This window comes from Ursus maritimus, unplaced genomic scaffold (assembly GCF_017311325.1).
Source record: "Ursus maritimus isolate PB19 unplaced genomic scaffold, ASM1731132v1 scaffold_4, whole genome shotgun sequence".
Taxonomy (NCBI): Eukaryota; Metazoa; Chordata; class Mammalia; order Carnivora; family Ursidae; genus Ursus; species Ursus maritimus.
Window position 1 is genome coordinate 33,122,424 of NW_024426552.1, and position 144,179 is coordinate 33,266,602.

General features: G+C 37.1%; 1 pseudogene; it reads right to left on the bottom strand.

The window, feature by feature from the left end:
- Positions 1–31,422: 31,422 nt before the first annotated feature.
- Positions 31,423–75,901, bottom strand: LOC103673175 (annotated as a pseudogene).
- Positions 75,902–144,179: the final 68,278 nt, after the last annotated feature.

Consider the following 144,179-nt stretch of genomic DNA (forward strand, 5'->3'; position numbering starts at 1 on the left):
CATCACACATAAATAATATATAAACGGTTATGTATCTGATATGTCTTTGAGGAATTCTCTGCTTTTTCCAATTTTCACCAAGTCCTGTGAATATGAGCATGATTTCTAGTACACCGCCTAAAGTCTCCTTTATGCAAAACCTAATACCATATGGGCTTCTTATGCACACAACTCCTTTGAAGATTACTAGAGATTTTTAACTGATAATAACCACAAGAAGTAGGAAGTAGGGATTAGGCAAATGATTCCTTTTTTGCTATTTTAACATTATTTTCCTTTACTTAGAACTTCACTTCTATTTCTATGTCTTAGCCTGTTCAGGCTGCTGTAACACAAATACTGGGTAGCTTATAAACAATCGAAATTTTTTTCTCACAGTTCTGGAGACAGGAAATCTGAGATCAGGGAGCCAGCATGGTCAGTGTCTGGTGAGAGCCCTCCTCTGGGTTGCACACTGCCAATTTCTTGCTGTATCCTCACAGGACAGGAATATCTCATGACTCTTATAAGGATACTAATCCTAACCCTGAGGGCTCTACTGTCATGACCTCCCTTAATCTTTATTACCTCCTGAAGGCTTCACCTCCTAATACCATCACAGTGGAGGATAGAGTTTCAACATATGAATTTTGGGGGACACAAACGCTCACTATATAATACCTTTAACTCCAGGAGCCACTAAAGAAAGAGACATGAATTAGTTCCTTGGAGTTCTGAGAACTGATGAAAAAGAGCAGTCTATTACATCTTACAGAATTATGCTTTATACAATAAGCTCAAAAATACATTCTCACCAAAAAAATGAGAAAAATATTAGGCTGGGGAAAGTCTCCCGTGAGGCTTCTCCAGGATCTCTTTTCTCACCGGAAATATGTTTGGATCCCAGCAAGGGTCATCTGCCTACCTGGCAGGCTGGGGAAGTCCTCAACGGGGTTTATCAAGGGTAATAGTGAAATCATCATCTACTGCTGTATAACAAATTACTTCAAACGTAGTAGCTTAAAACAAACATATTTCTTATTTCATAGTTTCTGTGAGTCAGGAGGCAGGGCAACTTTTAATGGGTCCTCTGCTTAGGGCTTCATAAAGCTACAAAGTGTCACTGGGCTATGTTCTCATTTGGAGAAAAACCCGCTGTGAAGCTCAGTTAGCTTGTTGGCAGAATTGATTTGCTTATAGCTACATGACTGAGACTGGCTTTGCTGGCTCTCATCTGGAGGCCATCTGAATTGGTTCTCTAGGGTATCGTGTATTAGATGGTTTAGATCCTTGTGCAAACTATGCTGGAGCTCCATACTTGAGCCCAAAGTTTATAGCTTTCTGTCACTACTTCTAAGTCATAAACGAGGGCAGTTGTAGGCTTGCCTCCTTAAGGAATCCCATGGAGCCCAGATCAAACATATTTTTCTCTTCCCTCCCAGTGAATTCCCCTTAGGGACACTGGGGTCCCAGGGGCCTTCCAGAGTTTAGTCAGGGCTACTCCCTCCATTAAATAATTCTCCTTAATTTCTAACCTCAGAGAGAAGTGGTTGAGATTTTGCCTCCTTCATTTACCACGGATTCCTTGTAAATCGGGGTACCTACTTCCAAAGCTCTGATTACCAAGAGGTAGGTGCAGCCCTGCTAAATCTAACGGGAGATTTGTTCAGTTAGGAATGACTATGCCTTACGTTTGTATAACTGCATAACTGCACAGCATAGAGAAGAATGGCTTTCAGATGACTTTTTTACCTCTGCCTAAACAGAGAAGCAGCTGGTACTGTGCTCAGTAAAACAAATTAAAGCCCTGCCTCACCAGGCATTCCAGGCATCCTATTACACTGGTATTTTATTATACACATCTTCAAAGCAGTCTTTAAGTACTGAGTCTTTATCAATTCAATTCTATGGGAGGTTTTAATCTTCCCCATTATGCTACCAAATGCTGGCGAGGTGCTACAATTCTCTGTTATTTCATCTCCAGAAATCTTTGTTTGCTTTCTTTATGCATGTCGTGGCTATAGGACTAGTGTTTTAATGTCCCTTCCTTTGGAAAAGTTCCAACTGAAAACAACTGCCCCCACGCCCCCCAGCCGCCCCGGGCAGAAACAAGGAGGCCATGGCATTTCTTATGCAGCATGGTAAGAAGTGGAAGTTGGGTAAATTTTTTTCTGGTCTTTGCTATTTATACTTTGCTTTCTACTTATGCCTCTCCCTGAAAACCCATAGACACCTAAATTTTGGGTGTCTAATTTTCCTCTATTTAAATCTATGAATATATGAATGCTGTGATAGCTTTCAAGTGTTGAAGTTAGCTGAGTTTATATTTCAGAATAAATCTTGACTAATACCCTCCTGGAAATGTTATTATAGCAGAGGCAAAGACCCGGTAACTTGAGGTGAAGAAAAAAGGGTAGAAAAGTAGGACACGTGTCTGAGTTTGAGATACCATCCCTTTCTTATAAGAACTGTGCACAAGAACCAAGTGGCTGGGGTGTGTCGAATGAACACAGGTGTTAATTGTGGTCTTCCCAGCTATCGTTAACTCTCCTATTACTGGCTGAACTTGGGCATAAGAGACAGTCACGGGAAGTATTAATTGAGTGGAGCAGAAAAGGAAATCAAGAGAGAAGCCCCAAAGCCACAGCAGAGAGGAAAGAAAGGGATAAAGGTTCCTGTGGGCACTGCTCTTCAGAGATGAGATAGTGTTTTGATATAGCCATTTATATATAAGAATGCAACACACACGCACACCGCACAAACCCTGTTAAGACTGCCTCGGTGTTACTTTGGCTGATACAGCTAATGCAACTTCTTACGGTCAGGGTTTCTAGTTACAGACAACAGAACTCTAGCTAATGATAGCAGAAAGTGATTTATGGAAAGATAATGGTAGCTCCTAAATCATTGGGAAAGCTGAAAAAAGCATTCAATACTGAACGCTATGACAACTCCCAAAACTATGCCATAGAAATGGAGTATCCTCTGCTAAGATCAGAAATTTGCTGAATCAGGAAGCTGCTCTTATAAGTACTTGCTCCAGAATAGCCACGTCTGCCAGAAACCATATCAGTAATACGGCAGATCAGTAATATAGATCTCATACTACCTGTGACTAAATTCTAAATTAGGAACTTAGACCAGTATGCCTGGATGGATAAACCTAAATCATATCTTGAAGCTTAACTAGAAGAGAATCTGGGAAATACTGTTTTTTTCTTCTTCTCCCAGCCTCTGCATGCCAGGAATTGCAACAGGTGTTGATCAAGGTGCACTGTCGTATTCTACCACTCTACTGAAGCTAGTAGAATAGCAAAGAATCCTTACTCAAAATGGAGGAAAGGATGACACAATTAAAGTAAAAGGATAACAGCAAAACAAAACAATCTCCTGAGTGCCCTCCCAGTATTCACATCCTTGTATACACCTCTCCCAAATGTAATCATGACTGGCCAATAAGATCAACAGAATATGGTGTGTGACTTCTGAGGCTATATGATACATGGTATTGCCACTTCTGCTTGATCTCTTGGACTTCTTGCTCTGGGGAAAACCAACCTCCATGTTGTGAAGACACACAAACAGTTCCTTGGAGAAATCTCTTTGGAGAGGAACAATTTTGCCCACATCAACTTGTTCTGATGTGAGTGAGCCGCTGTGGGGGTGGACCACCAGCTTTAGTCAGACCTCTGAGTAACTGTAGCACCAGCCGACATCTGACTCCAGCTTCAAGAGTCTCAGCTAGAACACCCAACCCAACCTTTTCTGAATTCCTGACAGAAATGGAGGAAGAATACATGATTATTGAAATTTCAAACCACTTCATTTTGCAGTGCTTAGTTACACAGCTGAAGATAAGTAATAGAAGGCTAGGAAGGCCTCTCTAAAGATATGATATTTGATATGACCTGAACAAGGAGTAAATAGCTATTTGACACTTAGGAAGCTAAGTGCTTCAGGCAGAAGCAGGAACAGATAGTGACTCTGAGATAGGGGAGAACTTGACTTTTCAAGGGACAGAAGAAAGGTGAGTGTGTGCAGAGCATAATGAGTGGGATTAAAGGAGGATGAAGTAGGGAGAGATAAGTGGAAGCCACATTCTTTAAAATATCATATGTCCTGGTAAGGAATTTCGATTTTTTTCTAAATGCAGTAGGAGTTACTAAAAAAAAAAAAAAGTTCTAGTCATTAGTGATGCAAGGTTACAATGGAAGTTAAGGAGTTGAGTCTTCTTGATAGTTTTTGATAAAAGTTTTATTGTGACAGAGGAGAAGACATAAGGTCAAGGAATTTTTTGTTTGTTTGTTTGTTTACAAATAAGTACAATTAAGGCCTGTTTGTATGCTGATGGAAATGGTTTTAGAGTGAGGGAGAAATTAATGGCGCGGGAGATCAAAGGAATAATTGCAGGACAATTGTCTTTAAACAGTCAGGAGTGATGAAATAGGATGAACCTAAGAGGCTATTCTGCAGTAGAAGCAAAAACAGAGAAGAGGCCTGATACAGGAGGACATTGGCAGTTAGACTGATGAATCTGTAAAAATGAGGTAATCTTTGTCTGATTGCATCTATTTTTTCAATAAAATATTTGGTTTAATCGTGAGTTAAAATTGGGGATGTAGGATGTTTGAAGAAAGATGACATAGATATTTGTGTTGCATATCTGAATAAATGGAACTCTCAGTTGGAATTTCTACTGCTTCCTAATTCTAGGGAAAAAAAACAGCAAGAATAAGAAAAGCAAGTTGATATGAGTTATTTAGTCCAAAAAAAGCATGGCTAGTGGCAAGGGAGGATACAAGGGAGAGGAGAGAATAAACTGAGAGAAAAGTTGATTTTATTTTATCTTCCTTAGAATTCTAGAATGTTAGACCTAGAGGGAAGCTTAGATCAGTAATATTTAGGCAAAAGCACACCCCCTGAAACATTTTTTTGGGGGGATCTTTTCTGTTCTTTTTTTATTTCGTTGGACCCATCAACCAGATATTAATATTTATAAAATGAACTGGTAATTTCTGTTTTTATCATCAGCGGATCCAGCATGATCATAACTAAAAACTTGGGACTTTCGCTCTGCCGACAGGCACCACTAATTATCTGGTGGGATTTATTCACTCGCCAAAATTTAACTAAATGCTTGCTTTGTTCACTGCAGTGTTCTAGGTCTAGGTGACAGGAAACAACAGTGAGTGAGTAAGATAAACAAACTCCTAGCCTGCTGGGTCCTATTCTAACATGCATCTACAATGTAGATAATCAAGCACGTTTTCAGTCTTTTAGCTATATAAAACACTTCTGCTGTAAAATGTGCCTCTAAGACATACCTAGAGAAAGTATAATGTAGTGTCAGAGTACGGACCCCGAGACTGACAAGTTTTAAATCATTAAGCTCTCTGTACCTTATTTCCTCATCTGTACAGTGGGCGCAGTGACAGAACACATCTCATTTAGTTCTTGAGATGATTAAATGAATTTTTCATATAAAATGCTTAGTGCAGAGCCTGGCACATAATAATTGTTATATAAGTGATTCCTATTAATTAATACAAATGTATCTTCTTTATAAAATTGAAAAGACTTGGGCTTTTCAAATGAATTTTAATTTTAAATTAAACCAGGCATAATTTAGAAATGAAATGTTGTGAAATAACGTCTTCCCCACTCACACAATTATGTAAGGGCTTTTAAAGCAGGTGTGTCTGTGTATATATATCTATTTATTTGCACGTTTCACTGTCCTGTGGAAATTACATGTTCATAGGAGGAATCAGTCACTGGTTTTGATATTACTTTTATTCTGATAAAGTTTATTTTCATATCGCAATTGTGGAACTTTATTTTATGACTTAGTACTAAAATTTGAGTTAGTGCTGGAACTAAAAATGTCAAATCAAAATCAACTCCCACAGTCAACCATTGGATAATTTAGTGTATATATTGTTCTGCAAAAGCAAATCACATGAACATCAGGAAGTCTCCCCATTAATACCATCTTTCTAAGTATAATACATGCTTCAGTCATATTTATGCCTTTAAAACCTGCTTTCTCCCCATTGCCCATTGATGAAAAGGTACATGTTTCCATTTAAGCCTATACAGATCAATTATTTAGCTTTTTGCAGGCTTCTTTTAAACATAATTACCTTGAGAAAGAAAGATGAGTTCATGAAAGCTTCTAAGGAATTTATGCAAAAAAAAAAAAAAAAAAAAAAGGTGCCCAAGTTGCTTTTCATTTTTAGAGGGCTTTTTTTTCTCTATATATTTAAAGACTACATTATGCAGTCATTCATTCTGTAAATTAAACCTTTTGATTCTGAGTAGCATTATGCAAAGCTAGCTTATTGTACCTATTTGCAAATACACTATATTAGTGAATGCTTTCTTTTTCTTTGCCCAAATTGCCAAAATGTGTCACAACAAAGGACCTCTTAAATGTTACCAAAATAGAAAGTTTTGTGTAAGCTATGAGAAGCACAATATATGGTATAGTCACTCAAGGCACCCAAAGAGATGTGAAACTATGAGATGGGAAAAAAAAAAAAAATGAAAGCACTGTGAAAAAGTTAAAAGCACAATAATATGAATGTCATGGAAAAGTCACCTCAGGGCACCTAATCATTGAAGCACAACTACTAACATGAAGGAAGTTTGATGAAACTAGGCGTTGGGGAATTTTTCCCATTCCCACCCTTTACTTGCTCCAAAAGTAACCATTGGCTCTTCAGATTCCTTGGGGTCTTAGTTCTAAGGTGGACAAGAGATTTGTTGGAGCAGATCCTCAGAGACAGAGAAGACGAAATTCAGTAAAGCCGAGACGCTTAGATACTCGAGACTGTTCTGTCACTATTTTTGAGCTGTGATTGACATACTAACCCTCTCTCCTGTGTTCCCTCCATGCTATTAATTGTATGCATATGGGACATCACAAAATCCCAGTGATAGGACAGGGTCTGAGGAGAAGAGATGGAATTTATAGAGCTAAGATGTTTCTGTTTCTCTTTGTGTAGTCTTTAACCACCGTATTAAGTAAACAGAAAATTAAAAAAAAAAAAGGACTTGAAAAGTCCTTTATGTTATTTGTGTCTAGGGAGGAAATTTGCACAGGGCCAATGAATCAGGGAGGAAACAAAAAAGGGAGCTGAGTGTGGAAAAGAAAAAAAATTAGCTTCTAAGAATTTAAAAAGGAAATGAGCTTAGATGATGTAATCTATTCTACAGGGTTGCCCATTTAAAGGTGTTTTGGTTGAGTCAATATACTCTCAAATTCTTACACACTATATAGACACAGAAAATATTTCACAGAAAACACATAAGTATTGTCAGATGGCTACCGTTAAAATAAAAATGCACTTCTAGCTAAATAACCGTTAACTATAATATTTTATGTCTATTATAAATTAATCTAAATTATATTTAATATAAATCTCCTAATATAAATTAATAAAAAAGAAGAGAAACATGGATTATTTGTCCATGGAGGCAAGGAGACTGAGGAATCATCTAATATTCAATAGTTTTCATATGTATGTGTTACATACATGTGTTTTAATACATTTGTGCATATTTATTTTTATCATAGTTTATTGTCCTGGATGGTTTGCTCATTTGCTTTACAGTATTTACATCTCTAAACTCTCTTGGATTCTCCATCGCTTCTGCTACTCATTACCTCTCCTCCTTTAACTCTCAGAGACACTGATGAAGCCTTCTTTTGAGAAAAGCGTGAGAGGAAACTATGTAAATTCAGAATATGATTTCCATTGCACGTGGGAATAGTGAGATAGTGAAAAACTACAAATTCATAAATCACTGATGGTTTTAGGATCTTCAGAATGTTTTGTTTTTTACAAACTGTGCATATGTGTGATTTCAGTATAGTGTAACAATGATACTGTAAATGCTTGAAACTAATTTTCCTTTAAAAGTCTTTTTTGTTTGTTTGGTTGGTTGTTGTTGTTGTTGTTTTGTCTGTAGAGAAACAAAAGCATTTGGGGATGAAAACAGATCCTAGGTATGGTGTAACTTGGGTTTTACAAGTGAGCCTGGGGTTCTTTTTAGTAATACACTTGCTCATGCTAACTTCAGGGAGATGTGCAAATTTATACCAAAAAAAATCTGTTTTCAATGAAGTCTATACAACTGACAGAGAGAAAGCAAATGAAAGAGAAAAATTTTAGTCTCTGGGGCCTAGCTTGCAGAGATTTTGATGCCCATAGGCCTGAGTATGGCTGAGCAAGCCCACCAGTGGCCACGGCAAGCCCCGTCCCCAACTGCTCTTGGCCAGTCTTCTTTGGTCTTAGGTTGTATCTGTTTACCTTAGAGCGCAGGACACAGTACAAGTATTACCATTTTAAGATAGGAAAACATTGCCCTAAGGAGCTACGACTTCCTGGGTCTGAGAATTGCTTTGCATTTCTTTCTGTAAAGGAATAGTCTTTGATTGTACTCCCTGCTGTATCTATGCCCATGTCTATGTCTATATTCTTATCTATATCTCTTCTACAGATATTTCTTGAGCACATGTAATATGTCATACACAGTACAAAATAATCAAAATCTGGTTTTGATGAATGCTATGCAGACAAGCAATATATAGAGTGAAAACACAATCTGCAACAAATAATGACTAGACACTTTGTCTAATTTATACAATATTTCTATTTATAAAGTGAATCTTGAATTTTTTTAAAAAATGCACCCCATCTTTCTTTCTCGTGCTGTAATCTGGGTAAGTTTAATATCTTTGCGTTGTCGAAAACCCACCTCTGTGCTTCGGAGCCAAAGTAAAACCTGAAGACAGAGTTTGGGATAAGGAGGAATGATTGCTTTATTGCTTTGCTGGGCAAAGGAGTCTTCAGCAGACTATGGCCTTCAAAAAACAGCAAGCCCTCCCAAGGAAGGGGCTGGGGGGTTTTACAGAGAAATATAGATCTAGCCAGTTTTGACAAGAATTGTGTATGTGCTGCCAGCCTTGTAAATTAGTCATTTTCAGGGTTTTCAGGGGGAAAAAAAAGGTTCACTGAAACAAAAGGCTAAGAAGAGAGGAGGGAAGGTTCTCAGAAGAGAGGAAAAGGGTGACTTTAAAATTGAGCTTCGCTGAAGCGTTAGTGCGGCCATTTTGATTTTTGTTCAACTTTATGCTTTTAAGCGGTTTCACTTGCTCTTCTAAATATGAAACTTTATTCTGGTTCGTATCTATGAGACTGGATTATCTGTTACTCTTAATATTATTGATTTAAGAGATCCTCATCTTGGTATTTCTAAGGAAAGAGCCAAAATATCCTGGTATTTCTGTTTGTGAAGATTCAAAAGCAATGAAGCAAGCTATTTCCCTTGAATGCTGTTACTCACAACAAAGGAGCTAACTGCTTAATTCCAGGGGTCTGTTATTATTTGTAAACTGGTTCTTAAATAAGGATACTTACGGATGCCTCTTGCTCCAGATGGTACCATTTAACTGCCTGTGTCACTCATGAGTGGTTTTCTGCTTTAGTTTTAAACAAATACTCAACACAGCCATTCTGTTATCAAGAATTCTCTCTTAAAATTGGAACAAGATCCTAAAGTGCTGCATGAAGTGACAGCAAAAGCAATTTCCTTCAGCATGGGACACATGGGTTAAAAGTAAACAGAGCATGGACTTACTGGTCGGTATAAAAAAAGAACTGTAGCCAAGTGGAAAGGGAAAAGATCTCTGGAATTACTCTGAAGATCTGAGTGTGAATCCTGCCTCTGCTACTTGCTCGCCTGGTACCTTGACCAGTCTCAAAAAGGTAAGAAGTTCATCCGTTTCACAGGATTTGAGGACTCAATAAAATAATCAGTAATTGCCCACACTATATCTGATGGACGTTAATAGATGTTACCAGAGGAAAAAATACATGTTTTATGACTCTCTAATAAGACACATGTGTTACTGTGTTTCTTTAACTTGTTTGGCCCTCAGCCAGCACTTTTGTTGGAAAAGTATTCAGTCCATGGAACACCTTTTGGGAAACGTTACTCTAGTCACTAAAATAGGATTGAAATTTAAGCTGTTAAAAATGTAGATGTAATAATAGACGGTAATCTGGGACCTGTATTTTACTAATCTGTGTTCTGAGGAACTTTCCTATCTGATTCTCCAAATTAATCCATTATAAATAACGTTTTAAAATCAATTAGTTAGAAGTTATGAAACTTAGTACATCAGATATTTAAAAATAAACAAACCAAAAGCAAAGCAAATGAATCTTTTTGTGTCCACAGCCTCAGAGGACAGTAGCTATACTTCCCAGTTTTATGTTTAAAACATAGCCTGATATTATTCTGCTTCCTTCATGGAATTTTTACTCTAGAATTTTATTAGTATGGCTTAAAGCACTGTGAAAATTTTGTTATTTTTGCATTAATTTTAGTAAAACCTAGAAAGAATGTATTAGAGAAACAGCTTACGTACTGGATAAATCTTGGATTCAAATCCTAAAAGCCGCTTGTTTTTTGATCTCTACAATTTCTATACCTCTCCAGACTCAGTTTGCTCATATATAAAGTGGGTATAGTAATTACCTTCCAGAATATTTGGGAAGTACAAAGAAGGAAATCATCAGATGAAAGCAATTGACATGCAACTGTTACTTCTGAATGATAATAGAAAGTCATGTACTTCCCTGTTTAAATGAAGATGTTCATAGCACTAGGAATTAGTAGACCACAAATTCCTGGTTTTTAAAAATTAGAAACAGGGATGCCTGGGTGGCTCAGTCAGTTGGTTAAGCAGCTGACTCTGGATTTTGGCTCAGGTCTTGATCTCAGGGTCCTGGGGTGGAACCCCAGGGCTCTGGCTCCAGGTTTAGCAGGGAGTCTGCTTGAGGATTCTCTCTCTCCCTCTCCTTCTACCCCTCCCCCTGCTCACACGCTCGCTCTCTAAAATAAATAAAAATCTGAAAAAAAATTGAAACAAATTTATCTTTATTAAAACAACTCTAATCTATATGATGATGCAGTTAAATTTCAAATTATGTTGTGAAGAATAAAACAAAATATGTAATTTATACTGCACATCTGTATCTATAAGAATCTTTCTTTAAATATTTCTTTCATATTTCTTCTCTGTGTCCTTTTGCATGCTCATTGTTACCTAGCTCTTGTACTGGAATTTGAATTTTAGTAGTTGTGCTTTTAAAAATTGTAAACTATATTCTTGCCTCTTTTTATTTTATGTTTTTGATGGTCTCAGGAATAATACCAATTATATTATAATAATTAATAATTAATTACGCCTACTGATGTAAGGAGGGAAGAAGTTCATAGTGGAAGTTTGTGGTTTTTTTTTTTTTTAATTTTTATTATGTTATGTTTGTCACGATACAGTACATCATTAGCTTTTGATGTAATGTTCCATGATTCATTGTTTGCATATAACACCCAGTGCTCCATGCAATACGTGGCCTCCTTAATACCCTTCACGGGGCCCATCACCCCCCACCCCCATCCCCTCTGAAATCCTCGGTTTGTTTTTTAAGACCCGTAAAGAGGTTGCCGGTGCAGCTCAAGTATTTGTCTATTAGTGACTGAATGTCACCTAGAATAAAACACCAGCTCCCACCCTGGTGTCTCCAGAAACAATGCCAGATTCCTTTCTTTCTAGAAACCTGTCCTAAGGCTTTATCTTGGAGACAAATACTGTGGCAAATCTGAGAGCAAGGGGCTGGTCATGGCTGCTCCGTATCTCCTTGATTAATTTACATCAAAAATTGCCCCGTATTTCTGCTTCTTAGACTAGATTATTCTGGAGTTCTGAGGAAAATACTTCCGAGCAAGTCTGTATTTTTCCTATATTTTACTAACGGTTACTAGGTCTGTTAAATTTCCCCATCTGTCTCCAATTGTTTTGCATATTCAGAAGTTCTTTAACTTTCTGGTCAATACTATGAATTTATGCTAATTTTCTAATTGCTTCTTTCTCTCCAGTAGGATTTTTTCAGGGGGTGGGGGGAGACCGGGAGAGGTAAAGTCCCCATCTGGAAATGGATAACTTTAAAAGATTTATGTGTTTTCAAGATCACGTTTTTCTTTGAGTCCATGAAGTCACAGTGAGTCTATACATGGTCTTCTCATTCTCCTTTGTAAACATAATTGACTATAACCACCAAAGAGTCTTATCTCTCAGCTTTTGGCTTGGTTTAGTTCAACAGAAGACATCCTTCTTCAGAGTTGTGTGTGCATTATTTATGTATTCATTTGTTCATTCATCAGATATTTGTTAAGCTCGTCATGGATACCAGATGATGAAGAAATATGGACAAAGCCTCACCAGCAGAGCTACACTCCTTTTCTGTAAACACAGGTTTTCTTTATTTTTGCCCATGAGAAGAGGAGATTTGTCTTTACTTTTCTGCTTATTTAAACTATTAGCATAGCATATGTTTAGTTTTTGTTTAAAAACTTGCTTACTCTTTGTAAGATAAAATATCTTCATTCTAACCTAGCAACTGAAAAGAAGAATATTTAAGATTAAATATCAAACTTCAAATATAACAGAAAATTAAACTGACGTTTTAATTTCACCATCAATACCATGTATGTTCTGGAGACATCCTAATAAAGTTGTTACCATCATGTAGGATATAACTGATGGCCCTGAGTATAAGTGGCTGTTTTTAAATTAAATTATCGGAATTTGTTTTCTACAGGTCTCCCAAGACCTGTAGAGTTAAAATGCATTTTACCTATATTGAAGAAGGAACTTCCTGATATTAAAATGGGATGATTTTCCAAGATTGTTTGTGGAAATCCTCTCCACAGAGCTTATGGAACAATGTGTCCTCCTGTGTCTTTGGTAATTTAAATGTGATTATCCTTGAAGGCCAGAGACTAGACAAAGTAGCCTTCTAAGGTCCCTTTCAATCTCGTGACCTGTGCACAGCTCAGCCTTATCATCTCCACTAAGTGATGTGTTTGTGAAAATGCCAAATGCACATGAAATTACCCTGTGCATATGCAAATGAGTTTATAGGACAAGCGATAGCTTGTTGATCCTGGAGGTCTGAGCCTTTCAAACTGGGACATGCATAACCCCAGGGGGACAGAGTGCTATGCCAGGATATATGTGAAGCTTTGGGATGCACATGGTCCATCTTCCTGCCATGTCAATAATGCTAAAAATGTTAGAGACAAACATTTTGAATTTGAATTTTATTTTTATTATAATAAATATGGATATATTATAGAGTAGAAACCACAAATCTTTGCATTGATTCAAAAAATAAGACCTAAGTCTTCAAAATAATTTCAGACAACTTTGGATTGTCCCCCCAGTGACCCCCAGGGACACTCCTTCACTCTCCTCTCCTATTCCTGGATGGCAGTGGTCTCAGTGCTCTTAGGTAGGTGACATGTATGGCCTAAAATACTGGTTTCATTGGCCATATGATTATCACAGCTTGAGTAATGATTTTTTTTTTTTAATGCTAGTGGTTAATGTGTCTAGATTCAATAAAATGTTGCTTTGAGACTAGCAGATTAGAACTTGATTTTTTTATAATTTGATAAAAGGGCAATATAAACTAGCCTCATGATCATCTCTCTCTTTTTATATATATTAGTTATTTATCTTGAGAGATTCAAGCATTAAGGTCTGATTGAAAGTTAAATATCAAAATGCATGAAGCATGCAAAATCATTCTTAGAACATTTATAGGTGATGCTGGCTGTGGTTGGTTGCTAGCCTGGCACTAGCACAGCTCTTTTCCACTCTGATTGTACTCAGATTCTCTTTTTTGTGAAACTCTAAGTTATCATCTCAAGCCTTTCAAATATGAATCTCTAGATGGTATTAAAATACCCTGAAAATCATGAAGAAGTTGGAGATAAACTGCATGCATATTCACATTACTCAAATGACAGTTTTATTTTTAGTTAATTTTTATTTATGGATGCCTCTCAATTTTCTATCAAAACCCAGATAGACAGAGCCATGAATTCTGGTAATTTTTTCCCCCCATTTCTGGCGTCTATTTTAGAGATCTCCTCAAATAAAAAAATCTGTAAATACAGCTCTACTGATTGACCTCACACCTTCTTTCCTCCCTCACTAAACATCCCTACCATTTAAGTCCAGGCCAGGACTGGGGACAAACTCTGAGGGGAGAGTGGGCACATTCTTTTTCTTGCCTATCCTATTTTTCCCTTCTCTTCTCTTTAGAAGACTGCTGGGGGAAAATGTTTATTCTCCTTGTAGCTTTCCTTTTATTCCTGTGGGAAACATCAGACTAATGGGATATAAGCCAGTCCTAATATTTCTAACTTTTGCCAGTAGTAAAAACACTGACATGTGCACTGTCCTGCCCAATTCATTTTTAAGCATCCCTCTCTCTACCCATGTGACTCAGCAAAAAATAATTTCATGAATGAATTTTGGCATACTTGATTTGAATTCATGAATCAGGGACCTATAAAAGCAAATATCTGATAATCAAAATAATCATGGAAAGCTTAGAGTTGGAAGGCATCATTTAGGTCTAACCACAGCAGTTCTGGATAGTTTCTACAAAATTGCTACCTAAGGTCATTCAGCCTCTTGGACATTTTCAGTAATAAGTGTCACTTTAAATACTTTCAGTAAAAATTCGTTGCCCCAAATAGACAATTGCACTGGCAAATTTCACTATTAAAAAGTGTGGTCTTAAAATGAATTCCAAACCTGCCATTTTATATTTTGTGTCTATTGCGTCTGGTAATGTTCTCTGGAATAAATGCTAACATCTTATCCTTCTCCATGGTGTACTTCAAATATTTGAAGGTCATACCTCGGTTAATCTAGTGGTTTGCTAGAGTTGGCATATACTGGATTACAAGAGTTAATGTTTAAATTTTCAGGAAGTTTGCAAACTGATGGTTAAAACTGGCCATTATTAAAAATTAAATTATGCAAACTTGAAGTTAAAGAAATTATATTTAAAAGATAATACATAGCTCATCACTTCCTAATTAGTTTACTATTATCTATGATTGAGGTTGTTTATATCTATAGCTGCATGATAGAAATACTATATATTGTTGTGCCATGCATATCTCTTCTCAATCCTGCATTCAGCAATACCATATTGGTCGCTTGAAACTGACCATGCGGGAGTATTTATACCATAAAAATTAACAAATGCTAAGAAACAGGGCTCTTCTCTCTCTTTTTCTAGAGAGCTGGTTATCATAAATTTACACCACACTACGGCCTCATCTCTGATCCATCCTGAACATTTCACATAGGTCCTTTTATCATCCTATAACCTTTCAAAATTCATTTCTTTACAATTTTATGAGCAGCTCTACTCCCCACATACCTCCCTTCAGATGTCCATTAGTTTCTATTAGTACCCAGAACGTAACACAAAATTCTAAATGCATTTTCTATACAAAAAATGGCCAACATTACAAGTTGCCCCACCTACATCAGAGGATTTTTGAGGGGCTCCAATAATATAAATAAAAAAGAACCATGAAAAACATAATGTGTTACATAAATATATAAAAAAATTAGACTTTGCTAGTAGTGCAGGTCACACAAGTAATATAGCTATTAGAAGCTTCAATGGTCAGAAGAAATGTCAAATAGCATTCTCAGTCTTGGTGCCTCATTTTAATAACGACCTGGATAAATTAAGTCCTTAGAAGGGTGTCCAGAATGGTGAGGAATCGGCTTTGATTTTGTTACTCTATCATAGGCTTAGCTTTCTATTTTTTTCTTTTTTTGATTAAACTAATACTAATATTTGTTTATATGATGAAGTGATTCACTAAAATTATTAAATATTATCTCATAATTAGATAATATACCCATTGATAACTGAAAATGGGTTCTATAATAAGCTGACTTTCTACCAATTAAAAAACTAGATATTGTAAGTAAAGCATTCTTAAAATTAGGTTAGTTTCCATCTTCATATTCTTAAAATAATCCTCCATAGTTTCAGAACAATAAAAAAGAAAACTACAATCTTTTATAAATGTGGAAACCCAAACCATTAAAGCAGAATCAGAAACATCAAAACCTATTCTTTGAAGTGTCATCACGTGTAATGAATACAACCAAAAGTAAATATCATAAAGCAGTATCAACAGAGGAAATTGTGTGATGTGCAACAAACTAGATTAATATATTAAGGAAAGATAGAGACATGGAACCAGGGGCAAAGAGGAAATGAAGAAGGAAAGGCTAAAGGTATTGGGAACTGGGGGTTGATGCTGCAAAGATAGATAGGCTGAGATTAGTGAGGATATCATATATGTGATTAAAGATTAGAGGACGGGGGCGGTTAAGATGGCTGAGGAGTAGGGGTCCCCTTTGTCAGCTGGTCCCCTGAGTCGAGCTGGATAGGTACCAAACCATCCTGAAAACCCACGGAATCAGCCTGAGACGCAGGAAGACACATTTGGATCTCTACAAATGAACATCTCCAGCGCTGAGTACTGAGGTACGAAGTGGGGAGCCGTGAAACCTCGCACAGATATCGGAAGATAAACGGAAGGGGGAGGGAACCGCCCCGTTCAGGCGCCGGGAAGTAGTAGCCACCTGCACGGGGGAGCGGGCAGACTCGCCGACCGGCACCCGCGAGAGAACAGACTGAGACCGTGAGCCCGGGAACGCACGCACAACCAGACTGAAAGCCGGAGCTCCAGAGCGCACACTCGAACTAGACTGAAACCGGGAGTTCCGGAGCGCTTGCGCGACCTGACTGAGAATCGGAGCTCTAGAGCACTCGCTGGAACCGGACTGATACCGGGAGCTCGGGAGCGCGCATTAAAACCGGGGCTCCAGAGCGTGCGTGAACCACACTGAAACAGAGAGCTCAGGAGTGTGCGCAGGAACCAGGGGCGGCTGGCGGTGTTAGAAACACAAAGGACAGAGACATGCCGTACCTGGTAGTGAGGACTGGGAGAGCGGCTGTGGGACGCACAACCGGAGACACTGCAGGGTTTTTAGCAGCACCGACAGAACCAGAGTTGAAGAGGCCAGGAGAGCTCAATGGAGAGTGGACTGTGATCCCTCTGTTCTGAGACAGAGGCTGGGATTCGGCTACTGCTGCTCTGACTCTCAGAAGAGCCACAGCAAACCGCCAGGGAAAGCCACCAGAGAACAAAAGCCCGGAAATACCAGCTCACTTTGTGCTAATCCCCATCCCCCCTGGCAGGGGGCAGGGAGACTACCTAAGCAGGGTGGCCTGAATATCAGCGCGGCAGGCCCCTCCCCCAGAAGGCAGGCTGAAAAATCAAGGAGCCTACATCCCTAAGGTCCCTATAAAACAAGTGCACACTGCCTGCGTCCTGCTCAATAATTTGGGCTCTGTGGAACCCTGCAACGTCTCCTCAACAGAATGACTAGAAGAAGAAATTCCCCCCAGCAAAGAAAAGATAATGAGTCTGTGGCCTGTGCCACAGAACTGATGGATATGGATATAACCAAATTGTCAGAAATGGAGTTCAGAGCAACAATGGTCAAGATGATATGTAGGCTTGAAAAAAATATTAACGAAAATATTAACGAGAATATAGAATCTCTAAGGGCAGAAATGAGAGCGAATTTGGCAGGAATTAAAAATGCTATGAGTCAAATGCAGTCAAAACTAGGTGCTCTGACGGCCAGGGTAAATGAGGCAGAAGAATGAATTAGTGAGTTGGAGGATGGGATGGTAGAAGAGAAAATTAAAACAGAAACTTGGCTCAAAAAAATCCAATCTCAAGAATGTAGGTTATGAGAGATTACTGACTCAATGAAATGTTCCAATGTCAGAATCATCGGCATCCCCAAGGGGGTGGAGAAAGAGAGAGGTCCAGAAGAGATATTTGAACAAATTGTAGCTGAAAACTTCCCTAATCTAGCAAAGGAAACAAGCATATGTGTCCAAGAGGCAGACAGGACCCCTCCCAAGTTCAGCCATGACAAACCTATGCCACATCATGTCATAGTGCAATTCACAAATATTAGATCCAAGGATACAGTATTGAAAGCAACCAGGGCAAAGAAATTTCTCACGTACAAAGGCAAAAATATCAGAATTACGTCAGATCTGTCTACACAGACCTGGAATGAGAGAAAGGGCTGGCAGGGCATTTTTAAAGCTCTATCTGAGAAAAACATGCAGCCAAGGATCCTTTATCCACCAAGGCTGTCATTCAGAATTGATGGAGAGATAAGGACCTTCCAGAATTGCCAGACACCGTCCAATTTCGTAACCACGAAACCAGCCCTACAGGAGATATTAAGGGGGGATTCCATAATAGTAAAAAGGCCCCAAGAGTGATACAGAACAGAAATTTACAATCTATAGGGGGGCGCCTGGGTGGCTCAGTCGTTAAGTGTCTGCCTTTGGCCCAGGGCGTGATCCCAGAGTCCTGGGATTGAGTCCTGCATCGGGCTCCTCTGCTGAGAGCCTGCTTCTTCCTCTCCCATGCCCCCTGCTTGTGTTCCCTCTCTTGCTGGCTGTTTCTATCTGTCAAATAAATAAATAAAATCTTAAAAAAAAAAGAAATTTACAATCTATAGAAACAAAGACTTTACAGGCAACATGACATCACTAAAATCATACCTCTCAATAATCACTCTCAATGTGAATGGCATAAATGCTCCCATAAAACGCCACAGGGTTGCAGATTGGATAAAAAGACATGACCCATCCATTTGCTGTCTACAAGAGACTCATCTTGAACCTAAAGATACATCCAGACTGAAAGTGAAGGGATGGAAAACCATTTTTCATGCCAATAGACCTCAAAAGAAAGCTGGGGTAGCAATTCTCATATCAGACAGATTAGATTTTAAACTAAAGACTATAGTTAGAGATACAGAAGGACACTATATTATTCTTAAAGGATGTATCCAACAAGTGGATATGACAATTATAAATATCTACGTCTCCAACAGGGGAGCAGCAAGATACACAAGCCAACTCTTAACCAGAATAAAGAGACATATAGATAAAAATACGTTAATAGTAGGGATCCTCAACACTCCACTATCAGCAATAGACAGATCACCTAAGCAGAAAATCAACAAAGAAACAAGAGCTTTGAATGACATAATAGACCAGATGGACCTCATAGATATATATAGAACACTACACCCCAGAACAACAGAATACTCATTCTTTTTGAATGCACATGGAATGTTCTCCAGAATAAACCATATTCTGGGTCACAAAACAGTTCTCAACTGATACTAAAAGACTGAAATTATTCCTGCATATTCTCAGACCACAATGCTTTGAAATTAGAACTCACTCAAAAGGAAAAATTTGGAAGAAACTCAAACATTGGAGACCAAGAACCATCCTGCTCAAGAATGACTGGATATACCAGGAGATTAAAAATCAATTTAAACAATTTATGGAGACCAATGAGAATGAAAACACAACGGTCCAAAACCTATTGGACACTGCAAAGGCAGTCCTAAGGGGAAAACATAGCCATCCAAGCCTCACTCAAAAGAACAGAAAAATCTAAAATGCAGTTTTTATATTCTCACCTCAAGAAGCTGGAGATGGAACAGAAGAACAGGCCTAACCCATGCACGAGAAAGCAGTTGATCAAGATTAGAGCAGAGATCAATGAATTAGAAACCAGGAGCATGGTAGAGCAGATCAACGGAACTAGAAGCTGGTTCTTTGAAAGAATAAATAAGATCGATAAGCCACTGGCAAGACTTATTCAAAAGAATAGAGAAAGGACCCAAATTAATAAAATTATGAATGAAAAGGGAGAGGTCACAACCAACACCAATGAAACAGGAAGGATCATTAGAAACTTTTATCAACAGCTTTATGCCAATAAATTAAAGAACATGGAAGAACTGGATGCCTTCCTGGAAACCTATAAACTACCAAGACTGAAACAGGAAGAAATTGATTTTTTAAACAGACCAATTAATTTTGAAGAGATGGAAGCAGTTATCAAAAACCTCCTGAAAAACAAGAGTCCAGAGCCTGACGGATTCCCCGGGGAATTCACCAAACATTCAAAGAAGAAATAATACCAATTCTCCTGAAGCTGTTTCAAAAAATAGAAACAGAAGGAAAACTACCAAACTCATTCTATGAGGCCAGTATTACCTTGATCCCCAAACCAGGCAAAGACCCCATCAAAAAGGAGAATTACAGACCGATATCCCTGATGAATATGGATGCCAAAATTCTCAACAAGATCCTAGCTAATAGGATCCAACAGTACATTAAAAGGATTATCCATCATGACCAAGTGGGATTCATCCCTGGGATGCAAGGGTTGTTCGACATTTGCAAATCGATCAGTGTGATTGATCATATCAACAAGAAAAGAGTCAAGAACCATATGACCCTCTCAATTGATGCAGAGAAAGCATTTGACAAAATACAGAATCCTTTCCTGATTAAAACACTTCAGAGTGTAGGGATAGAGGGTACATTCCTCAATTTCATATAAACCATCTATGAAAAGCCTACAGCAAATATCATTCTCAATGGGGAAAAGCTGGAAGCCTTTCCCTTAAGATCAGGAACACGACAAGGATGCCCACTCTCGCCATTATTATTCAACATAGTACTAGAAGTCCTTGCAACAGCAATCAGACAACAAAAAGGGATAAAAGGTATCCAAATCAGCAAAGAAGTCAAACTGCCTCTCTTCACGGATGACATGATACTCTATATGGAAAACCCCAAAAAATCCACCCTCAAACTATTAGAAGTTATAGAGCAATTCAGTAATGTGGCAGGATACAAAATCAATGCTCAGAAATCAGTTGCATTTCTATACACGAACAATGAGACTGAAGAAAGAGAAATTAGGGAATCCATTCCATTTACAATAGCACCAAAAATCATGTTATCTCGGAATTAATTTAACCAGAGATGTAAAAGATCTATATTCTAGAAACTACAAATCACTCTTGAAAGACATTGAAGAAGACACAAAAAGATGGAAAAACATTCCATGCTCATGGATCAGAAGGATTAATATAGTTAAAATGTCTATGCTACCCAGAGAAATCTACACTTTCAATGCCATCCTGATCAAAATACCAATGACATTTTTCAAAGAACTGGAACCAACAGCCCTTAAATTTGTGTGGAACCAGAAAAGGCCCTGAATCGCCAAGGAACTGTTGAAAAGGAAAAACAAAGCTGGGGGCATTACGTTACCGGATTTCAATCTGTACTACAAAGCTGTGATCACAAAGACAGCATGATACTGGCACAAAAACAGACACATAGACCAATGGAACAGAATAGAGAACCCAGAAATGGACCCTTGGCTCTTTGGGCAACTATTCTTCGACAAAGCAGGAAAAAACATCCAGTGGAAAAAAGGCAGTCTCTTCAATAAATGGTGCTGGGAAAATTGGACAGCTGCATGAAAAAGAATGAAACTTGACCACTCTCTCACACCATACACAAAGATAAACTCCAAATGGACCAAAGACCTCAATGTGAGACAGGAATCCATAAAAATCCTAGAGGAGAACATAGGCAGCAACCTCTACGACATCGGCCATAGCAACTTTTTTCATGACACATCTCCAAATACAAGAGAAACAAAAGATAAAATGAACTTGTGGGACTTCATCAAGATAAAAAGCTTCTGCACAGCCAAGGAAACAGTCAAAAAAACTAAAAGGCAGCCCACGGAATGGGAGAAGATATTTGCAAATGACACTACAGATAAAAGACTGGTATCCAAGATCTACAAAGAACTTCTCAAACTCAATACACGTGAAACAAATAATCAAATCAATAAATAGGCAGAAGATATGAACAGACACTTTTCCAATGAAGACACACAAATGGCTAACAGACACATGAAAAAATGTTCAAAAATCATTAGCCATCAGAGAAATTCAAATCAAAACCATGTTGAGATACCACCTTACGCCAGTTAAAATGGCAAAAATTGACAAGGCAAGAAACAACAACTGTTGGAGAGGATGTGGAGAAAGGGGATCCCTCTTACATTGTTGGTAGGAATGCAAGTTGGTACAGCTACTCTGGAAAACAGTGTGTAGGTCCCTTAAAAAGTTAAAAATTGAGCTACCCTATGATCCAGCCATTGCACTACTGGGTGTTTACCCCAAAGATACAGACATAGTGAAAAGAAGGGCCATATGCACCCCAATGTTCATAGCAGCATTGTCCACAATAGGTAAATTGTGGAAGGAGCCGAGATGCCCTTCAACAGATGACTGGATAAAGAAGATGTGGTCCATATATACACTGGAATATTACTCAGCCATCAGAAAGAATGATTTCTCAACATTTGCTGCAACATGGATGGGACTGGAAGAGATAATGCTAAGCGAAATAAGTCAAGCAGAGAAAGACAATTATCACATGGTCTTACTCATTTATGGAACATAAGTAGGAAGATCGGTAGGAGAAGAAAGGGAAGAAGAAGGGGGGGCATAAACAGATGGGGGAATGATCCATGAGAGACTATGGACTCTGGAAAACAAACTGAGGGCTTCAGAGGGGAGGGGTCGGGGAATGGGATAGGCTGGTGATGGGTATTAAGGAGGGCATGTATTGCATGGTGCACTGGGTGTTTTACACAAGTAATGAATCATGGAATTTTATATCAAAAACTAAGGATGTACTCTATGGTGACTAACATAATATAATAAAAAATATTATTAAATAAAAGAAATAAAGATTAGAGAATGCACTTTTCGTGTAGCAGGAGTCACAGAAGACATTTTTAAAAACTGCGTAATCTGAAACAATGATATTTTACAAGATAACACTGGCAGTGTTGTAGGCTGTATTGGAGAAGAGAGAAACTGAAAGACAATGTGGCTAATAATAGGCGGATGACAATGCAATAGTCAGATCAAATTGTAGAGACATTTTAAGGAGTGCCAGTAGAAGCTGAAAGAGAAAAATGCAGATTTGGCAATCTACACAGGGATAGTATAGCTAAAGCCATAAACATAAACAAGCATAATAAACACATAAAACCACCAAGGAAGTAGGTATAAAGAAAATATACCCTTTGTCAGAGTCTTAGGATAGGATAAGAAGAAAAAAAATCAAGAAGAGGGTCTATAATGTCAAATATCGAGAGTGAGAAGCAGAGTAACATATATATTTTTGAACAGTATTCTGCATAAGCTTCTTCATAAATATGCCGTATTACTTGAATGAACATTTTGAATTGATTATTTAGACTTACTTTTTAAAAAAACTGTATTATTGTAAATGGAAAAATCATTAATTATAAAATAAATATAAAACTAATACCCAATAGGAGAATATTATATATCACTGAAAACTAACTTTTAGACAACCAGTGGTTTAATACATGATATTTCAGGAAATACAGGACTAAGAAAAGCCACTCTCTCTATATATAGTGAAGACTTAAGGGAGTTGCGTTTTGAGGAAAAGAATTAGCTTCAAAAGACAATTGACAGCTTGCGAGCAGACTGAATGTATCCACTTGTCCTTGAAGTCAACTGCAGAATAGAGGATGAAGGATGTAACTATGAGTGACAAGAACTAAGTGTGTCCTGACGCCTAAGTGGGAATTTGGGTATTTACATTAGAACATCTGATAGATGGTAACTTTCACCTTTCAAATATGTTGCAGAATTTTGCATTCCATACAGTTATAGCCTAATAACATTATTTTCTCTCTCCACCGGGAGATGTTTCTTCCTAAGAAGACTAAGAAATAAAAGGATGTTCCAATAGAGGACTAAACAGGTAAACATAGGGCCAAGCAATAGTTCTAGATTTGACATGACTGTATTGAAAGACAATGGTTTTCTCTATTTAATGTTAGAGGATGCAATTAGAGTAAAAGAAAAATTTTTTAAAAAACACCTTTTTTTCTCTTTTTAAATCCAAGTTGCTTTTTGCAGGAAAATAACCTCTCTTTTCATAGCTGTTTGTAATGTTGAAGGGAGAAGGGATCTTTTATGGCAAAGGATATGCTGGAATGTACATGTCCTTCCAAATGTTAAAAACTTATTTAGATTTGCAAAGAAATTGTCTTTATACAATGAAAACCTCTCAGGAAGTCCAACTGCTTATTTGTTTGTTCTTTCAAGCGAAACAAATCATCATTAAAAAGGTTCAGCTTCAAATTAAGACCTTCTAGAAGCTTAGAGGGACTTGCTCACAAAAGTTCAAATCCCTCAGAAAATGGCTCATTGCTGCCTCAGAGAAAGAGAAAAATAGCTACTGATGAGATTCAAATCATTCTCTATCTTCTCTTTCATTAATTTTAAACATAATTCATAGGCCATTATGCTCTGGAAATCAAAATAATTATTCCTTATTGTAGCCTACCATTTTTCATCATTATGCACACACAATGTCCAATTTCACCCCACTCATTCAAAATGGCGCTTAAAGCAGGCAAAAAAGATTAACTCCAATACTTACATTTGGCTTTAATTCATAGCTTTCTGAAGAGTTTTACTAGTCTAAATATGTATTTACACAATAGAATATGATGAGTCATTTCTAAAATGTAAACATACCAGTTTAAAAAATTGCTTAAATATGTATTTCTGCCTGAGCTTCTCTCAGGATATTCCTATGAGATTCACAGCAATAACTCCCTAATATTTGCATCACACCACTTCTCAGTACATTACACATAATTAAAAAAGTGTGGGCAAGGGGTAGAGGGACCCCTCAGAGTAGTCAAAATATTGTAGTCCTTCATCTTTCTTGATGTTGGATAGCCATAGGGGCCCTGTTCCTCATTTCAGCTGGGATCACCTTCAATCTATTCTGACTAAGCTTTTTAGCAAGTTGTTGTTAAAATTTCTAGTAATCAAATACATGGGAAGATGTTTCAGAGAATAATAGTGTTCACTTTCTATAGAGAAACATCTAGCTCAGCACATTGGCTTTCGTTCTTGGCTCGATATACATTTCACTGCACCATCAGGGTACTCTGTACTTTTCAACAGTCTGCAGCACATTAAAAAATACTCCAAATCTTATTTTTTATTGCTAGTGGGGGTGCTCATGTGGGGGCCAGGGTCAATGTCATCTTATGTCTGAGGTTTGTATCTCTGCCTTAACATGCCACTGCCACTGCCAGTTCCAATTTTGGTCCAAGATGAAGCAGAAGTGAATTAGGATGGCGGGGTCCATCGGTGTGGACATAGAAAGAAAGGAAGCAGAGTAATAAGACTTATCTGGTTTTTAATCTCCATGTTATTAATGATACCCATTTCTACCATAGGGTAGTCTAATCTGAACATTGCTCCAAGCAAACTATTTTGTAAGTGCCACATGCTGTATCTCTGTCTTGAGTGTTCTCTGGAATGTTCTATAGATATCTATTTGACTTATTTGAAGTTGGAAGACTCCTCAGTTCCCATTCTCTCTCCTCTCTCCCCACCCCCAACACCTTATAAAGTAACATCAGATACAGGCTGATTTTTTCTGGGAAACAGATTTTGAGATGCAGAACTTTAATGGAGTAATTTTATTGGAGAATATAATCTACATAAGTAGCCATTGAAGAGAGAATAAATCAAGACTGGACAGAAGGAGAATTTGAACTGACAGACAATCATAACAAAGGCCTCAGTAAGTCTCATGGAAGCTTTGGAGCTGGGATGTCCCCTCAGGTCTGTCTTGTGTTGGGGAAGGGAAGGATCAATGAATGCCTTGAGTAAGAGCCTGAGGATTCAGTGTTTAGAGTTCTACAATCATCAGAGCTGCTTGGTATCAGATATCAATTTTGCTCATGAGTTATATCGGAAAATATTTTTGCAGAAACATTTATGTGATGCTTCTAGGACTTTCAGCCCCTTCCTCCTTATCAGGAAGGTGATGGAATTTGTTCTAAAAAATGTTTATTGAAGGCTTATGAACCAAACGTATGGTATAAATATCATTTCAATCCTGAAAGCCAGACATTATATTTTTCCTATTTTATAGATGAGGAAATTGATTCTCAGTGGGATCAAGTGAACTGCCAAGGTTCACACAGTTAGCAGACTTGCATGTAAACCTATGTTTTCCTGCTCAATGTTTTCATTGTACTCTTACAGACTTTGGGTAAAGAATTTGAATGGAAGGCAGGTGCAAAGTCTAGAACTGATCTGATTGTGAAACAAGAATCAACAATCAAGGCAAAGGATCAAATGTATATTAGGGATCTCTCGAGAATCAGAGCCAATAGGAGAAAGAGAGAGAGAGAGAGAAAGATATTAAGCAATGCTGAAGGCTGAGAAGTCCCACAGTTTGCAAACTAGAGGCCCAGGAAAGGCAGTGATATAATTTATTATGAGTCTGAAGATCTGAGAACCAGGAAGGCTGATACTGTAAATCCCAGTCTGAGGGTGGGAGAAGATGAGATGAGATGTTCCAGCTCAGGTACTAAGGTTGGAAAAAAAGGGATGAATTCCTCCTTCCTCTGCCTTTTGCCTATCTAGGCCTTCAATAGATTGGATAATGCCTACCCACCCTGGGGAAGGCAATCTACTCATTCTTCTGGTTCAAATACTAATCTCATCCAGAAACACCCTCATAGACACACCCAGAAATAATGTTTAATCTGGGCACCCCATGGCCAGTCAAGTTGACACATAAAATTAATCATCACAAGTGGTAAAGCCATATTCATATTTGGAAATATCCATTTTTTTTCAAGCCCTTAGATACTGTGGTAATTGATGGTAACCCCTTGAAAATTTAATGTGCTTTAAGAAGATTAAAACATTTTATGATATCAAGGACAATAATGCCAACCAAGAAAAATCAAGTACCTCATATATTCCAGTCCTGTGTCAATGACACATTATTTTACAACATGAATACCATTATTATTATTCCTATATTTTAGGGTGGGAAATTTAGAGAAGTTAAATAACTTTCCTAAGGCCGTATTACTAGTAAGTGACAGGTCTAGAATTAAAATCCAAACTATCTTACTCTAAAATCTGAGCTCTGAGCCACTATTCTACATAGTTTCTCAATGACCTTTCCGAAATGTAGAAATGTCAAAATGTAAATTGCTCGCATATTGGTTTATCAGTTGGCTTCTTCTGGGATCACTGTAATTTTGGAAGCAATGCCTACTCTTCCTTCCTGTGCTGAATGGTTCTTTTTTCACCTTGCTTAAGTTGGGAATGCCATTTCTTAGAAACCCTTCTCTGGACCAGGTCAGAGTTGGCCAAAACAGAAACTTGTATGAAATTTGGGACATGAAGGTTAAGCAGCAGCCATTGTTCTCTGGAGATTGTCATAGCTAGTTGTGGTGACAGATAGTCACAGAGGTATTGGCAGGTTCCAGCTTGTCCTCTCTCAACTCTACTTTGAGTCTAGCTCTTCTTCTTGACTGTTGATCCTGATGACCAACAGCAACTCCAGTATTGTCATTAGTTTCTTATATGGGTATTCAGAAAAGCAAGAGCTTCCCATAGACTTCTCTATTAGGTACCTTTTCAAGGGCTTGTTTCAGTAGCTGGATGTGCTTAGCCTCTCAGAACTACCTAATTCTTTTGATCCTCCAACTTTATCTTTTGGGTCTTCACTACCCAAGTATATTCCCCATATTTGTGTGAAGTCTAACTCTTGCTTCCCTTGTTAAACGTGGAGTGATACAGAAACTAGTATCTGAGAATAGGTGCTAACACAACAAAAACCAAAACCACGAGACTTTGGGGGCAAGGAGACTCAAAAAAATTTTTTTAAAGGTTTATTTATTTATTTATTTGAGAGAGGCGGGGAGGGGCAGCGGGAGCGAATCTTCAAGAGGACTTCCTCACTGAGCCTAGAGCCTGACATGGGGCTCAATTCCATGACCCATGAGATCATGACCTGAGCCAAAATCAAGAGTCGGACGCTCCACTTACTGAGCCACCCGGACATCCAGAAACTCAAAAATATTTATAGAGAACTCGCAAAGTTTTTAAGAGACTTTTATTGGAAAACATACCATGTAGTCTGACCCAAAAGGACAGTTTAAACTGAAAAAAGAGCTGTGGCCTCCAAATTTCTACAGGCAGGAAGCAGGCTGAGAGAACTTCTCAGATTAAAACATGGACTTTTTTCTTCTTCTTTTTTTCAATGGAAAAGGAAAGGTATCTCAGAGGGAGGTACCGAGTCTCCAGAGAGTGAAGGAAGCTGAGAATAATGGATTAGGGAGGGAACCATTGCCAGAAAGCAAAACTGGGGACTCATCAAGAAACGTTCGCTGCTCCTCGTGAAATTGGGAGATCTGAAAACATGTTCTTAGTCTCTTTTACTTTATTTGTTTCTTATTTCTCTTTTCTTTCCTCTCCTTTTCGTTTTTTCCCTTCTGTACCCATTCTCACCTCTTTTTTCTCTGCTTGTTCATTCCTTCATTCTTTCATTTGCCTGGTTATAGTTTTGAAATTGCTATGAACTCAGAACTATGATTTCCATTCTTCTCCTTTGTGAAGTGTCTATTACAGTTGTTTCGTCCCTGTCTCACCACTGAATGTTGGTTATGCAAGGGTCAGATAACTTGTATTTTTCAGTTCAAAGGTTTTTAGGTTAAAAGGAGTTGTATCTGATAAGCCTCAACCATATTTGGACCTAATTTAAATGATGAAATCTTGTACTTTGAGTCACCTGCTGCCATGACTGAATAAAATTTTGGAGATCTTATTTGTAGATGAGTGCATTTTTCATATATGAGGAATCTGAATTTTGTCTAGGAAAAAAATTCCTCACATGCCTACACATGCCATTCCTCTCATCAAGAAGGGGAATCTATTACCCTCTTCTTGAATCTGGGCTGGATTTGTGACCTTCAATTATTAGAATGCAGAAGAAATAATGCTGTGTCAGTTTTGGACCTATCCCTTAATGGGCCTGGCAGTTTCTACTTTACTTTCTTGGAGCCCTGAACCTCTGTTTAAGACATCTTATTACTCTGCCGGAAAGGTAGGCTCAGCACTTCTAAGCCAATTGCCCCTGCAAATATGGGAATGGGGTCATCTTGGAGATTCTAATTCCAGCAAAACCCCTGGGCAGAATGAAGCTTCATGAGTGGCCCAAATCAGGTGGAGCAGAAAAACAGCCTAGGTGATTCCAGTCAATCCACAGAATTGTGAGAGATAATAAATTGTTACTGCTTTGAGCCATCAACTTTGGGGGAATTTGTTATGTGGTCATTGATAACTGAAAGGCTGATAAAAAATGAATGAATGAAAGCATGAAGGCGTCAGTGACTGATTAGAACAAAGGCCTCTGTAAATGGAAGCAGATTATATTACCTAGGATATCACTGGGTGTGTTATCACAAAGGTGTGTTACCCTTTCCTCCCACTTAGTACCTTTTGTGAAGCTTTGCACCTGTGATTGCCTATGGACACCAAAGTACTATAGAAAGGTTCTGAATCCTTGTATGTGTTGAGATAAAAGTGAGGGGGGAAAAAGGTTCTGTTGACTTGTCTCCAAAAACTTAGATCAGAACAGCTTTCTTCTCTTCTGCCCCCTTTCAAGGCAATATCATGCCCATGACTAAAAACACTAAAACAAATAAACAAAAACCACAAAAACAGAATAAAGCCTTATTTCTACCAAATGTGGAATTTATTTAAAAAATGAGATAAGGAAACCTTTCCTCAATAAAGACATGAAGAGTAAAACTTTTATATTGTGGGAGAAAAGTAATTATAAGACAATAGCTAAAACAAATTCAGGACATAATATACTAAAAAATTCAAAATGTCATTGAAGGACTTCATATCAGCATCCTGGGAATAAAGACAACGCAGGGAAGAGAGACAAAGTGATAGTTTACTTCAAAATAGAAGATCGTTTGTAGTTTGGCTGAGGATTTTGCATTTGAAACTGGTTGTTCAGCGTCTTAGTACTTTAGTGACTAGAGTATGTAAATGATAGAGATAAGGAAATCCTTAGGAGGGAAATAGATAGACTTTATAGATACTACTAAAAAAGCAATAATGAGGAATGATTTAACAAAATTCAAAGGTTTCAGATCATTTGAGAGCCTGAAACAGCAGATGGTAAATATAGTTCAATTCAGATAAACATTAAAAAAAAAAAAAAAGACGCACAGCAATAGAGAACTACAAAAGAAGGCTGTGGAAACACATTTCAACGGACTAATCACCCAGTACGCCAACTAGAAAATATCCAAAAACTTTTAATTATCAGCTTGGTGCAAAGAAATGGTCTTCTAAGATGAAGGCCAGAATAAAAAAGTGCTTCAGGTTTTTAGTCTTAACTGTTGAGGGAGAGGTGGGGAAGTGGGGATGAGAAAAAATACTTAGAAGTGGGAAAACATAAAGATATCTATGAAACATGAGATTCTTAGTCACAAACTCCAGAGGATTTAATTTCCTCTATGGAAATAAAAAAGCATTTTAGTATGTGTGTTAACTTATTTTATAGGGTATATTTTAGTACCTTATATGAGAGATTGTCTAAAAATAGCCAGGAGAGCTTTTTTCCAAGTGGAAATGGATTATATAGTCTGTAAACTACCAGTTGTTTACACTGATGGTCTTGGTGACAGAGGAGGGTCCATACACATTCATATAGTCAAATAGGCTGGAACATTTCAAGGCATCTGTTTCCACATGGTTTCTGTATTTAGATAGGCACTTCTCACAGAGGAAGCTAAGTAGAACTTTAAGCCTTCACTCCCACTCTGTTAATAATGAAAATCTCTCATTAGTCTGTTCTCCTAGGTTCCACACTTTACTCAGGGACAACAGAGTTGGTCTTTCTAGCTGTAGCATTTTCAGTATGTTATTAACTTGGCAATTCCATTTTTTTTTTCTTTTTACCATCAGCAAATAGTTTGGAACAAAATGAGACAGGCTCATGTAATCTTGTCTTTCTTTAGAGACAATTTTGACACTAACAGTTATGTCAGTGATGCATTTTTGAATTAACCTGTGATGTCATAGTGCTTTTGTATGTGATGATTTTGGAATGAAATTTAAATTACTCTATAAGGAATATCTAGAACCAAGACACAGAGGAGGAAGATAGATAACGCTATGTCTTGAGGATATGGAAGATTTTAAAGTAGGAAAACACTGAAGGGATGTCTACAGGAATATCTCTCTAGATATTAAAAAATATAGTAGTCAACAAAATGTTACAGAAATTTAAAATTGACTCCTGTCTCAAGTCCAGAGATATTAAAGTTGATGGTCTTTAAAGAACTTTTCTAAACTGATTCTTCATTTTTTTATTTCTTTTGATGAGAGTTTAATTGCCATTAGAATTATTTTCAAGTTAAGAAGATAAGAAGATTGACTTTTTTTCTCACTATGTAAATGCTTTAATGGTGGCATCTGTATCGGATGTGGCATCAAGACGGAAAAAGAGCAAGTGCATACAGAGACGTGGCCATCAGCGAACAGGTGGTGAGCGAATGAAGAGTTCACACAGCTAACACACGCTTTACTGGGTATCAGCTCTAGGCCACCTCTTCCTCTGCCTCTTCCTCAGACTTGCCCTCCTCCTAGGCCCTGGCGTCCTGGTTCTGCTGGTCGGACACCAGGTCATTCATGTTGCCTGGGCCTCGGTGAACTCCATCTGGTTCACGCACTCGCGCGTGTACCAGTGCCGGAAAGCCTTGCACCTGAACGTGGCTGTGAACTACTCTGAGATACGCTTGAACAGCTCCTGGTTGGCCGTGCTATTGCTCCTGAGGTGGCAGACATTTTTAACCCCCGGGGTGGTATGTCGCAGACAGCCGTCCTCACGTTTTTGGGGATCCACTTGACGAAGTAGCTGCTGTTCTTGTCTTGGACGTTCAGCATCTGCGCATCCACCTCTTTCGTGGACACGCGGCCGCTAAACGCTGCAGCCACTGTCAGGTAGCGGCGGTGGTGGGGGTCACAGGCAGCCATCGTGCTCTTGGCATCGAACATCTGCTGGGTGAGCTCCGGCACCTTCAGGGCCGGGGACTGTTGGCTGCCTCGGCTGGTCAATAGGGCGAAGCCGGCCATGAAGAAGTGCAGGCAGGAGAAGAGGACCATAATTTAACAGCTAGCTTGTACAGGTCAGCGTTGAGCTGCCCAGGCAAGTGCTGGCAGGTGTGACCCCACTCATGGTGGCTGATATCAGGTGGTTGAGGTCCCCATAGGTGGGCGTGGTCAGTTTTAGGGTTGCAAAGCAGATGTCATAGAGGGCCTCGTTATCAATGCAATAGGTTTCGTCTGTATTTTCTACGAGCTGGTGAACCAAGAGGGTGGCATCATAGGGCTCCACCACTGTGTCCGATACCCTGGGCGAGGGCGCCATACTGAATGTGTTCACGATCCGGTCTGGGCACTCCTCCCGGATCTTGCTGATGAGAAGAGTACTCATTCCAGGCTCAGTCCCCCTACTCAGGGAGTGGGTCAGCTGGAAGCCCTGCAGGCAGTCAAAGCTATCAGCTTCCTTCCTCACAACACCCAGCCCCAAGTCGACCAGCTCTTCACCTTCCGTGTAGTGCCCCATGGCCCACCTGTTCCCAGCACAACTCTGACCGAAAACGAAGTTGTCTGACCTGAAGATTTGCCCAAAGGGTCCCAAATGCGCGGAGTCATAGCGCCCAGCTCCAGGTCCACAAGCACAGCGTAGGGCACGTACTTGCCACCGGTGACCTCCTTGTAGTACTCGTTGATCCGCTCCAGCTTCGGGTTGCTGTCGCTGTGGTAAGTGCTGGTGGGGTGGATGCCACGCTCCTCGCTGATCACCCTCCGAATTTGGCGCGGATCTGGTTGCTGCACTGGCTCGCCTGGAGGGGCAAGATCTCCCTCAGGGCGACAGGCGCAGGGATTCTGGCGGAAGCACCACGCAAGAGCCCAGGGGCCGGCGCGAGGAATGCTAAGAGTGACTTTGTAAACTTCAGAAGGAACTTCCCTGCTATGACTGACTGTATTTCCTAATAGGAAGAACTGTAAGTTTTCACAATAAAAGCATTAAGTTTTTAGTATACTTTGATTCTGAGCTTTATGCCTCATCCGTCTGCCACACAGACGTATTCTAGTCGGCCTCCTGGTAATAGCTAGCTTGCACACTATGTGCAGGTTAAAACTTATTACTTATTAAATCAACTTATTACTTATAACAGGGAAACTGACACAGTATAGATATGTTTTAATATTTATTCTTGTCTAATAAAAAATAGAAATGGTCAATAACAAGAAATCTAATTTTAGGAACTTTAAAATATATTTGGGATTACTAACCAGAGAATTTCCCTTTTCTTCAGTTGGTTGTGCATATTGGCACAAATAACCCTTCCTTGCTTTCCCCCCTAAAAAGACTGTGACCATGATTTCACTAAAGGCAGGATTCCCACCATCCATTTTTTTTTTATCCTCTGTGCCCAAAACAGGGTTTGTAGATGGTAGACCAGCAAATATTTGTGGAAATACATAAACTGTAATTTAGTACTTCCCTGTGGTTTTAAATAATATTGCAAAGGCAAAAATAATTGAATAAAAATTGAAATGACTAAATATTTTAATTCGTTTAAAGTTATATGTATATTCCACTCTTGTGAGAGCTAACGGAGGGTCACAGAAAAAATCAGAAGATGCTAGGCAGCTACATTTTTGAAAAGATCAAGTGCCACTGAATTCGTAGAGTAACAGGAAGTTATATTTAGAAGGAGACTTAAAATATGACAGTTCATGACATGGTATTTATTAAGGAACACACTTCACATATGGGAGTTGACTTTTTGCTCTAGCCTGCCTTGCCTTACACCTCCTCTATATAGAACAAACAAGAATGCTTTTGTACATGACGCCGTGGCAGGGTTTCTCAATTCGATTCTCTGATGAAGTTGTAAAAAGGCTGTAAGTAGTTATCCACTGTGTAAGTTGCCATTTCAATATTGATATAAGCCAAATATAAAATTGGCATCAACAGTGCATTATGTTACTGAAAACTTTTGATTTTTTGTTTGTGTGTTTGTTTCTTCTTTGAACATACCCCTAGTAATCATCCAATACTTTCCTCATGGACCACCATCCTCATGCTCCCGTTAGCTGGTAGTAGAAATAGACTCAAAAAAACATTTCTCCCATTCTTCCATTGTAGATTTGCTGCTGGGCATGTGGTCGCTCAGTTAGAGACCATGTTTCTCAGATTCCCTCACAGCTAGATGTGGTCCTTTCGCTACATTTTCACTAATGGAATGCTACTAGAAGTGAAAGTGACACTTCTAGCTATAGGTCTTAAAGTACTGGGTATGTGAATTCTTTATAATTTCACCTTCCCATGATCTGCAGCAGGGTCACTTTTGGGATTCCAATAAGAGAAAATTACATTTGTATTTTTAAACCTCTGTTTTATGGAGTATCTTAATTAGAGCAACTTTGGCATCCCCCTAATACAGTTGGGCCCACCAATAGTTTTGGCCCACCTTAGTCCCAAATGAAACCAAACTATAACATTATTTTAGATGCTGGCACTTTGCTTTGAAAACAAACCTCAGAACATTTAATTTTACCTACTGAAAGGTGAATCATATTAGAGATAATATATTCATTTAGGTAGGAGTCATATAAAAATAATATCCCAGTTTGTAGTGACTGTTGGGTAAAATATCAGGCCAAGTTGGAGTGAAAATATTTAGGACACTGAACAATCATCAGGTGCTGCGTACAAGCAAATTCCATTTTATAGGATACTGGGAATTCCAGCTTTCCACAGTGCTGCTCTCTAACAGTGATACCAAAAGATAAAAGCCAAAAGGAGTCTTGGTGTTTTTCATGATCTTCGCTGATTTACCCGAGACGCTCTAAATGACCGCCAGGCTTCAACATCTTGACGTTGTCTGTCAATTCCACTTTGCCCTGGGCAGCTGTATGGATTATCTCTTCCCTGACTTGAAGTGGGCTGGTAAATAGTCCATTTAATGATGTATGCATTTATTCAACAGACGTGTGTTAAGTGAATGAATGAACAGGTATTTCTTGAGAGTTTACCGTGAGTCAGGCACGAGTCTATTACCCAGAGATTCAATGATGAGCGAAAGAGGCAAAGCTGCAGCCCTCATAGAGTTTGCATTTTAACTGGCAGAGACAGAAAATATGTAAGTAAACTAATACACAAAAACATTCAGATATTGATAAATACTGTGAAGGAGATAAAAGCAGGGTACTGTAATAGGGAGTGACTTAGGAGGAGGATTCTTTAGAGAGGGTGCCCCCAAATTCCTCTCTGCAAAGGTCCTATGAGGCTGAGATCTAGATGGTAAGTAGAGGCAGGCATTGGAGAAATGGGTGAAAAGCGTAGGCAGGGAGAACAATAGTTGCTAAGTCTTTAGAGGAGGGGATTCGCATTCAGTTTTGATGATATGTATATGGCACTTATAGTAGTATAGTAGTATATGTAATAGTAAATAGCATATGGATGATATAAAGGTGCAGATCAAAAGAGTCAATAGTTCTACAGAGAGCCTAAATTAAATATACAGAACTTTATCTTCGTTTTGCTTAGTATTGGATGTTGTGTGAATCAGGTAGGTGGATTTTATAACTGCTGGCAAAGGGTTATCATCTAAAATAGATTTAAACAAGGGTTCTTATTCAGCATAATAGTTTATTTTATTTTCTTTATATTATTTTTCATGCAAAATTCGGTTGTTATGAAGTATTTTGTGAGGTTTGACAGGTACATTTAGGATGTAACTGCCTTTAACTAAGTACAATTAAAATAGATAAATAAAAAAATTTAAAAGATATATTTTTTTATTTGAGAGAGAGAGAGAGAGAGCAGGGGGAGGGACAGACAGAGAGGGAGAGAAACAGACTCACAGCTGAGCAGGGAGCCTGAGGCACATCTGGATCCCAGGACCCCGGGATCATGACCTGAGCCGAAATCAAGAGTTGGCAGCTTAACTGACTGAGCCACCAGGTGACTAATAAATAAAAAAAATTTAATAAAATCTCATTAACTGTTGTAACTTTATTTTTAATTGCATGTACCAAAAAAAAAAAAAAAAAGGCTGGAATGACTGCATAATAAAATTGGAGAGGTCTGAATTTAGATAAAAAAAATCTAATAGATATAGTTAAGTAACAGAAAGTAATTGAGCAAAAGGAAGAAACTCAGAGGTCCCTCTTGATCAATGCATTTTAGAAATTGTTGAAAAGTACTGGAAGTACACAAACTATTTTTCTGTAAAAATCTCCAAAAATCTGAACTTTAACACTTCTAAGCATATACCTATTAAAATATCACAAGAAATGCAATCAGTATCTTTTAGAAACTAGTAAGGACAATTTCACTGTGGAGTAGAGTATCTGCGACCTAGAAAACAATATAAGGATTTTTTTTTTAAAGGACTGTCAACAGTTCTTTTAATAAGTTCAGGTAAATTGGAAATCAAGTATGCAATATGGCTCTTACTTTACCTCTATATCCTGCCTGCAATGCATGAAAAAATCAAAATAATATTTGCCATAATACAACATGAGCCAATCTACGAAATTTAATGTCCCAAAGAAGATTCAGCATCCTGAACAAGAATAGAATGAAGAAAAAGTTACTCTAATTATGAAACTTATGACCATTAAGTTATTTATGTTGTATATATTTGCTGCATCTTTTTGTAAACCTTTAAATAAGCAATCTAAGAAAATAATTTTCTGGGAAATGACTGAGATAACCACAGATAAGAAATTAAAACGAATTATTTGTAGGCTACTGTATAGTAATATTAGATTTAATTCTAGTATTGAAATTGCCTGTGTATTGTAAGCAGTTAGAAAACACTTTCTCAAATGAACAACATCTATTTCCAAAAGTGCAGTTATGGATAATATGCATAGTTACAAATCACCATGGAGTTCCTTCAAGAATCAATCCAAGGGGAAGTATTCAGACAAACAGGTAACTTTTAATAAGTCAAGTTCCAACTGTGTACTTCAAGACAATCATAAGAGATAAACATAAAGAGCCAGGCATAATACAAAATAAGTAAGTCCTATAAAACTGGAATTCTGCAGAGCTCTAAATCCCCAGGAATCCATAGGATGTCTGCAAATGCATGTAGAGGGCAAGACTTTCAGAGCTAATATAAAAGCTGACTCATTATCTTACTGTAATTTAGTATTTCCACCTACACGAATTCTAAATAGAGGGTAGCTAGAATAGCTGCATGAATCTAAACTTCTTTTCCATCAAAAGTTCATTACAAACGCCCTTGGCTCTGTTCTCATCCCTTCATCCTTGCACATCTCTCCTGCATGACTTCAAAGAGAACTCTCCACACAGGAGATAGAAAAGGGAAGCTAGGGGATGAGAACAGGGCCACCTCTGTTAAGAGAGAGGCTTAATTAAGTACATATTTGAAGAGTGCCTTTGACATGAAAAAGCAGTAAGAAAATTCAGTACTATTAACACTGAATGAGAAGTGCTTGGTCCTGGGAGCAAAGCCTTATAGAGATTAAGAATAAAGTTTATATTCTCCTCCTCCAGGCAAGCATTTTTCAATGGGGCTCTTTATTGATCTGTCATCCTAAAAGAGTCTGTAAATCTAGCATCTGCATATCGATTCCTGGTTTCTATGGAGGAAGAGGAAGCAGAGAGTAAAAGATACATCTTTCTTAAATCTGAATAAAACTACAGAATGCATGCTTCAAATGTGTACTGATTTCTTTACAAAAGGACTTATAATACATGTAAAATTTGGAGAACAATTTGTCTGTATAATAAAGGAAGATCTTTATTTTCGTTTGTTACTTAACAGAAATGTAACTGGTATGTTATTATCAAAATGACCAATATTAACATAACAGCACTTGAAAATTGGAAGCACTGTGATTCCACAGATATAAAATTCTAAAGTGAGATGCCAGATCAAAATGCAAATTATCCAAGAAAAATAACTGGTTAGAAGGCTCTAAAACCGACAATGAAAGGATTGAAAAAGAAAGAGGAGTAAGAAGAGAATATTTGTGCAGAGATTTCCTCCAAGAGCTGGTTCTGGATTCTCAGTTCCAGCACCCATTCCAAGGTGAGGAGTGGGACTCCTCCTTCCTCTACCTGAAACCTAGAAAGAGGAGCTTCATTGGGAGTTTGGGAGAACTTGGATATGCTGCTTAATTTGGGGGACCCTTTGGTCTGCCATCTGACAAATGCCCTGACATTCTTCAGGGCAAGTTTATGGCTCTCTTAGGTGGTGGGGTTGAGAGAAAACAGAGAGGTAGTTTCTGAAATAACTGCATTTTCACCCATGGAAGGGCAAAAAATTCATGAGTTTTTCCTGTAGACCAGATGGAAATGACAAGGGTGGAGCCATCCTGGAGCTCTTTTGAATTCTGTTCAGCTCTATTTCTAGGATAGACAACAAGATTCTAACTGCTAGTCTCTGCATAAAGTAGACACCTGAGGGATTCAAGGTGAGGGACATACAGGGATCTGAAGAAAAGTTATTGAATAAATAGTCACAGGTATTGTAGCCAGAGGAGGCCAGCGTCCAACAAATCCACAGAAGCTTTAAACATCTGCCAGGCCAGGTTCATGCAATGCCATCTTGTGACGCTACCTATCCAAGGAGAACTTCCCTTCCTCCTATTTGGCCTCTACTCCTATTAATTTAGGAGTGGTATTTACAGGAACAGGTGAGTACAGGATGAGATGAGTGAGAGAGAAAGACTGGTTTCCTGTACCCTCTACTCCTCAAATGGCCAGTTGATAGCCAAGCTCTGGGTGAAGAGAGAAGACAGGGTAAATCAAGGTCAGAGTTTTGGTTATTGGGGACTGAACAGTGTGATTTCTGACATAAGACTGTTATGTTTGTGACATAAACAGACTGTACAACCTATAATTATCTAAAACTAACAAAAGAATCATGAGAACTTCAAATTTATCAACCAGTATCAAGTGAAAATTACTCTCAATAGTAAAGAAAAAATAGTGGGATGTAAAGATACAGTTTTGTTTTCAGTTTGCCCCATGAGTCCCCATTAAAAATGGGACATGTCTGCTATTTTGCTATGTAATCAAATTAGTCACCATAGGACACAAACCTATTATTCTTTAAAGTTAAAATATGATTTTAAAACTCAGAGAGAGTAGTAGTTGAAAAAAAACCTCACCAAATCCTTAAGCTTTATCTTAAAATATTATAAGTAAAAAGTTCACCTATTTATAATTGCACCTAAAAGGCCAGTTATTCAATGACAAACCAATAATTAAAGACCAATCATAGTACATACGTAGTAACTATTTTAAAACTTACCTAATTTGTTAAAAACATAGAACTATATGTTAGACAAATTTAAGTTCTGCATTAGAATGGAGACCTGGCAGCCATTATCTAATGGTTCAAGTAGAAGACATGCAATCATTTGGTGGAAGGTTGACTAGATGGCCCATTTGAAAAAGGTTTTCAGGGTTTCTATTTATCTGAGTCTTTAATGCAGACATGAGTAAGTAGACATCTATTCATGGAAACCTAAATATTTACCAGTTCTGCCATGTTGTTTTGGTTGTGAACTTTAAGTCAACTGAAATTTCTCTGCCATCTGTCAAACATCAACATTTTTGTGACTTGAATAGATTTCACTTATTGGAATCAGTTTGGGCAATAGCACTTTGATCCTGTTAATTAGCTGCCTTGTCTCAGTAGAAAACTGAGTTTCTATTGTTTTTTGTTTTAGAGATCAAAGCCTAGGACAAAAGAGGATGTTATTGAAATAGTAGCAAAGAGACAAATAAGGCTGGAGCTGCAAAGAACAGTTTCAGAAAAGTGGTTCTGTGCAATCTTTGGTTAGTAAATAACATCTGTACAAATAGTTACTTATGAAACTTGTATTATTTTGTTTTTTGAAGTTATTTTCAGGATTGACCTAGAGCTTAGAAAAATGCCTGACAAATGAATCAGTTTTGAATCTGTCAGTTTTTATTCGCACTGCCCGGATCAGACCTTCATCTTTCAACCAGATTTTGACAATACCTTCCTTTCCCCTCACTTCCCTTACTTTAATGCTGCTCTCCTTTCATGGACTGTATTGACAGATTTTTTAAAAAAGACTTTATTTATTTATTTTTAGAGAGAGAGCATGAGAGCACAAGTGGGGGGAGGGGCAGAGGCTGAGCGAGAGGGAGAATCCCAAGCAGACTCCCTGCTGAGCATGGAGTCCAACCCGGGGCTCAAACTCACAACTCTGACATCATGACCTGAGTCAAAACCAAGAGTCGATGGCTTCACTAACTGAGCCACCCCAGTGCCCTGACAGATTATTTTTTAGCGAAAATCTGTTAACATTTTTTTGTTCAAAGTAAATTGTTGGTCTCCCATTTCCTAAGGAGTGTTTCTCAGCATTTTATAAAAATGTCTTAATGTACACATTCATTTGGAACTAGCTTGGGAACAGTTAGTTTCAGTCTCATTAGCTATTTGCTCTGCTGTTTTTCTTCCCACTCACTCAAAAAAGCATATTGAAATGCAAGGGACTAAAAGAGAAAGTAGAGGATGAACTTTTTTTTTTTAAGGAATAATTTGTGACTTCATTGTATTATTAACCAATTACTAATATAATAGCATATCAAGACACTGTAGTTAAAAAAAATCCATTGGACTCTAGGATAAATCCAATCCACTCAATTTGGTATCTATAGTCAGTCAAACTAATTATCTGCTCCTTTCTCAGTCTTATCTGCCTCTGAGAGGGAAATAATACAAATTACACTGGAGGGGAGAAATTTCTGGGAGGAAGGAATATGTAAGAATAGGAGAGGCCGGAGAGCAACAGGTGTTTTGGACCTCAGAGTTTAGCTAAGGTTAGTCCTATTCCTGAATCTTGCATACATTTTCAGGAATCTTTTTAACTAGGCATTGTTATATTATTGGCAGCCATTCAGTAACTCAGGAGATTAGAGCTTCATAATTCAAAGTTCATAGTCATGTACATTTTTTACTGGCATGTTAACTTTTAGAGTGGCAGAGAGTCACAAAAAACTAGATTACAGATATTAATATTACATCTGAATACCTTATATATTTTCAATAAAGTTTTAATAATTCTATACCTATGAGATTTACGAAAATAAGACTAATTATTGTGTCTGTAAGTAGACTAATTTATCAGATCTGATAATTGCTGAATTCCTGTCTCTAAGATCATTTATGTTTTAATGTTCTGTTCTAAACTGAATGAGTGAAATTCTCCATTTTGATATCAAAAAACACTTTTCAGGGGCGCCTGGGTGGCACAGCGGTTAAGTGTCTGCCTTCGGCTCAGGGCGTGATCCCGGCGTTATGGGATCGAGCCCCACATCAGGCTCCTCCGCTATGAGTCTGCTTCTTCCTCTCCCACTCCCCCTGCTTGTGTTCCCTCTCTCTCTGGCTGTCTCTATCTCTGTCGAATAAATAAATAAAATCTTTAAAAAAACAAACAAACAAAAAAACCCACTTTTCTTAGTTAAGGATTCAGTGAAACTAAACTATTCTGTGTGCAAATTTCTAAGTTATAAAAAGAAAAAGTTCACATGTAAATTCCATGTACATCTTTTTAATACAAATTTTCCTTTGTAGGTTTAATTTGCTTTTTAAGCCTTTATTTCACAATTATATGTTACTTTGAGTCTACTTTTTTATGAAGTTTTCTATCTTCCTAATTAAATTATGGTTTCTTTAGAGAAAGGAATATGCATTCTATCTCTCTGTGTTCCAAATGTATAGTGCAGTGCTTAGGGGATACTAAGGCAAATTTAGTTTAGAGGAAACTAATTTTGAGAGGAAAATTTGTGAGTTTTTTTTTTTCAGCGTGACTCAACATCATTATCAACGAATGTTTGGATGCAAGAACTATCCTATATATGGGGCTTGTGGCACTTTCCCTCAAATAATTTATAATCTGTTTATAGAGGCAAGCTGCATAGCTGCATACCCAAGGTTCATTCATTATATGTTTCCATTAAAGCACAGAGACAGGACCCGTGGGCAGAAAGATCTGCCCTGGGATTGTGAGGAGCAATTGATTATATGTTTTTAAGGCTCATTCACAAAAGAATATAGACACGAAGAATTGGAAGAATTCCACAAAGGGATGTGACCAATCTAGATAGTGTTGTCAGGGAAATTTTTAGGTATCTGGGTGGAATTAAATCATATTCGTTGCAATTTTCGCATTTTGACCTTATTTAATTCTCTGAGGTAGGGCTTCCCTTGGCACATGTATATATATATGAACATACCACTAACACCATTTTGAGAATTAGACTCCTCCTTTATTTTTTCATTGCGTGACCAAACTTTCTAATAAGAAGTCATGCACATTTTGTAATGTGAAGTTTTAAATTTACAAAGAGCTCCAATTAGGGATATTCGAGAACTGCCATCAGATTTACTGCTACCTTTGCTTTGGCAGCGAAAAAGTCCAAAGGCCAGCAATTGGAGAAAAATAGTGGTAAAGGCCTTCATCTATAAAATTTAATGAAAGGTAAATTATTTCTATGGCAATGGGGAATATTTCAACAGCCTTGCACTGTCATGGCTAAGTCTTACAAGTGAGACAACAACAAAAGCTTCTGATTTTCAATTTTGGTTTCATTAAATCCCAAGACAGAACAAGTTCTGAGAGCTCTCATTCAAGGTATTATATCACTTGGACTCCAGCCCCATTCTATTTGACTTCAAAGCCCATATTCTTTCCAGTTTACCATATTACAATCAACCTGGTCATTTGTACATGCACGCACACGTACACACACACACACACACACACACACACACACGTGTGCCCACACACGGAGACTTAGTTTTTCTAACAGGTTTGTGAAACATTTAAGGCACAAGAGACTTCTGTTAGTTGATCAATACTATGTTAAAAATTACATAATGGGGATTCCTATCTTTGTATTTGTATAGCTATAAATAATTTTTATTCATTTATTCACTCACTCATACATTCTGCTAGGTGTGGAGGATGAATAAGGAAGTCTCTGTGTCCTAGAAACTGACTTGTCAATTGGGAAACATATAAACAAATATAAACAAATATATGCTACAGGTAATTAAGCTGAAAGTAGTTTCTAGATTCAGTGAAGAAATAAAAGAGAGTGGGCAATCATTAGATGTGAGTTATAGTAGGCTGGAGTCTCTATTTTGTGTGTTTACTGTGCAGATAAGACCATCTTGTTACAAGGTCCTTTTCATAACCGTGGTTTATAAAGGCCTTGGATGGGGTCCAGCACAGACCTATCAAATGGTGAATGTAGTTTTTTCTCTTGTGCCTTTCTTTAGTCTATACCTAATTCTGTCATAGACCTTGAAACATTTTAGTCTTTATCATATGTTTAAATATTCTAACTTAACTAGAATCGTACCTCATAAAGCCAGAGTCTTGATTGTCTGCATAGGTGAAGCCTAACATAGAATCAGACTCATATAAATTCATCCAATGAATTTTCATAGAGTAAATGAAATAAATGTCTTCATAAAACACATAGATAAGTATAAATCTTTTCATAAAACACTTGGGTTATGTATATATATGCATACATACAAATATATAGGTATGTACATGTGTATTTGTGTGTGTGTATATATAATACAAAATTATATGTGAGGGAGAAAATTTACATAATCAAACAAAATGTAATCTGAATTTTATCCTAAAAGTGGTAATTATAAGATAGATCAGGGACTAATAAAATCATTTTGTATATTAAGAAACTAATGCTCAGAGAGATTGTCAGGACAAGTTCAGGTGTAGAGCCAGAGCTAGGACACAGGTTTACTGATTCCCAAATCAATGTCCTTCCATTTTACTATACTAGCAAGTGCACTAACACAGGAAATAAGAATAATGACACCTATTTTTTTCGTTTCACCCAAGGTTCTCAGCGTGCCTTGCTAGTTGTATATACGGTTAGAAAAAAGAAAGCTCAGAATTTTGTCTAATTCACTCCACCGCCAGTGGCTGAGCCTGAAATACACTTCCTTCATTTTGATCAAAAGATCATATTGGCTATGCCAACCTGTTAGTGTCCAGAGAAGCTGTGAGTTAAATTTTTTTGTGCTTCAAAGGATAAAAAGCATCATTTCTGTTTTGAGATGTTATTAAAAAAATTCTGCATGTAGGAGGTTCATTCCGCACACACTTCTAACATACCTTTAAATCCATCTTAAAATAGAAGTCTGTCTAGTTTCTCTGGATCTCTTATAAATTGCTAATGTCAATTCTAAGAATATATTATTTAGCTGGAACTTTTGAAAGCAGTACAATTTATAAGTTAAGAATTATTATTACACAAGACCTCATTTAGGTTAATGTAATGTTTAAGCATTTATATTTTCCATCCTCATATTAGTCTTGGGAGGTCGTATCTATAAAAGATGCTTGGCCTGCTAGAGCCGTTCTTTAATTTAGTCGTTTAGAGGAGGTGATGATTGTAATCAAGTATTTACAGATGGCATTTCTGGCAATAAGTGTATATATGATAAAGTAATAATGTATCTAATTAGAAATAACAATTATAACTCTGAAATCATAGGAAAAGATTTACATACTTGAAAGTTTGGGTTAAACATGCTATGAAACATGTATATTTAAATAAATTTAAAATTTTGCCCTTTGAATCTTTTACTCAAATCCTCTATCATATCTGAATTAATTCAACTATTACTTTTTTGTTGTATAGGTACTTTGGGGTAGGCAGACTTAAGATAGATTTTCTCTTTTTAGAAATTATCTTTAGTGATCAAACACTTAATTAGACCCCCAGGTAGTCTAATTTGGTTATAATGGCAAAAAGTAATGAGGACGTTGTTTTCTGGTTCAAATATTGACACTATTATATTGTCTCAACTATTAAACTGTGATATTTTTGGGGAGTCTCCTGTTGGTAAGTTGGGATTTACTGATCAAACTTCAACAACACTTGGTAACTTTCAGAGCTGATGCAATCCTTTATTCTGCATGGAGAGCATTCATCTCAAAACTAACCCCTACTTTGCATTATTTTCCCAATGTGAGCACAAGTGGCTAATCAATTTAAAAAACCTTAATTATTGAGTACCTTAATATAAAGGCATTGTGTTAATTGTGAGCATACAAAAATAAATATCATGTGCCATGTTCTCAAGGAATTTATTATCGGTTAGAATAGAAAACACCTTTAGTTCAACTATTGTATAAGAAAGTTCATGGTAAATAAATTGAGGGTCATATAAGAACAGCAATACATAAAAAATACCAGATGTAGGATTGAGAGCCAGTATAACGTATTGGATTTGAATATTGCCTCTATCTATACTGCATTAGTTTAAATCTCAACTCAACTAGCAAAAAGTTTAGTGACTTTGGGAAAGTTACTAGAACTTTCTATCAGGTATATATTATGTATTACTTCTTCATAGTGATATAACTAAAGATGATAATAACATATAGGTACTTCAAAGGCTTCTTGTCAGAATTAAATAAGTTAATATATGTAACAGTGCCTGGAACATAGAAATGGTATATGAGCATCAGCTATTAGTAGTAGCATTATATTGAAAAATAAGGTCATAATAGATATGAAGTGCTTAGCAGAGTGCATGTTTCATAGTAACCAGTTGGAATTTTTAGTTTATCATCATCATTATGATATGTGCTGTGTTGCTATACTATGTTTTGGGGAAAGTAAAACCAAACCATACTGAACCAGAATATATATAGTTAGTTAGTAAGGATTAATATATTTGTACAACTCTACATCTAATTGAAAGAGAAATCATGTTATGTTGTATGTGTTTAAGGGATAGGTTTTGAAAGTTACATGAAAAAAGGAATAGTCTAGTATATTGATACTTGAGTAAATCACAGGGTGAGACGCACAAGAGTGAATAAAGAACATCTAGTATTACTTCTATATTCTGGCTCTGAAAAAGGTTGCATCTCAGTGTTAAACCTCAGTTGCCAAATGCTGGAAAAAGAGCTACATTTATTCCTAGTAAAATGACATGAGAGCTATTATGGTAGGATGAGTGCAAAAAAAAAAAAAAAAAAAAAAAAAAAGCCCTAGCCCCTAGAACCTCCTCTCTCTACCAAAATAGCAAACAAAATAAACACTTCATCTCAAGTAAGATTGCATGTCTTTGTGTTTCCATCAAAGAGTTGAAAGATGCATGCCTGTTAACTTGCCAGTTTGTCTTGCACAGAAGTCAAATGGATTTTGGAGAATGACAGTGGTTTATCATATACATAACCACTGACAATGATAATTTTGGATGCTATTCTAGGTAGGTTTTCTTTACTGGAGCAAATCAATACAGTATCTAGTAACCGGTATGCGACTATGGACTTAGTGAATGCTTTATTTTCTATCCCTGATGGTAAGGACAACAAAAAGTGGTTTATTTCACCTGAAAGAGATAGCAGTGCCCCTATACATTCTGACTTGAGGGCTAGGTCAACTTTCCAGGTTTCCTTTCAGACAAGATCGGCCACGTTCAGGGTGGTATGGCCATAGACCCAGGTTTCCTTTCAAAAACTAATCTGCAGGGATTTTCTTTATTGCGTTATTTCTTACAACACTATGCTGAACTGCTTTTATGTTATGTTATTATATTTATTGGATTTGGTGAGCAGGATCTAATAAATAATCAATATACATGGTAAAGCACATGCATACCAGAGGGTGAAAAATAACCCCATTAGAAAATGAGCAGAGGAGGACTCAGTTGTCCGGGGAAGTACTTCACATTGTGGTAGCAAGGGGAAGAATAGGTCAAGGCCAACATTGTGCAACATATGCGTTTGACCTAGGCTTCAAAGAGTGCATGGGCTTTTTGTAGTTAGAGCTAGGGAAAGGAGGACATTTTAAGTGGAGAGAAAAATTTATGGGGGTGAAAGTGAAGTCAGGAAGTGAAGTAGCAGAAGAGTTGTTTTGGAAATAGAGAACAATAACCGAACACAAATTACCTGGAAAGGCAAGTTGTGGCTTGAATTGCCAAGATAAGAATTTTGATGTTTATTTTTGATACTAAGATTTGCATTTGAACTAGAGGAAATGTTTCAATAGACCTGTTAAGGTACAAGAGGATTCTGGACTGATACGAGGGCGTGGATGTGACACGAACATTTTATTTTCCTTCCCTTTCCCCAGTCCACTGGTCTCGGAAGTCTGATGGGATGAGTGTTATGGACCCCAAATTTAGAGCGATACCTTTAACGGGACTATTTAAAAGACACAGATTTCTTTACCTAGACTTTAAAAATCTCAAATAGTAGGAAAAAAGGACAAAATTCAAAATCACACTTGCATGAATGGTAATGTCCACTGCTATGGCAGTTGATTTTGCGTTTTAGTTTTTTTTACTCTCTAAGTAACCAACCCCTTAGCGAGGGAATAGATTGCGAAGTATTGATTAGATAGCTTATTTAGAAATTATAGGAAAGACAGGAAATTATTGGTATTTGCACTTAATGAAAAGATGTTTCAATGAGTGGGCTACATAGGAAGATGCTACTGGTCGACTCTCAGGAGTGCTCACTGTTTAATACACTTCTCACGTTTGCAGCGGTGGAGCCAGTAGGAGTAGTAGCCGTGCTGGTGGTAGTAGTAATGCGATAGGTCATATTCTTCAGGACCTTATATGCCAACAACAGTTCTAACAGTCCTTCCAATTACAAGCCGATGAGGTAGAGACTATTACCCTCCCAATTTTACTGATGATGAATCTGTGACAAAGAGAGGTCATTGACTGTGATCAGTCACACAGTTGGAAAGGGTTAAACAAGGCAAAACAGCCATTGTGGTCTCAGAGGCTGCACCCCGACTTACTATACAGTTGGTGAATAGTTGTACAGCTTCTCACTCATAAAAACCTATTAAGCCTTAGGTGTAATTTCTCAAAATAGATTACAGTTGTTTTTGTTTGTTTGAATAGATGAAAACAATTAGCCTATATTTAACTATGTGATCTTTGCCTTATTAGCATGTTTCTCGAACTCCAGCCTTAATGAATAATAAAGGTGAATGTGAAGTATTATCATTTATCCTTTTTCTTTGGTCACAAGAGTTGCTAGTCTTCTTAAAATTTTTATGCCTTATTTATTTTTATGTATTTACTTATTTAATTTTTACTTTTTATTTTTTAAACAATTTAATTTATTCGTTTGAGAGAGAGGGAGAGTGAGCACGAGCAGCGGGGAGAGGCAGAGGGAGAAGTAGACTCCCTGCTAAGCAGGGAGCCCAATGCAGGGCTGGATCCCAGGACCCTAAGATCATGACCTGAGCAGAAGGCAGATGCTTAACCAACTGAGACAACCAGGTGCCCCTATTTATATTTTTCAAAAATAAACTTGGGACACCTGGGTGGCTCTGTCAGTTAAGCGTCTGACTCTTGATTTCAGCTCAGGCCATGATCTCAGGGTCGTGAGGTCAAGCCCCAATCACATTCAGCAGGGAGTCCGCTTGAGAGTCTCTCTCCCTCTCTCTCTGCCCCCCCACTCTCTCTCTCTCAAATAAATAAATAAATCTTTTTAAAAGACTTTATAAAGACATAATTTATATACAATATTTACCAATTTTGAATGATCTGATGAGATTTGAAAAATGCATGTACGTATTGAAAAATATAGATAGTCATATATTATATTTAGAATATTTCTACTACCTCAATAATTTAACTCAGGTGCCTTATCACTAAATCATCTCTGTGATCTTTCACCTCTGATGACTACTAATAGGCTTTGTCTCTATAGTTTTTTCTTTTCTAGAATTTCATATAATTGTTCTTTCACTTAGCATAATGCATTAGCTATTTATGTTGTATGCATTAGTAGCTTGCTTTATTTATATAGAAGTATCTTATAATTTATTTATCCGTTCACATGTTGATGGACTTTTGGACTGTTTCCAATGTTTGGCTATTATGAATAAAGCTGCTTTGAACTTTTGAGTACAAGTTTAATCCCTCTCTCTCTGCTTTTTTATCTTAAAGTTCATAACTTATTTTGAAAGTCATATTTAATTTAAAATTTTACCATGACTCTGAAGTTGTGATTTTTGGTTGATTTATTTCCAATGTTGCCTTCTTTGAATTACACTAACGACTTTTAGATTCAACTGTTTGGCTTCACGACCAAGTACGTTAATATTTTTTTGTTCTTCTTGATACTACTATATTTGCTATAGGCAGGTGATCATGGTATTTCGTTTTTTAATTTCTGCATGTTCAAATATTTAAGCCTCACTTATAAGCCCTGTTTTAGTTCTATCGTATAAGATAGCTAGGACCGGAGCCAGTCAATCTCTCTAAATCCTAATGCTGATAATTCAGATCTTGTTTGATAGATGTGTAAGCTATGCCTAAAGGCCAATGGTCCTGTGCCAGAAAGAAGGAGGACCAATTAGTAAATGAATAAATTATCCTTCTGTTTATAATTGAATTCCACAATCTAATTTTGTTTAAACAAAGCCTTATGCCTTTATCATGAGCGTAGCATATTAAAGTGATGACTGATCTTTGGCTCCTCCTGTGAACTGTAAGACATGAGATTCTAATATATCTAGAAACTTAGATACAGTTTTACTTATTGCTCACTATAATGGCTGGTAATCAAGGCATAACCCTCTTAAATAAGCAATTCACTTTCAGAATTAAAGCACATGCAGAAGAATAATTTTTGAATTTTCTAATTATTGTTCTCTCCTACAGATAATGAGAGTTAAACCTTTTTGTCAGCTATGATTTGTAGACACAGTATTCATTGTATTCTGATTCCTGTAAACTTTACTATATTCTCTCTACCTTTCTCACATAGGACACTTCCTGAAGATAGCATTAATAACCGTGCTTATAAGAATCAATAAAATGTAGGGAAAATACTCTGGATTTTATTACTGAAAAAATCTTTACCAGACGGGTGATTTTTAAAAACATTTAACATTCTCTTGATAATTAAAGATTTTCTTTCAGTACAATCACATCTCTTAGCGTTTCTCTTTATGTAAGTGTATTTGGTACTTTAAGCTAAAAATACAGCACAGTTCTGCCATATTATATCATATTTATTATTAAATGACTCAAATACCTGTACTTTTAACATTGGAAACCAAACATATATTGCAGAAATCTAAGGTCATCTATAAGTTCAGGAAGCTTTTTGGAATGGTAAAATGAATATAAAGTTTAAGGAAAATGTCAATTTTATTCTAAGCAATCACAGTAAAAAATGAAATAGTTAAGGATAGCACATTTTGAAAGTTGAAAAATAAAGGAAAACAGAAAATGTTGTTTTTTTGGTGTGATGTTGACCTTGGAATAGCCCCATGAAATTGGTTGTATGTTAACTTTTTCTTCTTTCTTCTTCTTTTTAAATTAAAAAAGAACATATAATATTATATATTCAAAACCAGTTGCTTCACCCACAATTATATGGTCAATTAATCCTTAACAAAGCAGGAAAGAATACCCAATGGGAAAAAGAATGTATCTTCAACAAACGGTGAAACTGGACAGCTACATTAAAAAGATTGAAACTGGACCACTGTCTTACACCATGCACAAAAATACATTCAAAATGGATGAAGGGGCGCCTGGGTGGCACAGCGGTTAAGCGTCTGCCTTCGGCTCAGGGCGTGATCCCGGTGTTATGGGATCGAGCCCCACATCAGGCTCTTCCGCTATGAGCCTGCTTCCTCCTCTCCCACTCCCCCTGCTTGTGTTCCCTCTCTCCCTGGCTGTCTCTATCTCTGTTGAATAAATAAAATCTTAAAAAAAAAAAAAAAAAAAAATAAACAAAATGGATGAAAGACCAAAATGTGAGACAGGAAACCATTAAAATCCTAGAGGAGAACACAGGCAGTAACCTCTTTGACATCGGTCACTGCAACTTCTTTCTCGATGTGTCTCCCGAGGCTAGGGAAACAAAAGCAAAAATAAACTACTGGGACCATATCAAAATAAAAAGCTTCTGCACAGCAAAGGAAACAGTCAACAAAACTAAAAGGCAACCTACAGAATGGGAGAAGATATTTGCAATGACATATCTGATAAAGGGTTAGTGTTCAAGATATACAAAGAACTTATAAAAGTCAACACTCAAAAAGTGAATAATCCAATTAAAAAATGGGCAGAAGACATGAATAGATATTTTTTCCAAAGAAGATAAACAGATGGTCAACAGACATATGAAAAGATGCTCAACATCACTTACCATCAGGGAAATGCAAATCAAAACTACAATGAGATATCACCTCACACCTGTCAGAATGGCTAACATCAACAACACAAGAAAAACAGGTGTTGGCGAGGATGTGGAGAAAGGCGAACCCTCTTGTACTGTTGGTGGGAATGCAAACTGATGCAGCTAATCTGGAAAACAGTATGAAGTCTCCTTAATAAGTTAAAAATACAACTACCCTATGATCCAGCAATTGTTCTACTAGATATTTATCCAAAGAACACAAAAATAGTAATTCAATGGGATACATGCACCCAGATGTTTATAATAGCATTATTTGCAATAGCCAAATTATGGAAACAGCCCGTGTTCATCGTATGATGAATGGATAAAGAAGAGATGGTTATATATATATACAGTGGAATATTATTCAGACATAATAATGAATGAAATCTTGCCATTTGCAATGAATGACGTGGACAGAGCTAGAGAGTATTACGCTAAGTAAAGTAAGTTGGAGAAAAACAAATACCGTATGATTTCATTCATATGTGGAATTCAAAAAAACCAAACAAATGAGCAAAGGGGGAAAAAAAGAGAGAGGAAGGCAACCAGAAAGGAGGGGAGTGGGGGGATGGGTTAAATAGGTGATGGGGATTAAGGAGGGCACTTGTGATGACTACCAGGTGTTATATGGAAGTGGTGAGTCACAATATTGTACACCTGAAACTAATATTACACTGTGAGTTAACTAATGGAATGTAAATAAAAAAAAAAACCAGTCGCTTCATCTCTGAATCTTCTGAGGATCACGGCTGAGCAAGCGATAGTTTTCTTACGCATGATAAAATGTGAGTATTATAAATGTGGTCTTTAAGACAAGGTGATCTGAGATAGCAAAAAGTGTTTTAGGTAGACAAGTCTTACCTGAAAACATTTAAATTGATGAAAAAAGGCAAATTTAGGTCCCAAGTTCATGGGAAAAAAAACCAACAAACATTCCATAGGCATTTTGTGGTTTCCGGGGTAATTATTTAAAGCATATAACATACAGTTTGGTTTCTCATTAGAGAGTAAAGAATTGGGGGTGCTTGGGTGGCTCAGTCGGTTAAGTGTCTGCCTTTGACTTAGGTCATGATCTCAGGGTCCTGTAACGGAGCCCGAGTTGGGCTCCCTGCTCAGTGGGAAGCCTGCTTCTGCCTCTGCCTCTCCCCTTGCTCATGCTCTCTCTCTCTCTCTCAAATAAAGAAATAATTTTTTTTTAAAGAGTAAAGAATTGAATGTTCTGTGGCAGAGAGTTTAGAAGAGTAAATGAATCTGGCGTTGTAACTTTGCTAGCACCTATGAGGTTTTCCATTTCGCGGTTCCTGACTTGCCTCAAGGATTCATTTTTTGTTTGATTTTTAATTTTTTTTTCAACACTCCTGTGAGTCTAGTGACTATCTTCCCACGCACTGAAATTATTCAGCATGTACTTTTGGATAGTTGTTATAGGTCTAAGGTACACAGAGGTAGATGTGGAGAAGGCAGTGGAGAGTGACAGGGAAGTGGGAGAAGAGGCGACAATACGTGGGAGCAATATTGGCAGTAGAGTTTGAGTTCCCAGGTTTAAATCCATGCCGCACTGTTATGAGCAACTGGGGACAATCCATTTAACCTCTTTCATGGTTCACTTTCTTCGTCAGTCTACAGGAAAACACAGGGCCAGGAAAAAAATGCTTGAGAGGATTGCTTCATGGTCTCATTAGGAGAATTATATCAGATATTGTGTGATGGTCCCTTGTAACTTGATATGCAGTATTTGGGCATCTGAAAACTAGTGCTACATAATTTGGAATTCCTAATAAGTAGTCCAAGACGTCTAATGGCTTCTGTGCAACATAAACATTTATGGTGAAACAATTGTTATGAAACTGTAGGTACTATTCGGATAACTCAGTTTTAACAAAGTATCCGTTATTTTCTTTATAATTTCCCAAATATGGGTTGACTTCAGGGTGAAGAAACCTACCTTTCCTCCTAGAGACCTCTAAGAAACTTCCAATGTTATTGAGTCTTTCATTGATCGCATAGGACTTTTTCTTTTCATAAAGCATATATGAGCAGAAAGCAACCTGCAAGCAAACCCTGTTTGAGGAAAAGAGTGCAAAATGACAAACACAAAAATAGGTGTGATGTTTTCTTTAAAATGTGAGAACAAATTAAAACAACTCAGGTCCATCTCTTCTCAGACCTTTTTAGGTTGTTTACTAGAAATGCTTTATGATTGCAACTTGACTTGCCCTCCTCAGCTGAATCTTTGCAATTCCCAGCAGCTCCTAGCAGTCATAGAAGCCTGTGCAAGGAGGGGACCTTGCAGGTTCATTGGACCCTGACTGTGGGGGTATGTAACTGCATTTGTTGTTTCTCTTCACTAAGTTTATCGGGGCAACCTACACAGCTCTTTAAAAAGCACAAGAAAGGATGCCTGTGTGCCTCAGTCTGTTAAGCATTTGCGTTCAGCTCAGGTCATGATCCCAGGTTCTTGGGATCAAGTCCTGTGCTGGGCTCTCTGATCAGTGGGGAACCAGCTTCTCCCCTGCTTGTGCGAGTGCGCGTGCTCGCTCTCTCTCTCTCTCTCTGGATAAATAAATAAAATCTTAAAAAAAAATAAAAAGCACAAGAGGTTTCTCGCCTAAGGATTATTGCCTTCTTGATCAGCTCTGCCTCCAGTGTAACTCGTAAGTGGTATCAGGCAAGAGCCCTCAAAAAATTCCTCTTACAGTTTACTGTGTCTAGGAATTTAAATAAAACTTCCCAGTTAGGTGTGGAGGGGACTTTGAATGACCATCTGCTTTCTACCTCATCGGTGATTTTTATTTGTTTTGTTTTCCTGTTGCTGTCTCCCTCGAGGCTGGGCGTCCTTCGTGTTTTTGAGTATCTTTGTTTCACTGGGTAGAGCAGTAGTCCTCATACTTGGCTGCATATCACCTGGGGAGATTTCAAAACTACTCCAGTGGGGTATTATTATTTAATTATTGGGTGATTTTACTATATAGCAAAAGTTGAGAACCATTGTCTAGGATTCCCCACGCTCTGTATTTTTTTTAAAGACCCACCAGCATTTTTTTTTAAGGGAACAGAAATGGCTAAAAATCCAGAGGTGAATATGCATATAAGATCTTACTATTTGTGTACTTTTTTGTTGAAAAATAAAAAGGCTGCTGGATTATTTTCACATCATTGAAGATAATTGATATCATATTGAATAATTCTTAAAATCAGTTTGGATATTGTATATATCCTCCTAACCATTGGAAAGATGCAGAATCTGGCCTCTGAATTTATTACTTTTTATTCAAACTGGATGACTGGATCTATCAAGCTAGAAGTTTTTAGTCTGTTTTTTTTTTTTTAAGATTTCTTTTTTTTTTTTTAAGATTATTTATTTATTTGACAGAGAGACAGCCAGCGAGAGAGGGAACACAGCAGGGGGAGTGGGAGAGGAAGAAGCAGGCTCCTAGCGGAGATGCCTGATGTGGGGCTCGATCCCAGAACGCCGGGATCACGCCCTGAGCCGAAGGCAGATGCTTAACGACTGTGCCACCCAGGCGCCCCTAAGATTCCTTAAAATTGTATCTTTTATAATTCTCCGATTTGGGGAGAGTCAGTGGCAGATCATAGATGAATGTGGAATGGCTAGAAGATGAGGCAGGCTGAATGGAAAAGTTGGTGTGTGGTGCTGAACCTAAAATCCAAGGCAGACATTGAGGCCACCTGGAGGATGGAAACAGTATTTTGAGATAGGTCTTTAGAGGGAATGAGTATACGGAATTACCCTCCGGCACGAACCTGGCATTACAGTGATGGGACCAAGATAAAGAGATATCTTGGTAGGTGTTCCCAATAGCCCTAGAAGACCTGAGATGTGGCACTGAACTCAGTGTTTTTATCAGACTTCTTTATGTGAGTGGATGTGTATGCCAGGGGGCATGCTCCTCTCCAGGGTGAGGCAAGGTTCTGTAGGAGCTGAAACTGAAGCAAAGGGTTACATCCTTTTGTGAGTAATGTGATCAGTCTAGGATGTTGTGGCCATCACTGTAAATAATGAAATTGAGTAGAATTGGTAGAAAATGCTATGGGTACCTGTAGCTTCACAGAACTTAAATATATGAACCTAGATTCAATTTATATGTGATGTTTCCAATTAAGTGCAGTTAAGATTCAAGGGATATAACGAAGGGAATTCTGATAATGTTTGGTGCTTTTAGTTTTCGAATATCTCAGCAACAGCTAAGAATTGTAGGCAGGGCATTTCAGGGGTCCCATCTGGGGGTAAGGGAGAAAATGGGAGAAGTATAGTATTTTAAAACATTCATATGGAAAGTACTGTGGAAGTGGGGGATGGAAACTGAGTGTCTTGGTAAAGAACACAGTACATCTTTATGGGAAAAAGAGTTTTCCTATTTTTTTATTTTTTTAAAGATTTTATTTATTTGTCAGAGAGAGAAAGAGAGAACAAGCAGGGGGAGCAGCAGGCAGAGGGAGATGCAGGCTCCCTGATGAGCAAGGAGCCCGATGCGGGACTGGATTTCAGGAGCCTGAGATCATGACCTTCCGAGAGGAAGGCAGACACTTAATCAACTGAGCCACCCAGGTGTCCCAGTTTTCCTATTTTTAAATGTTAGTGAAGAGTGAAGTCTGGTGAATGAAGAGTGAGCAGGAAGAGTGAAGGTAGCCATTAATGGAAGGGAAAGGGTAATAGGACTTGCATACTCCCAACACGGAAAGAAATAATACATGGCAACTTGGTCAAAACAGAAAAAATTAAAAAAAAAGAGCAATGTAAAATAAACAAAAAACATGAACTAAAGTAAAAAAGTAAAATTGTTTAGGAGTGCCTGGGTGACTCAGTCAGTTGAGTGACTGACTCTTGGTTATGATCTTGGGTCATGATCTCGGGATCATGGAATGGAACCTGAGTCTGGCTCCACGCTTAGCAGGGAGTCTGCTGGAGATTCTCTCCCTCTGCTTCTCCCCCTGCTCACACATGCATGTGCATGCTCTCGCTCTCTCTCAAAATAAATAAATAAATCTTTTAAAAAAGTAAAATTATTTAAATCATTATATAACAAATGTAATATTTGTTACAAAGTACAACAAATTGTAAAAAATCCAATACTTTTTTTGAAGGAAAATTTGAGAATAGGCTTTAAAACAAATCCCAAATCTGTTAAATACAGCTTATTAAAATCATTAAAACAAAGTAATAAATTATGCCAATGTAAAATGCATATCTTACTGTGTGTCATGTAAAATGAATTGAAAGCTACTGTTTTAGGGAGTTGTATAATTCTAACCTGAGAATTACCCACTTGGGTGGGTGGGTGGTTGATTCATTTATTCTTACATTTGCTCAAGAAATGCATATTAAATTCTCAACTTTCTTCAAGTACTGGGAAAAGTATTTGAGTTAGAAGGGAAAAAAAAGTCTCTGATTTCAGGAAGCTTACGTTCTAATGGGAAAAATAATAAAGAAGTTTAGGAAGCCAAGAATAATTTTGTTATGATTCAGGTTGTATGGGAAAGAGTCAGTGTGCTTGCTGTACACTAAACAGAGGTGACATAACACAGAAGGTGTGATCAGAGAAGGTGACTGCGTGAAAGTGATATTTAGTCGAGCTCACTTCAACTTCTGTTAGATACAAGATTCAGAATTTTTGCATTGATATTTTATAGCCTGTTTCCTATTTCTTAGTCATGAACCTTTAATAAAATTTATAAAGAGAGTTATTTCATTTCCTTCTATAAAACGACGGTCTAATCTTTTCAGACTTATAATGGGCTCATCCACTTAATTATAATATTTGGAATTAAATCAGACTACTTTATTTGCCTTTAAGTTTAAAAATACATCTGAAAGTAAATTGAAAGAAAAGAACCTCTAAAAATTTTTCTCTAAACCATTCTTCTAAAAATAACATCAAAAAACCAAGTAATTAGCTAAATAGGCTTCATATTCAAAGAGAAATTACCAATTAACCTTCCTCTGGCCCCCTATCAGGAAAGACAGCTAGAGAGTTGAAAAGTGAGGAATTCCTACAGAGGGAGGATCTGATCCATTTTGAGGGATGCCCTTGCTGGAGGCAATACTTACTTGAAAGAAAATCCCAGTCACTGATTCCACTTAAGTTTAGGAACCTCTTACCCGCTGTAAGGGAGAGGTCTGTTTGCTGAGAGAAAAACAAATAAGACAAGGAGGCAGGTTGGTTGACAAAGCCTGTCCAGAGTCAGATCAGTTTCGTGTCAGTGGGCTTAGGTTTGGCACTGGATATAACCACGAAGAATATGTTTTATTTTGGGCTCAATATTAATGAGATGTAATATGCAAACATTTTCTAAGCTGTATAACCTTAACTTGCTGATAAGAAGAGGATGTACTATTTGCACTAGAATCAGAAGCCTTTCAGGAATTTGGATACTCTGTGCCCTGCTACTGCTTCTCCTTGGTACGCTGTCTTTCTGTCACCTACAGAAACAGCACATGTTAAGAAATCCTTACATGAAAAGAAAAAAAAAAAAGAGAAAGCAAAGAGCTGGGTGTTCTCATTTCATCGTTCCCATGACACTGTATCTATCCTGCTATTTTTGTATTTAATGAAGAAATTTAAAGCTGTTTACTTACAAATGTTTTTCTCTAGATTATGAACTCTTTGAGAGATCTTGCTTATCTTTGCTGTATCAGTGCCTAACAATGTCTGACCTACTTAGAAAACAACATTGAGAATGCAACCTTTTTTAAAATGTATAAACGCACTCCAACCTGGGCTTTTGCCCCCACCTCTCTGACAAAACCACTTACGTTCTCCAGTAACCTTCGTGATGCTAAGTCCAGTGGCCAATACTTTGCCTATTGGCAGAGTTTGGCACCGTTGGCTATTCCTTCCTCCTGAAAACATTTTCTTTTGCTTCTAGGACAACATATACCTTTGCCTTTCTTCCTCAACCACCAGAGTGACTCAGGGCTCAGTTCTAGGATTCCTGTCCCATCACTACTCCCCCGTGATCTCATCTAGTGGCCTACAGGGAGGCCTCCGCATGCAATCTGCACCCTGGAGTTCTACCTTGAACACCATATCATTTAGCCAGTAGCTTTTACGTGGTAACTTAATTGGCATCTCAATTCACTCTACCCAACATCAAAGACTGATTTTTCTCCCTCAAGCTTGTTTCTTTGCAAGTTTTTCCCACCTTAATAAATGACAACCCTATCATTCAGGGGCTCAGGCCGCAAATCTTAGAGTCCTTTTTTGTCCTCTGGACCACATATTACATTTACTAGAAAATTCTTCCTCTCTACCTTCAACACATATTCAGAAACGGACTGTTTTGCATCATTTCTGTTACAACTTTCCAGGCCAGTGTAATCTCTCATTTGGATTATCACGAAAACTTCCTGTTTACCCTGCCTCACACTTGGCTTCCTGTGATCTGTTCTTCACGTGGTGGCAGGCATGATTCTGTTCACATAATCCTATTTATGTCACTTCTCTGACCAAGGTCTCCCATAGAGTCCCATGTCACGATAAAGGCTAACCTGCCTAAAATAGCTCCTGAAAGACTCAGTGACCTAAAACTCAACTTTTTCTTTGATCTTACTATACTTTCTTTTACTACATTTCCTCTTGTTCGGTAAAGAGTAACCTCATTTCCAAAAGCTCCTCCTTCCAGTCAAATATACTCCTTGTTTCTGCCTGGAATGCTCCTCAGCCCCAAACAGCCTCATGGCTTGTTACTTATTTCCCCCTGATCTTTACTCTAATGTCACTTTATCAGTGAGGACGTCCTTGAGAGTCCTGTTAAAAAAAAAAAGTTATCATTCCTTCTTCCTTGCTCTCCCTATCTCTACTTTTCTCAGTAGTACTTTCCACATTCTATGAATTTTACCTGTTTTATTCTTATTATTTGTATTTCTCTGCTAGAGTATAAACTCCACGGGAAAAGGATTTCTTTCCCCCCTGTTTTCTACATTATTTTTCAGCACATGGAGAATGTTTGGTGCTCAGCAGGCATTCAATGAATGGTCATTAAATGAGTGTATTTAGGTGTTGGAACATTTGATTTATTTAAATTACTAAAAAAAACCTTTGTTTTGTCTGTCCACATACTATGTAGCTCCAGCCTAAAGAGTAGTCAAGTTCATCATTAATGATGAGTAAGATAACATCATTAATTGAAATGCTAGGAAGTCAGAAATGACAGTGAGGAAAAGTGAGGCTGCAATTTAGATGACTCTTTCCTTAGGGTGTGACAGACGCTAGCAAAACTAGCTCGATTAGCCCAAGAGCCTGACACTGGCTCTCTAAGCATAGTTTCCACTGAGTGCAATATTCCATGTGTTAATTCTCAAAGATGTTGATGCTGAAAGTTGATGCAGGGAGGCAGAGGAAGCATTGCAGAGGTGAATCAGGAGTTAGGTGGGATTCTGTCTTGGTGGGGAGGAAGACAGAATTTAGCATATTGTGGTGTTTCCACCTTGCCAGTGGTCCATAGGGGTACAGAGGCTTCCTGAGGGAGATTGATAAGAGCTAAGCGTGGTACCATGGGCTGAGCTTTAGAATGGTGTACTAAAGAACCAAGAAGGGAGATAGGTCAGAACAAAAGAGAGAGGGCTTAGTGCTATCCGGTTCTGGGGCCATGGAAGATGAAGTGAGCAGAGGGGGTTGCAAGTGCTAAAACTCTGAGGATATGAGGTTTATCATGTGTGCTCTGGAATTTAGGGCACACTGATACATGAGAAAAAAAAAATAGAAGTCCTGATATCCAGTCAAGGCCATTACCCCTGGGTCAGGGAAGAAGGCTTTATTCTAAGTCTCACCAAACAAAAGTGGGGGTTTGGGGGAGAAAATAACCCAGGTAAATATGACCTATGTACCTGGCAGTTAACTTAGTAGTATCAAAATACTTATCAAGCATTTCCTCTAATCTTTATTATTAACACTTAGTTGGCATCCAGATTTAATAGATAACTGTCAATGTTGTTCCCAAGGTCATGGTGTGGAAGTGCACAAGTTTGAAATCTGAACTCAAAGGTTAAATTACAAAGTTTGTTCTTTCAATATTTCTAAGTTGTTCTCAGTCCTAGCTATCCATTAGAATCTCCTGGGTGGCTTTTAAAAATAACATATCCAGACACCATCCCCAGATATTCTTATGTAATTTGTCTAGTATGGGACCCGGGTATGAGTATGTTTCTTATTTTGGTAATCTTCTTCCATGATTCAAAGGTGTGGTTGGGATTAAAGACTATTTTTTTCTTTTTTAAAAAAATTTAATTAATTAATTAATTTAGAAAGCATGCACACGTATGATGGGGGGAGGGGAAGAGGGGGAGGGAGAGAGAGAATCTCAAGCTGACTTTGTGCTCAGTGCAGAGCCTATTGCAGGGCTCATCTCTACAACCCTGAGATCATGACCTGAATCAAAATCAAGAGTTGGTTGTTTAACATTATGAGCCACCCAGGCACCTGAGGACTGTTGTTATACAATGTTATATGTCTCTTGGTGGGGATGGATGTGGGAAGGATAGAATTTGGTGTACTTTAATAGTTTTAAAGTCTGGTCTAGGATCAACAGCATCATTCTCATCTGACGTCATATTAGAAAAGTAAAAACATTAAATTAATGGGGCTCAACAATCTGCATTTTAAGAATGCATGCTAAAATTTGAGAAGAGTTGGCATGGAGATTACAGGTCTTGGGTTTGAGGTCAAGAAGACCTAGCTTTTAACTGGCTTTCAATATTTAACAGCTATGCTCATTAAATCGAGTAACTTAACATCTCTAGGTCTCAATTTCCGCAGATGTAAGAATAAAAAAGTAATGTTATTTACTCCTCTGATATGTAATGGGGTATTTATGTAAATCACCTGGCCCATACCAATTGTTCAATAAATAGTAACTAATACTAAGAGGTAAGTATTTCAGAAAGAGTAATGTGTCAGAAACTGATCCTATAAGTGGAAGCTTAAACGAGCCCATCTTTAAAGATCTGGGGAAGGCAGTTATGAGAATATAAAGCAGGTAATTGAGAGTTGCATGAGTGTATTATGCCTTAAAAGATTCTCAACCACTAATATTGAAAAATGTAGAAAAATATCCAGCTTACTGAATACTTAAAGAGTTGTCTTTCTGAACAGAATTGAAAATACCTATTATGCATAATGTTGGATATGTAATGGTTATATAATACTAACATTTCCAATTTTTTCATTTGGTTAAAGATATTGCTGACTTGCTTTTAGTTTCATTTGTTTAAATACTCTTTGAATGTTTAGATAATAGATTTAGTCATGCAAAGTACTGATGACGAATGGGTTAGATTTGAACTTTGAGCTTAAGTACACTTCCTTTTTGAGCCAGGACTCATTCCCTCCCTATTCTTTCTTAGAGATCCACAGTCTAAAAGCAAGTACCTTACCAGAAGGAAGTCATGTGATGAAAGAATGAAAGAATTCCTGAGATCTTAAAGTAGATCTACCTGTTTACTCCTGCAATTTTTTTATAGTCTACTGACAAAACCTGTGTGTGTGTGTGTGCGTGTGTGTGTGTGTGTATGTGTGTAAGATATCCTTAAAAAGTTACCAAAGATTATTATGGACAAATAATATGGGCAGGTATGAATGATCAGAATGGAGAAGAATCACAATTTTGCATTTAAGTAGTTTTCAATAATAAATCACTGTGATATTTATAATACCTTGAGTTCTAAACCAGTACTCTAAATAAAGCAATTACACTTTTATGTAAGTACTCGTACCTTTCTTCTGAATAATATTGGTCACTAATTTTGTCTTTTATATTTGTAAAAAAAAAAAGAGATATTTATAGTTTAATTCTATGGTTAACCTTAACTTGTTAACAGATTAGTAAAGATTTGTAATACTATTTACTTTACTAATTAAAAAGTGATGTTACCATAGTAACTAGTATATCTTGATACTCTGTTTATGTAACCTCTGAGATTCAGAGTAGTTTTTCATCTGAATTCTGTTAGCTACGCTGATTTCACATGCTCTCTTGCACTTTGGACTATAAAAGAAAATGCTTTCTTTACTGATTTATTAAGTTTGAGTATTTTTAGACAATCTGTTTATATTATAGAGCAAGCCTCTGATGTTTGGGAGATTTTAAAGGTGGAAATAATTTAAAAGCACTTTCAAAAAGACTTTGGGAATAGTAAAGAGGTGGTGATAGAATATTTGTTTAAGTAACTGTGGACTTAGACTTTCAGTTTCAGAAAATGCCTTGAAGTAAAAAGGATCAGTCATTTGATGAATATGTTGTTCTGAGGAATTCTTCTATAGGAGAGACCACATCTCGTTATTGGGAAACTATCTTATTAACTCAAAACATGTAAAGAAAAAGAAATCTTGCTTAGATTCTAATAAGTTTGCTACAAATAATATATGTGATTTTTTTCCACTGAATGAGTGACTGGCTTGGAGTTCTGGAAATTTAACACACTCTTCATATGGCTTGTTTTCTTCCTCTTAAGTTTTCCATATGCTGTTGCTTCTGCTTGGAATAATTTCATCATTTCTTCACATCTCCATCCCTACTTTGTCCCTAATATTTCTTGGTTTACTCTATCTGTTCTTTAGATTTTAGTTGGAATGTCACATTCTTTGGAACTATCAGTCTGATTCCCCAAGACTATGTTAAGGCTCTTCCTACATGCTCATGTAACACCTTTTGACGATAGTTTCATGCCTAATTGTAATGGCTGGTTCACTTCTTTGTCATCCACTCCCTGAAGTGCCCTTGAGGAAAAGACTAAGATCTTATTACATGCTGTGGGCTCAAAAACTCATTTAGTTCCTGGCATATATATATATATATACACACACATATATATAGCTGTATATATACATATGTATGTATATATATAACTATATATATATAACTATATATATAGCTGTATATATATATATATAGCTGTGTGTATATATATATATATATATATAGAGAGAGAGAGAGAGAGAGAGAGAGCTGTATTAGTTTCCTAGGGCTGCTATAACAGAATACCACAAACTGGATGGCTTAGAACAACAGAAGTGTATTTTCACCAGTTTTGGAATCCAGAAGCCCCAAAACAAGATGTTGGCAGAGTTGATTCCTACTGGAGGTTCTGAGGGTGAATTTGTTTTAACTTTTCTCCTAACATTTGGTGGTTGCTGGCAATCACTGGCATCCCTTGGTTTATAGACATATCACGTCAGTCTCCGTCTTGTCTTTACATGTTCTCCCCTGTGTATGTGTCTGTGTTTCTTCTTTTCTCACAAGGACATCAGTAATACTGGCTTAGGCAGGCCCACCGTAATTCCCTATGACCTTATCTTAACTTGATTTTATCTGCAAAGACCCTATTTCCAAATAAAGTCACAGTCACAGGTATTGGGAGTTAGGACTTCAACGTATCTTTTAGGGAACACAATTCAACCTACAACAGTAACCACATAGTACATTTTTACTTTATGACCAGGTTGATATAAAATGTAATCTTAGTCATGAGCAGACCAGTTACTAAGCTGCTGACAAGCTTATTACTTAGTCACTTTACTTATCAGGATAGCATTCATAGAATGGAAAGGACTTGATTCGCTTAGGTCAATGGTCTCAACATCCAGATTTGATAGCCCCTTTACAGATTTTATTTATTGATAATAGACCCTTTGATTCATTTGCTGAATGTAGGAACAAGGGTGGTGAATAGGCACAGCTTAAACAATTCTAGAAAGGATAAATTCATATGCAGTGACTTTAGAAAGAATTAGCCCCCAAATAACTGTGCTCTGTTCAGAGCTGTTAATTCTTATGTGTAACTCAAAATCTTGTATTTCTAATTTGGGTCATCTTTATTTTATACCCACTGCAAGGCAGGGGGAGAGGAGGAAATACGAAAAGTTATTTCTTGGCATTTAGCAATTAGCTGATTAACATGCAAATTTTATTCAAAGTCATATAAAATATGCATCTATTATTTTTGGTTCATCAGATTGGGTTATTTTTAATTTTAATAAGATGCAACAATAATTAAGCGATTTAAAATATATAATTTAATACTGAACTAGTTTCTCAGTAGTGTTGCACATGAGGTCCCAGGGACATGCTCAGCTCCAAGGTCCAACAGACAGCAGGCAGAGGCTGGAACCTGGAAACCAGCCCATGCTGGCGAGGACTAGAGAGGATTGCAGAATTCCAGGGAGAAGAAAGCAAAAACCCAAATTGGCACTAGGGAAAAGAGGGATTTTGGCATGTGTCTGTGAGTGTATGTGCTGTGTGCCTGTGTGTATGTTGTACATAGTGTTGGGTTAAGGGGTTAATATGTTTTGGATCCAGTTGGAAGGGAATGTGTGCAGCTGGAAATGTGTATGAATGCTGATGGGTCTGCACATTCGGTAGATAAATGAATGTTGCTGCTATTGGAAGATGTTCTATAACTTACAAAAGGTATACCTCCTAGATTGTCTAAATCACTAGGATTTTACTATTTTATCTTTAGAAATTCTCATAGGGGTCTTCTTATTTTTATTATTCAGCTAAGCCAGCAGGGGGAAGTCACACATTACTTTTTGGTGGGCTTTTGAAACATTTCTTCAGACTCTTTTTAAAAAAGAAGGTCTATCTTCTTGTTAGAAATAAATAAATAATTAGGAGAGTGCCTATACTTATGATTCTCACAAGCACACTAGTATCAATTCTTAAAGAGCAGTCTTAGACTTTCTTATTTTTTCTAATTAAAAAAATGAAGCACTCCAATATCCCTGGTAAAAAGTACTTGCATTGTTGATGATATTCGTGATGCTTTCAAATTACTAATTCCATTTGTGACATAAGAAACTTAATTACTAAATTTGCATGATATTCCAAAAAGTAAAGGGGAATCTATTAGTCAATTTTTAGTTCTAAAAGTAAGTGATTTTAATATTTGCTACTGTAGTCTTCATCCACTTTTTTTGCAATTTAAAAATAATCTGAGGAAGAAGGGAAACATTTTAAATTTCAAGATATAAACAAGAATAGCTCTTTGCCAACACAAAACAATATGGAGACTCTATGGCTATTGTTTCTGGGAAGAGCTGATTACATCATATTGTCTGTATTCTGTAGGAGAAACTGTAATGCTTCCATGACTAGTAATGGGATGGTCTAAGTGAACTTACTGTGCAATTTTGAGTGACATGGAAGGATAACACCATTATTCTTTGTATTTTAGTCTCTATACTTAGTTAATCAAGTTCACTGTTCCATCATCAATTGTCACTCACTCATTATGTAAAATTTAAGCATCTTCATTTAATGTTATTGTATTGTTTCTGTTTACTACAGCTGGTTGCAATAGACTCAAATGACAATTTCACAGTTACACATAAAAGGTCACAAAAATAAACATTCAAAATAGAAACATCTTACTTTGCAACAAGTATACAACTTAAATACGAGTAAGATATCTAAAGTTATGAAAACTGGAAGGAGTTTATCTCATTATATGTAAACTCGTCTATTCGAAAGATGCCATACATTTTTTAAAATATATTTTTTAAAGTAAATGGTTAGGTGACATTTATCTTTGAAATCATAAATCCTCAATCATTATGATTCGTCTATGTTGCTAATTACATACAAATGTTTAACATATTACAGAGAAAGGTAATAGAAAATAATGATCATATATTTAACAAATATGAAAAAATATCCAAAAAGTTAATTATGAAATAATATTCAGATTAAGAAATAGAACAAAAACCACTAAAACAGCTGTTACTAGAAGAGCAAAACTATATAATTTACGTATTTCATATTTTGGAAATTTTTAATTTTTCTACATGCACACACACACACACTGAAGTGCAGAGCACAAACCGTGCGGTGCAAGAGCACGCAGAATGAAAAGGTGGCAAGGGAGCTGTACCACCAAATCTGTATCTGTCATCGCCAGGGCTTCTTTAAAAGTGTTAACACAAAAGTACACCTAGCAACTAGCTCTCAGAAGAATATTCTTAACTGCTATTGAATTAAAATCTCAAATGGCTAATAAGATAGGAATGAAATAATTGTTTTCTTTTATTGATAGAAATAATACTAAGTTATGAGCCTTTCCTCTCACTGCTGGGGTTAAAATTTTAGTCATTCTATTCTGGGAAAGAGTGTATTATTCCTAAAAGTATATGAATTTCAAACTACGAGAACAAAGCAGTTATATGTTAAGTGTAGTACATACCAGACCTAGATTATTTTCATTCATTAAAAATAATTTAAAAATATCAATAACCTTTAGATATTGGCAAAAAGACATAGGATAAATGGTAATCTTAAGAACCAAATGAAGCATTTAAACATACTGACAAGTCTGGTGCAGAACTATTAGAGGGAAGTTACTTTAGTTAGATTACATTTTCTTTAACAGTAAAGTTTATAACTAGCATATCTATTTCCTGATCAGCTCTTCCAAGCATAATTGCCACTAAGTAAATTTTTTAAAAAAATGAACCGGTTTCCTTTCAATTTATGTAGCACTTTAATTTGGAAATATAATCATAGAAATCAGCCCATTAGTTCTGCTGATTGGAGATGAGAATCAGGATTACAATAAACATGATATGATGTATAGTAGACCCAAATGCATTGATTATATACTACCCAAGACTCATGTAAATTTCCTATATTTTATGTTGCTATTTTTAATATCTTTGTGTCAACATGCCTCATGGTAATTTAGGAGCAGTTACATAGACCCTTCCTCCAGTACTATGGCTTTTGGCTTAAAATGTTCACTTGCATTTAATATTATGGAAATTTACATGTTGGGTTTAAGTGGCCTGAAGTTCAAGTATGTAAGATAAAATGGAAATAATGCAGCCTACTGCAATCATATTGTGCCAATATTCAGGCAGGGCACAGAGGAAAGACACAACAGGTTTTGAAACCAATCAAATTAATCACAGCCTAAGCTGGGAAATAGAGAGGGAAAGATTGCTGCTCATCAGGTCATGCTGTGCTGATGAAGGAAACAGATCTGGTCATTTGATTACAGGGCTATAGATACAAAATTGCGGAAACCCTTCCCAAGTAACTAACTTGTAGTAAGTGTGGGTATTTCTGCGGCTTGAGAGCACGAGCCGAATCACTTTTATAATCCGTGGATGCTTTTAGATAAGGAGCTTAAATACAACCAAAAATATGCCAGTCTCAGATCGAGTAACAATTTATGATACATAGAAAACAATACAGGAGAGGGAGCTAAATAGTGTGAAATTGAAAAACAGCGGCCGGGGTGGAAGCTCTTGAGGTATATGAATCAGAGACACATAAATACAATTGTAGGCTTTTGCCTTTCATTATAGTGTCGTGTGGACCTCTTAAAAACTTCTTTTGGTATCTGATATTCCTCCAACTCTACTTCAGGGAGATAATTTAAGTGTCTGGAATGCTGGCTGAGGAAACATGTTGGAAGTTGAATAAGGCCAGCACTCTCCTCCTGTCAGCTTCAATATGCTTCCTCCTTGAGTTCAGCGGTGCCGTTTACAGAAATCTCTGAATGACACAATGTGTTTATTAATACTAAGTATTTACCTGTATAACGAAGTGATGGTGGGTAATAGTGGTCTCTAAGAATTTTTGAAATTTTTGACTTTGATTAAAATTTCAGATTTAATATTCTCCAACAGTGTGACTTTGGACACAGTGCTTATTCTTTCTCCTCAGTTTCTTTATTTATACAATGGAGATGTTAACATCTACTTCATATGGCTGCTATAGAGATAATGAAATGATCTATGTTAACTGCTTACAGGGCACCTCACAGGTAGAGGATTCTTAATTGGCTAACAGCTATTTCTGTAGCCCACAATTCTCTTCACTATTTAAAATCTTCATCATTTGGGAGTGGATGATCTCTTCAAACTTAGGTAATATTAAATAGATTTTCATGCCTTCTGCCCTTAAAATATGATAGAAAATAAGTTACCACTAATGAAATATTGGCAATTCACAAACTTTTCAAACTGTCTTCAAAGTCTGACTATTTTGGGGCACCAAATTATATAAGCCAAGACAAGTACTTGTTCTGTATTTTAATGAGTGAAGCTGATATCATAGCTTTTTAATGTAATGTATTTTCATGGCTCCTGTCACTGTGAAAACCAAGTCTTCAAAGAAATACATTTAAAAAAGAAATGGATATGTGAATGCTTTTGGTCCCCCCTCTCTTCTAGCCATGACAGACAAAGTGAGCGATGAAAGGAGAGCTCATTATTTTGAAGAAATGACACCTTAAATTAAAATGGCAGTGTTCTCTTCCTTTCTTAGAAGTCCTTTTATAGTGAGAGCCAAACACCTGTTATGAGTTCAATTGTGTCCCCTCAAATTTTTATGTTGAAATTGTAACTCCCATTTCCAGAGAATATGATTTTATTTAGAAATATCATCATTGCAGATGTAATTAGTTAATATGAGGTCATACTAGAATAGAGTAGGTCTCTAATCAAATATGACTACTGTCCTTACAAAAAGGGAAATTTGGACACAGACATGCACACAGGTAAAACACCATGTGAACATGAAAGCAGAGATTGGGATGATGCTTCTATAAGCCAAGGAATGCCAACAATTTCCAGCAAGCCACCAGAAGCTAGAAGAGGACTATGGAATAGGTCATCCCCATAGCCCTCAGAAGGAACCCTGCTGACACCTTGGTCTTGGACTTCTAGCCCCAGAACAGTCAGACAATAAAATTCCATCGTTTAAGCCACCCAGTTTGTGGCATTTTGTTATGATAGCTCCAGTCAACTAATACAACTTCAGACTATTTATTGAGATACGAGTTCGGGAGAATTGTGTATAAATCTATTTTAGGCTTCTATTGTTGTAAAACTAATGACCACAACTTAGCAGCTTAAAACAACACATATTTGTCATCTGGCAGTTTCTGTGAGTCAAGAGTCTGGGCACAGGTGATCTGGAAACTCTGCTCAGGTTCTCGCAAGACTCAATCAAGGTGTTAACTTGGCTGCATTCTCAACTGAAGGCTTGATTGGAGAAGAATCTACCACCAAGCTCATTGAGGTTGTTGGCAGAATTCTTTTCCTTGTGTTTGTAGGACTGACGCATTCCACCAACCCCCACTTTTTTTTCTTCTTTTTAACTATTGACTGGGAGCTATTCTCAGTTCCTAGAGGCTCTCTGCTGCTCATTTTTAAGTACTCTCCTCTATAGTCATTTCACGACAGGACTGGTTTTTGTTTTTTTTGTTTTTTTTTTCCGCCCAAAGCTAGCAGGTCAGTCTACTAAGACTGAATCTTATATAATGTCAGATAATCATAAGAGTAATGTCCCATTACCTTTGCCATATTTTATTGGCTAGATAAATTCATAGTTTTGGCCCATACTCAAGGGGAAGTAATTGCACAAGGACAGAACTCATTGGAGGTCATCCTCCAGTGAATTGATCAAAATACCTAAAAATATATATTTTTTATTTTTATTTTTTAAAAATATTTTTTAGTAATGAGAAAACATGATCAGCTTTGATACACACACATACACATTCAACAATAGAAGCAGGTCAGTTGTTCTATTAGAAAATAATCATAGCATTACAGAGCTTGCAACTCTATAATGATCAAGTTCTGAAGGTAGAGATATAAAGCTGTATTTACCTGGAGGAGATTAACTAGTACAAGTCTAGCCAAGATATTCTGGAATGTCCACTGTCATTCTTTCAAAATCCCTTTGGTTTTTCAATTTCTCCCAATTTATGATTGACTATATTGCCATTTCTCATACACAGAAAAGATACACTTAAACACTTCTGGAGTGCACCTGAAGTAAAGGTAAAATGTTTATAATTACATGGGGCTGAAAAATAAAAACATTTTTAAGTTATAAGAATGAAAAGAAGGAAAAATATAATTGACCAGAATTACTGACGTATTTTTAATCCATTAGTTCTTTCAATGAGAGCTACAACTAAATATAGTTGAGAAAAGGTCAAAGATGCTATTATAGATGAATTTGGGGGATTTTAATTAGATACAATTGGTGAACTATTTTCAAAGCCCTAGATTTATTTATTCTGAAAAACATTAGATATTGTGATTCAGTTATAATTTAGACATGTAGTACAAGTTAAGTTCCATTCCAGTTAATACTATATTTTTCTAGGTACACATTCAATAGATAAAAGGGAAAATATTTCACAATTTAACTCAGTTATATGGGATTTGATTCTATGATAAGATGAAGGACTGTGGGGGCGCCTGGGTAGCGCAGTAGTTAAGTGTCTGCCTTCGGTTCAGGGTGTGATCCCAGCATTCCGGGATCGAGCCCCACATCAGGCTCCTCCACTGGGAGCCTGCTTCTTCCTCTCCCACTCCCCCTGCTTGTGTTCCCTCTCTCGCTGGCTGTCTCTCTCTGTCAAATAAATAAATAAAATCTTTAAAAAAAAAAAAAGATGAAGGACTGTGTTCTCTTACTTTCGTATCTTTAAATTTGTAAAGCTCTTTCTGAAGATATATATTGATTAGATTACATAAACATTCTGCAAAGTGAAATTAAAGTATACATATCATATAAGAGAGTTAGTCAGCAGGGATTGGTTTCTAAATGTTATGTACCCAGACGGCCATCAGGCAGCCAGCAGAAAAATGCATTTTGAAGCCATGGAGTCTTCAGTTTTTATCTCTGACATTACATTGAGATTCGACAGATGGAAGCCCAGCAGCAGACATGCACAATGGATGCCAAATGAGGCACATATACATAGCAGAGTGGTGCCCTACCCAGGCGGTCATCGTCTCCTTTCCAAACCTTTAACATGGCTCACTCAAACTTGACTACGCTGTAGCGATACTGACACATTCTTCAGTCATTGGTGAATGTCAGTGGGCTCTTGGCTCTCTGCATTAGGAACTTTAGCACGCTCTCTTCTCTGTACATATGTCCAGGTTGGCAGCCAGTTGGCATGGCTGCTGATGCGTCTCTATCTGTCAGATCTCTTCATCACCTCTGGGACAGAGATAGACGATATGAGTATGTTAGCAAGAATGTTACCATTGGCTGTGGAAATATGTCCAGGGAAATAAAAATTAGGAATTACCTTTATCATCTAAGCCAAGGGTCTATTCATATTTTAGAATACAGGAAAAATCCAGGTAAAATAGGGAAAAAATGCATGATAATTTTAGCCAAGACTTTAAATAGTCTTCAATAGTTAATTGAGCCAACATAATAAAAAGTTACTATTAAAAAAATAGTTAATTGAGCCAAGGAGAGTATACATCAAGCTTACGAAGAACTAGAACAGTTTTTCTAACACAATATCGGGAAGGGCATTAAAAAAACCCCCAAAACCTAATAACCAATCTTTTTAATTGATTAAAATTACAATAATAGATTACTTGAAACAGAACTATGCAGATGTCCTAAATGTTCTGTGTAATCAATTTTCAGAAATTTTTAGGACGATGTGTCTGATCTATACTCACATGCACATATGTCTGTATTTTCCATTTGCCCTACACATTGCCCAGCTAATAAACAGCACCAAAATAATTTTGCTTCAAATTTGTCAGGTAACCTTGAAATAATTGGTTGAACTGGTTCCATTTTAAATTAACTTCTCCATCATCTTTTCATTTCATGATGTTATCTTTAATTCATCTATTCATTTATATCAACAAATATTTACTGAATTCACTATCACCTCTTTAACCTTTGAAGCAGTTCCTCTGATTATGTTCCCTAGTTAATTTTATGAAGTCACTATCCACTCACTCACTCATTCACTTGAGACAAAAACTTGAGAATCATCCTGGATTTTTCCCCTTCACTGACCTCTCACATGCAATCTGTTCTTAGTCTTCCTAATTCTATTTCGTCCATATCACAGATAAGTCATCCAATTTCCAATGCCAGCAGTATTCTTCCCTATGTATTCAAATGCTCATAAATAGGACCGTATACCCCAGACTTTGAAAAATATACCAGTGTCACCGTTTCATGATTGTATGCATGCATTTTTCACAAAGGGGATAAATATTATAACTTTTAATCATCCTGGGGGAGGTTAATTATAAAATAGCAATAGAAATAGAGACTGGGACAAATGTGGGAAGAAATTTTTCCTCTTGTATCTGAATGGGAGTGGTGGACAATCATGTCTCATTTTTAGATATGGAAAAGTTGTCAAAATGTTCTTTTTAAAAGTAAACATCTTATTTTACTGACGCCCCTCGATTAGGAATGGAAACCTTAACCTTGGCCTTTTGTGATCTCGACAGCAACTGCGGGTCAAGGGGATTTGTCTGAGTTCCAGTTTGATGAGTGAGGGGGAAAAAACAAGAAAACAAACAAAGAATACAAAATAATAATTTAATAACTCTTTACGGGTTCTAGGACACAATAAAGGAGGCGCGGGACTTGAGGGAAGACTGGACTTCATGTTTACCTAGGCAAGCTCTGGTTGGGGTCCTGACATCAGTTCATTGGCTTGAGTCCTATGTAATTGCAGTATAAGTTATGGTTACATACATGGGATCTGATGAGAGATTCTGTGGGTTTGAATTTGAATCCTCCTCATCTTTAGCAAATAATTTAACTCTCTAGGTCTCAGTTTCTTCTTTAAAAAAAGAAAGATAATAACAATGATAGAACTCACAGAAGCATTTAGAGTAAATATCCTTTGACATAGAGTAAGTGATAAATTGATTGAAGAGATATGTCAACTATGGTCGTCATCCAGATCAAATAACTGAAAGTGTGGCTTATACCGACTTTGCTTCCACATTCTCTCTGCCTCCAGGTTGCCCTCTCTGACCCATCCTTCACCATTGGTAACAGAATTGCCAGAATATGCTCTTTAAAACCAGAATTGATTATGTAATTCCCCAGGTTAGTTTTCTTCAGGCATTCTTCATAGCTTTCAGGTTAGACCAACATTTCTCACCACAGCATGTAAGTAGAGTGACCATACGATTTATCATTTAAGCATAGGAGTTAAAATATCTACTATTAATAATTACTTTGGGGCAATAGGCATAACTCAGGTTTATTGCAGGTAAACAGGCACCTATGGTTATTACAGAGAAGTCTTTTTGTGATCTTGTTTTCAACCTCACCGGTTAGTTTCTGGTCTTCTGCTGCAGCTACCCAGACCCACCAGCAGTCCCTAAAGCATTATGCTTCTCTGTACCTTTGAATATGCAACTGTTAACAATTCTCATTTTTTTCTCTCCATTCTCTTACCAGATTTATCCTTGTCATTTTAAGGCACTGCTGAATTCGGGAAATCTCTTTAGATTCATAGATTCTGAGTCATTTGTGTGTCTGTCTGTAATACGTGCATTTATCTTTATCGTTATAACAGTTATAAAAAACAGCTGCCAGGTATATAATATCTTCTACGCCAGGCACACTAGTACCAGGATAAGTGTTTTGTATGTGCTTTCTCTAAACAATCCTGCAAAGTAAATGTACATTTTCTGTAGTTTGAAGATTAAAAAAACAACAACAAAACAACAAACAAACAAAAAACTAAAGCCCAGGGAGTTAAGTGACTTGCTGAGGCCCACACAGCTAGTAAGTGGCAGAGCCAATATTCAAGTTCACATTGATCCATATCTAAGCCCATCTTTTCGCCAAATGGCCCTCTCATCAAAACAGTTATTACCAAGAATTGCAATGAACATATGTATTATCTGTCCATCTATATCATAGATATCTTGAAGGTTAATACTATTCCTTACTCATTTTTTTCTTTTAAAATGTCCCGTACTTAGTATAGTGCTGGCACAGGGTAAGCACATAACAAGTGTTGGATAGATGAATGGATTGCTAGATCTTGACCAATTCAGTGACTCTGTGAACAGTAACCAGTTTCTTCCAGTTCAAAGGCATCCTTCCCAAGTTTTCTGCCTTTGGACACATTCCTCAACCTTGGGACTGTGGTTCTCATATCTTGGTTGACCACCTAACAAGATTTTGAAGTCTGAATCCAGCACTGGATTAAAGTATTTGGAAAAGAAAAGAAAAGAAAACAAAACAAAACCAGGCCAACCTACACATTCAGCAAGGCACAAAGGCTTCCTAGGAGGATGGTGGATCAGGGAAACAAAATCTTTTACTACATTATACAAGAGGAATTTTATGTACAGATTGCCTCTATTGTTGTGTCTCAGAATTAACCAGAAATATTCTTTCTCAAAAATGTGCTGAGATCATTAAGGAAATGGCAATTGTGATAAGAATAGGAAGAGGAAGAATGAGAGGCAATTTTGGAGCATAAGGTTACTGTGGAGGAGGCCAGGTCTTAATGGGATTTTAAAGCAGGGGACTTTGGCTAGCTAGACGACAGTATGGCAAGACTGACAGGATGGTGGCACTGGGTGTCTGGTAATTTGAGGAAGGGAGTATTAGGTCATGGAAGAAGCAGTGGCACAGAAAAGTGTTTAGTAAGAAGCATCATACACAACCCTCACTGTTCAATTTTGTTTCAGGCTAGTCCTTACCTCCTGTGAAAACCCAGGGGCAAAGTGAATCTGCCATTTGACTCATATTCCTGTCAACTTCAGGGTGACTGCTGCAGACACAGATGGGCGTCTCACTACAGAAAGAAAATTGTGCAAGGGTACTTTATGACATGAGCAGCTGTGCCTGCCCACCGTTTGGAAGGGCCCGTGCAAATCAGTCACCTTTAATGTTCTGGGTTTAAAAATGTTGAAATCTTACTGTTCTGTCCCAACAAAATAGAGGAATCCTCCCAGTTTTTATGTCTCCTTCCGTTTTATCTATATTTACCTATACGTAGAAAAAGGCATGCAAAAATCAATGAGATACAGTCCAGCCGTGAGAGGCTCATAATTTAGATGGCTCAGAGGTGGCTTCAATAAATGAATGCGCTCAGAGTCCTGAAACCTGAATTCTATTCTCAACTCTGCCATTATTGGCCATGTGACCTTGGGTAAATCTCTTGGCCTTCTTAGGTTTTCCTTATGTTTTAAATAAGGACACTGTGACAGATAATCCCAAAGGTACTTTGCAGTTTAAAAAAATTTTTGTATCATTCTTAACAAAGTTAGAAATGCTAAAAGAACATGGAATTTTGGAGTCAGCCAAATCTGAATTAAATCCTTAAACCACCACTGGGTGACCTTGGAAAAGTTATGTATCCTCTCTACAGCTAATTTTTCATCTGGAAAATGGGAATAATATTGCTGACCTTGCAGGCTTGCAGTGACCATCAAATAAGATTCAGTGTGAAGCTGACAGCATATCACCTGGTGCATAGAAGATATTGATAAATGGGGGTCATTATCAGAAAACTTTTATAGGTGGAGGGAAATCTCATTTCTGATGAGAGGAATGCCAAATGGGACACTCAACTTACTGTTCGCATTCCTCACCCGTGAAGGTGTCCATGAATTGAAATTAGCACTGTGTGTGAGCCTCATGGGATTCAAGTGTTGCTAAGGCAACCACTAATTTCCAAATCAGGGTAAATAGTTTCACAGAATGTACAGTTTCCTTTAACAAATTGGATTCCAGGGAAGGGTACACCTTTCCTTCCCCCGCTGCTCTGTAGCCCAGCTAGGGCTGTGCACCTGCAGCTCTCAGTGCCAGGGGCTGCTTTCATCTTCTGCCAATGACACTCTGAAGGGGAACAGCCAGTAAGAGAGATCCCTGAGGTCTGTCAGCTTTACCCAGTCTTTACCTTTTGTACTTTGTCAAGTTGTAGTCACATTTCTTGACTCCCACAGTAGGGCACTGAAACAGCTCCTCAGCACATTCGTGTAATAGACTTCTCAGCAAAGATGCCATGCGGTTTGCAGCCATCTCGTCCTGCCTTCTCTTCCGCACTCTGCAACCATCCTTATTTCCCCTACTCACTCATATGAATTCCTGCAGAGAATGAACCTATTATTAAGCCGGCATTGCCTCTCCTGCTACATTCTTGTGTGAAATTAGTCCTCTTCATTGTTGCGAATAATAGGCAACCACTTATATATCAATGAAAATTCACTGCACTGCTGTGGGATTATTTCAGTCCTCGATAAGCTACACATTCCTGCCATTGTTTATGGAGAGTGATTTTAAGTCTTTATTGCTTCATTTTAAATGTTTTCTTTTGGGTGGGGTGGCCAATCTTCCCCGTGCACTTAGCATATTTTCTCCTTTAACCCCTTGGAATAATGGGTACTGTAACAGTGACATCTTTTTTTTTGCAATAATTCATAGTGTTGGCTTCTGCTTTTGAATATGCCAGTAGCAAAGCATGAATACAATAGTAAAAAGTCATGGAAATATGTTAATTGCTTTCCTTAAGAATATGAAAGGAAATCTGTGATTTTTTTCGTCTTTCCTGGTCAAGTCCTGAATTCAGAAAAAGCCTCACTAGCTTTTACACAGCTTCATGAGGAAAAGGCTTGACCAGTCACTTTCATTGAAGTTATGACAGCCACAGTGTTAGAATTCTCATGCACACTGTCTTCCTTAGAACTTGAAATAACTCTGGACAGTGGGTATTATTGTGTCCATTTTACTAATATGGAAACTGATTGGAATTTTAAAAGATCTTACATTAAAAAATATTTAATTTGGAAAGCTCATGTATCTCTGTAGTATACCAAATTTACTGATATGTTCTATAGAGCAAAACATTTCTCCCCATGCTAGGAAAAGCAGAAGTAAAAAAAAAATATTGCACATAAAAGAAAAAAATGTATATATTTAGTTTAAAGGATGATGATAAAATGGACACACATGTATTCACTACTCCCTTAAGAAAAAGAACCTACCATCCTGATGTGCCAGTCCTGGGCTTATTGGCCCTTAGATCTATGCTCTGTATCACTAGAGGGAAGGACTTTGCAGGTTACCTTACCCCAGTTCCCTTTCACCTGTGGTAGATCAGTGTGAACCATGGCAGGAGATGGGAAGACAGGAAGAAGGAAGAAGCCGGGGCATGTTCTGTCTCCGGTCTTGCCTTATACACACTCCTGGGGTAGCTGTGTATTCTCCATCGCTCTTGAATAGGCCCTTGTGGTTCCTGTCTAGGCTCTGGTAATACCAGCTCCTCTTTTTTCGCTTTGGCCTAGACATGATAGTGGATTCATGCTTTCACTAGTTCTGGGCTTATCTCACTCTCCGGTATTTGGTTTCTCAGCTCTTCCATCACCTACGTCAATAATTTCTTATTAAATTTCCTGTAATACAAATTCTTGAAATGGTTTCATTTTTTAATATTTCAATCCTGATTAATGGACCTTAAAAGCCCTGTGTGTTCCTCCTTGATCACACCTTTCACCCAACCCCAGCAGTAACCACTATTCTGATTTTTAAATTTAGCATTCTCTTTATAACCTATATATCCTTAAACACTATATACTTTTTTACTTTTTAAGTTTTTCACTTTATATAAGTGGAATCACACAGTATGTTCTCTTACATGACTTGCTTTTTCCCCTCAACAATCTATTTTTAAGACCCATGCCTATTGTATATGTATCAGTTTGTTTATTTTCTCTATAGCATAGTAATCTACAGTATGAAATAACACAACTTATGCATTCTAATGTTGAAAGACTTTTGTCTGTTTCCAGTTTTCACTCTTATGAACATGTTACTATGAACATTTTGTGTTTCCTGGTAACTATGTGTGAGAGTTTCTCCAGTACATATAACATTTGGGGCTAGAGACCACATAAATGTTGAGGATTACATGGTAATACCTAACTGTTTCCCAAAGTGATTGTACCAATTTACAATTCCACTGGCAGTGAACAGGTGTCCCAGTTATTCTAAATCCTAGCCAGCTTTCAGTTTTCTTGATATTAAAGATTCAAATGAAGGCAAAATCTACATAACATATTTAAATAAGCTATTTTCTATACTTTCTTACAGTGGGATATTCTTGTGTTGATGCTTTTTGCCAGTCGTGAAAGTAAATGTAAGCATTTCTATAGTGTCTATGTATAAAACTCTTGTTTATTTGTAGATCAGAAGACTCCCATAGATCATTACAGTCAACTTTTCATGTTATGGAGTTTAGGCGATTCGCTAAAGGGGGCTAGTTAGAGGAAAAGAGTATGTAAATTTGTGACTCCCTGTATCTCATGTTTGACTGAGGCCCCAAGATGAAGAGAAACACGAGGGGCATACCATTCCAAACAGGTTCTAGACCACTTACTCATAACTTGCTGAGGAGAACTCCAAACAGGTTTTTATAACTTTTAGCCCAATGTCCATTTGAGGGAACAAAGTATTGAGTTTGAAGAGATAAAGTAAAATAGTCCTTTGGAGAAATTTTTTTTGCGTTCTGATAGTATTCCCATGACCCAGAGGAGAAGGGAATAAAGTGCTTTTCTGTCACCTTCTGCTGAATCTGAGGAGCTTCAGTGGAATGCTTTGGAGAGCTCTGCTTGGGTTGCCTGCATCTTTAGGCACAATGGATGGCACCAGCTCCATTCCTGAAAATCCTAACAGCAGAGGTTGTGGCTGGGTAGTTCTGTTTGGAGTGAAGGGATGTGCTGCGTTGGAAGTCACCTGCACTCCAAGCGTTCGTGAAGTCAGCAGATCTACAGACTGAGAGTGGGCTTGAGAGATAGCTTTGTGTTAGCAGGTTTGACTTAAAGGACTGAGAAAGGCGGATTGCCAGAGATTGAGGAGGGACATGTAAGCAACACCATAAAGAGAGTCATTGCAGTATCAGGTGAGCAGCATTTGGAAGTTCCCAGGGTCTGTGGATAAGGAGTAGGGATGGTGTTTTCCAAAGAATCTACAAAAGAAGTCCACAAAGTAGAGATTCATCTTTGAACATACACCAAGACTAGAAAGCACCAACTCTAGATTTCTTACATACAAGTAGATGAGTCAAGTAAGACCTGTCTGCCTCTTCCCCTTCCTAGTTCCTACAGGGGCTGAGGGACAGATGGTGGGAAGAGGAGGAAGAGCACAAAATGGGGAAATAGAGAAAAAGCCAACCACATGTACTGTGGGTTCCAGCATGAAGAATGCCAGTGTTGAGCCAGAGCCCAACTTCAAAATTAAATGAATTTCTGAGTTTTGCTATTACAAGTACTGGACAACTAAATTACCTGAATGAAAATGTTTTGTGAATAAAAATGACAGAATTTTTGAAAGTGATGAGAAAAATCATAGGGAAAAAAAATGTCAGTTCGAGTATAAATGTTACCTCTTCTCTATCTGAAACTCCCCCCAAAACTTTAGTGAATATATAATGCTATACATTTATGTATAATAAATATATTATATATAATAAATATAAAATAAAATAAAAGCATATAAATATGTATGTGTGTATATTTATACATTTTTTAAGGCATAAACCCGCTGGGACAAAGGGATTAGAGTGGAGGCAATAGCAGATTCAGCAGTAAAAGCTTTTGAGGCTGAAAGCCAGCAGGACAAGTGGTAACAGACAAGGCAGAACCAAGAAAGCTGAGTCCTCCACAATGGGACAGTTGACAATCAATTTATTTTAACTAAAGAATTATTAACAGGCACAGAGGTTTGACTAGCTCTACCAACACGTAGAAATGTAGGTGAAGCTGGATGGAGTAGCATTGTTGGATGTCTGTTGAAAAACCATTAGAATCTCTGGATTCCCTCGAGATTGTTCCATGCCCTTCCTCTGTTCCTCCATAGCCCTTGTATATTATTCTATATTTCCAAATAATGTACTTATATTCTTCGTGACCTCTCACCTTTAGATAGTATCTTTTGACTTCCAGCTATTTACTTCCCCATAGATTTTTTTTAACCTTGGCAGTTTTTCCTATCATTTTGGAAGATTAGTATATCATGCTTACATTATGATTACGTAAATCTAGAGAAGGTTGCAATACTGATTTTTGTGGATTGATGAACAAAGTACAAACTGGAAACAGGGATACGTCAGCAAGTGACAGATGAGTGTGTATACAGATTGTCCTCAAACCCTACTGTGTCTCCAGAATTTAAAAGCAAGTCTAGGGAGAAAGCAGATTGCTCTGATTGAAATTAAGTTTCCATTTTCAGGTGAAATGACTCTCAAAAATATATGTTCATTTACTAAAAGATGAAGACAATCCATGTATTTAGTGTGTAGTTTTGTAGACTGGGATTATTACCTGCTATATACAGTGGGCAACTGGATATGTTACCCTGGGATACGACTGATAAGGCTCTTCTGGAGGTATTGACTGGGAAGTCACCAATTTTTCTGTAGTGGTTGAAAACCTACCAATAATCAGATAACCTTGATAACATGCAGAGCAAGAGAAAAACAGGTTAAGGGCAAAAATGTCTGAAGAACACCAAGATTAAAAGAGGTGAAGAAGATGACCCTTTAAAGAATATTGAAGAAGCATTTTTAGAGTAACTTTTTGAAGGCATGGACTATGTCTGAAGGTCTAACATTGCTGGCCTTGAATTTCAATTCAAAAGATTTATCATCTAATGTGTCTAAGTTTCATGAGAAATATTATATATTGCTAAAATAGATGGCTTTCTTGCCTTTTGTCATTCACATAATTCAGCTAAATGACTCCTGCAATTCTTTGGTTTGTATTAATTTTGACTTCAGTCAGAAAGGGGAATTTGAGTGTTAGTACATATAAACATATCCATGAGGTTTTATTAAAACAACCAGACAAACAAAACAGTGTTTACCCCACCCCTCAAAAAGAAAAAAAAAAAAAAGAGGAGGAGTTAAGATGGCGGAGGAGTAGGGGACGCCTTTTTCAGCCGGTTCCCCGAGTCGAGCTGGATAGGTACCTGACCAGCCTAAACAACCACGGAATCAGCCTGAGACGCAGGAAGATGCATCTGGATCTCTACAAATGAACATCTCCAGCGCTGAGTATTGAGGTACGAAGCGGGGAGCCATGAAACCGTGCACGGATATGGGAAGATAAACGGAAGGGGGAGGGAGCCGCCGCGTTTGGGCGCCGGGAAGCGGTAGCCACTTACAGAGGGGAGCGGGAGGGCTCGCAGACCGGCACCCGAGAGAGCAGACTGAGACCGTGAGCCGGGTGCGCGCGCCACCAGGCATCTCGCGGAACACCGGAATCCCGGTGCGCTCACTGGATCCAGACTGAGACCGGGAGCTCCCGGAGCGCGCGCGGGGCCGGCCGGCGGCGTTAGAAACACAAAGGACAGAGACGCGCCGGCCCTAGGTTTAAGCAGCACCAACAGTAACAGAGTTAAAGTGGCCAGAACATTAGTAGAGAACGGGCCGCAATCCCTCTGTTCTGTGACAGAGGCTGAAATTCGGCCGGCTGCTCTGACTCTCAGAAGAGGCATAGCAAACCGCCAGGGAAAGCCGCCAGAGAACAAAAGCCTGGAAATACCGGCTCAGAGAGTGCCCATCCCCATCCCCCCTCGCAGAGGACACGGAGACTCTACCCAAACAGGGTTGCCTGAGTCTCGGCGCGGCAGGCCCCTCCCCCAGACCACAGAAGGCAGGCTGAAAAATCAAGAAGCCCACAACCCGGGGCACCTGGGTGGCGCAATCATTCAGCGCCTGTCTTTGGCTTAGGGAGTGATCCTAGCGTTCCGGAAAGGAGTCCCTCATCGGGCTCCTCTGCTGGGAGCCTGCTTCTTCCTCTCCCACTCCCCTGCTTCTGTTCCCTCTCTTGCTGGTTGGCTGCCACATAAATAAATAAATAAAATCTTTAAAGAAGAAGCCCACATCCCTAAGATCCCTATAAAACAAGGGGCACGGCCTGGGACCCAGTCAATAATTTGGGCTCTGGACAACCCCGCAACCTCTCCTCATCAGAATGACAAGAAGGAGAAGCCCCCCCCAGCAATGAAAAGACAGTGAGTCTGTGGCCTCTGCCACAGAAATAATGGATATGGATGTAACCAAATTATCAGAAATGGAATTCAGAGTAACGATGGTCAAAATGATGAGTAGAATTGAAAAAACTATTAACAAAAAGGTTACTGAGAATATAGAATCCCTAAGGACAGAAATGAGAGCAAATCTGGCAGAAATTAAAAATTCCATGAGCCAAATGCAGGCAAAACTAGAGGCTCTGACGGCCAGGGTCACAGAAGCAGAGGAACGGGTTAGTGAATTGGAGGATGGGTTAATAGAGGAAAAAAACAAAATAGAAGCTGGTCTTAAAAAAATCCACGCCCACGAATGTAGGTTATGGGAGATTACTGACTCAATGAAACGATCCAATGTTAGAATCATCGGCATCCCCGAGGGGGTGGAGAAAAACAGAGGTCTAGAAGAGATATTTGAACAAATTGTAGCTGAAAACTTCCCTAATCTAGCAAGGGAAACAAACATTCGTGTCCAAGAGGCAGAGAGGACCCCTCCCAAGCTCAACCACGACAAACCTACGCCACGTCACGTCATAGTGCATTTCGCAAATATTAGATCCAAGGATACAGTATTGAAAGCGGCCAGGGCAAAGAAATTTCTCACGTACCAAGGCAAAGGCATCAAAATTACGTCAGACCTGTCTACACAGACCTGGAATGAGAGAAAGGGTTGGGGGAGCATTTTTAAAGCTCTTTCAGAGAAAAACATGCAGCCAAGGATCCTTTATCCAGCAAGGCTGTCATTCAGAATTGATGGAGAAATAAAGACAGTTCAGAATCGACAGTCACTAACCAATTTTGTAACCACGAAACCAGCCCTACAGGAGATATTACGGGGGGTTCTATAAAAGTAAAAAGGCCCCAAGAGTGATACAGAACAGAAAGTCACAGCCAATACAAACAAAGACTTTACTGGCAACATGGCAACATTAAAATCATATCTCTCAGTAATCAGTCTTAATGTAAATGGTTTGAACCATCCCATAAAACGCCACAGGGTTGCAGATTGGATAAAAAGAAATGACCCATCCATTTGCTGTCTACAAGAGACTCATTTCGAACCCAAAGATGCATTCAGACTGAGAGTAAGGGGATGGAGTACCATCTTTCACGCAAATGGACCTCAAAAGAAAGCTGGGGTAGCAATTCTCATATCAGATAAATTGGATTTTAAACTACAGACTATAGTTAGAGATGCAGAAGGGCACTATATTATTCTTAAAGGAAGTATTCAACAAGTGGATATGACAATTATAAATATATATGCCCCCAACAGGGGAGCAGCAAGATACACAAGCCAACTCTTAACCAGAATAAAGAGACATATAAATAAAAATACATTAATAGTAGGGGACCTCAACACTCCACTCTCAGAAATAGAAAGAACACCCTGGCAAAAACTAAGCAAAGAATCAAAGGCTTTGAATGCCATACTCGACGAGTTGGACCTCATAGATATATATAGAACACTACACCCCAGAACCAAAGAATACTCATTCTATTCTAATGCCCATGGAACATTCTCAAGAATAGACCATGTTCTGGGACACAAAACAGGTCTCAACCGATACCAAAAGATTGAAATTATCCCCTGCATATTCTCAGACCACAACGCTCTGAAATTGGAACTCAACCACAAGGAAAAATTTGGAAGAAACTCAAACACTTGGAGACTAAGAACCATCCTGCTCAGGAATGACTCGATAAACCAGGAAATCAAAAATCAAATTAAACAATTTATGGAGACCAATGAGAATGAAAATACAACAGTCCAAAACCTATGGGATACTGCAAAGGCAGTCCTAAGGGGGAAATACATAGCCATCCAAGCCTCACTCAAAAGAATAGAAAAATCTAAAATGCAGTTTTTATATTCTCACCTCAAGAAGCTGGAACAGCAACAGAGGGACAGGCCTAATCCACGCACGAGGAAGCAGTTGACCAAAATTAGAGCTGAAATCAATCAAGCAGAAACCAGAAGTACAGTAGAGCAGATCAACAGGACTAGAAGCTGGTTCTTTGAGAGAATCAATAAAATTGACAGACCACTGGCAAGACTTATCCAAAAGAAAAGAGAAAGGACCCAGATTATTAAAATTATGAATGAAAAAGGAGAGGTCACGACGAACACCATTGAAATTGGAAGGATTATTAGAAATTTTTATCAACAGCTATATGCCAATAAACTAAGCAATCTGGAAGAGATGGAATCCTTCCTGGAAACCTATAAACTACCAAGATTGAAACCGGAAGAAATTGATTCCTTAAACAGGCCAATTAATTATGAAGAAATTGAGTCAGTGATAAACAACCTTCCAAATAACAAAACTCCAGGCCCGGACGGTTTTCCTGGGGAATTCTACCAAACATTCAAAGAAGAAATAATACCTATTCTCCTAAAGCTATTTCAAAAAATAGAAACAGAAGGAAAGCTACCAAACTCATTCTATGAGGCCAATATTACCTTGATCCCCAAACCAGGCAAAGACCCCCTCAAAAAGGAGAATTACAGACCGATTTCCCTAATGAATATGGACGCCAAAATCCTCAACAAGATACTTGCTAATAGAATCCAACAGTACATTAAAAGGATTATCCATCACGATCAAGTGGGATTCATACCTGGGATGCAAGCGTGGTTCAATATTCGCAAATCAATCAGCGTGATACATCATATCAACAAGAAAAGACTCAGGAACCATATGATCCTCTCAATCGATGCCGAAAAAGCATTTGACAAAATACAGCATCCTTTCCTGATTAAAACCCTTCAGAGTGTAGGAATAGAAGGTACATTTCTCAATCTCATAAAAGCCATCTATGAAAAGCCTACTGCAAATATTATTCTCAATGGGGAAAAGCTGGAAGCCTTTCCCTTAAGATCAGGAACTCGACAAGGATGCCCACTCTCGCCACTATTATTCAACATAGTACTAGAAGTCCTTGCAACAGCAATCAGACGACAAAAAGGGATCAAAGGTATTCAAATTGGCAAAGAAGAAGTCAAAATGTCTCTCTTTGCAGATGACATGATACTCTATATGGAAAACCCAAAAGAAGCCACTCCCAAACTATTAGAAGTTATAGAGCAATTCAGTAACGTGGCGGGATACAAAATCAATGCTCAGAAATCAGTTGCATTTCTATACACGAATAACGAGACCGAAGAAAGAGAAATTAGGGAATCCATCCCATTTACAATAGCACCAAAAACCATACGTTACCTTGGAATTAACTTAACCAGAGACGTAAAGGACCTATATTCTAGAAACTATAAATCACTCTTGAAAGACATTGAGGAAGACATAAAAAGATGGAAAGATATTCCATGCTCATGGATTGGAAGAATTAACATAGTTAAAATGTCCATGCTACCCAGAGCAATCTACACTTTCAATGCTATCCCGATCAAAATACCGAGGACATTTTTCAAAGAACTGGAACAAATAGTCCTTAAATTTGTATGGAAACAGAAAAGGCCCCGAATCTCCAAGGAACTGTTGAAAAGGAAAAACAAAGCTAGGGGCATCACAATGCCGGATTTCGAGCTGTACTACAAAGCTGTGATCACAAAGACAGCATGGTACTGGCACAAAAACAGACACATAGACCAATGGAACAGAATAGAGAGTCCAGAAATGGACCCTCGGCTCTTTGGGCAACTAATATTTGATAAAGCAGGAAAAAACATCCGGTGGGAAAAAGAGTCTCTTTAATAAATGGTGCTGGGAAAATTGGACAGCTACATGCAAAAGAATGAAACTTGACCACTGTCTCACACCATACACAAAAATAAACTCCAAATGGATGAAAGACCTTGATGTGAGACAGGAATCCATCAAAATTCTAGAGGAGAACATAGGCAGCAACCTCTACGACATCGGCCAAAGCAAACTTTTTCATGACACATCCCCAAAGGCAAGAGAAACAAAAGATAAAATGAATTTATGGGACTTCATCAAGATTAAAAGTTTCTGCACAGCCAAGGAAACAGTGAAAAAAACTAAGAGGCAGCCCACGGAATGGGAGAATATATTTGCAAATGACACTACAGATAAAGGACTGGTATCCAAGATCTACAAAGAACTTCTCAAACTCAATACATGAGAAACAAATAAACAAATCAAAAAATGGGCAGAAGATATGAACAGACACTTTTCCAATGAAGACATACAAATGGCTAACAGACACATGAAAAAATGTTCAAAATCATTAGCCATCAAGGAAATTCAAATCAAAACCACACTGAGATACCACCTTACGCCAGTTAGAATGGTAAAAATAGACAAGGCAAGAAACAACAATTGTTGGAGAGGATGTGGAGAAAGGGGATCCCTCCTACATTGTTGGTGGGAATGCAAGTTGGTACAGCCACTCTGGAAAACAGTGTGGAGGTCCCTTAAAAAGTTAAAAATTGAGCTACCCTATGATCCAGCCATTGCACTACTGGGTGTTTACCCCAAAGATACAGACGTAGTGAAGAGAAGGGCCATATGCACCCCAGTGTTCATAGCAGCAGTGTCCACAATAGCTAAATCGTGGAAGGAGCCGAGATGCCCTTCAACAGATGACTGGATTAAGAAGTTGTGGTCCATATATACAATGGAATATTACTCAGCTATCAGAAAGAACAAATTCTCAACATTTGCTGCAACATGGACGGCACTGGAGGAGATAATGCTAAGTGAAATAAGTCAAGCAGAGAAAGACAACTAGCATATGATTTCTCTCATCTATGGAACATAAGAACTAGGATGATCGGTAGGGGAAGAAAGGGATAAAGAAAGGGGGGGTAATCAGAAGGGGGAATGAAACATGAGAGACTATGGACTATGAGAAACAAACTGAGGGCCTCAGAGGGGAGGGGGGTGGGGGAATGGGATAGACCGGTGATGGGTAGTAAGGAGGGCACGTATTGCATGGTGCACTGGGTGTTATACGCAACTAGTGAATCATCGAGCTTTACATCGGAAACCGGGGATGTACTGTATGGTGACTAACATAATATAATAAAAAATCATTTAAAAAAAGAAGAAAAGAAAAGAAAAACAAGGAACAAATGAACACAAGAAATAGCATTTAAGTAACACACAATAAATTATGGGAAAAGTATGATTCATCATGAATAGCGTATTACAAAGTAGCCTGAAAAGTTAGAGCTTAGTGGCTTGGTAATTCTTAGTCTTTATTAGAGTTTCCATTGTCTTCAAGTAACCCATAGAAAGAAATTTCCTCTGGTGTGCGTGCTGGTATTTTTGAGTACTTTAGAGATATAGACTCTTATTTAGGATGAAGCCGAAGAGGCTGCCAACACTTCATGTGTCAGCCTTGGTGGAAACTGATGTTCATGTGTTTCTGTCAGTTGTCACCTGGGATGGATTTCAGTTGCCATTGTGAATATAAAAAGCTCACCATCCCATTACAAATTCCCATGAGTTATTTAGCCCTGTCTTTCTTTTTCTGAAGGTTAAACTCTTATCTTTCTGCTAAAAAGTTAGATAATTAACATTCTCACTTACAATGCTTCCATAACATCTGTAGATTATGCACCATTAATCAAGTTCCTCTGCAGGCATGATTGACTTTTGCAAAGAAACTTGGGGAATAAATCCTTTCTCTTTAGTAATAACTTTGTTGTTATTATGGTTTAAAAAATTCCCCGAGAAACTCAATTTAGAGTAACAGTCTCTTGCTACTTAAAATGGGTATTATAAAACCATATAACAGAAATAAGAGTAAATGATGTATTTTAGAATCTTTAAGAGTGCTGACATTCCTGCATTATAAACTTTAGAATCTGTGATTTCCAAAGTATTGCATATTTATAAAATCATTTGTATTGACATTTAAATTCTCCATGTTCAAACGACAGAAGCAAACATTAAGCATATATACTTTATTAGCATTTTAACTTGAATTTAGATTTCCTTTGTATGGAAAAGATATATTAAAGAAATCAGATTTTAACATTTTAGAATTTACGTGTCTGAATTATTTGTCAAGAGCACTTGCACAAGGCAAGTGCTGGACATTTATAGAATATATGTCCTAGAGACGATTTGTTCATGGAAAAAATCTGTTTTATATCTGTGATGTTTCCTTGACATTTTCTTTCTGCTATAGGTTTCTTATAATACCTCCTTGATCTGTCTGAGGAGATAGATTGTGGGAATTTTTTGGAAGCTTTAGAGATCTATTAAACATAGAAATAAAACTTCTTCTTTTCCATCATAAGACCATGTTTTCCATTCACTCTCTCATGTTTCCTTCTTTCTTTTTACTTCTAAGTAAGCCATAAAAAAAAAAAAACTACAAAGCTTATTGAAGAAAATAAATTAATATAAGATTTTGTTGTTGCTGGAAAACAGAAAACACACATAAATTGGGTCACTAAAACTAAATGTTAGTGTATTACACCAAAAATATTAATGAAATATCTTGGCCTAAATGGCTCTTCCTCTAAATTTTGAATATAACACAAATTTTCACAGAAAAATCGACAACCTTGACATAGAGGCGTATATATTTTTTAATCTCAGAAGTAGCCGTAGAGATAATTTTTTAGGCAGCAGATCCAGAGTTTTGGAGAGAGAAGTTACAATAAAAAGAAAACAGGGTGGTGCCAATAAATCATGATTAGGCGTAGAGATAACATTATAGAATGCATGCATCTCCTAAAAATTAAGAATTAATCTGACCTTTGTATTAGATTAGGTTCTCAAAAAGGTAATACATAGAATATTTAGCCATCAAGTAACTTGGCTCTATAAAAATTTTTCTTGTGAAAATCATTAAATTTAGTGTTCACTCAAAAGTTGATCACAAATCATATTGGATCATTTGCAATTACCGATACCTGTAAAAATCTTTATGAATTAGTTTATATTGACCTCTACTTCTTCCTGAACTGATGAGCTTCTACTCATCCTTAAAGAGTCAAGTAAAGTGTTTTCTCTGTGAAGATTTTATAAGCCTTTTATTCTGAAATAACCCTTTTCCTTGCTAGGGTTCTTATTATTTGGAGCAGAGCTTAATTAATCACATTGCATCTTAACTTTTTGTTTGTGTGCTTTGTTTCTGCGTATTAAATGAAATCTCAGCAAGGGCAAGGGCCATATTTCAACCATCATATTCCCAGCAATGAGTTCAATGCCTGACACAAGGAGTCATAGTTTAAAAATATATAAAAAGCACAGAAATTTATATTCTTAGCGGTAGAAACAAGAAGGGGCACAGTTGATATCTTGAGCTTAGGAAGTGCTTATTTCTTACTTCTGCTATGAACACCCTCCATGATTTACTATTATATCTTAATGAAAGAGTAAATAAAGAATAAAAATGACTAAGAACAGAGATATAAGTTGCAGATTGATAAAAGTGTACAATTCAAACATTATGAGAAAAAAACTGTGACATAAATATTTTCTAAACTTTCACTTAAATACACCATTATTTCGGAAAAAGTGAGGGGAAAAGATCATAAAAAATTAAGCATTTGGAAAAGAAGAATGTATTTCTAGATTTACCTTAGTGACCTTTAACCACTAACCAAACACAGTGATGTCAGAGTAAGTTTTGAGGATATCAAGTACCAATTGTATCCAGAACGAATGATTGAGCACTCTTAAAAGGTGTTGAACTGAGTTCAACAGATGTAGACAGAAGTAATTCTACTTGCATATTTATTCTCACCCCTTTGAATTTTAAGTGTATGTGAGCGCAAACTTGACCAAGGAGATGGAAAGAAATTGTTCTTTCAGTGAAACTACTAGTGTAAGCACACACAACTTCTTAGTTCTAAACTTTCTCTTTCTCTCTCTCTCTTTCTCTCCCCACCTCACTTCTTCATCTCTCTCTATGTATATATTCTTGTTTGGACAAGGATTTTTTTTGGAGGGGGCATATTTTTTTCACTACTATTATCCCCAGTCATTAGAATAGTGGTCGACACATAGTAAGAACTCAATAAATATTTGTGAATGGATATACATTTGTATATTACCAAATTAGTTTACACATAGAAACAGAAGACATGGTACTTTTTTGGTAGCTGGTAATACCTAGATGACTAGAAAACCTGTAATACATATACTTTCATCAGTTTCTCTAAACACTCTTNNNNCTGCTAAAATTAGAAATATCTTCATTCTGTTCTCTGTCTAGTATTTAGTAAGAATAAACTGATTAGAAGACATTGTGAGTATGGCAGTGATGGTCTCTATCCCCAAAGTCCAGAGGCCAAATTGATAGGAACATTAGCCTATTTCTTCTAATAAATCAGTTTGAACATTGACTCAAACTGTAATATAATAAAACATATTTTCTAGAAGATGTAATTATAAATATTGTCAATATATACTGTCAGAAATCAAGTGTTTACTGAGTTGTCTGCAGAGTTTCCACAGCAAAGAGAATGGCTATCTTTAACAATGTGTAAAATATACGTGTATCTAATAATTTTAACATTATAGAATTGAAATTTTTAGAGCTTAGAAAGTCATTATTTCCAGAACCCTATGTTTTAAGATAATAGAATGAGACGTAGAGCATTTAGGTTACTGAGCAGGGACACACAGTTAGATGAGCCCTCAGAAGAGAATCTATGACTCCTGACTCCCACATTTAATGCCAGTTTCAGTACACCCCTATTGTTCGGTATACTCCATAATTTAATGAAATCCACATATACCCAAATGGAATAACCATTATCATTAGGTAGAATGAAAAGTCTTCATGTAAAGCAAATCCGAGCAGGCAGCCATATTTTTCTTAACTGAGGGAAAACCTCAGCCTCTGTATAATGTGTATGTTGTGGAGAGCTCCATCATGTGGAAATTTTGAGAACTTCAATTTAGATGGACCCAGATTTCACATGCCCTTGGCCTTGTGATAGGTCATGATCCTCCTTGAGTTGCCCCAATTTCTCTGGCTCTTCAATTGGATTTTTGTTAATTTTTTAAAAATGCAATGAAATTTGTTTCTGAACAGAGAATTCTTCAGAATCTGTTTCTGAAAGCTATTTTGTGCCACCTTCAACTGACGGGAAGACTATGTTTGGGAGACTGATGGTGAAATGTTATCTTTGGATGTTGGAGATAATTCTTTAAAGCACTGTAGTGTTTGAAAAATGGTATTTGAATCAATAAATAATTAAAATAATGATGATCTTTTGGGGCAAGTGTTTCAAACTGAATCATTGAGTTAGTCTTTCAACCTTTCAAAATACCAACCAGAAAGGCAGACAATGGAACATATACAAATTAATATCTTGGTCAGGTGGAGAAGTTAAAAAAATCCTTTAATAGAACTGAAAGTGTAGCTATTGATTTCTTAGGAGATAGGATTGCTAAAGGCTGAATTGCTTCTATGATTAAATCACAAGCTTCAGCTCTGGCATCGGTGTTTCCTTCAGTCAAAATCACAGAGGATATCTGCAGATCCCTAGAGCTGTTTCTCTGAGTAAACTAGTAAAACATAAATATTTCCCTGAGGGGTTTTGATCCGGTGCTAGATTAGCTGCCTGAAGTTGATCATTTCAGTTTTTCTTGGAGAGATCTATAGAAGCTAGTTACCTACTTGACTTGCCCTTCTGTATCTGAGAATTAAAATGGATAACAGTTGAAACCTCTGCATTTATTTAGTGCACTGCAGGGCAAGATGGAAATGCAGGTTCCTAATGTGTCAGCTTTTTATGTTTTTTTACCTTCTGGGTTAGATATTATTGCTTTTGGTGATTGAAAATATTGTATTCTAGAAAGGGAAGGACGTTCTGTTTTTAGAGCTCAGAATTCATCACCAGCCACTCATTAATCTCATGAATAAAATAAACCACAATTTAAAAAAAATCTTGTGAAAACAATTACACACACACACACACACACACACATGCATACACACACACCCCAAATCCCCCAAACCCCAAATAAGCCTTGTAATAATGACCTGGTGGAAGAACAGGTAAGTTTTTAATCAAATAAGTTTACTGGACAAACTAAACTTGGTGATATACAAACCCAAGATAATTTAATTCTCTCCAATCATTGCTTCAACCATGCTTCACTGATCATCCTTTTTCCAACCCATAGTGACATCTTGGAAAATCCCATCACTTTCCTGTCACCTTCTGTTATTAAAAAGTCTTGTTCAGTCTAAAACTTCTATTTCATCACCTTCTGTCCTCCCAATGCTGACCAAGGAATGTTTCATTTCCAGGACTTTGCCCCTTCACTCTTCTTTCCGGATTTGAAGACCCCATTGACAATGGTGGTAGGAGGCATTGCAGAAACAGGCAGAAATCTTTTAACGTCACTGGTACATTTCCTGCTGTGAATACTTATGAACATAATAACGGTCAGCTGTGGAGGGCTGCTCTTCTAGGCACAAGTGAGATTCTTTAGGAGCCATGAGATGTTCCTTCCCATCTCACAATCCCAGAGGCAGGACATTCACTGACTCTAATTCCTCTGTTTTTCCTTTCTTCCCTCCATGCCCAAAATCTTCAGCCCTGTTCTCAGCTCACAGCCTCTCCTCTCTGTGTCCAGCTTTCACTGGTGGGGGACCAGGGAGACAACTCAAACCTGAGTACCTTTTCTCATGTCTACTTGACTCAGAAATCTGCTGCATTCTCATCACCTCAGACCATGGAAATGCAGACTGTTCTATTGTTCTAAATCTCTTCACATTGTCTTTTCTAGATTATTATTATTATTATTATTATTATTTTGTCTGCTCATATAGGTCCCAGAAGAAGTCTAGTGAGCGTCTGGCATAAACTGACTTCCTTCCAGGGAACTACGATTCCAATCTCCCCATCTGGAAAGAGTTAACTCCTTACTTGGCTGTTGGGTAGGGTGACCATATGTTTCATTGTCCATACCAAGTCACTTTCGAGAATAGAAGGGGCTAGAGGCATAAACCAGGATTTTCCTGGGCAAATACAGAGATGTGTTACCTTATTAATGGGAAGGTAGAGAGCACTTTTGTTTGTAGGACTCCCTGTTGTGAGCTGAGTAAGCCATAGCCCTCTCTTCCTAGGATGAAGTTTCAAAACTAAGGAGATTCACCTCCCGTTCTTTCCCTGGTATTTGGTTTAATAGAGGTGACAGAGGGAGAGAGAAGGCAGTGGACGTTAGTGGTGTGGGTAGCAAAGTGAGTCTGGTTACAAGCAAGGTATTTGGCTCTCAGTTGTTAGAATATTCGGTATTTGATACCCCTTTGTTCTTAGATCTCAATCCTTCATATCAGTTATAGGCAAGAGGAAACAAAGTATAACATCAACTTAAATATAGAAATTTAATTGTAAAAATCAGATATTTCAGGAATCACAATTTTAATGTAGGATTAACATAACCCAATTATTTTCAACTAACCATGTGGTAAAGTATGTGGTTTTCCAAAAAAAGGACCCCAGTATTTCAAGACTCCATGACTTCCATTCTACAAATATATCATCTATCTCATGTATCATTGATTTTCTCTTCTTTATGGGATAATTCTCCTCCGCCTACATGTATCCATAATACATTATTTCTCACCTTACCAAACACTCAGTTTGTTTTGATTCCACCTTCTGTGTCTGCTGCTATATATTTTGCTTGTTCCTTTTCATTTCAAAACTTCTCAAAATAATTGTCTATGCTTTCTAACTTTCCATTTTCTTCTCAACCTTCTAAGCTCAATTATTTTTCTTCTACACTCAAATTTCTCTTGTCATGTTACCAGTTGCCAAATCTAGTGGTCCCTTCTATGTCCTTATCTTGACTTCAGCAGAATTCAATCGTGTTGGCCTTTCCTTCTCGATACATTCCTTTATTTGTGGTCTGAGACATAGACACTAGTGGTTTTATTTTTACTTCAAGTGTGGTCTACTTCAAACTTCTTTAAGAAATTCTGTTCCAAATCTTCAAATTATAGACTGATTCTGGGATCATTCCTGAGCTTTCTTATTGAGTAATCTAGTCCTATAGCTGAAAGTGTAATCCCTATTTAGGTGATTTTCAAATCTATGTTTCTACCCCTGATCCCTCCAGACTCACATAGCCATTTTCTTCTCAATACCTGTGTTCCTAATCATCTTAAACATTTTGTTTTAGACAGAATTCTTGATCAATTTCCCTGCCGCTCTATATTCCTCAGATCAACTATATGAAATGACAGACATCCAAGCAAAAATCTTAAGAGTCAACCTTGATTCTTTTTCTTCTCCCATATCCCATGTCTAATCCACCAGCATAGTCCAATAAATATTATTCCAAAGTTTATAATAAACCTGTCCACATAACCTCTGTCTTGAATGCTAACACCACAGTCCAGATAATATGGGTTATCTTCAGCTAGATTATATTCTGATATGTCTAGTCATCCTAATAGGAGCAGAATCATTTTTATAAGTAGAAAGTTCTAAACCATTCATTTTTTCTGGCATCACAATATGGATAATTTAGCGCTCTTTAGAATGACTTTTATTTTAACTTCCTATTTTCTACAAATTTCCAAAACATATTTCTTCTTTACTCTGGAGAGGAAGGCAAACAAAGCCTATAAGGAAAACTCTAAAACTCCCTAGATCTCCCTAAGTTTAGTCTTGAAATCCTTTAAAAAATAATAATCAACTCTCATTTATGTTTCATTATATTACTCATACTTTATTTTAGTTATACCATTAAAAATCTCTTGGATGCCAAAAATACTATGTGTTTACCTAGTAATTTTATTAACATGAGCTTTTACTCTGAACTGGAGAGGAGTGGGGTAGGGGACAAAGCTTTTAAAACATAAATGCGTACAAGATGTGAGCCAAAGGTGAATACGTGTAATGGATATTGTGGTTCCTTCCTCAAATATCTTCTTTTGTCTCTAGGTAATTCTTTATGCAACTTCTGAGAAGCCTAAGATTTCTTGGAGGAAATTGGCTTTATCTCTTGATCTGGGGTTAGGTCAAGTGGCTCAAACCTAAGTCCATTAGTATAAACCCATCCCTTAGGCATAGATTCAGGAGAGGGTACCTGATTCAATATGGGCTAATGAGACATGAGAAGCAGTTCGCTGAAAGATTTCTGGGACCTAAACTATGTCTTCAAGAAAATTTCCAAAAGTAACTGTTTGTTTCTGCGGGCTTTGATTAGGAAGCAGGTAGTCCTAGGAGTTGATGGTGACCAGCTTGCATTAGATAAGTCAACCTTAGGGTGAAGCAGCAATTCAAGGAGGCAAATCCATGATACAGAAAGAACTTGGTTCTTGATAAGTTCATCTTGCTGTGGAATTAAGTCACTTCTGAGGCTCCCCAAACCTCCAAGCAGGAAAACCAATGGATTTCATTTTATTGTTTAAGCCAGTGTTAGCTGTGTTTTCTGTTGGTTCCACCTGAATAGTCTTAAGAAGTACAGTGATTTAGAAGGAAGAGTGGTCAGCTCTGCTTCTTTCAGTGTTTCCCATAATTTGAGAGAGGAAAATTTTGCTCTTAAGAGAACTACAAACAGTAAAGAAATGGAGAAACTTGATAACTTATAATCTCTTTTAAGTTGAAACGTTTTTTACCATAACCTCAGTATTGTGTAAAAAATAAGTATCGGGAAATCTGTATTCCTATGTTAGTACAGACATTGTTACACAACATAGTAACTGCTTTCCCTTAGTCATTTGGATACCTTATTTTAAGATTTGTTTGACCATTGAATGGGCTATCCAGAAAACTGATCACAAGATGAAAGCAAAACATAATCAAGAGGATGCTATTACCAAAGAAACAAGAGATTGTAAACTGAAGTTAAAAAGATATTTTAACTTTAAGAATATGATAAAAACGAGATCATTGGAAGCAATGATCAATATTCCTACTTGGTTTGCTTGGTTTAGGGGTGAGATATGTCAAGATCCATTAAAGGCAAGCATTACTACAGCTTCCTTCACCTCAACACTCTCCTCCAGTCTGTTTGAACTTTATATAGTTTTGGGTAAGAAAATGGAATCATATTAATATTCATTTTTCTTCATTATGGTACACATTTTAATCTTTGACCCAGTCAGAACTCAAAAAAAAAAAAATTCTTTCAATAAGAAAACTGGATCTTGCAATCAAATTTTTAGGCTTTTAAAGTGATCATCTCTATTTTGACAGTCAAAACTTTAGGATTCAACACTTTGTATTCCTAGTTTGGCTCTCCTGTAAGGTCCAGCTTTAACTACAGAAAGGCCACGGTAAAAGACACGTCTAAGAACAAAAAATTCCTTTGGGTTACTATTTCAAAATGTTGATATTGAATGTATATAAACCAAAGGTTTCATATGCCCCCCCCCTTCCTTCTCATTTAGTGCTTGTCCTAATCTGCTGGGTATTTAAGAGTTTAAGCTTAGATGTCTCTTAACATGTTCTATGCAAATGCTCCTCTGTGGTTATGGGTCTCTCACCAATGCTCGTTGGGACTGTTTTTTTTGGTTACTGTTGATTGTCACCTGTTTTGCAAGTTATAGTCTATTTAGTGAATTAATGGCTTTTCTTGATTGGGTCTTGAAGCGAATGGATGGAACAGATCCCTTCTATTTTTTCACCCTGTTATTCAGTTTCCCGAAGACTAATGCACCAAACTGCAGATATATGTAGTCAGGGAAATTTCATAAGGAAATTACTCACAGGGGAGAAAAAATTGAAGTTCTAACCAATTGGGACTTCCTTTTGAACCTGCTACCCAAGTCAAAAATATCTTTTACAAATACATCTTAATTTGGAGGGGGATTGCCATGGTACTCCCTCCTTTCCTGACCTCAGGTTTGTTTATGTTCTTTATTTACCCTTTCAAGTTTCTCTGTCTGAAATTTGATCTTATTTCCCTCTGAAAATGCTAACTCTCCCAACAGTTTGCAGCTGCACTGTTTATATTTTTCCTCAGTCCTACAGATACGACAGGGCTCCCCGGTTTTGGTTAGGGGGGCATGTCTGTTTGCAACTCGTCTCCCAGGTCCCAGTCCCTTGAAAGAAGTTTAAAGTAAATCTTTCAACTTTATGTTTCATTTCTCCCTTCACACCATTGTTTTCATGGTTAGACAAACATTTAAGAAAACTCATCATAAAAATACAAACTTTTTTCCTTTTAAATATAACATAATCTAAACCTATATTGCAGAAAGAATATTTCTTCTATTAGCAAAACTATGCCCTGCTTTGGGTCTGCAGTATTGCACAATGGAGCACTTGGGGTCTGGCATCATCACAAAGAAACACAGTAACTTTTAATGGTTGCTTTCTCTGTTGGATGGGGAATGGCATGAGTCTCAAATTAATTTCTGGTATTAGATTCTCCTCTGATATGAAAGGGTGGGGTTGCAAATTCCTGTCACCACATCTATGTGGGGGTTCCTTTAAAGTCAAGCCAAAAGTTCATTAAATTTTAAAAATTTCTTTGCTTTTGTTTCAACTTTAAAAGGCTTTGACCTTAGGCAAGATATAATGCCAAGCTTGGTTTTATAATTTAGCAAATGGCAATTATATAAATTAGTAACTCTTCAGATATTAGGAAACTTTTTAATACATCGCATTTTGTTTGTACCTCTAACTAAATATTTACCAAATTCTGCCTTGTTTTGAAATTACATAATTAGTCAAGCATTAAGAACCTTTTTTAATAAGGCAGTGTTCTGTTACGCACTGTGAAGGAATAGAAACATACGCAAGCATACATATTTTCCTGTCTTCCGCCAGGTGGTGATATCCTTGAAAGAACGGCCTTGTTAATTATTGTATCTTCTATAAAATGTAGCACAGTGCTTTGTTCAAAATAATTCAGAGATTAGCCACAAGTAGAGAGGATGAGGAAATTATTTTCACAAAATTTGCAAGGCCGTTACTAAAGTACATATCATAATACGCTGACCTTTCTCTCAAACGGATCAGAGAACGGTTCAGATCTTTGACTCCTGTAGTTGAATCATAGACCTCGACATTTTAACCAGGAACAGAGATTAGCATGGCTTTTTTTTTTTTTTTAAATCATGGTTTGTTGGTTGTAATCAAGTTGCAGGGTCGTTACGTGTGATCAATTAGAATTATCTCTTCCCAGGACCTATAGGTAAGGGTTATTTTCTTTAAAAGAAGCCCTCATTATTTTTCAGTGTTTGTCTCTTTTTCTTTGTCTGATATGATATTTTCCAGACTGTGAGTGCTTAACAAATATTAAATGATAATTCCTTATTGACCTAACTGTGTTTTGGGAGCTTTCAAAAATTTCAAGGAGGCGTTTTAAATGTTTTGTGATCCTTAGGATTTTAAAATAGAATTATGGTGACCTTTCCAAAGCAAGAAAGGAGAGAGTTGCTCCAATCTGAAAGCCAAGCAGTTAAAACTGAAATGATTAGTCTCTTTCGATAAAGAGAGGACGCTTTTGTTAAGTAATTGACACACGGTTAATTCCAATTTGTATTATGTACTGGGGATGGTATTGTAATAAAGCACAAAATGGCCTCTGTGGTGTAAAGTGGAGTGGAGAGTCAAATAAATGCTGCAGAGAGAGCCAAACTGGATAACTTAGGTTCTCCTCATATTGTCAATGTGGATATTGACGCCGATTATGATGCTTACAAGCTTATGGTAGCTTCATCACTGCCAAGACCACAGGGAAGTGGCCCTGTAAATAGCCCTATAGCACTTGTATTTCCTATCGCTATTATAAAAAAATTACCAAAAATGTAGTGATGAGAAACAGCACAGACTTATTATCTGACAGTTCTGAAGGTCAGAAGTCCGAAATGGTCCTATTGGGCTAAAATCAAAGGATCAGCAGAGCTGTATTCCTTCTGGTGGCTCTAGGAAAGAATCTGGTTCTTTGCTTTTTCCAGTTTCCAGCTTCATTTCATGGCTCACGATCCCATCCCGCTATCTTCAAATCTGCAGCATAGCATCTTTGAATCTCTCTTCAGCTCTGACATTCCCGTCTCACTCTTTTAAGGAAGTTTATGATTGTACTGGGCCCACCTGAACAATCCAGAATACTCTTCTAATTTCAAGTCCCTTAACATAATCACACCTGCAGAAGCAAAGTTTCTCTCACCATATAAGGTAATAATTCACAGGTTTTAGAGATGAGGATGTGAACGTCTTTGAGGGTGGGAGTTACTTTGCCTATCACAGGCGACAAATAAGGTTTTAAATTCTTTTAAAAGGTAATTTTACATTGTGATGCTATTTTCAAAGTAGAAGAACAGAAGACTATTTCAACATCAAAACAATAAAATTAAAAATTGAGTAAATATGATGATTCATGGGGTGGAAAAAGTAGGTTTTTGATCATTCCGGGTTTTAATCACGCTACTGCTGGGTATTTCCTGAAGGTTTTGTGATCTTCGATTTTATTACCTGGATCGTGAACTTATAATGCCTACCTCATAGGATTCTTTGGAAAGCCTTATGCTGTTCTTTCTATTAACAGTTAGCATGGTAATTTCTTGACTTCTAATTCATTAGCTACCTAAACAGGAAGACCTGAAGTTTTAATTGTTAATTTTGTCAGTGCATTGTTTGGTAAGTACATGGGTTGGTTATTAAATACAACGAAAGGTAGCATTTGGAAAGTCCTTGGTGTGGCCCTGAGAAGAAGGATGCGCGGATGTTCTATTGTATGCTCTTACCTGCTAGGATAAGGCAGACAAGGGAAAATAAAATTTCATTTGGCTAATTTCACTTCTTGCTGGAAAGTTTTGCCTCAGAGTCTTCATCAGAAAGACATGCAGAGCTGAATGTTTAATATCAGAAAGTATTAGGTCTATGATCTCATGGGCTGGTGACCGGACATTAATCAAATTAATATCTTCAATTAAATAGATTCGGTTGAAAAAAGTAAAACAAATGAGAGCCAATAGGTGTTTTAGTCAGTTAATAAATAGATCATAGTTACATCCAGAAGAAATGGATAAAAATTGAACTCTACATGATAAAATAGTTAGTTTTAACCTTAAGACAGATTGGCAAGTACTTCTGTCAAAAATTTTTTTTACACCTAACTTTCCCCTCTTGATTTTGTTATGTAAATATATGGATTTCATGTTCCCTGCATTCAGTTTATTTTCAGTCCTGATCTAATACTATAATTTAATTGTCACGAGATATGAAGAGCTATTACAATTTGGAAATATGCACCCTTTGAGTGGCTGCCTTAAATATTCTAGAAATTTATTTTTTTAAGTGTTTTGGCTGGTCCTGATTTCTCAAGATAAAATAGGCTACAATTGGAGAAACTGTAAGTACAGCCATATTTCTAATTTTAGTAATGCATAAAATCATGTGTTTTAGATTTGATTTGGTGCTTCCTGAAAGAGTTAGTATGAAATGATACATTTTGATTTTGTTACCCCATTGGTTATATAAAATTACTATTTTTTTTAACGTTGAATACATTCGTGTAAATGTGCCATCAAATAGCTAATAAGGTATAAAGAAATCATTTAGCCTTTCTTCAGAAAGATATCTAAGCTGGTGAACTATAAAATTTCGAGTTCTTCTGAGTGTCACTTGGAGTTCCGGGGGATGTCTCTCTTTTGAATTCAGAAATCATAAATTGAATATCTTGATATACTTGAGCAAGCGGGAAATGAGCACTGCTTTTGGAATTGACTCATAGATGTGTTCCTAAGCAGGAGGGCCAGGATGAAGAGGGTAAGAATGAATAATAAATGTATTTGAAAATGAGATTTAACATGTAGAGAGTACCACAATTTTTCCAGTACTCTAAAGATACAGTTTCTTTTTCTTTAGCATGCTTCTTAGAGAATTGAGTATGTGACTGATCGATTATTTCATCCTTATTAATTATTATTCTATCTTAAAATACAAATAGTCTTTAGAAATATTTCTTGTTGTAATAATACGCTCAAATGGCGCTTCAGGTTACAAATCTCATGTAGAAAACCATATTTCCCCTAACACTTCCTTCCACTAATATTTGTAGTTAGTATATTTTTACAATTTCTGCAGAAATTTTCTTTGTTCACTTGACATTGGGGTTAAGTTATTTCAATTGCAAACAAGTGAAAATGGCATCAGAAGGATGCTTTATGGGGTGGAAAATTTCCTCACAACTTCAGCTTCTTTTTTAGGCTTAAATTTTCCTTTCATTTTTTTTTCTTTAAGAATTCTGAAGAATTCCAGCCTCCCTACTGTTGCTTCTTACATAGATTCATGTTGAATATGTATTTCCCAGCATCTAGAGATGCTGATTCAGTGTAGTTGGTGACAGGTGTCTCAATGACAAAGGCAGGAGGCCTTTAAAATCGTCAGTTTGGGAGTGTCAGGATGGGTATGACATAGGCCCATGCTGACAATCTAAAATGAAGGCTCTTGGCATAATTGCTTTTCATTCAAAAGTTAAGAAATGCAGCTGCGTCCTCTTCACCTCCAATTCTTGCAATCTCTATGCATGGAATGGAGAATTGCCTCCTTCATTTCTGAATTTCTGTTCCCTCTTTCTTTAAAGTAACTAAAGATCAATGAACTTAGTGCTATTCTGGTTCTTACTAAACTTAGCCCAGCCAAAATAATCCATTTAGCTGGAAAATAATCTAATATACAGAGAAAGACTGTGTTCTTATTTATAAAAGAGCGAATATCTCTTTTCCTGCCAGTGACGGGCACAGGCACGCAACACAACCTCAGGCGAAAAGAAAAAGAAAGGAGAAAGCAATGCCTTTCTCCAGAAACGACTCCCAATATTTATTCAGATGACAGGAGGAATAAAGTAGCTGAAGTTTTATAGGAATCTATTAACTCTTGTGCATGAATGGTGGCTTAACTGCACACTAAGTATACGACCATCCATGAATTGCTCTTAGCTGTGCATGGCAAACTGTGTGGATGAACACGCATATGTTAATCGTTTTTAGAAATAAAGCCGACTTGAGAAAAACAATAGTCTGCAATGGGTTGAAAATGAAGGTATAATCAATGTAATTCCACATTTCTTCACACTGGTTCATTACTTACATATTTTCTGCCTGAATTTAACTATACATAGATACAACTCTTCATAATTTGATAAGGGAGTTTTTGTCACAGTGACTTTCTACACAGCATTTTGAGTTGTCGAATAAAGGCTCTCAATAAATGAACATCATTATAACCTAAGGGCTTCTAGGTAATTTGAATCAGTTTTACAATCTACAGTCGGGGAGAGTAAAAGGAGCCACTGATGGCCATAGGAAGAGTCTTGACAATTGTCAGCTTACCATACACCCAGTGCAGTACCTCTGAATTCGATCACTGTCAAGAACAAATCATAGGTAAATGGATACCAATTCTGATAATGAAGCAAACTGAAATGGTCCGAGACCTTCTTACTAAATTTAAAGGAAGGCAGCATCAGAGCCAAATAGCTATTGCCCAGCCAACATTTTTCTTTTTGATTACACTATATAGTAAGGTAGAGAGACAGGTAGTTTTAGGAATGTGTTGTAGCTAGCAGTGAGGTTAGCATACAAATTCATACCAAAGCAAAAAATATCCTCATGTGGGAATCTGAAGAATAAAACATGAGATAATTAGAGGTATATAACTATTTAAGTCATCATTATCATCAACTACCTGTGGGTGGGTGCGTATTACTAGCTTCTACTGAAAGAAAAGCTCTTACCTTTGAGTAGCACATTATGTTTTGTGTTACATGAAGCAAAAACTCCAGTGTAATTCTTGAATGTTATTTTCAGGTGGTTTTCCTTCCTTCCTTCCTTCCTTCCTTCCTTCCTTCCTTCCTTCCTTCCTTCCTTCCTTCTTTCCTTCCTCCTTCCGTAGATATGATATCTTAAGTATTAAGACATATGATTATGAAAAACCTGCAGATGGAACTGTTTGTTTAAGTAGCATATACAAATTTTGATAAAGTAGGTCCAAAAAAATTACATTACGCTGACCACTGTGATTGGGACCTAAAAAGATCCTTGAAAAGCCCTTGAAGATTTAGTGCAAGGTCTTCTCTTGGTAAATATATTATTCTTTTTAAAGATAGTTATAATTATTATGTTCATTGACGTGTGATAATATCATTCAAAATGAACTAAGCCATAGGCTGCTCAGTTTACTCAAGGCTTCTGTGTGTTTCAGAAGGCAAGTCTACAGGTTCTCCTTTTTCTGGTGTTTTTCACGTACTCTTCAAAGTGTGGATCCCTTTGGACTATGACATTTGAGGAATGCTTCTGTACCCCATGTTTTTTCAGTGTACCAGCTGTGGAGTGATTAGAGGATCATTTTAGGACGTTACATACTAATTGCTAAAATGATTAAGGCTCTTCCTTCTCCTGTACTCAATCCCTTAACCCACCATTTTCCACTTTCGTAATTTAAATTCAGAGTGTAGAAATTGTGATTCACTAACATGCTCATTTAGCTAAAGATAAATTTTGCTTCTAAGATATCTGCATCGATTATCTGTGGTCTCTTGATACTGATATGGCAAATCACCATTCTTGGCCAAATGGATGGAGAGAGAATGGGGAATGGGAGGAAAGGGGGGGGTAGATTTGCTTATTGCAGGACTTACTTGGGGCTAATCTGTCAATCTCACCAAGAACTGCACTGAAATCTAAACACATGAAGACATTGCTGGCTTTCTCCTCCACAAAGGATAAACTTCACAGCACCTGAACACTAAGCAACATTCCAGACAGATGGAGACAAGACAATAATGTATTTTTAAAAACTATTTGAGGGGGCGCCTGAGTGGCGCAGTCGTTAAGCTTGTGCCTTCTGCTCAGGGCTTGATCCCGACATTCTGGGATCTAGTCCCACATCAGGCTCCTCTGCTATGAGCCTGCTTCTTCCTCTCCCACTCCCCCTGCTTGTGTTCCCTCTCTCGCTGGCTGTCTCTCTCTGTCAAATAAATAAATAAAATCTTAAAAAAAAACTATTTGAGATTGCATGTTGTTGCAAACAGTCTTTCTGCACAAAACATTCTCAGAGTCGGAATATCGGTGCATAGGCAACACCCCTCCTAATATCATAGTCATCTCCAGAGATAAGAAAATGCTACCACATTCTTGAGAGCAAAGAGAAAATTCTGACTGATAAAATGGTTAAATAGGGCTTGATAACAATTTATTTCTGACCTTTTAATGCCTTCTGTTCTTAATGATTTTCTGTCATTTCTGTCTAGTCCAGACTTGAAACTCAGTCTCAGAGGTGCTTAGCTTTATGTTGCCACTTAGCTTTCAAGTTCCATTTTCAGCACAGAAAGGTAAATCAGTAATTGTCACTCTGGCTTCTCAAGGTTTGTCAGGCACCCGAATGGGATGATGACATAGATCTGAAGGGTGTTTCATATGACTTTGACTTTAATTTTGATGTAATCATAGAAATGTCTTAGCACTTCAGGAACTTAATCCTCCTGTTAGCCTTACCTGTTCCTTTGCTTGGGTGTTTGGCTCACTCCTTTCTGTCTCCCAGACCCGTGCAGAGGTGATTTAAAAAAAAGAAACAAATTCAGGGACATCTTCAGTGAGATGTCTCCTTGGCTGACACTTGTCTTTTTCTCGATGCCTTTCTTTTCTTTTGTCTTTTATTATTTTTTTTCTTTTGTAATTTGTTGCTAAGGAGATAGCATTTCTCCAGGTTGGCTCTCAGTGGAACAGTTGTAGAGCTGGAGGAACGACCCTTTGAGAAGTTGGTGCATTGTCCTTCGCTGCAAAATATTTTTGAGTCTGATTCTTCTTTTATCAATTGGAGCCCAGAGTAAGACAGCAATCCATCTAGAGGTCTTCTTTGGAAGAGGGGAGAAATGGGAAAAAGGAGTCTCAAAGAAATGGTTTGTGGAGAGTTTCTGTCTTGAGAAGATAAAAACTTATGTTTTTAATACATTTGTTCAGATGGATTTGTCTACAGAACTGTGGATATTGATTGTTGCGTGTGTGTATTAATCAAAACTTCTTCACTTATAAGTGAAAGAAACTGAACTCAAACTGGCTTAAACCAGGAAGTCTTTAAGGATGACAGGACTCAGGAACCCCAGCAGTTTGCTAATTATTTCTGGTTCTCTCCCCTTCACCCCTCCCACTTTTTTCTCTTCTTGCTTGTTTCTGCATCTTTCTGTGTGTTGCCCTTACTCTCCTGCCAAAGCTTAGCTCTCTTCATGTGATGTGAAAAGTGGCTAGTGGCAGCCCTAATTCACAAAGAAGAGATTGTTTTTCCCTCCTAGAATTCATAGAATATCTTATGGGAAAGTATTCTGATGGGGCCTATAAGGATTCCATGGCCACCCCCTGGCTCAGTCCCTGGATCAAGTGCTCATCTCTGCTGGTAGGTGGTATCCCAAACCTGTGACTGACTCTCCTACTCTATGGGAAGAGGACAGCTCAGCACAGGAAGATTGGTGTCCTGCTACCAGAAGTAGGGGTACAAGAAAACATGCTAGGAAAACCATATTTACTAAAATATAGATCTGCGTATATTGCTACGTGTATAGCAAACCAAACAATTAGCATACCTAGAGGGCTATTTTATTTTAGTTATTTTTAAACCTTTTTGCAGTGTGCACATATGATATTATCTGGCTTTTTCCCATAATGTATTTGGTGGTTATGTTTTGTGGCTTAGATATGGGAAAATTGAACTAGTTCTTATTATCATCTTTACTCAAATACAGAAACCATATTTATTAAATATCTACTTTAGATAGCAAATGGTTCCAAGAGCTACTATTTACTTTTTAATCCTAACAAGTAATAAGTGTGCTTTGCATTTTCATGATGGTTTCATATCTGTTGTCTTAGGAATTCTCAAACAGATATTTTTAGGTTTTTTTTAACAACTTGTTTTTGATCACCCATGCTAAGTTTTGCCATGTTTTTAAACAGTTGTTTATTTAAAAAAATTCACATGGGATTTCAAAAGTATATATATTTCATGTCATATTATAGATAATGGAAAAGTACCTTAAGATTACTGTCCTGAGCAGTTATTGCCCTTGAGTCTTATTTCTAGACCTCATCGATACATTGTTAACACTTAAATCAATAAACAATTATTGTTCTTTGTGAGATGCTGAGAGTAGATTTGGGAGAGTTTGCAGGTAAAAGGCATACTTTACCAGGGCTGTCAAATGTCAAACTAACAACTAAAATGCATTATCATTCATCTAATCTATCATCTATCTATCTATCTATCTATCTATCTATCTATCTATCTATCTATCTATCATCTATCTATCTATCCATCTTCTATCTATCATCTATCTATCTATCTATCTATCTATCTATCTATCTATCTATCTATCTATCTAATCTGTGAGTCCTGAAAGATCTGTATGTATCTATCAACCAAGTCATATAAAATATATTTGAATTTTTTTTCTTTCTACATATTTCCACAGGGAGCAGAGCTGATATTACTGGCTCAGAGCCTCATGGTGAGTTACAGTTATAATGGGGACAGCAGGCTTCTATAACTCTGTTTAATAGAAAGCAGGGTACCAGCAGAGATTTTCTAACTCTGCATTTAAAATCCCCCCAATAGCTATTATTACTTCTTAAAACCATTTGAGCATTAGTGTCAAATCAAGTGGAATAGTTTCATTTAAATAATTTAAGGGGCTGACTGATGTTCTCACATTGGCCATAATAAATAATATTATTAATTTCGAGAGAGAGAGGGGAGGATCAGAATATTGTGATTTTGGTTTTCTTTCAACTGAAAAGTATTTTGAAAAGGATTAAAGGAACAGATTTTCCTCCTCCGAGTTTGACTCTCTATGTATCCCACCTCTGGCCCTTTCATAGAAACCCCACCCATTGTGTTTAGCCCCATTTACCTGCCCCTGCAGGGCAGTGTCCTGTGGAGGGAAGTTTTAGTCTTCTGTGGAACAAGCTCATATTGATCAGCAGGGTTTGCTCACTCAAGTGTAAGGACATTCTTATTCTTTCCCTTGGGTTTTCTTTTCCTTCCTGAGAAAACTCTTATGAAGAATTTTTTCACCCCTCTTATTGTGTTTCCAATCAATCTTTCATTTGATATGATGTGAAAAAAAATAAGGAAGAAACCACATCTTAAGACTTATGTCCAAGCAAAAAACCCAACCTCCAGTAGCTACTCTCGTTTGCTTACATTACCTGTATTTTCTCTGCATCATCAGACAGTCATCGTAACTCCATTTTAAGGGTGAAATTTTGAGGTTTTTTGATCATTTCTGTGCTGCCAAATATTCAAGAGCCACTATGTTCCTCAATATTCTGATCATAAAAATTTGAAAATACACATTTCCAGCTTTCTTTTTGAAGTTTGGGTTTAGGATGTCTAGGGTAGGGCTTAGAATTAGTAATTTTAATATTTCTGGGTGATTTAAGTACAGGAAATACTGAATTATCTCCTATAATTTGACAAGTTAAAAGACAATTACATCACTTGATATTCCAAAATGATTATCAGCACTTGTTATTTCATTTTCTTCTTTCTAGTATTTTGTGCTTCACATTTCATGGAACTGCTTCTGTCATTTCCATTGAATCCTTTCATTTTAGAATTGAAGTTGCCTGTGCTCAGCTACGGTCTTCTTTGAGGTGAAACTCTAGGGTCTTTTGTTACTTGTGATGGACTAGAGGAGAGGAGAAGAAAAGAGCTAAAGGGACAATTGCTGCAATATGGCTGATCTAGCACTAAGATGAGGACCAACCAGGAAGTAACACGCTTTGATAAATGCGTAATGAAAAATTTACTTGCAGAGGAAACAAGGCTGGAGATGGCTGGGAGCCAAGAACATCTGTGTTCCTGGTATCCCAAATGTGTGGAAGCAGCAGATGTAACTGAATATATAATAGAAACCCTGGCGCAATTCCTAATAATGTGGTAGAGAGCTCTGGATATTACAGAAAGCTTTCCACCCCCCCCCCATGAAAAATACTAGGGAACTCCTAAGTAATATTATTAGCTATCTTGAGGAGAGATATTAAAGTGGCTCAAGACAATGAACATGGCTTATTTACATAAGAGAAACGGAAGTTACCCCTTGCACACAACTGATAATACAAGTCAGGAAATATATTGTGTATAAATATAATAATGCAATTACATTAAGCATACATATGGGAAGTGAAGTACAAGATTCTTCACACATAATCTTTGCTTTAAATAGTTCTTCATACTTTTTATGGGCTCAGCCAATACTTCTAAGAATGACCGGACTGAGGAGGAATGAGGAATGAGAAAAGAGAATAAAATGTAAAATGCAGGCGAGGAAAAGACAGATAATAACAGCTGCTGTTTTGCTTGTTCCATTACACTGAGAAAATGTATTTTAAAGCTCTCATTAAGAGAGTATCTGAGCAGGCCACAGTATTTGGCTACTCTTAGTACTGGATATGTGGTTGGCATTGACAAACAGCACCTTTTTCTTGACTACCTTCTAGCTAGGACTGACTATGTGACACAATTCTGATCAATGCCATATAAGAGGAATTCTGTTGGGTCCGTTTTTGTTTTCCTGATAAAAGTGGATAGACCAGGTTGGCATGCCCCTTGACCCTTTCTTCTTCCTGCCTGTGGTGTGGGTATGATGCTAGAGATACAACAGCCATACTGTGCTTATGAGGTAACAACCATAAGGATGAAAGTAGGCCATTGAAACACGATGCAGTGGAAGGACCTATGTTGATTCCCTGATGGCCACTGTGCCAACACTGGACTGCTATCTCTAGATTTTTGGTTATGTGAGAAAAAAAACTAATTTGTTTGAGCTACACTTGGTCAGTATTTCTGATACTTGCTGTGGAATGCATTCCTAATGGACGTAGTAGTTACAAGTTATTAGTAATGCCAATGCTGTACACAATTTTAAAGTAAGTTTTCAGTATTCTCGGCCTTGCTTTCTACATAATTTTCTCAGAGTCACTCCTGTCAGTGCTACCTGTCTTCAACGAACACATCAATTATTTAGGACTCTAGTATCCTCATCCACTCTATCCATTGTATTTTCTTATTAAGATTTACTGAAAGGGGCACCTACATGGCTCAGTTGGTTAAGCATCCAACTCTGGATTTTGGCACAGGTCCCCTCTCAGGATTGTGAGATCGAGTCCCACATGGGGTCTGTATTGGGTGTGGAGCCTGCTTGAGATTCTCTCTCTTCCTTTCTCTCTGCCCTGCCTCCCCCCGCTACCAGTACTGCATACTTTCTATCAATATTTACTAAGAAATACATTTCATTTAACAGTTATATATATGTGTGTGTGTATTTTAAAAAGTAATCTCAATTCAAAACATCGTGCATGTTTCATATGGCATGAAAGTTTTGTCGAAAGTGAAAGTGTTAATTGTGGAATTTGAGTCATAAACTAGCAATGGGAGAATTTTGGCAGTGAGTGGAGGGTGAGTAGGAAAACGTCTTTAGTAAGTCATATCACATACAAATTTTTGTTCTTGAGACTAATGCTGAATAAAGATTCTTACCTGACTTAGATGGATCAGCTAAAGTTTTTTTATGTGCCTTCCTTTGTCATTAATTCTAAATTTCTTTTCTTATCCTTATATCGGGGTTCACAATCAGATTTGTTTAAAATTATTATTATAGTACAGTATTTCCTTCATTCAAATGCTTAGAGAAGTCACCAAATTCCCTAGATAAAACTAGGTTCCAAATATTGGTTGAACTCACATGGTTACAAGTCTGACTGAGTGAAGGAGGAAGGGGAAGTTGAGTGGAAATGTTATGGACTGCCACACAACTGAAGGAGAGTTCCACAAAGCTGTTGGGGACTCCTTCAGACAAAGTTGGCTGTCAGAAGAGTCTCTCAGGTATGAGGCCGCCTTGGTATTTCCATCGACTGAGTTACTGCCTCTGAGGAGTCTGTGGAAAACATTTGCCTCAGTGATGGCTTTCAGAGCTTAGCTGCTGTGGTTCTTGGTTATTTACACTCCTCTAGATGGAGGTTAGAAAGGTACATTCTCATGGCTACCAAAGTAGGTTGTAAGATACCAACTTCTAAGGGAAATCATATAAGAAATTTTTCTTAGAATTTTGAAAAAACAGTCTAAGGTATTTATTTACTATAGAATAATCTTTTTTTAAAAAAAATACTCATGATGATAAACAAGAGTTTTAAGAAAGTGAAAGATCTTTCAAATCAAATGCTTTCTCGACAATACCTTTATTTCTTCTTTTAGAATCAGTTCTGATTTTAGGCAAAGCTATTTTTGAGAAGATAGGAAAGAAGAATATCTCAAGAAGTAATGATTTACTCTGGACTAAGATGTATTCATCTATTAAAAGTTTATTGAACACCTTCTATGTATTGGGTATTTTCCTATTTGGTAAGGATATAGCACTGAACAGAAAAATGAGTATCTCAGCTGTGGAGCTTATATTCATTACGGTGATCACAGAATAGTTAGGTATTTTTTGGTCAGAATAGGTTATACATGTGATTTTTAAACTTCAGCATACAACAGAAACACCTGGAGGACATGTTAAAACAAATTACTGAGGCCCAGCCCCAGAGTTTCTGATCCGGTCAGTAGGTGTAGAATACAGCCAACTCACACTACTGTGAGGTCCCTGAATGTGAAAATGGATAAATGGAATATTTGGTGAACATTACTGCCTACACCTTGAGAAGAAAAATGAACAAAAATACCTCTGCCACAGGTGTGAAGTGTAGAGAATGAAGAATAAATTTGAATAATTATTAAATGGTCTAAATACAAGCAAAGCTACTTGGTCAAACAATTCAGATATCATTAACATTGATTCAAATGAAGATAAGAAAGACATGTTTTTTCAATGTTGTGGATAACATACAGTTAGAAGAAATAGTTAAGATATACATTAACATTTGAAATTATAGACTGAAACCAGAGGACAAAATTCACTACAAGTCATGCGTTCAGATTTTTTAAAAAAGAACCATCAAATATAGGATTCAAAGTTTATTCATTTACTCATTTAACAACTAATTATTTAGTAATTAGTATGTGCTAAGCATGAATATATGTCAGGGATAGAGTCATTATTTATTTCTTCTCTGGGTTTATTGAGCTTTTACAGACATAAAGCATATGTAAGTTTAAGGTATATAATATGATGACTTGATACATGTATATATCATGAAAAAATTATCACAATAAGATTAGTTATCTCTGTTCCTTCACATAATTACACTTTTATTGGTAGTGACATAATTTTTTGTGGTAAATTTAAGATCTATTCTCTTAACAATTCTCAAGTATATGATAAATACAGTATTGTTAATTATAGTCACATTAGATCCCACTGCATTCATCTTATGGCTTGAAGTTTATACTAGTGATCAATGTCTCCCCTTTTTCCCCACCCCCCAACCACAGGCAACCCCATTCTACTCTCTATGAATTTGGCATTTTAGTTTCCACATATAAATAAGAACATACAGTATTTATCTTTCTATAGCTTACTTATTTCACTTAGCATAATGTTAAATTTTCTTTATCCTTTCATCCCTCACTGAACATTTAGATCATATCTTGGCTATTGTGAATAATGCTGCAATGAACAGGACAGTGCAGATATATCTTTGATTTCCTATTTCATTTCCTGTAGATAAATATGCAGAAGTGGGATTACTGGATCATATATATGGTAGTTCTATTTATAGTTTTTTGAGGAACTCCATTCTATTTTCCATAATGATTGTATCAATTTACATTCTCACCAATAGTGCACAGGCTTTTTTCTTTTTTTCTTTTTTTCACCACAGCCTCACCAACACTGTTGTCTCTTGTCTTTTTAATGATAGCCATTCTAATAGATGTGAGGTAATATCTCATTGTCTTTCATTTTTCTGATTCTGTATAACTCTGCTTAGTTTTTTCCCTTCTCATATAATACCTTGAACACAATTTCTTGAGCTGGAAATATTTGTAAACTTATCTTTCCTTCCCACTAGACTAGCTACTTGAGGACAGGTCTGAACCATTTTAGAATCCCCTATAATATGGTCATTCATAATTCATTAAATTAAATAACACTAGGCATGGGGAAAATGTTAAAAGAAAACAGATGTTATGATTTTTCATAAGACTTACACATGACAACAGAACATTATTTCACTAAACATGTAACCCTGTTTGGGGTGAGGAGATTAGAAATTAACACAAGATTATTTTTGTTTTGTTTTTTTAAACAATCATCTGGTTCTTTTTTAAATTGAAGTATAATTAATAACAGATATCAGTTTTAGGTGTACAATATTTACTCAGTGCTCATAATGATAAGTGTACTCAATCCCCTTTATCTGTTTTACCCACCCTCTACCCACTTCTCCAGCAACCACCATTTTATTTTCTGTGTTTGTCTTTTTTCTTAATTGTCTCTTTTTCTTTTTGTTTGATTTGTTTCTTAAATTCCACATCTGAGTGAAATCATATGGTAGTTATCTTTATCTGTCTGACTTATTTCACTTAGCATGATACACTCTAGGTCCATCCATGTTGAGAGGGTGCATGAGTGGGGAACGGGTAGAGGGAGAGAGAGAATCTTAAGCAGGCTCCACACACAGTGCAAAGCCCCACGCAGGGCTTGAACTCACGACCCTGAGATCATGACCTGGGCTGAAATCAAGAGTCAGTTGCTTAACCAACTGAGCCACCCAGGTGCCCTAATTCTTTTTATTTCTGTGATATCAGTTGTAAAGTCTGCTCTTTCATATCTAATTTTATTTATTTGAGCCTTCTCTCTATAAGTTAATCTTATCTGAAGTTTAGTCAATTATGTTTATCTTTAAAAAACTGGGTTTTTTGGAACGGGGATGCCTGGCTGACTCAGTCTGCAGAGCATGCGATTCATGACTCTGGGGTCATGAGTTCAAGCCCCGGTTGGGCATAGAGCTTACATTAAAAAAACAAAAACAAAAAAAAAACAAACAAAAAAACCCAACAACCAGCTTTTAGTTTTATGATATTTTCTATTGTTTATCTGGTCTCTATTTCATTTATTTCTGCTCTGATCTTTGTTATTTCTGTTCTCCTAATATCTTTGAGTTTAGTTTGTTCTTCTTTTTGTGTTCCATGAGGTGTAAAGTTATGCTATCTATTTGTGATCTTTATTTTTTATTAGTGCAAGCATTTATCATTATAGACTTCTCTCTTAGAACTGCTTTTGCTGAATCCCATACATTTTGGTATGCTATGTTTCCATTTCATTTGTTTCAAGATATTTTTTATGTTCTTTTTGATTTCTTCTTTAACACATTGGTTGTTCAAGCGTGTGTTGGTTAATTTCCATACCTATGTGAATTTTTCCAGTTTTCTTCCTGTTACTGATTTCTAGTTTTATACCATTGTTGTTTGAAAGGATGCTTGATAAGATTTCAATCTTCTTACATTTGCTAATGCTAGTGTGGTGACCTAATATATGATCTATCCTGGAGAATGTTTCATGTACACTTGAGTGGAATGTATATTTTGCTGCTCTTGGGTGGAATAAGCTATACATATTTGTTAGGTCCATTTGGTCTAAGTATAGTTCATATTCATTGTTTCCTTATTGATTTTCTGTCTGGATGACCTATCCATTTGAAAGTGGGGAAGTGAGTTATTGATGTCTGCTATTATTATTATATTGTTGTCTATTTCTCCCTTCAGAATTATTAGTATTTGCTAAATTTATTTAAATGCTTCAATGTTGGGTATATATGTATTCATAATTGTTATATCTTCTTGATGAATTGACCCCTTTATCATTACATAATGATCTTCTTTGTCTCTTTATTTTTTCCTTTTTTTAAAATTTTCAGGTGTACAATTTTGTGATTCAACACTTACATACAACACCTGGTGCTCATCACAACTGCACTTCCTAATCCCCATCACCTATTTAACCCATCCCTCCACCCATGTCACTTTTGATAACCAATAGTTTGTTCTCTATAGTTAAGTTATAGTTAAGGCAGCATATATTTGGGTCTTGTTTTTTAATTTATTCAACCATTCTATGACTTTTGCTTGGAAAATTTTATCTATTTATATTTAAAGTAATTATTGATAGGTAAGAAGTTACTAATGCCATTTTATTAATTGATTTCTATTTTGTGGTTTCTTTGTTTCTTTCTTCCTCTTTTGCTGTCTTCCTTTGTGAATTGATGATTTTCTGTAGCGGTATACTTTGATTCCATTCTTTTTATGTTTTGCGTATCTTTTTATTTGCTTTGTGGTTACTCTGAGGCTTCCATAAAACATCTTGTACATTTGATAATCTATTTTAAGCTGATAACAAGTTTGATTTCATATAAAAACTTCTTTTACTGTCCCCACATTTTATATATATATATTTTTTAAGATTTTTTTTATTTATTTGACAGAGAGAGACAGCCAGTGAGAGAGGGAACACAAGCAGGGGGAGTGGGAGAGGAAGAAGCAGGCTCCTAGCAGAGGAGCCTGATGTGGGGCTTGATCCCAGAACACTGGGATCACGCCCTGAGCCGAAGGCAGACACTTAACGACTGCGCCACCCAGGTGCCCCCCACATTTTATATTTTTGATGTCACAATTACTTCTTTTTTATTGTGTATCCATTAACAAATTTTTGAAGCTGTAGTTATTTTTAAAACTTTTCTCTTTTAAACTGTTATACTAGAGTTAAATGGTTAACACACCATTATTACAGTATGTAATAATATGAGTAATATGAGTGTTTCAAATTTGCCTATATGATTACCCTTTAGTAGTATGTTTTATATCTTCATGTTACTAATTAAGATCTTTTTATTTCAACTTGAAGAATTCCTTTTCGCATTTTTTGTGATGCCTGTCTGGTGGTGATGAATTTCCTTAGCTACTGTTTGTTTGGTGAAAGACTTTTTCTTTCTTTTTCTCCTTGTCTGGAAGACAGGATTGCTGGCTAAGTATTCTCATTTAGCAGGCTTTTTTTTGTTTGTTTGTTTTTTGTTTTTAAATTTCAGCACTTTGATTATATCATCCCACTCTTTTCTGATTTAAGGTTTCTGATGAGAAATCTGTAGGTAGCCTTATAGAGGTTCCCTCATTTGTATGAATTTTTTTCTCTTGCTGCTTTTAAATGTCTCTCTATGTCTTTTATTTCAAATGGTTGTAATATAATGTGTTTTGGAGATCATTTGGGGTTGAAATTTTGGGATGACTTATTAGCTTCTTGATCCTGGATGTCCAAATTTGTTGGGAAGTTCTTGGCCATTATTTCTTTAAAATAAGCTTTCTACCTTTTTTTTTTTTCTTTCTTTCTTTCTTTCTTTCTTTCTTTCTTTCTTTCTTTCTTTCTTTCTTTCTTTCTTTCCCCTTCTGGGACTCTAATTATACTAGATTTTTTTCCTTTAATGGTATCCCATTATTCACATAGGCTTTCTTCACTCTTTCATTCTTTTTTCTTTTTGCTTCTCTAACTGGATGATTTCAAATGACCTGTCTGCAAGTTTACTAATTCCTACTTCTGCCTAGTTGAGCCTGCTGTTGAAGTTCTTTATTAAATTCTTCAGTTCAGTCATTGTATTCTTCAAATCTGGAATTTCTAATTTATTATTATTGCTATTGTTATTGGTTTCTGTTTCTTTGTTGAAATTATTATTTTGTTCATGAATTATTTTCCTAATTTCATTTTGTTGTCTAGTTTTATATATATATATATATTCCCCCCCCCCACACACACACACACTGAATTTCTTTAAGAGGATTATCCTGAATCTTTGTCAGGCTGTTTCTTGATCTTCATTTCTTTAGGATCAGTCAGTGGAATTTCATTAGTTTCTTCTGGTGGTGTTATGTTTTCTTGATTATTTATGATCCTTGTAGACTTATATTGATGTCTGTAGACTTGAGGAAGTAGGCACCTCTTCCAGTCTTTATAGACTGACTTCAGCAGGCAAAGCTCTTTACCAGCCAACCCACCCAGATATTCTGGGTGGACCATCTGGTGCTGTCTGTAGGCAGGTTTGCTGCTGAAGTCTTTGAGTAGGCAGGTCTGGTGCCTTGGTCAGCAAGTGGGCAAGCTTGTTGTTTGGGTACATGGCTACCAGCCTGATGCCTATATCTGCAGGGTTGGGCCTGGGGTCTGGATTCACTGGGTGGGCCTGTGATTGAGTCCATAGTGATGGGCCTGGGAACTGGACTGCATGTACAGACCTGGATCTTAGGTTCACATGGACCAAATATGTGCTGGGGAACTCTGAGATGGGCCTGGTGTTTGGTTCCATGGGGGCTTATTTTAGTCCTGGGATGGGCAGGAACCTGATTTTGCAGGAGCTAGACTACAGACTGGGTCCACAGAGGCCAGCCTGGTGCTAGGGTGAGCCTCGAGGGTGAGGTTGTGAGTCAGTCATCCTATAACTTGGAGCCTTGGAGGCCTATTGGGAGATTAGTCTGGTAGTGGGGCAGATCATGAGCCCAAATCTTTGGGAACTGGTCTTGAAGCTGGGACTATGGGGACTGGCCTAGAGCTGGAGTAGGCCGCAAACCTGGTTTTGCAGGTCTGGTCTGGAGTTTAGGTTTACAGGGACTAGCCTGGCAGTGGGATGAGATGTGGGCCTGGGACTGTGGGAGCTGCCCTGCTGCTGGGGTGGGTTGAAAGCCTGGGTCTGTGATAGTAGGCCTGGTGGTGGGCCTGGCCAGGAACCCAGTTTTGTGAGTGCCTGCCTGGAGCTCTAGATTATTGGACTCCATCAGGATCCTGGGGCCATGTGTCTGCAGGAACTGACTGGCACCAGGATGAGGAGGAGCCTAGATTTGTGGGAGCCTGCTGGTAGCCTGGGGCCATGAAAGCCTACTCGGGCCACTGCAGCCAGCAGGCCACTGGAATAAGACTGGTATCTGGGTTTGTAGGAGCCAAAGGGAGTCAGTTAGGTTCATAAGATTTGGTCTGGTGTTGGGGCAGCTCGACTCTGGGGTTTGTGGTGAAGTCAGGGCACTCGGTTCACTCTCTTTCTCTCACAAGAAAGGTCTTTCTCAGTGTTGGGTTTCCCAGGCTTCAGAGAAGTGAAGGCAGTAATGTGATTCCATCTTTGCTAACCTCCTCGAGGTGTCTTTTCTTATTCCTGTGCTTCGCTCAGGTGCAACAATCCATCGCCTGGAACCCTTAGCTCTTTTGAAGGTATTTTCATGCACAAATCATGGCTCAAATTGATGTTGCAGGGTAGGTGGGGACAAACACTAGAAATTCCTTTGTGGCCATTTTGCTGATGTCCTCAACAGGAGATTTAGACATGTTCTTGTTTGCAGGAGTTTTCATTAGTCAAAGACACAGTGGGAGTCCAAATATCACAAAGCCATTCAAAAGCTAATGTTCTTATAGCTCACATTAAAAGAAATGTTACTGTTGGATAAACAAATTCAGGATAATGGTTCTACTGTTGGACTGGAACACACATGGAACACTGCTTTCAATTCTGGATACCCCCAAAGAAGGGGGTGATACATCAGAAGAATCCAGAGGTGCAATCAGGATAGTAAAGGGCCTGAAAAACATTTGAAAAACTGAAATGATTACTGCAAATTGGGGAATATCAGCATTAAAAGACAAAAACAAGCAAAATTAAAAATGTATAACCATGACATTATAATAATTTCCAAATACTTGAAAGGGTTTCAGGTAGAAGAAATAAACTTCTTATTGTCTTCTCCAAAGGGTAATACTAGAAGAGATAAAAATAATGGGGAGGAAGATTACTGCAAATTGGAAAGATTACTGCAAATTACTGATAGATGATAAAGAAATATTTTCTGGGAGTTAAACCACCTAAAAAGGAATGTGCTGAGCCATCTTTTTAGATAAGTGTCCCACTGGATAAACCTTTGCTGTAGGAGAAGAGAGTGGATTTCATTTACCTTTGAAGATTCAGGAACCTGAACATAGATTCTCCTTATTAATATCTATATAATGAACAAATTACCTTTATTATGCTCAACTATCCTCTGAATTTAAATACCTGTACAGTTAGGATATGTGCACACGACTTGTGAGATCCCTCCAGCATTCTCTAGTTGCATTGCCTTACATGGGTATGTAGGACAAAGTGTCCTAGGGAATAAACACATGCTGGCTTCTCAGGAAAGAGCACAGCAGATACCCCACTCCTAGTAAGGCAAACTGGGACTCAAGACACTACAAACTCAGAATGCTAAACAAGTCTGGGAGACATTTTATCTCTTAGAGGCCAGTACTCCCATATATCCATTATGGAGATTATGGCTCATGAAAGGATATAAAAATGATTATTTTTTCTTCTAGTCTCTATTGGATGTGAAGCATAAGCTTAGGTTGCTGCAGCTAGTCTCAGAAATTGATTCAAAGGGTTACTTATGCTTTCAGGACATAATCCCCTGAAACAGTTCTAGCATCAGTTTTTGCTATTGTGAGCTGTCTATTATTTGGTTTTCTGTCAACCAGACAAGATGTCAAGTCATGTTTCCTTGCTTCAAATTGCTGCATATTATCTATCCCCTGGTGAACTTCTTTTCCACATGTTCATATTTAAGTAGGAATAGAGGTGAATACATAAAGTTGAATGCCTGAATTGTTTTTAAAAGGCCAATTCAGAATATTTTTAAAAGTATTTTAGTGTGTCAAATGTGAATTGACACACAGTATTTTGCTCACAGCAAGCTGAAAAATCTTCAGAACATGAACTTTTTATATGACTTAGTAACTAACAATTCAAAAAGGTAAACCTGACTGTTTTGTAATGAATGTTTTTGGAAACATATTTGAAATCTATTCTTCACCCAACAAGCTTGGATTTGCATGTCTTGGGCATTATCTTTTCTTCACTTGGCAAGCATAGCTGCAGACAGCATTTCCACTTGTCTAAAGAGTTTCTTTGTTGGTAAAACTTTACGTACTTTTTAGCGAGAGAGTGATGTTTTTGAAAAGAAATCCTAAAAGGGTTTTAAGCTGCTTTGTTACAATGCTCGAGTTTATCATTAGTGCTCATTATCTGTGTATTCGGCAAGGAGGCATTTATGTTTAGGATAAATAATTTCATTTTGTTCAAATATAGTTTTGACATTTATTTAAAAATAGCCAATTCTCAATTTCTCAGAGTAATGTAGAAAAGCCCAGTCATGGATTAGCCACATAATGTATTGGAATATGTAGATTAGGCAGTTACAGTAATTAACATATGCATCTTTCAAAGTAGAAACTAATGTTCTGCAGTTTTGTTCTGCTATAACTGGAAAGTGCTGAAATCTCAAGCAGTTATAACCATCAGTGTTATAAATACAGCAAAATATATTTATATTCAAAAGAATACAAAAGTAATATCTAATAAAACAGAAAAAAACTGTTCTGAAAAAAATTGTTACTTATCTACTTTTTTTTATTTGCTTGTTTTGCACACGGCTGCTGGTGGGGTTTGGTGGGTGATGAAGTAAGTATAGGAGGATGAATAGCATCATTATTACCTGGGACACAGAAGTGGTTGTACAGTTTCTTGTGAATGAGAGAACAGGGAACCAGGAAATAAGATGAGTGCATAACGTACTCATGGAATGATCTGGGAGTGAATGCAATGAGTTAAGAGAGAGTAACAAGGGAGGAAATACAGTAAGAGTCACTGAGTATTATGTGCAGATGCCTATACAGTACTGGATATTTTATGTTCATGAGCTCATTTCATACCAATATCAACCCTTTAAAGTAGATAGCATTCTCCCCAATTTGTAGATAAGAAAACCAAGATTCAGAAAAATTAGGGAACTCACCAGGACTACACAACTCTTTGGACAACTTAGATTAGTTTTGATGCCTCTGAGGAATCAAAACAGAAATGGTAAGTCGGCAGTTGATTATATAGTTGGGAATTAAGGGAAGAGATAAGTGCTGGAGATAGAAATTTGGGAAATACCAGATTAAAGAGCCAAATTATGTCCCATGTCTTGATGAAATCACCTAAGTCAGAGTAGAGATAGACAGGAGACCATGAACTATAGTTCTTTCACTGAGTTCTAATGAAGATTAAGCAATTCTGTCTAAGTGTGGCCTTGGCTTGAAGGCATGAGGATCCTTACTATAAACATGTGGAAGATTTCATTTTTCAAATACCTCTACCTAAACCCCTTTCCCCTTTCCCCTGCTAAAGAGAGAAATGCAAGGAAGGTGAATACCATTATAACCCACTTTGTGTTTGGGAAATGTGAGGGTTGGTGGTGGGCAGGAGACTCCAGTATGAGGTCTGGTGTCAAAGAATTGTTTTCACTGTGACATGGGTAGGAATTAGTTATAAATGCAAAATGAAGGGATAAGGTAAAAAAAATGGGGGAAAATAAAAGTGACACAAAACAGGGTATTATTATCAGGGCATAAATATGTTCAAAACTGAAAAAAAGGACTTATTGGACAGAATATTAAGGACACATAACACATTTAGTAAGAAAAAATTCCTAACATGTTGCATGACTCAGTGTGACAAAGAGAAATCAAGAAATAAACCATGAGCTCTTCTCATTATGACCCTATTACAGCTATGTCTCTCAGCCCGATCTCTTCACTTGATCAAACGAGTTGAAAAATAGGGAAGGAAATAGATAAGACAAACAAAACTTTGTATTTTATAAGACAAGATAAATTAATTATGGCGATATCATTTCATATAAGAGAGCATTTAATATTTTGTTTGAAGGGTTAAATTAATCGGGATATTAAATAATTATTCTCCATATTACTAGAAAGTAGGCTCACATTGCATGAAGTCAGAGTCAGGTTTAAAGAAAAGGTACTTTCTAGGAGACATTAGGCAAAGCTGTGGCACACAATATTTGATAGGGCTCTCCTGAATTACCCAATGTAACACATTCAACAGGGTTTTATTTGTCTGTCTAATTTCCCTTGCTCTTGTTCATCTTTGAGTGTCCCCATCCTTAGTTGTTACTCTTTTTTCCTAGATCCTTTATTCTGTGTCTAGTTTTTGCTCACATAGGCTCTCAACTAATTTCTTCTAAGAAGTTGACTCTCAGGTTATTACAAAAGGACAATGAATAGCAAAGTACTGGAGCAGAAGACAGCAGTCATGTATATCCAGTCCTGGCTCACATTAATTTTCTGTGCCTTGGTTTTATCAACTACAAAATAAGAGAGATGTATTAGACTCTCTAAGGTTAAATTAGATCTCTAGGGTCATGCCAGCTGTAAGATGATTTGACTGCATTCTTTGTGTTGTGAAATTTTACACAGTTTTTGCCTTTAAAGGTAGAAGTGTTATGACTTCTGGCAGTAAGGACTATAATAGAAGGTTCTCTGGGAAAAGTACTGTGGAAAATATTGAGACTGTCAGAGAAATTCTGTAGGGATTCTGCTGTGCAGGCCAACCATAACATATTGTCATCTTTTACTCTTTTTCTTTCTTAATTTTTCAGACTTGTCCATTCTGCTTCCTAAGGGCATCTCATTCATCCCTACTTTCCTTCCTGCTTGCCTCTGCCCTTGTTAAGATCCTCTGTCACTTAAATTACTATAAAGTATTCCCTTTTAGAATTCTTGTCCCTGTTTTAAACTTTCTCCAATCTGTTTGGTATACATATTGAGTGATTTTCCTCAACTTGAGTCTTAATCATGACATATTTCTGCTCAAAAAGTTTTGATGCCTCCTTATTGTCTACAAAGTCCAAAATTCTTACTAAGACAATTAAGGCCCTAAACAATGTTTCCAACCTGTTCCATGACCCTGGTTTTTTTTTTTTTTTTTTTTTTTTTAAAGATTTTATTTATTTACTTGACAGAGATAGAGACAGCCAGCGAGAGAGGGAACACAAGCAGGGGGAGTGGGAGAGGAAGAAGCAGGCTCACAGCAGAGGAGCCCGATGTGGGGCTTGATCCCGGAACGCCGGGATCACGCCCTGAGCCGAAGGCAGGCGCTTAACCGCTGTGCAACCCAGGCGCCCCCATGACCCTGGTTCTGCTGCTATCCTCATCTTCCCACTAGTCTCTGAAAGTGCCATAGACTCAATAATCACTGCTTTTGCTGATGGTGTTCCTACTTTATGGGTTATTCCCCCTCCCTCCTCATTTCTTTCTGTCAAAATCTCGCATTTCCATTAAATATCAACTCAGCCACCTCCCCTGTGAAGCCATTTTATGGCTGGATTAATCTTTCACAACAGTCTATTTTTACGTGTATTGTAGAATAGGACCCATTCTAACTTTTATTATTGTTTGTATTTGATCTCCCAAAAGACTCTTTAAGCTCTGTGAGGTGGAACCTAAGAGTATTATCCATCTAGGAATTCCCCCAAAGTGTCTTATGTCTAGAGGGATAGATATTCTATTTATGCTTTTTGGATCAAATTCTCCTAAAGAATGAAAAAGTTGATGTGGGCAGAAATAGTCATTTGATGGGCAAGTGTTGTGATGTTAATGGTCTTGGGGAGAGTAAAATGCAGTTTAAGTGGAACACAAGGGGTTACAAGAATGCACTAGCACATGTGGAAATGAAGAAACGTGAGATGACCAGAGCAGAATCACAGCTTATCAGGAAACAGCCAGAGAATGACTCCAGAATCCACTGGAGGTAAATGAGCTAAAACAAAAACTTTACTTACAGAACATGAGGATATAGTCACCTTTTCTGTACAAAGAGACTTCTTACCTAGGTAGGAAGACACTTATTTTAACTGGCTGGGCACTGGTGTTGAGAAACTTTCAGTATCTGAGTATGTTCAGGGATATCTTCTGCTGAAGGAGAGAAGATGAGATTCACTGGGGCTTCAGGAGAAAATAGTATAGTATAAAGAGATGATGTCTTTCAGATAATGTAAGAAAAACAAAAAAACGCTGAAGAAGCTGAAATATCCTTCTACAGAGTTTAAGGAAAATAATACACCTGAGTCATGTCTCAGGTTGGTCATGTTTGAGGCTCTTCATGCTGTTGGCAACATGCAGACTAAAAGATGTGTATGTCGTCTAAGTGTCAAGCCTCCTCCCACTAATGCTTCTAGGATCCTTCATGTTCAATGAGTGTTTAGAAAGATCAAATTCCAGGACAATATGTGGGGTGCTGGCCTCTGAGCAGCTAGTCTTGTCATTCATTCAAGAAGTACTGAGTGCCTATCATGTGTCAGATGAGCAAAACCAGACAGAGTCCTGAAGAAGTGCAGAGTATAGTAGGAAAGCCACACGTTAGCCATACATCAAAAGAACTAAATGTATGAAGTGTGATAAATGTCAAGGAACATAGTGTCATGAGAATATTCTGATCTCATCTGATAATGATAATGCTGGCTTATCATTCAATAACTTTATTTTTTTTTTATTTTTTTAAAAAGATTTTATTTATTCATTCGACAGAGATAGAGACAGCCAGCGAGAGAGGGAACACAAGCAGGGGGAGTGGGAGAGGAAGAAGCAGGCTCATAGTGGAAGAGCCTGATGTGGGGCTCGATCCCATAACACCGGGATCACGCCCTGAGCCGAAGGCAGACGCTTAACCGCTGTGCCACCCAGGCGCCCCATTCAATAACTTTATTGATTATTTGTGTCATTAGGCAATTACTTAACTACTTGTTGCCTCAGTTTCCTCTTTGGTAATACGGGGAAAATATAACCTACTTCATGAGGTGCTTCGAATAACATTTGGCATATGGCAAACATTCAATACAGTTTAGCTATTTATTATTATTATTATTATTATTATTATTATTAATTATTATGAATCAGAGCCCTAGTCATGGTATTCCTTTTCAGTAATCAAAGAGATTCATTCTCTCATGCTCCTTTTGAGGAGAGCCTGTGGTTGAGTGGCACACAAACCTGGAATGAGTAGCACAAAAATAGTGGAAGTTGATATATTAATGATAGTCTAGTCATTTTCATACAATAACAAAAGCAGGAGAATGATCTTCTTGGTTATCTGCCCTTACTCTCTCATTCATCCTTTCACCCACCCATATATCAAACATTTCCTGAGAAAATAAAGCAAGGTGCACGGGAATGAAAAGATAAATGAGCATCAATTTCTGAGCTGTCTTCCAGTCTAGTAGGGCTGACAGGCAAGTACACAAATAGTTACAGCGTAGTCAGAGAACTTATATAATTGAGAATTGTACCCAGTACAGCTGAAGCCCAAGGGACCACCTCTATGCAAGCTGGGGAGATGAGGGAAGACAAATGATAGGCAGATAGAAAGCCCTCTTGTTCTTTTTCTTATCTTATACATGGAGGTTATAAGAAACTAACATTTTCATTATCATTCTCATCTATGGGATATACACTAGGAAGAGGTATGAAGATTTCTTATGCTATTCTATTAATCACTGTACAATTTTATTCAAGAAATAAATAGAACAATGACCATACTTTCAACTTTTTACTGACTGTAGCAATCATATATAGCAAATGATTCTTGGAAAGTTTATACCATACGATTCATTCAATTAATCAGCATGTTTCTCTATCCCTGGTCTATATAAAAAGAAAAAACAACAAACTAATGATACTCTCATGTTCTTGGTTTGTAGTTTTACACATGTTTCCATTAAGCTTTTGCTCCTTATTTTATTCTTTTTTCCCCCCTTTCCCCTTCGCTGGCATTTTCACTGCTAATTCCTATCCTACTGTCAGTTTCCAACAAAGACGAGAAGAATGTTCATTTCAAAAACACTCTGGATGTATGTGAACTACATTTCAATTAAAAAATATAATACAAAATAAAAACACCCTGTAATCACAAATCATAGGATTTGGGAAATAATAACAAAAATTAGCATGTTGTAATAAGGGGTACTAGTGACAATTTTTAATCTACATTATAAGAAGGAAGAGGAAGAGAGAAAAGATGAATAGAGAAGCATTTTAGAGAACAGAAAAAATGATTTAAGCAGTTTCTGATGCATATTTCCCCTTATATCCATTTTGTAAAGTTTCTTTCTACATAAGGTTAACTGACAGAAGAAACCCAACGTTTCTCAATTGATCAAAAACTAGATTTCACCAATGCAGATTTATTTCACAGGTAAATATTTGTGTATTTCAAAGGTAGGCGAGCGGAGTGATATATTGGCCAGGTTTAAAAGTTTCGTTACATGGTTGTCGAGAACAGAAATAATTTTTCAAAAAATGAGGAAGAGAAAGGTAAGTAGATGATAACATGGAAAAAAAGGTCCCTGTAAGAAAAATGTAAAGTTATAAACAACAAGTTATAAGGGGTAGTCTGTGGTTTACTAAACTTGACATAGATGGAAAGGATGACTATGATAATACCTATTATTTCAAGAGGCAGAATGAAATGAAAAGTAAACAAAACAATGATGGCATATGCCTTGCTTTGCAATAAGAGGCTACTAGTTAAAGTTACTATAAATGTCTAAGGCAGCCATAAAACACCTTTCCAGAAAAGGTATGTATTTATTTATTGAGAGTCATGGAAAAGGACTTTTGGTTGAGACGGCAGTGCTAAGGAGAAAATGTATGGATCATCTATAGTTAAAAAACCAACCAAATCAAAAGGAAGAGAATAGAAATAAATGGAAAGGGGAAAAGAAGAACAGAAATGTACCTGAGAAAGCAGAAAATCTTTAGGGTTTAATCAAGTGAATGCCAGGAGGATAAAAGAGTATGAAACAAAAAGGAAGAAGCAAATGAGAAATTGTGACTTGCTTCCCAGCCCATTTCACGACCATTCTTTGCTGGGATACCAGTCATGTACCATCAGAAGTTGCTCAGAGTCAACATTGAATAAAGCTCTATTGAATGAGACTTGTTATGCAATTAATCTAGCACTGGGGGAAAATGTAAATATGGAGAGTGTAGGAAGACCTTATAAAATGAAATACTCATAGTAATTCCTTGGAGATGAAAAGAAAAAGGATTCTGAAAGGATAAACACCGAATGAATTGTTGTAAGCCCTAGGAAATGGAAATGGGGGAGTTGGGCAAAGAGGGATTTTCAATGATTATTTTCATCAGTTTTGTTTGAATTTTTATAGGAATATGTCATAGCTTTTTAATTCAAAGATTAAACATTTTTCAAAGCAAAAAATGGACTGAACTATTGCTTACATATTGTTTAAATAACTGTCAAGGCTATAGGACCAATTAATTGGTTAGGTAATGAATGAATGTATCTCCTACACCTACTTTCTCTTATAAAAGACAGAAGACAATTGAGCATGGGACTAAATCAGATGAATTATGAATTTCCTTCCAAGTGTTATTTATTTTTTGTAAAGACAGTAGGTAGGAAACTTGAAGACTGTGTCCCCCACCTCTTCCAGTTGCATCTCCTTCCCAGTTATAATTGCTTGTTTTCCATTGAAAATCTTACACAATAATTGCTGAAATACAGATGACCAAATCCTATCAACAGATATTCTGATTCTGTCGCATGGGTTTGGGGCTGAAGACCCACATTTTAAATAAGCATCTGCTAGGACAGGGGTTGGCAAACTTTTTTCTGTAAAGGAGCAGACAGTAAATATTTTAGGCCTTGTGTGTCAGTAGATCTCTTTTGTAATTCTTCAACTCTGGCCATGGTGCAAAAGCAGCCACAGACAACACGTAAAATGGCACTAACTGTTCCAATAAAACTTTTTATTTTTTAACAAAAATAAGTGGCAAAGTGGATTTGGCCCAAGGGCAGTAGTTTTCCCACTCCTGCTCTAGAAGATTCTTTTCAAATGGCCTTCAAAGACATTTTGAGGACATAAAACGTTAATAAACAACATTTTAGTTAAGTGAAACTCTCATGGTTGTTTTAAAAGATTCAGGGCAGTGAGAAATAAAAGGTGTCTTCTTTCTTTTCACAGAGATAGTGTGACATCAGAAACTGGAAAACTTAATTGCATGTGTAATAATGTAATTAAGGGGTTGAGCATACTGACTGTCAGCACCGAGCTAGGGCCACCACAGCCAGCCGTTTTGATAAAATGTCAATGACGGAGTACTGCATGACGAAAGGCCCCTGACAACATTAATGATAAAATGTCAGTGATAAGATGCTGTATGGAGAAATGTTCCTACAGTGAAAAGTTGTGTAACGAGGTGTCTTTACAATGAAGTGGTCAAGCAAATGTCACCACAACAGATGAGTACACATACCATATACACATAACACAAATGCGTACCAAGAAATGACATGGCAACTTCTCGGCCTAATTACTTTCGATATAATTGATATTGGTAGAAAGCCTTTTTACTTTTTAAATCAGAGACTGCTAGCACATTTAAATGCCAAAAGATTTTTTTTCTTCCTTTTTTTTTTTTTTTTTCTGGGACACTGCAGGTGGCCCCTTTCATCTCTGTGCTTCACACTCTGCAGAATGTTGCCGAGCAGGTGATCCTGGCATCTTGGAGTCAAGAGAGCTAGTTCAAACGCCAGCTTTGCATTCCCCACCTCTCCCACCTCCTTCCCAGTTGGAACAGTAAGTTCTCTGTGAAAGCTTCTGCAAATGATGACAAAGAAGGAGAGTTCTCGGGGAAAGCAACTGAGCTTTAATGCAAGTAAAACTGTTCCAAATGTAAAACACATTTGAAAATCTAAATGTGTGCCCCCTAAACCACATCAATAGAACCTTTAATGATCTTCAGAACCAGCCTTTTCTCTTCCAGTCAGTAGGAAGATTGTTTCAAATCTGTTTGTGCCTGAAGCACTTTTGATTGTGACAGTCTTCTCATTCATGGGCTAAACATGGCGTCCCACTGGAAGTGCCATCCAGGTTCACAGCAATACAGTATGATATGAAAGTATAAACAGAAGTCGGAACTGCATTTCTCCTCTGAGATAACAAGTGCATCTAGATTTTCAGACCACCTATTATGCCATAAAAAATAAAAGGGAAAGAAAAATAAGACCTACTTTATGTCAGCTGCCTGATCCGTGGGAATGATGCTTACCAGGTCAATATAGAGCCCTTTAAATGACTTCTACAGAAGCATCTCCATCCTTGCTCCTGGACAGTTGTTAAATGTTTTCATATGATAAGTGCAGAAATATTAACATCAAACAATTTCCTTTCACTTTTTGTGGGTTGGTTAATCATAATTGATTACATAATGGATTGTTTCACAACCTGACTTAGTTTTTCTCTTTTGCTTTGAGTCCCTGACCAAAAATAAGTGCTCAGCCATACCTAATGTTTGGGCATCCCAACATACAGATTAAGATTTAAGATTCTTGTAACCCTGTTTTTCATAGTAATGAGCTGACTGGATAAAATAACACTGGTTTTCTGTATAGATAGATATACTCCACCCTCATTATAGAACTATTTTCAAAAGCCAAGGATATTGAAAGTTATAACAGTAATGTCAACCCTCATGATTAAATCATGAGGCACATGAGTTTTTCGTTTAAATTTGATGTTCTCATGATCTCAATATTTTTCATGCAAATCTTGTTATTTCTGCATCCTTTCACACTCCAGCTTAAATTGCTTGTCAATCGCCGTGCTTTTCTTGAGTGCAGCACTTCTGAGCTTCTCCAATACGATTTTATACATCTATTTATTCTATTTATATCTACTTCTTTAGTATATTTTCCCTTAAAGAACACATTGGTACAGCATTCCAAATCACATTTAATGAAGTCTTCTGAATTGGAAGGAACGACTTTGGAGGCCAAAGGAGGTGAGACAAGAGGATTGGTTTGGTCAGGAGATGCAGGGGTGAGGGGGAATTATAGGTTTAGAGAGGAAGAAGCCCTTTTCTATTTTAACATTCATAAGCTTTTTTGAAACATTATAACCAAAGTATTTATTTATACTAGGAGTTGATTAGAGCAAGGGCAAAGCTGCAGCCTAACAAAGAGAAACACCATAAATAGGAAGATCATTACAAAGTTAGGCAATAAAAAAGGACATTTGAAAAAGCCCACACAAAATAACCCTTGAAATCTCAAATCTTTCAAAGGATCCCAAATTTTAAGAAACTATAGGCCTTCAATTTTAATTTTTAGCCACATGTTCTTTTTTTAGTAAATACTATTTTTGATTTCTATAATATTTTCTGGTACCATCATCTGCTTTGATCTTAGAAATCCAAGGGAAAAGGATCAGAGCCAAATATGCTTCAGTCAAATCAGTGTTCCTTCTGTTTCCGAATTTTATGAGACTTGCACTATGGATATCTACAATTGCACAGGCAAGTTTTAGTCCCATGTCACCAACCCCCCTAGTGCTCCATCTTGCTTTCTCATACAGGGGAGTGTATTACTGTGTATCTTGTAAAATCAGCTACTGGGCTCGCACGGGGCTGGAATGTCACTAGTATAACAAGACATGCAATAATGTGCACTCATGTAGTTGAGGACACTTCTAATTGATTATACATTTATTTGCCACACCACTATTCTCCTTGGAATATTGCTTAAGAAAAAAGTGTTTGAATAATCTCATACTGTTTTAGGGATTCCTGCTGTTTGCTAATGAGTACGCTACAAAGCTTTATTTTTCAAATGTGTTCTCAAATGTGTAACCTACTTATTGCTTTTTCCATGCATTTTTATATTCCAGAGGATCCTCTAGTGACAGAACATTTTCAATCATTACTTCTCTTTGGTGGAATCAATTACCTCCTGATAGATTCCCTTTCCAAGTTTAAAATTGCATTTAAAAACTCATCTCTTTTCTGAATTCTAATTGGGTGTACTTTGAACTCTAGATTCTTTTAGTGAATATTTGTTTATAAATCTTTTTATGACTTAAAGGGCTTACTAACACATTTATTGGTTGAGTGGCATAATCAACATATAATACCTAATTTGGGGGGAGGACTTACATTTATTAAAGATTTTATTTACTCTTATAGGAAAGAACCAAAAGCATAGTCCTGACAAAGTAAGAATTGAGAAGTAGTGATATATTTTAAACATATTTTGTTCTGCCTACATGACTTGTCTAAAGTCACATTTGAGGACATCAAAAATAGAATCGCTTATAATTGTCTCCCTATTATACACAGACTCATATACAGTGGCTCATTTATATTCTTTATGTATAAAGCAGCCCATCAGCTTTTCAGTGGTTATTATTTTGTGAATTTATTAATCTGCAATATAACCAAGAGGTGAAAGAGTAGGTAAAACATTGCCTCTTAATTATTATTTTATGATGTGTGAACATTTTATTGGCAACTATCATATACAGAGCGCTGTATGCTGTGATATTTGTTTTTTACAATAACCTATGAGATGGGAAGTTTTAGTCTTATTGTTCAGAGGAGGAATATAGCAATAGAACTAAAATGACCTGCTTGAACTTCCATAATTCATTAGTAGCAGAGCTGGGATTTGAACCTAGCTATAGCTCACTCCAAAGCTATTCATACTCTTTCTGATATGGCACTCTATCTCTCAAAGTAAACTTTAAAACATTCTAGATTTAAAACATGTGCAATTTTATCTATAGAAGGAACTTTTAGGGCTTCACTTAGAGCCACATCTTTTATTTAAAAACAAATCTTACTGCTTGCTTAACAGATTTTTTTAGTCCCTAACATGAGATATTGAATAGAAAGTAGACAGAGGAAAGACATTAATGCTAAATACAGGTCTGCAACCTCTCTTATCTTAAGATCACATGGAAGACACACAGCGACATGCAATGGAAATAATGCAAATCTTTATTCCCAACCTCAGCACTCTGGAGGATTTAGCACTATTCTAATAGTAGCAAAATCCAACTGTAGAAGCCAAACAGTAGAAAATTCAATCCCAGCTTCTTCTGACTTTAGGTGAGTGCAAGACCATTCTCTTAAATCAAGGTCACAAAATTTCATCCTCAGTCTTTTTAATTTGGCTGGCTAGTGTCTTTAAAATTCTGAATTTGAATGCCTTTATTTATTTATTTAAATATTTGTTTAAAGATTTTCATTTATTTATTTGAGAGTGAAAGAGAGAGAGTATGAGCAGGGGGAGGGCAGAGGGAGAAGCAGACTCCCCTCCCCACTGAGCATGGAGACAGATGCAGGGCTCAATCTGAGTGGAGGACTCTGGGATCATGACCTGAGTCAAAGGCAGAGGCTTAACGGACTGAGCCACCCAGGCGCCCCTTGAATGCCCTTAGATTTTCAAGCATTTGCTTTAATCACAGGTCCTATCACACACTGCCATTTTACCCCAAACCTACTGGAATCACTTATCTCAATGTCTTGGCCCATGAAAATATTTGAATTTGCAACTCTTATCCTGATATGTCATATAAAGATAGGCTCCTTTTTCTGCTTACTCTTGTTCCACCCATGACTCTTCTAAAGTACCCAACAGGGCTAGGATTAGGGTGAGATGATTTTACCTTGAGCATAAAATTTAAGATGGCAACACTCAGTAATCCAAATAAATAAAGGGTATATTAATGCAATTTTTTTTTTAAAAATCAAAATTAACTTCAAGTATTTTTTTTCAACGTATTAATGATGAAAAAGATAAAGATACCACCTCATCCTTAATCTGGTACCCAAACTACTTTCTAGAGATTATTATGTTTTTGTAATAATAGCCTCAAATTCAAGGCCCTCATTCTTACTTGGTTAGTTTCTGCTTCTTCTGTCTTATAATCTAATCTGGAAAAAAAGAGGACAGTATCAACTGATCCTGATTGGAAGAGAGGAACTCAAACAGTAAACCTATGTGGCTTTATTCAGAATATAAGCCTACATTCTGTGCACCTTGAAGAAATCCTCTGTATAGTTAATAATTTTAAAACAATGATAGCTAACAATTATTGAGCATTTATGTGGAGGCCCTATGTTAGACACTTTATTTGAGTCATTTTACTAATTCCCAACAACTATCTTATGTGATAGAGATTGCTTTTATCCCTAATTTACATGTGAGCCTAAGTCATTTGCCAAGCTAATACATGGTAGAGTAAGGGATTAAATTAGAACATCATAACTGCAGCATACACATTTTTAAAGAGATAACTAAAACTGACTCCGAATCATAAATAGAAGGCTAAGTGATTTTACCTGGAGAGGCAGGAAAGTGTTAAAGTCTAAGAGACTTTGTTATTTAAAACTTGTTATCATGGGATAATATTTGGGGATTTCTAGCCAGTTTCTTTTTTTCATCATCAGTATTATTATTTTAATAACTGCATTGCAACTCTCCACTAGGAGTATTCATTCTGTGCAGAAGGACGGATTTAGTCTAGGACAAAACAAAGTAATTTTTCTGCTTTAAATTTGTAGATTGATTTTAAAATTCTCCAGAGATTATGAACTTGAAAGCCCCCCAATTTTTAATCGTTATTTTTGATAAAGAAATAGGCACTTTTATTTCTAAAACCTTGGCTTAAAATATCAAGAGCCACAGCATGGGAAGACTCTGATCCAGTTATAGCATCAACTAGAGTGAGAACTCTAGGATGATGTAAAAACTCCTGAAGAGGTAAGAATTTGACTGACAGGAGTAAGAGGGAGATTTGGAGATGTGACTGGAGTTAGTTGCGGTGACTTTGTGTGTGCAGGGAAACAGCAAGCATTGGGAAGAAACCCCATGCTCAACATGGTGCTTAACAGGTAAAGTAGCACTGACTGTTTTACTACCTTTTTTAGTGGGCCTGAAAGCAGTGTTAGATGGCTTGGTATCAGACATCTTAGCAGCGTGCGTAGGGGGTCGGGGTGGGGGGCAGCCAAGACTCTTGAAGTGGAAGCATTTAGAATAAACAGGTTGCAGAGTGAGTGTACCAGAAAGGCAGAGACCTTGGAAGAACCTCAGACATCCTCAGTAGGTGAATGGGGATGAAAAACACTCAGGAGGCCACAGGGAATGGTAAGGACCACAGACTTGTTGCAGCGCTCTTGTGTTTTCCCCTCTGCCCTTGCTGTCCCTCTGTGCCATGATATTTTGTCAGCCTTCCCTGAGCCAGAGCCATCCAAGAAGAAGGCATGCCAAAGAGGGAACAGGGACTACTGTAGTGACTGCATAATGATCTCAAAGAGATTGGGATTTAAATTGGAAGTGATTGTGTCTACTCTTGAATTTGCAAAATTGAAATTTCCTTAATCTTCAGAAATGGGGAACAGTGAAATAAAATTACTCTCGAGGAATAATGGGAGGATATTATTGCATATCTGAGTGTTGTAATGGTAAATTTATAGCAGCTATAGAAAAATAATTTAACAAGCTAATGGTACTATAAGCTTCAGTTATCTAGAAAATTAATCTATGTGGAACTCTGTTCTCTCACTATGGAAGAAAGTTAGAGCATTATTTTGTGTACAAAATATCAATTAAATTTAGTTACCCGTCTAACAAAAGAATCTGAACTGTAAATTTTAATATTCTAAGGATTTTAATATAATTGACATGTGCATTTTATGACAGTTATATCTTGGGACTTAGAGATGCCAACTTATACCAAAATCTAATAAAAAAAAGAGTAGGATATTTTTATGATCACATATCACCACTGATCTACCATTTTCTCCAGTGTTGTTCAGTTTATCAAATTAGGTCTGATGATTTTTACTCATAAATCCATATTCATCTTCTATATTAAAAAATCCTGTGGTGTATGTTTTACTGGGGTTTAATATATTTCACAGTCTAAATTCAGCCCCTATTTAAATTGTAAGTAGAACACTGGAAATCCGCAGAAGGAAAATGAAGAAATTGGAGTTAAAGACAGAGTCTGGCAGATAAAAGAAAAGCCACTCGTTTTGGTTATTCTTCCAAACCTGAAACAATTATGACTGTTACAACACTGGACCCTGAGCTGCTTTGCTATAAACATCTTTTGGCTACATGCTCAAGGTGAAGAGGAGTTTCATTTGTGTAAGAGTATGTGCTTCTGGGATTCACAATATCTACTAGAGAAATAGCAAACATTCTGATAAATCCCAGGGAGAAATGTGAAAATTTTAAGGAGTCCAAAAAATAGAAGCTAAAAGAAAATGCTATGGCTTGGTAAAGAGATTTCAGACATTAAGATTGAATTTTTGTTTACTGGGATTTTTTTTCCCCAAAATGTTGAGGGAAAGCTAAGGCTACAGTGATATGATATGAAAACTACACATATCAGGAATCCTTAAAAACTTCCCTTTTTTTGAAATCTAGGTAAGCTACCTTAGCAAACTTGACCTCCCTTAAAGTAAGGATTCTCCTACCCACATATTTCTTTTAATAGTTATTGGATAATATAACGTTAAACTGTATAATTTCTTTCTTTGAATTAGCCATCATATTTCAACTCAGAGTAGCAAAAGAAAAACAGCCCTCTCCTACCATGTATTTGGAAACATCACCTGTTATCTGATAGAATAATTATTGTTATTTTGGTTTCTAGATTAAAAGCAAATGGCAGGTAGAATGCAAGTAGGGATTGCTGGGAAGAAGGCCAGAGGAAAGTGGAGTTAGAAATGTAAAATGTGCGCAGGAGTTTGTCTAAGGAAAAGCAAAGCCACTATGTTTGGAAAAGGTTGAAATCTCATTATTTTGCAAGAGGTACATTAACAACTGCAAAAGCTTCAGAAATTCCAGGTAATCAAGAGTCTTAGAAGCTCACTGAGCCAGCATGCTTCTTCCCATGAGTGCTGCCTCTATAAAGCAGATTTTTCATTTTCACATTAATAGCATGGTTGAGAAGCTCTTGATAGAGTAGCTTCTGGGGGAATGGAATTTGTCTGAAGAAGAAATAAGCCTGGAAAAGCCAGAGTAGCCATAACTAAAGGCTGAAATTTACTTCCCTACCAGGCCTTCTGGTGAGGGGGAAGCTCTGTTTTCGAAATCATGGTGTGTTTCTGACAATTTAGGATTCCTGAAATTATTGGGGACCAGAAAGAAAAGTATTTTTAAAAGTAACTTGTAGGCAGGTTTTATTTCTTTAATTATATAAAATGTTTAAAGAGACAGAAAAAAGATGCTTGGCGTCTCCCTGGATTTCACGGAGCAGTTGTATTCATGATAAATCTGTGGCACCTTTCCCCTCTGTCTTCTATTACTCTGCTAGTTACTGACTGTAGCCTGAGGTAAAGTGATTGCTGTTCCCTCTCTCTCTTCATTTCCACCTCCTAACTGTGCTCCTTGATCACTGCTCTCTTACCTTCACACATTTTCTCCCCGATGTCCTCATTTCTTCATAGCACAATTTCAAGTGTAGATTTCCCTGGTGGAGAAATATAGCATGGTCTGAAAACGAAACAGAACAGAATTCTGTATTGATGTAGATGGCCCAGACAATACAGTGAGATTTTTTAAAAGGAAAAACCAAAACCTGAAAAGAAAAGACAGCAAACAAAAAAACCAAGTAAATGGTAAATAAAGCAAAGAAGACCTAACATTAAGGGGCAACTTGATTTTGCTCACACTTATAACTCACTACAACCTTGAGCAATCTACTCCATAAATATGCAAAGGAAGGTTTGTATTTAGAAGAGTGTTTGGTTTTACAAGGCTGAAGCATTTCCCTGATACACTGGAAAATTATTAAACTTGATCACATTCCTTATCTGATACACTATGTTGAGGTAAGGTCAAGAAGTCTCCTCTGGTTTTATAACTCCCAATACTAAAGCTTTAATATATTTGTTTAATTTTATACATTTTGCATAAATAAAATTAATACCATATATGCTATTTTATAGCTTTCTTATTTAAAAAATAAATTAGTATACACCTAGTTAATAAATGAAAACATTATTAAAATCTTATTTCTAAAAAAATAGACTTCTCTGCCTTGCCCTTTCTCACTCTCTGCCTTGTTCTTTATTAGTGTTATTCTCAACTCTTTTTAGCCTTTTCTTCTGCGTATTTGTGTTCCTATTTCTAAGTAATATTATAATATTGCTAATTGTTGATTTGTGTAGTTTAGGTCTCATCTGTTACCTTCCTATTACGGCAGATGAGGTTTTAGCTCTCTTAAACCTCCTGCTCTGTTTCCCTTCAGTATCCCAATAGCATCATGTCCCAACTCGAAGTTACAGTTCTATTTAATTTTTATATTATCATAAACACTATTCACTGTAGACCCAAGGAGCATACTATATTTCCTCTTACATGTTTTTTTCCCCCAGAGCTAAAAATTTCCTTATTGTTCTCATTTGTCTCGTTGTCTATCAGTTTTTTGCACACCCTCCAACAGCATTCAGTATTGTTTTTAAATGATCAAATACATCAGATTATTTTTCCATTATATTTGTCTCTCTAGCAGATTCCCCCCAGAACACATTATTATCTACTCCTTGAAAATAAGCTCCTGATTTTCTAGGCCAGCTCTGCAGCCATGATCCTGGAAATTCCCCTCCCTAGACTTCTGTTGCTAGAGCTCTATTTCTTGATTTAATGACTTCTTTATTGGTTGCCTTTGCATATTTAAAAAAATGGCTTTGATGCCAATCAAATGAAACTTTATTTATGAATGAATTTATTGAAAAGGTTGGTGGTATTATTCTGTGCATTGTGCTTTGGAAATAAGAATATCTAAAGGCTCCAGGTACACAGAATAGTAACTGACTCTTGAGTTTCTTTTTATTGTCATTAACCTAGTCAAGTGCCTTCATAAGGCACTCAATAAAATATTCTGAATAAAATAATAATTTGTAAATATAAACTTACTAAATTTCTATAATAACCTTTAAATTATATTAGTGGGAAATTATATCTATTAGGTTTATCTAATTTCAGAAAGAACATTAAAGCATTGAAATTTGCCAAATGAATTGGAAGATTTTTTATTGGTAAGGCATTGACATAAAGCACTGACATAAAGTGTGTGTGTGTAGATATACACACATATGTATGTATATATATGATATATATAATATGTATGCATATAGTATGTATTATACATGTATACGTGTATTATATATAATACATATACATATATAAATACCACTTGAAAATGAAGAGAGATAACATTCAGTGCTATGTTCGCACTAATTTTACTTTTAAAAAAATTTTCATCCTTTTATATTATTGAAGTATAATTGATATATATTATTTTTGTTTCAGGTATAAAACATAGTGATTTGACAGTGCACTAAATTCTTTTACCAAAACTATTGCATTTAGTTCTCTGAGAGGTTGTATGGTGTCCCTGATGAGATACAGACTTTGAAATTAACAGCCATGGTTTTGAGACCCGGTCCTGATAGTTAGATAATATAGGTAAAGTGACTAGCACATACTACTGCTTCCATTAATGCTACTATTATATGACTACCAGGTTTCTACTATTACGACAACTACTACTGCTACTACTACTACTACAGTTTATAGGCAAAGAAACTAAAAGCTTAGATAGGTTAATAAATTTAACCAAGATCATATTCCTGGTAAAGGGGAAAACAAGGATTTGAAAATGGATTTTTCCGACTGACTCTAAAACCTTCTCAGTACATTGCACACTCTTTATCAGAAGCAAACAATGCTATCCCCATTTCAGACCTTTTGATTTTTAGAGTAATAAACACTCCACTGACCTCTGTAAAGGACAAAGTTCTTCAGAAGGACAATCTTCGCTGTGCTTAGAAAGCTAATCACTGTAAGGTTTGGACCAGAACGGTAGAAAATTTTTTGTTGGAATCTATAACAAAACGTTTGTCTCTGATTTTCCAGTGACTAAGTGTAGGACCAATAAAAAATTATGAGTGTTTTTGTTTTTTGTTTATTTAAGTAAGCTCTACACCCAGTGGAGAGCCCAATGTAGGTCTTGAACTCACGACCCTGAAATCAAGACAAACCTGAGCTGAGATTGAGAATGGGATGCTCAGTCAACTGAGCCACCCAGGCACCCCTGAGTGTTTTTTAAATTGTATCCTGGACATTTTGTGTATTCTCTTATGAGACTCTGGGTCATGCTCAAATCTTACATTTGAGCAGGCTTCCTCGTGATACTGTGCTGGTGGGCACAGGTTGGGGGTACCAGGTCACCTCATCACTGCCAAAGGAGGTACAAGCCCAGGTACTCTTTTGTTGGCTGTGTAGATAGGATTGCCTCCTTGCTGCTGCTTGGTGGGATCAAGTTTAGGGTCCTTAGTAGACCTATGCTGACCCCATCAGAGCTGGAAGGGGGAGTGTCTCCTTGATATTGCTCTCCATGTGACTTGCATGGACATCATAGGGTAGTAGGAAAGACTTGTTATTGTTGGAAAGTGAAGAAAGTCCAGGCTTCCCACTGGGTCTTCTGGGATACCACGTTGGTAGGAAGAATGGATTACCTCATCACAGCCTGTTGGAGGTGCCAGTCCTGGATCCCATGTGGTCTCCACTAACACCATAAAGTGAGGAAGCTTTTTATCTCGAGGAAGACACGTAATTCCCAGCTCCAGTGCCATCCTGACAAGGATGAGCACTTCATTGCTGCTGGGGAAGAGTGAATTTTAAGCTTTCCACTGGCCTTTGTTGATCAGAGTGGAAATGGGGCCATGGTTTTTATCTTTTTTCCCAGTTTTATTGAGATATAATTGACAAATTATGTAAGTCTAAGATATACAAGGTGATGATTTAATATGTGTAAATATTGCGAAATGATTATAATGATAAGTTTACTTGATATACCCATTACTTCCCATAGTTACCACTTAGCGTGCGCGTGTGTGTGGTGAGAACACTTAAGATTACTCTCTTAGCAAAGTTCAAGTATACATTATTAACCATAGTTACAATGCTCTACTTTAGATACCTAGAACTTACCTATCTTATAAGTGAAATTTTGTACCCTTTGACCAACATCTCTCCATTTTCCCCATCTTCTATAGTTTTTTTCCATGGTGCTTGGCTGCAGTAGATCAGTTATCCCGTAAAAGATTTTTGTTTTGCTGTGTTGTCCTTGCCTGGTCCTTTGTCTTGTGAGAGCAGGTTTTAGTTGGATATTTTTGGTTTGCACCCAGTGGTATTTCTGGACTGCTGCTTCTCTAGCATCTAGTCTGGGATAAATGGAGCCAAAAGGAAATCCAGTGAATTCACTGCCATGTTACTTCTTAGGTCCCCAGCTGGTCTGCCTTTCTCTCTCCTCCCTTTACAGTCTTTCTTATGTTGTTTTATATATAATGTCCAGAGTTTTAGTATTTCTTAATAGGCACACCAGGGAAAAAATATATCTACCCCTTATCAGATGAGGTATTTAAAACTGGAAGTCCTTCACTAATTTTCAAATCCTATGTTTTTCATTGAACATAATAATGAATTTGGGACACTTTACTCATAGAACTGTATAAAAACATGAACACAGATTTTTTTTCTTAGACAATGTTAGTTCTGAACTTCATATATTACATATTTCTGTGTGATGCTTAGGGTATACTAAATAAAATTGAGAGTATGGGGAATAAAATGTTTGGGGGGATGGGACTATTGAGCCATAGTGTGGTCCCCTGACAAACCGCATTAACATCAGTTGGACAAGTGTTAAAAATATAAATATCCATCCCCACCTAAGACCTGTGGATTAAAGAACTCTGAGAGTGGGACCCGTCAAGTTGTTTTTAAACAAGCCCTCAGGTGATTTTTATTTGAGCTAAAGTTTGAGAACCACTGAGCTAAGGGAATACCTGAGGACTCCTGCAGTTTAGTGTGGCCTGCCGGTGGGAGGATCTCCAGAGCTCCGACATTGATACACTGTGATATACATGTATGGCCTTGTCCTGAGACTTCTCCTTCATCCTTTTCTTCTTATTCCTTAGTTCTGTGGGTAAGCAGTGAAAAGAATGTAGGCATACTCAGTGCTGAAGTTACAAGTTGGTCGTACAGTCTTGGGTGGATAGGAACTCAAATCTTCTACTTATTTCCATATGAGAAATATTAATAGAGTCAGAGGCTGCCTTACATTCAGGTCTCAGAAAAAGAGAAATGTTTAAGGGTTCCCTGTGTAAAATTGCTTAAAATTCTACCACTAAAATTATTTTAAAGAAATTGGCATTTCCCCAAAGGTAAAAGCAACACATAAAAAGCTGTCTTTTCCTTAGGAGGAATAAATTGGAAACTAATAGACTCTAAGTCTCTGTGTGAAGAAGATCCAAGATGCCCGAAGAAGCCGTAATGAGAAGGGATGCTGGTGGTGACTTACGAAGGAGTATGCCACAACAAGCTTGGCTGCCCTGCGAGTTTAGGACTCGCGGTAAGCAGGGTCATTGTATTGTAATGCCATGGGTGCCCATCTATAAATTACAAATGCCTGATTCTGATTGAGTTGGTTATTGCCATCCGTTATTACTAACAGCACTTATGGAATTTAGCAATAAACCTATAAATTTGTAGGCCGAGGAGCGTGTAGCTCTTAAGCGAGACTCTTTTCTCAGTGTTAAGGCAAAATACAGACTGCGCATGGTAAGGGACATACTTTAACTCAGTTGAGCATTATCATCATTATTATTATTTCTAAAGAATATCACAATTCCAGGTGTCTTTTGGCATTGTGGTTCATCATCATCTACCTTAAGGATTCTGTAATGTTTAAAATCTCTTGGCCCTCAGGGGCAGGTAGAATCACATCTCACTTGCTCCCCTAAAAGGCACAAAATCAAATTACACCAAAAGGCTCCTTCGAGTACAGCTCTTTGCCAATTACTTGAATTATTTTCAGCCACTTTGGCACATTTCCCCTCCAGACGAAATGGAAATCTTTTAGTCTGCCCCAGTGAAGGATTTCATATTTCTTAGTGCTTCCACATATACAGTATAATGAGAATAAAAGCTTCTCTGCCTCACAGATCTTTCCTACCGTGCCATAATGCAGGGAAAATAACATCCATTTCTAACACATGAAGCCCACATATTTTCTAAAGAAGAAGAGAAAGACATTAACATTACACAAGAAAACTATTTGCTCTTTGCTTTAAATTTCCAAATTCGAGCACACCAGAGATTTCAGACTTCAAAACTACATACATCTGTGCTGAGATATGGACCCTCTAAGGTGCTTCATTATTGGCACTGAAAGCTGGTTTCATGAAACACCTGCTCTGAGTAAGCAATGTGATCAGAGAGTGTCAGCAGGGCAGACAGATTTTAAATGGAAGATTGTTACTTACCCAAAGCCATTTGGAAGCTAAAAACAGCAATATCAGCAAACCAGTAACAATAACTTAAATATCCCCAAGTACATTATTAACACTTCCAGCCCTCTGAAGATCAGACGACTTCTTTTAAAAGTTTTTGTGTCTCAAGAGAACAAATCTTTTCTCCTCATTTATCATTTTATAAAAATATTATTTTTCACTGATAGTCTTACTTATCTTTTATTATTCCCAGTTGCCCCTTTATTTTTTCCTTCTGATTTGTTATTTCTTCTCCACCAGCGCCAACAACAGCATGCACTGAAATCACTCCCCATTGCTCAGTATTCTTCCCTGTTCTCAATAGCACAGCCCTTAGGATTGAATCCCTTGCCTAGAGCATTAAGAACTGGGGGAAAAAAATCACTACTCATTGCTTTGCTTGCAGTTCTCATTTGGACTAGTGCTTGCAGAAATTGAACTGAACTTTCTTCACTGTTACTGCATCTGTAAGGTAATTGCCTAAACTTGTTGAGCCAATCGGAATTGCTGTTGCAAACGTGAAGAATCCGATGAAGCAATTTGTAAGCCATATGTGGTACATCCCTCTTTCCCCACTCAAGTCATATTGCTCTCTATAGGATTTTGTATGACCCTTATGAAACATTACACTCCAGAATTCTATTTTAAAAGCTCCAAACATTAGTGTTTTAAAAAAATCATTCTTATTTATGGTATCATTTTTGTTGCACAATTCTTATATGAAAGGGGCTTGAAACTCTTTAGCAATCTCGCTAATATTTTGGATAACTCAAAGAAATAGCATTTAATAAGAAAGAGCACACACACACAAAACATAACCCTGTAAAATAAAAGGAGGTGTAATATGTCACATGCTTGTGGCACATTTTTTTCTACTACAAAATTTGTGTTCAATGTAGAGACATTCCAAAATGCCTCATTACTGCTGCTTCCCAAGTTAGAAGAGTTAGAAAAATGTATATATATGGAAAGAGAGAGAGACAGAGAGAGAGAGAAAGACAAAGTGAGAGCTTCGTACCTTTAGAAAGTTCAGAGAATTTAAAAGCTTTGTGTATTATTTAGCTTAGAGGCATAGTAAATAAACAAATTATGTATTTCCTGGAGCATAGTCCTATGCCTGCTTGTAAAATTTGAAGTACTTCCCTTCACAAGGGAAGGTATTGTTTCTGACCCAATTGAATCCTGACTGAATGCCTAAGGAACTAAATTATCCTTTCATATTTGATGTCAGGCAGGTCATTGCCTCCTCAGAGAATACTGAAAACCAGGCCAATTTTTAAAAATATTAAAACTTTCTCTCTCTCGTAGATTGGTCATTGGAAAGATAAAATAGTCACTTAAAAGTAACCATAATTCTGCAGATATCATTACGTGTATTTACCCTGCTGATTCTTTTTTTTTTTTTTTTAAGCCATGTCATTCACAAATCCTTGATTAATGTACTTACTTGCCCTGGAGAAGCACTATGTGAGACTCGAGGCAAATGTCTAAGAAATTTCAGTTGGCTGAAGACAGTGCAAATGATTACATGTGCAAAACAAGACAGGGTATGTTGTTATACAAAGGCTGCACATTTATAAATCATGTGAGACTTGAGGGCTCACAAGACTCAAAGTGGGATGGAGAATGTACAGAGCTTATTGCAGCGCTATTAGGCTCTCTAGTCACAGGAAGCAACTGAACCATTTCAGTGCAGTCTGGCAATTATAATGATTAACACAAAGTATAAATGGTTGTGGAATCCTGTACTTATATGGATATGCTACATAATAAAAACTGATAGAAAAATATTTATGAGTCATCTAAATAGAATCAAAGCTGGGATTTCGACAGGAGCCGTGCGCTTGAAGGAGGCTATAATGGTTGTGTGGAAAGTTCATTATCTTAGATTAATCACTTTAATCATTAATACCTTCTTTGTACATGGTATTATTCTAGGTGCTAAGAGGTTTGACACAATATAAGATAACATAGTCTTTATTTTCAATAAAATTGTAATGCAATGAACATCAAACAGTAACAAAGTTGTATTCAACATGTCAGCCATTTATTGATGAACGAAACACATGCATATGTGTACAGATGTTATACATAGATAACGGAAATATGTGGCTGCCCATAGTAGATACGCTACTGAAGCAGGTGACATTAGAATGTGGAACCAAGTTTAAAAAGTCAGTGAAGGTTTCCGGTAAGAGATAAAAATTGTTTCCAAATATGGTGGACAGAATAGGGGCTACTTTGAGGATGTGGAACACTTTGAGAAAAATCTTAAAAGTATTCAACAGAGAAAATTGGACAAGTATAAAACTCACACAACAGCTGGAAATTCATATAAGAACTGAGTTGTTTTAGGTAGGGTTGAAGAATTGGGATAGATGTTTTGAAAAATCTGGCCAGGAATGCTGATGTCAAAATTCAGGAAATTAAAAGTTTTTCAGAGATTTGAGGAAGAAGGAATGCAAACATGCTCACAGGGGATAAAGCTGCCCAGTGGAATGCCCTGAACGTGAGGGCACAAAATAGAAAAGTAATTCAGAATTTTAAAAAAAGTGGTATAGATTTCTTCTACAAAATGACTTCATTTATAATTGGAAGATTCTCAGTTCCGGATAACCAAAGAGATTTTAACACTAATTAGATTGTTGCAGTGACAAGATCTTGTTTTTTCACATAAACATACTTTTTCCTCCATTGACTACAAAAATATTTTCCTTTCACTTTATCACAGTAGCTCATTTTGATTATGCTCAGACCTCAGTGCATCACCTACACCTACCAGCTAATCTGAGTAATTAAAGAAAAATGATGCATGATGCATTTATAGTTAAGTGAAATGAGTATAAATCTCACATAACAGCTGGATTCCTATACTTGGCAACATGGCACAGTTTGAGAAAAGCAATCATCTTCCTTTCCTGTTGGCAAAACACTTCACTGATCTCTCCAATTTGAGGCCTCTTCAGGATTTAGTGTCTTCTCACTTTGTAATGCACAGAACGCTACTTCCAGATGGACAGCCTTGTCATATGCTATTTTTATGCTACACTTTAGAATTTTAAAGTGGGAGCAGTTATTCACCAAACATGAAATGTATCACTTATTGTATACATTTTCAAATCAGCATGCTCAACCAGCTGCTGATGAGCTTAATACACTCAGATGAAAGAAAGCATGGGTAAGTCAGATAGTCAGCACGCATTTAAGTTCTTATATTGTGTGGTGCTGATGGGGATAGAGGACAACTCAAAAGAGTAGGATTCCTACCCTTGAGAGGTCTCCAGTCTAGCATGGAGATGAAAAGAAAAAATACACACTTGACAAGCATTTGAAGGCAGAAAGAATCCTGGAAAATGTATTACGCATATCCAAGTGTGGAAGAAAGAGAGAGAGGGAGAGAAAGTTGGAGAGAGTCAGAGAGA